General features: G+C 45.8%; 3 protein-coding genes across 5 annotated transcripts; all 3 read right to left on the minus strand.

The window, feature by feature from the left end:
• Positions 1-26,433: 26,433 nt before the first annotated feature.
• Positions 26,434-33,131, minus strand: Bpifa2 (BPI fold containing family A member 2). Of its 2 annotated transcripts, none has more exons than XM_021156690.2 (8): positions 33,100-33,131; positions 32,170-32,298; positions 31,509-31,650; positions 30,868-30,975; positions 29,938-30,090; positions 27,691-27,772; positions 26,954-27,017; positions 26,434-26,509 (listed from the first exon to the last, which is right to left on the minus strand). In XM_021156690.2, exons 2-8 carry the CDS (start codon positions 32,288-32,290, stop codon positions 26,472-26,474), a joined length of 708 nt encoding a protein of 235 aa, XP_021012349.1. In that variant the 5' UTR covers positions 32,291-32,298; positions 33,100-33,131; the 3' UTR covers positions 26,434-26,471. The 2 variants fall into 2 exon arrangements, with proteins under 2 accessions (XP_021012349.1, XP_085685127.1); XM_085829001.1 differs by having other exon boundaries at positions 33,009-33,118.
• A 7,817-nt stretch (positions 33,132-40,948) lies between these two features.
• LOC110290502 (uncharacterized) lies at positions 40,949-66,250 on the minus strand. Its single transcript, XM_021157053.2, has 11 exons — positions 66,216-66,250; positions 58,202-58,301; positions 56,240-56,466; positions 54,696-54,982; positions 54,021-54,125; positions 51,986-52,126; positions 50,868-50,931; positions 50,414-50,474; positions 48,974-49,065; positions 48,044-48,086; positions 40,949-41,362 (listed from the first exon to the last, which is right to left on the minus strand). The coding sequence occupies exons 2-11, from the start codon at positions 58,284-58,286 to the stop codon at positions 41,349-41,351; spliced, it is 1,119 nt and encodes a 372-aa protein (XP_021012712.1). The 5' UTR covers positions 58,287-58,301; positions 66,216-66,250; the 3' UTR covers positions 40,949-41,348.
• Positions 66,251-83,195: 16,945 nt separating this feature from the next.
• LOC110289924 (BPI fold-containing family B member 4) lies at positions 83,196-109,960 on the minus strand. Of its 2 annotated transcripts, XM_021156333.2 has the most exons (17): positions 109,836-109,960; positions 107,591-107,711; positions 106,660-106,722; positions 105,429-105,942; positions 104,401-104,505; positions 103,617-103,760; positions 101,237-101,300; positions 100,823-100,883; positions 99,842-99,933; positions 98,169-98,372; positions 96,455-96,508; positions 94,194-94,364; positions 90,968-91,035; positions 89,203-89,245; positions 87,262-87,325; positions 85,401-85,477; positions 83,196-83,456 (listed from the first exon to the last, which is right to left on the minus strand). In XM_021156333.2, exons 2-17 carry the CDS (start codon positions 107,694-107,696, stop codon positions 83,433-83,435), a joined length of 1,854 nt encoding a protein of 617 aa, XP_021011992.1. In that variant the 5' UTR covers positions 107,697-107,711; positions 109,836-109,960; the 3' UTR covers positions 83,196-83,432. The 2 variants fall into 2 exon arrangements, with proteins under 2 accessions (XP_021011992.1, XP_085685134.1); XM_085829008.1 differs by having other exon boundaries at positions 105,429-106,722.
• Positions 109,961-114,225: the final 4,265 nt, after the last annotated feature.

Here is a 114,225-nt window from a genome sequence, read left to right on the forward strand (position 1 = left end):
CCTGCCAATAATATATCATCCATACAATGAATCATATAAATGTCAGACCAAGAAAGCCTAACTTCTTTTATGGCAGGAACACAAAGGACTGACAAAGGGTAGGGCTATTGGCCATCCCCTGGGTGAGCACCCACCACTGAAAGCACTGCATTGGCTCATGAAAATTAAATGAGGGGAGGCTGAAGGCAAAGCATTTGTGATCATCAGGATTTAAAGGAATGGTAAAGAAACAATCTTCTGAATCTATTACAATCTTATAATATCTTAAAGGTAAGGCTGTAGGTGAGGGCAGCCCAGGCTGTAGGGCCCCCATTATCACCATGGATTTATTAACTGCTCAGAGATCTTGGAGCAGACACCATTTACTAGATTTCTTTTTAATCACAAATATAGGCACATTCCAAGGGGAATTGCTGGGTATTAGATGGCCTGCCTCAAGCTGCTCCTGTACCAGCTGTTGGGCAGCATCAAGTTTTTTTTAAGTAAGGAACCAGTGAGAGACCCAGGTTGGATCATCTGATAACCAAGTAATCTTATCAGCATGGGCCACAGGTGAGTCAAGAGCCCCTAGGAAAAATGTCCATGACCCAGGCGATCATTTCTTGGCCTGACAGAAATAGGTTCAGTGATACCATCTTCATTTTTTCCTAAGCCCTTACCAGGCATGTATCCCTCCTTTATCATCTGTAGAGTAACTATGTCATTAGGGCTACACATTATCATTCCTAATTGAGAAAGAATATCTTGGCCCCAAAGATTTACAGGGAGGCCAGGTATAACATATGGTTGGATATTCCCAGAGTGCCCCTCCTCATTTTTCCAAATGAGTGGGAACTGTGCTTCTCTTGGGAATGGAGCTTTGGCCCAGGCCTTGAAGGTGAGTTAGGGTGGCCTCTACTGGCCATGTTTTTGGCCATTCAGTTGTTCTAATGATCAGCTCTTGTGTTGACGAGGCCAGAGCAAGTTTTTCCATTTAATGTTAAAATTAAAGTGGGCTTATCTTTGGATATGGCCTGAATCCAAAAGGCATCAGAGGAGCCAGGACCATCTTTGGGTTTCATTCTTTTTAGGCAAAAGAAGCAATTGGGCAATTCTTTGACAAGCATCAATAATGCTCAGGGCATCTGGGGAGGAGGCAATAATAAGAATCTCCCCTTGAAAGTCATTATCAATAACTTCTGGAAAACATGTAAGCCTTTCAAAAATGAGCTTCACTGGCCCAAAATAATGCCAAATATACCCGGGGACAGTGGACCATAAATCCCAGTCTTTATGATCTGAACCCTCCATTTCTGGAGTCAAGGTTACACAAGAGGAGCCACAGAGGTCTAATCCTGGGCCGCCAGGTGTGGCTCAGTTGAGTTTTGAAACAAATTTATGGCTTGCTGGGACAAAACTCACTGCCCCAAATGGATTTTTATTTTTCAGAGCCTGGGGCTGGCCCCTCCGCCCATTTCCCAGCACCTTGACTGGCAATAGTGTCTGTCCCTAGTGGTCTGTTTTAGATTGACACTCATTAGCCCAGTGGCGGCCCCACCTGAAATGAGGGCACATGCCGGGAGCCTGAGGGCAAGAAGACCCAACACTATCTTGTTTTTTGGGGGACAATTGCCTTTGAAGTGTCCAGCCTGTCCACAAGAGAAGCACCTGAGCCAATCATGGTGACATTTATCTTGGTTTTTAAGGAATTGCTGTACAGTAGTACCCTGCATAGCCACAGTTACGGCCAGCCTTTGTTGATATGATGTGCCAATATCAGAATATAGGTGAATGTAATCTGAAATATCCCCTTTCTGTTTATGGGGATGGATGGTGGCCTGACAGGCAGTGTTGGCATTTTCAAAGGCAAGTTGTTTGATAAAATCAGAGCAATCTGTCTTCCAAAGATGTGTCCTGTAGTTGTTGTGAGGCTATGACAAAATCTTTAAAAGGCTCATTGGGTCCCTGTTTAATGCCAGTGAGGGACAAGCCCACACTTTCTTTAGAGGGCAGGCGTTCCATGCCTTAAGGGCATCAGACTGGATCTGTGCAAATAAACCTGGTGGGTAATTAAGTTGTTGTATCCCATCTTGAAAATCATTTGCACCAAGAAGCATATTAACTGTCCATGCCACCCTGGCCTGGGCATTTCTAGCTGCCAAATCTTTGCAAGCATCCTTATAATCAGCCTCCCATAGGAGAAAATCTCCTCACCCAAGGGCAGACTTGGCAAGAGTACACCAATCTTGGAGTATAAGCCATCTTTCAGCAACAGCCTCAACAATAGCTAAAATACATGGAACTGTGGCCCCATATTGAGAGACTGCTGTTTTTAATTCCTTAAGCACGGTCATCTCAAAAGCAACATGATGGTGGACAGGACCTAACTCTGCATCTCCAGGGGTCTCAACAACTGGGAACACAGGGAATGACAGAGGTGCCTATGGGAAGTGGTGGCCTGGGGTGGTGATTGGAGCTGATGGAGTTGCTTAAGAAGCTCTTGATGCTCTTGGTTTCAAGAAGAATTTGATCTCTGAGGTTTTGGTTCCTCTTTTGAAGGGAAGCTGAATCTTGTGCCAGCAGTTCGACCGACGAAATAGGGGCATAAGGAAGTGGTAATCTTTTGAAAGAAGGCCAATTAGGATTATGATACTGAGCAGCTGCCTTGTCCAATTCTTTCCAATCACTAACACTGAGGTCATCTGCCTGAGCCACCTTCTTAGATTTTTCTAAAAGTGGATAAATTCTTTTAATTTTAGAACAAGTACCCACAGGGTTTTTTTCTCTTGAGTTTTATGGTCCTTAGATTTTTGTTTTAGGGAAAAAGAGTCAGCTTTTGAAATCTTTACAAAACCAGCTTTTGAATTCTTTGTCGAAGCTTTTGCAACTCTGACTTTTTCCTCAACATCACTGTCAAAGAACATTAGGTCCTCTTCCACCTGTTCCACTGATTGAGAAGTTAGCATAACATCACCTTGATTAGAGGTGATGGTAGCAGAATTCTTTTTAGAAGCAAGACATTTTTCTCCCTCTTTAACAATCTCTGCAGTTCAAAATGTTTAAAAGAAAGAACTTTTAAAATAAGATTCCAAAAGGAAAATGCTGTTATGGGTACCTTTTCAGTCCCAAAGACATCATAATAATCTTTAATAGTGCTGCCCACATGCTCCCATCTTTTAAGATCAATGGTGCCCGCAAGGAAGAAGCCATGAGCAAATCTCTTTAACAAAATCAAAAAATGTAAGCAAATCATATATTTTGACCTTTATTCCTCGCTCCTTCAGAGCCTTTTTTAAAAAACCTTCTACAAATAATTCATGGCTATTCAATGCCTGTCCCATAATCACCGCAAACTTACCAGGATCCTTAGTCAAGATGGCAGGTTCCCAGGTAAGGCGTCTTCTAAAAAAATGTGGCAAGACAAAACACTGCAGTGTTCTTTACTGAATCTCTTGTACTTGAGCCCCAGACATTGGGCACCAGCTGCCCCAACTTGCAGGGCTAAACAATGAGGGTCTCGAGGGAGGGAGTAAGAATGGATGGATTAGGGACTCAAAGGAAGGAGACAAAACAGAGATCTGTTAAGCCTCGTTTATTTTCAAAAAACACTCAACTTATAAAGCTACAAACCACAATTACAAAGTAGAATCAATTGCTCAAGTACATGACAAGGTAGATGGAAAATGCTTAGCAACCAGTTGAGTAAAAGGAAGGTTCTAACCACAATGTCTCAAGGCTGGAAGGTTCCAACTGCAGGATATCTTAACTATGCTCTGGTAACAGAAAAACAAATCTCTTAAAAGCAGAAGTTAGAAATAATAATTTTAAAATAAGTAATGGCCCAGGGACAAGACAAAGATCAGGCCCCAACAAAATGGATGGAACTAGAAAATATCATTCAGAACAAGGTAACCCAGACCCAAAAGGACATGCATGGTATGTACTCACTGATAAGTAGATACTGGCCAAAAAGTACAGATACCCATGATACAACTCACAGACTGTAAGAAGTTTAACAAGAAGGAAGGCCCAAGTGAGAATGCTTCAATACCACTTAAAAGACAAAACAAAATAATCACAGGAGGCAGAGGAAGGAAAGGACCTGAGTGAGAGAGGGGAGAATGGAGGGGGAAAATAAGGACAGGATCAGGTAATGGGGGGTAGACAGGCAGAAGCCCAGAGGGCCAGGAGAATGAATGGAAATATGGAGCTGCAAGGGTGGGAGGCAGGGGAATGTCTAGAAAGTCCCAGAGACCTGGAATGTGAGAGGCTCCCAGGACTCAATGGGGGTGACCTTAGTTGAGAAGCCCAACAGTGGGTAGATGGAACCTGAAGAGACCACCTCCAGTAGATAGACAGGTTCCCCAGTGGAGAGACAGGGCCACCCATTCATTTTCAAAATTTTTGGATATGTAGGGACAAAATGGAGCTGAGAAAAGCCACCCAGTGACCAGCCCAACTTGGGATCCTTCCCATACACAGGCACCAAACTCTGGCACTATTACTGATGCCATGTTATGTTTGCAGACAGGAGCCCAGTATGGCTGTCCTCTGAGAGGCTCTACCAGCAACTGACTGAGACAGAGGCAGATACTTACAGCCAACCATTAGACTGAGGTCAGAGACCCCTATGGAAGAGTTAGGGGAAGAATTGAAGGAGCTGAAGGAGATTGCAACTCCATAGGAAAACCAATAGTATCAACGAACCTGGGAGCTCCTGGAGACTAAGCCACCAAACAAAGAGCATGCACAGTCCATAGCCCACAGCTATGTAGCAGAGAACTGCCTTGTCTGGCCTCAGTGGGAGATGAGCCTAATCCTGTAGACTTGATGTTCCAGGGAAGGAGAATTCTGGGGCGAGGTAAGGTGGGGGTGAGTGGGTGTGTGTTGGGGGGGGCGTTGGGGAGATAGAGGAAGCACCCTCTCAGATGCAAAGGGGAGGAGGATGCTGTGAAGAGCCCTGGGAAACAAATTCCATTAGGTAGACAGGGCCCCCAGCAGAGACCTGAGGACTAAACAAAATAACTTAATAATAATAATAATAATAATAATAATAAAGAATGCATAGTTAATGCATATAACTCTCACCCTTACCTTTCTCCAGTACAGACATACTTCTGTTCACAATAGGTAAGAAGTGGAGCTAGCAGAGAAGCCTACCCTCAGGATTACATAAACCCAATGCTCAGTGCACATAACAAAAAATGAAATCATAATAGTTCAGAAACTAGATGTATGTGGCAGTCGTTGGGCTTAGCAAAATTACTGAGATTCCAAAAGCCAAAATACCCTCATTTCTGACAAGATCAAAGCAGCTTCAAATTGCATATGCATACAGGGAGGGGGGGCTCCTACTATGTGAGTGTGTGGGGGGGGAGTCATAAAATCAGGAGACCATGAGAGGAGAAGAAGAAATCTTAAGGGAAGAGAAGAGGAGGAAAGAGACAGCAAAGAACGCATATGACATGAAAGTAAGAGAAATGAAATGGAGACTAGAAAACAGTTGAAGTGGGGAAGGACAGCAGGGGATGGGGAAGGATAGGAACTAAGTATGTAGGAAAATACCACATCAAACGCCCTAATATTACAGTGAATTTTACATAGTAGCCATAACTACATACAAATGTAACTGAGAAGAAACAGCCAACTTGTTCTAGAGATGAGCAGGCATGGTGGGGCAGGTAGAGAATCTCTAGAGACACAGTGAAGGGGCAGGGACTTGGAAAGACAAGCTGACTCCAGCCTATGCTCTCTATGCTCAGGGCCTTTGTGCTTGCTGCCTTCTCTGCTTGAAACACCTTTGCTCTTTGCTTTGTCACCTAAATCTGTTCTCTTGCTTCAGTGAAACTTCATGCCTTCCATGAAGCCAGCTTCAGACCTCTCCCTAGAAACCAATTCTTTCTCCACCACGCTTGGGGCAACACACTCCTTAGGGAAATAGCTATATCTTGTGTCACTGTTAAGCCCAGACTCCAGTAGGAAGCCTTTCTCTATACACTAAGAGACGTCATTAATGAATAAAATCTGAACCGTAAACAGAACCCACATGCATCTAGGTTGTCATTAGTCTGACTCAGTATCATTGTCTCAGTTAGGGTTTTACTACTGTGAACAGACACCATGGCCAAGACAACTCTTATGAAGAACAACATTTAGTTGGGGCTGGTTTACAGGTTTAGAAGGTTAGTCCATCATCATCATCATCAAGGTGAGAGCAGGGCAGCATCTAGGCAGGCATGATGCAGGCAGAGCTGAGAGTTCTACATCTTCATCTAAAGGCTGCTAGTGGAAGACTGACTTCCAGGCAGATAGGGTAAGTTTCTTAAGCCCATGCCCAAAGTGACACACCTACTCCAACAAGGCAATACATCCTAACAGTGCCATTGCCTGGGCCAAGCATATACAAGCCATCACAAACATCTATGTCTTCAAATTTGTTAACAGTCAAAACTTTCCCAATACAAGCAGTGCCTTCCCTCTGCTTCTTGCCCCAAAGCCTCCTGAAGACTCTCAGATGGGAACTCAGTTTAGTGGAGTCACTACTCACTGCTTTGGAGAAGGATGTACAGGAGATCCTTGTTTCTCTGCACGATCTCCTGGGATTCTGGGGTGACTGTGGCCTTATATTGTGGTCCCAGGATGAGAATCATTTCTGGGATGTTCTAAAGAGACTCCAAAGAAAATATCTAAGATTAGCCAAGATATTCTCCAGCCCAAAGGTCACCCAGAATACTTAAGTTACAGTGGTGGATGGAGAGGAACTTCTGCCAAGACTGATTCCTGAGTTGAGAAACCTGAGGCTGCCAAGATGTGCCAATTCAGTATTGTCTGCAAAGAAGACCCAGAATGGATGAATGGGATAATGTTGTGTTGGGAAGGCTGCTGGTTTGTGCCTATGTGCGTCCATTAGTCATTTGAAAACTCAGAGAGGGGAAGACACTGGATATAGTCATGCAGTGAGAGGGGTAGAATTGTGACTCTCAGGTCACTCTGACCACCATTCCTATGCACCCACCCTGTATCCAAGAGCCCTAATCACCACTCCTGGGCAGAGCCAGCCTCTGTGATGGTCCTGTGAGGGGGCAATCATGACATCCCTCCACATGTTGCCGACTCAAGCACCTGTATTTTAAACAAGCTTCCTAGATGATTTTGCTAATGCTCCACAAAAGCTATTTTCTCCTCAGAGTAGAGAATTCCAGCAACACTAAAAGTAAAAGGAGGAAATAAGAGTGTTGACGGCCACTGTGCTGCCATTGGGGTGTGCTGCTGCTTTATGGAGCCTACAGAGCTGGCTGAATGCCTCACATCCTTCCTCCTGTGAAATCAACCAGGTTTACAGTGTGGCTGTGTGACCCATGTTACCACTGGACAGGGAGCAAGTGATGTGCAAATGAACATGGCAGGATAACTGTGGGCCAAGTCGGAGGAATCCTGTTCAGCTGGAATAGGAGACTAATGCAAAGAGCTAAGGTGAATTGGGATTTGAGTTTATTACTTACAAACTCCATGGGCCTGGGGTATTGGCGGACACAGGACACAGGTCCTGAAATCATACTTTGTTCACCCTCTTAATTTTTAAAGAAAAACTAGTTTTTTTTATTAATTTCATTTTCTGGTGGGTTTTGCCAGACCATTTTCTGGCTGAAAAGTCTACAGATGAAGACAAACAAATGGACTCTGTGGAGAGCCACCTCCCCCAGGGGGAGAGATGTAGTTTACTCCCATCAGCTAGGAGCTAAAGCCATCCTGTCACAGAGAACTCACCTTGCAGCCAGAGAAGCATATGTCCTTCATGCTTGCCCCTGACTCTTCCTGAGTCAGTGAGGTGGGAGAGCACAAGAGGTATTTGGTTCATGAGCCTAATGACCCCAGTTTGCTCTTCAGAGCCCACTGAATGGTGGACGTCATCCACTGACCTCACAGGCACATAGCCACACATGTATTAGTGCCTGCATGATGATGAATGTCACATACATACAAACACAAAATGATAAGCACAAAAGTAAAAGATTCATGTTCTTTAGGTCAAATAGATTGTGACCTCTGAACAAAGTAGATGTGTCATCTCCTCAGGATATTGGGGACAGAAGCAGCAGGACTGTGTGTCTCACGAGTGACCTCCAGCTCATGTTTACTGAGTTCACTCCACTGTGAATTTCAGAGCCCCAACTCGACCTCGAACACTGTGGCTCACACCTACAGCTCTTCACAGTGTGGACTGAAGAAGCATAAACCCCTATGAATAGCCATGACCACTGTTTTTTATTTACCATCAGGAGCTGTCCCACTCCTTCTTGTTCTATTTTCCAGTGACCTGACAGGAGGTTCAGACAGGAAGGGGCTGTGGCAGCAATGAGAAGGCAGGGCCTGTGCACCAGGGGAGCACGAGAGCAGCTGTTTCAGCAAATGGCCTCCTGGGGGCAGCAGTGAGCAGCTTTTGTCCTTCCTAGGAGTAGATATGCCTGTTGTCTGGCCTTCAGGTTAGATACACCTCTTTAATAAGACTGTTGATTGTTAGGACATTAGTTTGAGACCCAGTGGAAGAAACAAGTTCCTGAGAGGCCCACAGCTGTCAAGGTTGCACAAGGGTAAAAACCTAATGCTACATCAGGCGAGGCTAGCTGGCAGGACAGGACTTTCCCTAGGCTTATACATCCTATTTTCCATGGCTCCCATTTTTTTGAATTGGTCACCAATCCCTGGGCCTATATCAGGCTGGAACAGCACTGAAAGAAGCTGGAGCTGGGCCTCAGGCTGGGGCAGCATGAAGATGATCCACTGCAGTTTAGCTAGCTCTCAGGGCCTGTCCTGAACATGAGGTGACCAGAGCAAAGGACATTATGATCTTGTGATTCTGTGAGATCAGGTAGAACAGTGCACCGTGGCCTCGTCATAGATGGCTTCTATATGCAGCCCCTCTTCCTGGCTGCTGCCACCACGTTCCACTATTACTGGGTCCCAGCCAGTGCTGTCTTGGCTGCTAAATAAGTTAACTAACACCTTGTCCCTGTATATGTTTGGCATGATAGACAGGGAAGTGTCTGGGGCATCATGAGGGTGGTATGGGCGTTGGAGGGGTGTGTTCAGAGTTTGGCCCTGGGAATGGGAGGACACTGGATCAAATCCTCACTCTTCCCACTTCTAGCTGCATGGCCTGGGATGGAGCTGTAGCCGTCTGCATGCAGTGGGATTGGGAACTAAAGCTCACCTCCCTGCTTTAGTCATTAAGATAAAACAGGTATGAATGTCCTCACACTTGACAGGCTGTGGACACAGGCGACAGCAGTCACTGCCATTACGTTACATTGCACACATAAAGGGTTCTTGTGGTGGAGTGGTTTGGAGGGCAAAGGCCATCCCAGGTCTGTGCTAACTGCTCTGACATCTTGGAATGAGAATCCCTCTAGTATATAGGAAATCTCCTCTAATGTAAAGTACTTAGCTGTGGGATACAAAGGCTGGGTCATATGAGTTTTAAGAGAAATTTCTCATTGAAAATTTCCATAGACATTAAGGACTAGGAGTCCCAAACTAGGACTTTCTAATCCCAATACGACTGCTAGTCCCAGTCAACAAAGCCAGTGGTCAGCACACTGCTGAAGTCAGCCCACTAGCCTCTCCAGCACCATGTCTTTATGGAGCAGAAGTTGAGTGATGGAGAAACGTTGTTGTAAAGAGGGAAACAGCTAGACAGAAACACAAATACTGTATGATCTTGCTCATAGGTGAGATCTGAAAACAAAAACATTCCAGTACATACAGAATAATATGGTGGTCACCGGGGCAAAGGAAAAAAAAATAGTGGTCACCAGGCAGAGAACTAAAAGGTGATCACAACATTCAAAGACAAAATGATAGATCACTAGGGTTCTGGTAGCGTGTGGTTTCATTTTCATTTGATTTGTTTGCTCTTTAATTTCTTCAATGACTTTACCTCAAAGCTCTTTACTTCATCTTGGTCTCCTTCAGGATCCAAATATTCAAAGCATCACCAGATTCTCCACTGACCATGAAGTATTTCTTATTTTAACACTGGCAACTCACTCACACTGATAAAACTCTTGCTGGGATAAACCAAATTCATCTGTCTGCCATGTGGAGTCAAAGCTCAGATGATGTTGGGGGTGTCCATGGTAGATGCTGGTGTGTATAGAAGAAAATGGGGATAACATGAGATGCCCTGAGCCTCTCAACATCTCCCATCAGGATGAACAGATGGTAGCTCTGCAGATGAATAACTGAGTTGTTTCCCAAGAATTAAATGTATGTGCAAACCTGAGCAGCAAAGTAGAATGTATTATGTTTTCTTAAAATGTTATAAAATTTTGTAAAAACAACTTGTTGAATTGAACATTTTTTTCAATATTATTAAAGGAAAAGTATATTCTGAGACTTAATTGTGTGTGTGTGTGTTTTACTACTTTTAGTTGTGAATGTCATCATAACCACAGGATTTTCCAGCCATGTCCCAGTTCCCAAAATAACGACTCTAAGATTGAATTATTTATGAATAGATGCCTAGGCCATAATCCTGTTCTTGTTCTGCATCTTAATTATCCTGTTTCTCCTAACCTGTGAGTGTCACCTGGCTGGTTAACTCTTCTCAGAGTCATAGTGTATCTGCTCAGAGTTTGGAGAGAATCTGTTCACAATCCTGTCACTATCCAAGGGTTCCTTTTCCCCACCGGAACTCCCACCTATTACTTCCTGCCTTTTGCTAATGGGCCATCAGCTTTTTATTGGCAGGTGATGCTTCCATACAGTACATAAGAGATTCTCTCTACATGTCAGATCTTGGATTCTGGGCTTTAAATCCTTTAGACAATAGTCTCCCACTAAGCTATGTTCCTAGCATGGCTGTTCTACATTCAGTTTCCTATGTCCCTTGTCATGGTGTATGCTTTTGCTTAGTGACACATCTGTCATAATATGTACTCTGTCTTCACAAAACAGGCTCACAGAGGACTACCAACTCAAACCCACTCCCCACAGGAGGCTGTCCCTGTCCACAATGCCTGAGGTCTCACTCAGAGATTCTCTTTCCATACAACAAGGCCCTCTCCTGCTGCTGTGGACTTATGTTCTCCCCTCTGATGGCAATGGAACTTCCCCCAGAGAACTCCTACTATCCTTTTGTAGCCATCAGACCCTACAATCTCAGTAACACTACCTAAATTCCCTGGCATGACTGCTGGGCTCCCTCATCTGCTTCGATAAAACTTGACACTGAACACTAACAGTAACCACATGGCATTGATTGCTTCTCCTTCCAGGCTTAAACTCCAAAAGTAATCCTGGAATTTCAGATAAAGCAGTAAATAACATATATCTTCTGTCTATAGATGTGCACATTCTAGTGTGGGAGAGAAAACAGAGCAAGGGAGAGTGACAGAAGCCACAGGAATGGGGTTGATGAAAGGAAACCATAGAAGACAAAGGATAGATAGATGGATGGATGGACGGGTGGACGGATGGTTCTGGATATGTGTATATATGTGAGTGTATGTGTGAGAGAAAGTGTATTTGGGAAGGTGGGAAGGCAGGAACGTGCACATGAAGATTGGATGTCACCCTTGAGTGTTGGTATTTGTGTCCCATCCACTTAATTTTGAGATAGTGTCTCTCATTTGGCCCAAGACTCACTGACGAGCAAGGCTGACCTGCCAATGAGCCCCAGGGACCCTGTCAACTCCATTCCCCAGAACCGGAATTACAAATATGCATCACCAGGTCTGGCTTTCTGATGAGAGTTCTGGGGAGTACACTCGAGACCTCGTGCTTGCATGGTTAGCACTTTGTAGGCTGTTATGTCCCCAGTTCTGATGTGTCACTGCAGATTTTAAAATGTGACATTTGAGAAGAGTTCAATTGGCACAGCGAAGTCACTAATGAATACATGACACGTTAGTGAAGAGTCTCAGCTCTTCTGGCACAACTTTCCCCAGCATCACTCTTGTAAAGATGCCCTCCCCCATATATGCCAACACTTTGCCATCATTCCTTGGTTATAAAGGAGAGCTAGTTTATGCTTACCTCACACTCATCCCACTTGTTCCTACTGTGCCTGTGTCCTAGCAGGGCTCCTTTTGTGTTGTCCTTCATGGCTCATCAAGAAATTCTCATCCTCAAACAGCCTCTGTTTTCTGTCAACTTAACAATCACCACCTTCCTGCTTTCATAACCCCTTGCTTTGTACTCCTAAAACACCAAGCACTCTGTGTGATGCCATGGGCTCTGAATTTCTCCATTCATTGTTTTTGGCTAGAATATAACAAACTCCCTGGGATCACAGAGAGCCTTGTCTGTGTTCCTCATTGTGGTAACCTTAGGATCAAGAACAGTGGCTGGCATCTTCCAGATGCTTAACTACAGCATTACAGATGAGTGAAGGGAGGAGTGACACACATGGTGATGCCAAAAGTCAGAGTCTACACCACTCTAGATGTCCTTACATCCTGGTTTGTCACCACATTGACACATGCACTGCTCCTTTGCTTTGAGGCTCTTAGTTCAGGGGCTCAGCTGTTGCTTTGTTGCAGGATTGTGTCTAGCAGGTAAGAGACCTTTAATAGTGGTGAAGGAGAGGAATAACGTGAGTGGCTGAAATGGCTTTTCCTACAACAATTAATGGACAGCAGGATTCTTAGAGTTGGAGACCTGATGCAAGAGCTACTGGTTGGCCACTGGCTGTCTGGGACCACTTCACTGACAGCTGTTCTTTATTCTTTCTGCACTTCTGGCAATCCAGAGGAAGCAAATGCTTGACAGTGGAACTACTAATCAAGATCTGATGACATTCAACATTCCAGGTAGTGCATGGATTACAGGGTGCATCTCTGGCAGAGCAATGTGAGCTCTCTCTGACTCTGCCATCTTCTTTCTACACATGGTCAAAATTTTATTTCCTTCCCTCTGTCCTTCATCTTTAGAGTCTAGAGGGTAATGATGCACACTTCAGAGGTCTTTTGAGACTACAACACAATGCCCATTATGCACTTGTTCATAATAAATCCTTTTCTAGGCCCAAACTCTCTTATTTTAGTGTTTCCTACAGAGGAATCATGAGGTGTTTGCATCCCTGGTCTTGGTGATCTTAACCACAGGGTAGGAGCAATGGCTTTCCCCCAAATTACATGGAGGAGTCCATCTCCTAGCAGGTGATCCGTTTGAATGGCACAGTGAAAGTCTTTACTGTTGTAGGTCATCTAAATATGCCTAGCCACCTCTCTAAAATGGTGGCCCACTAGAAAAGAAAGAATGTTGCCCAGGCTTTCCTCTTCTCATTCTATCTTTCTCTGCAACTGGGATAGCCTGGGTCTTCATAGTGTTTATGTCACCCCATCCATATTAGCTTCCTGTAACATAATCTGGAGAGTCTGAGGGAGCGCTAAGCTGACCCAGCCAAGGACTCTCTGCTACTGTGTTCTACTCTTCTTCCTCTTGGTTAATACAGGAGACAGATCACACCAACTTCTTTATCAAGGCATGTAGTGCTATGGCCTTTCCCCCTTAGCACTGCTTTCACTGTGTCCCATAAGCTTGGGTATGTTGTGCCTTCATTTTCATTAAATTCTAGAAAATCTTTAATTTCTTTATTTCTTCCCTGACCAAGTTATCACTGAGTAGAGAGTTGTTCAGTTTCCATGAATATGTGGGTTTTCTGTTGTTTCTGTTGTTGTTGAAGTCCAGCCTTAATCTGTGGTGATCTGATAATATGCAAGGGGTTTTTCAATCTTCTTGTATCTTTTGAGGTTTGCTTCATGCCCAATTATATGGTCATTTTTGGAGAAGGTTCTGTGAGGTGCTGAGAAGGTACATTTTTTTTGTTGTTGTTGTTGTTGGGGGGTGGTGTGAAAGCTTCTGTGGCTATGTCAGATCCATTTGGTTTATAACATCTATCAGTTTCACTGTTTCTCTGTTTACTTTCTGTTTTGATGACCTGTCCATTGGTGAGAATGGTATATTGAGGTCCCCACTATGTGTGGGTTTGATTTGTTGTTTGAGGTTTAGTAATGTTTCTTTTACAAATGTGGGTGCCCTTGCACTTGGGGTATGGTGTTCAGAATTGAGATGTCATCTTGGTGGATTTTTAACTTTGATGAGTATGAAGTGCTCTTCTACGTGTCTTTTGATGACTTTTGGTTGAATGTCTATTTTTAATAGACAGTAGAGTGACTAGTCCAGCTTGTTTCTTGAGTCTGTTTGCTTGAAGAAACCTTTTACAGTTTCGCTAAGGTACTCTCTATACTTGTTGCTGAGGTGTGCTTCTTGTATGTAGCAGAATAACAGAATCTATTTGTGCATCTACTCTGTTAACCTGTGTCTAACTGGTGAATTGTTTCCATTGTATTGAGAGATATTAATTACCAATGATTATTAATTCCTGTTATCTTGATGTTGGTAATGATTCTGTGTGTATGATTTTTTTCTTTTAGTTTTTCTGTGAGACGATTAATTTCTTGTGTTTTCTTGGGTGTAGTTACATATCCTATGTATGGCTGGATTAGTAGAAAGATATTGTTTAATTTGGTTTTGTCATGGAATATCTTGGTTTCCTCATTTATGGGATTGAAAGTTTTGCTGGGTAAGTAGTCTGGACTGACATCTGTAGTCTCTTAGCGTCTGAAAGACATCTGTTGAGGCCCTTTTAGCTTTTAGAGTCTCTGTTGAGAAGTCAGGTGTAATTCCTATAGGTCTGCCTTTATATTCTGATACTATTAATGATACTTTGTTATGCTCATAGACAGGAGCCTAGCACAACTGTCCTCTGGGAGGCTCTACCTAGCAGCTGACAGGAGCAGATTCCAACAACCACACCCTAGCACTGGAGGGAGCTCAGGGACTCTTACAGAAGAATTGGTGGAAGAGTTGAAGGCCCTGAAGGGGATAGCAACCCCTCAGGAAGACAAACAGATTCAACTAACTTGGACTCTTGCTGGATCTCTGATACTAAGCCACATACCATAGAGTATGCATGGGCTGGACTGAAGCCTCCAGCACCTATGTAACAGATATAAAGGTAAGTGTTCATGTGGTTCCCCCAACAACTGCAGTGCAGGCTGTCCCTAAAGCTGTTGCCTGTCAGTGGAATCTGTTCCCCAATAAGGCTGCCTCATCTAGCCTCAGTGGGAGAGGATGCACCTAACTCTACAGAGACTTGATGCACCAGGGTGGAGGCGACACCCAGGGAGCCCCGACCCCCTCAGAGGAGAAAGGGAGGGAGGATTATAGGGAGGGACTCTGTGAGGGGAGACCTGGAGTAGAAGCCGTGATCAGAGATGTAGAATGAATGAATGAATGAATGAATGAATGAATGAATACATGGAGGGGAAAGACAGGACACAGGACAATTGGTTCTCTGCTATAATTTTATTCTCATAAGGTTCGAAGCCACAAATCTGAGTGGCAAATGAAGGGCTGCTGGAACCTCCAGCAAATCTCTACTAATTGAAGTGAGGAGAGGTTCCAAAAGGGCTGAGGGCTGACCTGCTGGGACCTCCAGCAAATCTCTAGTCATTGAAGTGAGGAGAGCTTCAGAAAGGGCTTCCTGAGACTAGGACTGGCCTAGGCATAGAACTCAGAGGGATCTTAAGCCCTTGGCAAGGACACTGCTCTCTGTACTGTAAAGGATAAGGAGATCCTAGCCACAAATTTCTGGCCTGTGACCCTGGAGCCCTCACTGCCAGCCAGATCTGTTCATCCCTTGCTATATGATGCTGAACTGCTCTCAAGATCTTTCCTTGTCTCAGCCTCCCACCTGTCTGCAGTGAGAATTTTGTTTTCTTTAAAAACGCAGTTACCCATCTGTCATCTTCCTCCTGAACCCTCCGAAGGCCACCCAGGGCCCTAGAGTACTCTCCACACCACAGGACCTCAGGATCACCTCGGGATCATGGATGAGTGGAACGCAACATCAGCTCCAAAGAATTTAGGAAGGTCTTATACCAGCAGGAATGGGGACAAAGGAACCCCACCCGGCCAGAGGCTGGGATTCTTTCCTGTTGGGGCCAGCCCCGCCACCTTCCTCGGGAACCTGGCCACGGCCATAAAGGACCCCAGAGGACTCTCCACGCCACAGGACCCCTAGCACACTCAGGACCTCGTGATCACTGTTGAGCACGTGGGCAACAGAAGCGACAGAGCTTCTTGGACAGGGTCCCTTTAGGCCTTCATCCTCAGCCAGGAGGTGGAGCTGAAACCCAGACCCCTGGGCACCTTCCTTGCCAGAGGAGAGTCGGCCTACAGGGAGGGCTCTGACCCCAGGACTCAGGAGGTGGATCAGAGCTCCAGACTTCTGGACACCTGCCCTGCAAGAGGAGAGCTTGCAGAGAGTGCTCTAACCACTGGAACTCAGATGAGAGTTGGACTCCCAGGAGTGCTGACAGAGGCTAAGAGAATCACAGGAGATCAAGTGCCAGCCAGAGACAGCTTGAACATTAACACCAGAGATTACCAGATGGCAAAAGGCAACTGTAAGAATCTTACTAATGGAAACCGAGAACACTGGGCATCATCAGAACCCAGTATGCCCACTACAGCGAGTCCTGGATACTCCAATACACCTGAAAGGCAAGACTCAGATTTAAAATCATATCTCATGATGGTAGTAGAAGATTTTAAGAAGGGCATTAATAACTCACTTAAAGAAATACAGGAGAACACTGCTAAATGGGTAGAAGCCCTTAAAGAGGAAACACAAAAATCCCTCAAGGAATTACAGGAAAATATTGCTAAACAGGTAGATTCCTTAAAGAAGAAACACAAAAATCCCTTAAAGAATTACAGGAAAACATAACCAAACAGGTAATGGAATTGAAAAAAAAAAAATCCAAGATCTAAAAATGGAAGTAGAAACAATGAAGAAAACCCAAAGGGAGACAACTCTGGAGATAGAAACCCTAAGAAAGAAATCAAAAACCATAGATGTGAGCATCAACAACAGAATACAAGAGATGGAAGAGAGAATCTCAGGTGCAGAAGATTCCATAGGGATCATGGACACAACAATCAAAAAAAATGCAAAATGCAAAAAGATCCTAACTCAAAACATCCAGGAAATCCAGGACACAATGAGAAGACCAAACCTTAGGATGATAGGAGTAAATGAGAATGAAATTTTTTAACTTAAAGAGCCAGCAAATATCTTCAATAAAATTATATAAGAAAACTTCCCAGACCTAAAGAAAGACATGCCCATGAACATATAAGAGGCCTACAGAACTCCAAATAGACTGGACCAGAAAAGAAATTCCCCCCAGCACATAATAATCAGAACAACAAATGCACTAAATAAAGACAGAATATTAAAAGCAGTAAGGGAAAAAGGTCAAGTAACATATAAAGACAGGACTATTAGAATTACTCCAGATTTCTTACCAGAGACTATGAAAGCCAGAAGATCCTGGACAGATGTTATACAGACACTAAGAGAACACAAATGCCAGCCCAGGCTACTATACCCAGCAAAACTCTCGATTACCATAGAAGGAAAAACCAAAGTATTCCATGACAAATCAAAATTCACACAATATCTTTCCACGAATCCAGCCCTTAAAGAATAATAAAGGGAAAACACCAACACAAAGATGGAAACTACACCCTAGAAAAAGCAAGAAAGTAATCCTTCAACAAACCTAAAAGAAGACAGCCACACGAACAGAATCCCAACTGTAACAACAAAAATAACAGGAAGCAACAATTACTTTTCTTTTATTTCTCTTAACATCAATGGACTCATTTCCCCAACAAAAAGACATAGACTAATAGACTGGCTACACAGACAGGACCCAACATTTTGCTGCTTGCAGGAAACCCACCTCAGGGACAAAAACAGACAGAGTAAAAGGCTGGAAACCAATTTTTGAAGGAAATGGTCCGAAGAAACAAGCTGAAGTAGCCATTCTTTTTCCTTCTATTTATTATTTTTTATTAGGTATTTTCTTTATTTACATTTCCAATGCTATCCCAAAAGTCCCCCCTACCCTCCCCCCACCTCCCTACCCACCCACTCCCACTTCTTGGCCCTGGCATTCCCCTGTACTGAGGCATATAAAGTTAGGATACTGTCCCTGTGTCCTCTAGTTAGTCTGGCTAAGGGTTTATCTATCTTGCCAATTTTCTCAAAGAACAGCTCCTGGTTTGGTTGATTCTTTGAATAGTTCTTTTTGTTTCTACTGGTTTCGCCCTAAACTTGATTATTTCCCGCTGTCTACTCCTCTTGGGTGAATTAGACCAATGGGCCTAATATCGAATAAAATTGACTTCCAACCCAAAGTTATCGAAAAAGACAAAAGGGGCACTTCATACACATCAAAGGTAAAATCAACCAAGACAAACTCTCAACTCTAAATATCTATGCTCCAAATGCAAGGGCAGCCACATTCATTATAGAAACTTTAGTAAAGCTCAAAGCACACATTGCACCTCACACAATAATAGTAGGAGACTTCAACATCCTACTCTCACCAATGGACAGATCCTGGAAACAGAAACTAAACAGAGACACATGGACACTAACAGAAGTTATGAAACAAATGGATTAAACAAATATCTACAGAACCTTTTATCTTAAAACAAAAGGATATACATTCTCCTCAGCACCCCAAGGTACCTCCTCCAAAATTGAGCATATAATTGGTCACAAAACAGGCTTCAACAGATACAAAAATATTGAAATTATCCCATGCATCCTATTAGATCACCATGGACTAAGACTGATATTCAATAACAGCATAAATAATAGAAAGCCAACATTCACATGGAAACTGAACAACACTCTACTCAATGATACCTTAGTCAAGGAAAAACTAAAGAAAGAAATTAAAGACTTTTTAGAGTTTAATGAAAATGAAGCCACAACATACCCAAACTTATGGGACACAATGAAAGCAGTCCTAAGAGGAAAACTCATAGCCCTGAGTGACTTCTAAAAGAAACTAGAGAGAGCACACACTTGCAGCCCGACAGCATACCTATAAGCTCTAGAACGAAAGGAAGCAAATTCACCCAAGAGGAGTAGACAGTGGGAAATAATCAAGCTTAGGGCGAAACCAGAGGAAACAAAAAGAACTATTCAAAGAATCAACCAAACCAGGAGCTGTTCTTTGAGAACATTGGCAAGATAGATAAACCCTTAGCCAGACTAACTAGAGGACACAGGGACAGTATCCTAATTAACAAAATCAGAAATGGAAAAAGAGACATAACAACAGGACCTGAGGAAATCCAAAACATCATCAGATCCTACTACAAAAGGCTATACTCAACAAAAATGGAAAATCTGGATGAAATGGACAACTTCCTAGACAGATACCAGGTACCAAAGTTAAATCAGGAGCAGATTAATGATCTTAACAGTCTTATTTCCCCTAAAGAAGTAGAAGCAGTCATTAATAGTCTCCCAACCAAAAAAAAAGCCCAGTACAAGATGGGTTTAGTGCAGAATTCCATCAGACCTTCGAAGAAGACCTAATTCCAATTCTCCTCAAACTATTCCACGAAATAGAAACAGAAGATACTCTACCCAATTCATTCTATGAAGCCACGATTACTCTGATACCTAAGCCACACAAAGATCTAACAAAGAAAGAAAACTTCAGACCAATTTCCCTTATGAATACCGATGCAAAAATCCTCAATAAAATCCTCTCAATCAAATCCAAGAACATATCAAAATGATCATCCATCATGAACAAGTAGGCTTCATTCCAGGGATGCAGGGATGGTTTGATATATGGAAATCCATCAACGTAATTCACTACATAAACAAACTCAAAGACAAAAACTACATAATCATCTCGTTAGATGCTGAGAAAGCATTTGACAAAATCCAAAACCCCTTCATGATAAAAGTCATGGAAAGATCAGGAATTCAAGGCCCATATCTAAACATAATAAAAGCAATATACACCAAACCACTAGCCAACATCAAACTAAGTGGAGAAAAACTTGAAGCAATCCCACTAAAATCAGGGACTAGACAATGCTGCCCACTTTCTCCCTACCTATTCAATATAGTACTTGAAGTCCTAGCCAGAGCAATTCAACAACAAAAGGAGATCGGGGGATACAAATTGGAAAGGAAGAAGTCAAAATATCACAATTTGCAGATGATATGATAGTATATATAAGTGACCCTAAAAATTCCACCAGAGAACTCCTAAACCTGATAAACAGCTTCAGTGCAGTAGCTGGATATAAAATTAAGTCAAACAAATCAGTGGCCTTTCTCTACACAAAGGATAAACAGGCTGAGAAAGAAATTAGGGAAACAACACCCTTCATAATATTCACAAAAAATATAAAATACCTTGGTGTGACTCTAACTAAGGAAGTAAAAGATCGGTATGACAAGAGCTTCAAGTCTCTGAAGAAAGAAATTGAAGAAGATCTCAGAAGATGGAAATATCTCCCATGCTCATGGGTTGGCAGAATTAATATAGTAAAAATGGCTATCCTGCCGAAAGCAAACTCCAGATTCAATGCAATCCCCATCAAAATTCCAACTTAATTCTTCACTGAGTTAGAAAAGGCAATTTGCAAATTCATCTGGAATAACAAAAAACCTAGGATAGCAAAAACTATTCTCAACAATAAAAGAACCTCTGGTGGAATCACCATGCCTGACCTTCAGCTGTACTACAGAGCAATTGTGATAAAAACTGCATGGTACTGGTACAGTGACAGACAGGAAGATCAATGGAATAGAACTGAAGACCCAGAAATGAACCCACACACCTATGGTCACTTGATCTTTGACAAGGGAGCTAAAACCATCTAGTGGAAAAAAAGTATTTTCAACAAATGGTGCTGGCACAACTTGTGGTTATCATGTAGAAGAACGCAAATTTATCCATTCTTGTCTCCTTGTACAAAGTTCAAGTCTAAGTGGATTCAAGACATCCACATAAAACCAGATACACTGAAATTAATAGAGGAGAAAGTGGGGAAAAGCCTTGAAGATATGGGCTCAGGGGGAAAATTCCTGAACAGAACAGCAATGGTTTGTGCTGTAAGATCAAGAATCGACAAATGGGACCTCATAAAATTGCAAAGCTTCTATAAGGCAAATGATACTGTCAATAAGACAAAACGGCCACCAACAGATTGGGAAAGAATTTTCACCAATCCTAAATCTGATAGGGGACTAATATCCAATATATACAAAGAGCTCAAGAAGCTTGAATCAGAAATTTAAATAACCCCATTAAAAATGGGGTACAGAGCTAAGCAAAGAATTCTCAGCTGAGGAATAATGGAAGGTTGAGAAGCACCTGAAAAATGTTCAACATCCTTAATCACCAGGGAAATGCAAATCAAAACAACCCTGAGATTCCACCTCACACCAGTCAGAATGGCTAAGATCAAAAATTCAGATGAGAGCATATTCTGGCGAGGATGTGGAGAAAGAGGAAAACTCCTCCATTGCTGGTGGTATTGCAAGCTTATACAACCACTCTGGAAATCATTCTGGCTGTTCTTCAGAAAATTGGACATAGTATTACGGGAAGATCCAGCAATACCTATCCTGGGCATATACCAAGAAGATGTTCCAACTGGTAATAAGGACATATGCCCTGCTATTTTCATAGCAGCCTTATTTATAATAGCCAGAAACTGAAAAGAACCCAGGTGTTCCTCAACAGAGGAATGGATACAGAAATTGTGGTACATTTACACAATGGAGTACTACTCAGCTATTAAAAACAATGAATTTATGAAATTCTTGGGCAAATGGATGTATCTGGAGGATATCATCCTGAGTGAGGTAACCCAATCACAAAAGAAGTCTATTAGATATGCACTCACTGATAAGTGGATATTAGCCCAGAAACTTAGAATACCCAAGATACAATTTGCAAAACACAAGAAAATCAAGAAAAAAAGAAGACCAAGGTGTGGATACTTCATTCCTCCTGAGAATAGGGAACAAAATACCCATGGAAGGAGTTACAGAGACAAAGTTTGGAGCTAAGACAAAAGGATGGACCATCCAGAGACTACTTCACCCAGGGATCCATCCCATAATCAGCCACCAAATGTAGACACTATTGCACATGCCAGCAAGATTTTGCTGAAAGGACCCTGATATAGCTGTCTCGTGTGACGCTAGGCCAGTACCTGGCAAATACAGAAGTGGATGCTCACAGTCATCTATTAGATGGAACACGGAGCCCCCAGTGGAGTATTTAGACAAAGTACCCAGGGAGCTGAAGGGGTCTGCAACCCTATAGGTGGAACAACAATATGAACTAACCAGTACCCCCAGAGCTCGTGTCTCTAGCTGCATATGTAGCAGAAGATGGCTTAGTCGGCCATCACTGAGAAAAGAGGCCCCTTGGTCTTGCAAACTTTATATGCCCCAGTACAGGGGAACGCCAGGGCCAAGAAGTGGGAGTGGGTGTGTAGGGGAGCAGGGAGGTGGGAGTGTATAGGAGACTTTCGGAATAGCATTTGAAATGTAAATAAAGAAAATACCTAATAAAAAATTGAAAAAAAAAACACCAGTTATGTTATGTGAATATGTTTTTGTTTTAATCCCAGGTGTGGGATATTGAGATGCTTCAGATTGCAAATAGCCAGTAACTATGATTTGTCTTGTGCTCTAGGAGAGATGTGATTTTTGCCAGCTGCAGATAGTTTGCATTTAAAATTACAGAATTTCAGGTGGTGGGGAAAAAATTATGGAATTTCTTGAGAGGGTATAAATGCCAAAGCCATGAGAAGACCAGTAGTGACTGCTCCCACGCTACTGACCCCAATGCTGCTGGTTAGTGCTGCCTTGTTGGCTGCTTTTGCTGTTTCTGATTTGCTGGTTTGCTGGTTGCTGATTGGAGGTATCCTTACAATGACGATTGGACTTGCCCCTAATCAGCAGGAAGTAGTCTAAATAGATCTATACCCACTTTCTCTTCTAACCTTCCTTCTCTCCTACCTAGTGTTGCGTGGTGGTGGAAGGGATTAATGTGGAATACGGGTTGGAAAGTTGGGAGATGGGAGAGCCCAATAAAGAAGCACAAAATAGCAGGTCTACAAATGTCAAATTGGTAGCATCCATTTACAGGGAATTCTCACAACTACTTGTTGAGTCTTCATAGGGTCTCTCAGATAGAGGACCCCTTATTAGCCTGAGCATCCCTGACACAGTGGCCACACTTCCTACTGCACACAGGGCTCCTCCTAGGTGCTGCCCTGTTTTAAGTGTGAAATGCCCCACAAAGGCTCATTTGTTTCAACTTTTGTTCCCAGGCTACTGGTACTGGTTTTGAAGACTAAAATCTTTAGAAGGTAAAGCCTTTTAGGAGAAAATGGATTGCTGAGAGTGGACAGTGAGGTTTTATATCCTGTACCCTCTTTCTACTCACACTCTGACTCTCTACTCTTGATGCAATGTGACCAGCTGACCTTTGGCTCCTGACTGCAATGCCTTCCTTGCCATCACTGAATGTTTGCCCTGGAACCGTAACTCAGACTAACCTCTTCAGGAAATGATTTCTAGCTAGCTATTTATTACAGCCATGAGCAAAGTTCTAAAATGTGTGTCTACAGGTCTCCTTGGAAGACATTCCACATTGCTGGTATTTTGGATTATCAAGTGTCACTTGGGCATCGCCTACATAGATTTATGCACCATCCACTTAGGGGCCCACACCCCTTACTTCACTAAACTGTACATATCTTCATGCTCTGATAATTGCTCTGGAATTTCACAATACAGCTGGCTAAGAGTAGCTGGTCGGTCACAAACACGGCATAGCCTGAGTGGTGTTCTGTCTTGATATTTTCTCTGACAATCGAGTTAGTCCACTCCTTTAAAATTTGGCCTCATTCAGTTTGCCAGGGCATGGGCCAAGCACAGCCACACATGTTCCCTAATGTAGCTGAATGTCTTCTAGCTCATTTCCCCATAGGTTCCTTCTTATGCCCTCTCACATGCTCACGTTTTCCTGTCTGCCTTTGTGTGAGCATTCTGATTTTCACAATTCCCATGGTGTATTAAACTATTCTTAAAAAACTGGTGACACTTCTGTAGCCCACAGCTTCAGACTCTTCTACATGTCTCTTATAAATCAGTTCCAAAGCCCTAAAAATTTGATCCAATTTGCTAGAGCAATGAAGCTCAACTCTGGTACTAATTATCTGTATTGAGTGTTTTCTTGTCACTGTGACCAAACACTTAACAGAAAAAAAAAATTAATGCAGGAAAAGTTTGCTTTGGTTCCATTTTTAGGAGATACAAGTCCATCATGGTGGGGAGAACATGAAAGCTGGAGAGGCATAGTCTGTGGTAGCTGGTAGCATGCCTGGGTCATATCTTGACAGATGATGTAGCAAAACATGGGACCAAAGAGCATCCAGTCTCAAAGGCCTCCAATACAGTGTTACCAGGAGGAGGCCCCATGTTCAAACCTTTGAGCACATGGAAGGCTTTGCAGATTCAAACCATAAAACCCTTCTTGGACACCAAGGACTGGGCCTACAGTTACTGTCCCTGAGTTGTAAGCTTCTCCAGATAGAGGCTTCCTGAGAGAGGTGGATTGTCCTCCAATTCTGTCCCCCCAAAATTTCCTCACACCCTTCATAGCCTATATGGAAAGTGAAACAATCACGAATCTGGAAACATAGAGACCACCATGCTAATTAATCAATGCAGAGTGTCAGAGTCCCTTAATTTTGGCTTGTGCCTAAGAGTGCTTGGAAGTCTCCCAGGGCTGAAGCACAGGAATGACAGTGTTAATGGCATAAAGCACATTTACATAAAAGTTAGAATAGAGTCACATAGTCCGGGCCCTGATGCTTGCTCACTGCATGTCCTACATGAATCACTTCACCTCTGTGCACCTCTGTGTCTTCCTTTTGGCATCAGGATGTGAAGTATTAAGAAGACCTCTTTAGTTGCAGCCTCTATGACAAGGATGGAATCAGGAAGCCCGGATATCACCAGGATCACTGATGTACCCAAGGAGACTAATCTGGGGGTGATATCTAGAAGCTAAGTAGCAATGGAAGAGTTAAGAGAAGGTAGAGAGCATAAGGTCTTGAGATGGCCCTTAGGAAGAGGCAGGCAGGAAAGGCCACAGCCACCTAACCCCGTCTATCTGTTTTCCTGGGTCTCATCAGTCAGGGTGGCGCCAATATACACTTGTGCATGTATAGCTGGCTGGATTGTGTTCTGCCACATTCACACAGTGGCTGTGTGCCCACCCTCTCAATGTTTCTGCTACTCTCTACATTTCTTTTTAAGCTGTGAGCTATCCTCTAAGTTCCTTCTGGCTACAGCTTCAGCACTCATTTGAAATCTCCACCTGGTATATACCCCACACTCTGCCAACAACTCTTATTGGAAGGACTGAGGCAAGTCACACGCCAGAGTGCAGTTAGGATTTTAATGCTGGGATGGTGGTAACAGGTGTGGAGACTACTCAGAGAGGAAGAGAATTTGGAAGGGTCCTTTGGGTGGTCTCAGGTAGACTTTGTGTGGATGATAGTAGCACTTTCTAGAGGGAAATGCCACCAGAAGTAAGATGAAACCACTGGAGAGTAGCCTGGAATGTAAACAGAGAGAGCATCAGGACATTGGCTGCCTCACCAGCAGAGAGAGTAGGCTTCCACCGGGCATTAATTAGATCCAATGGTAGCCTATCCTCGAAGTGTCCACTCAGTCCTACGGTGCCCAGCATGGCTGGGGGCATCTAGAGAGGAGATGCAGATTTCTGGTCTTGTTCTTGCCCCTTGTCCTGGCTACTTCTTATCCCTTCCTCTGGCACAAAGCCACATGGGAAAAGATTAAGTAGAGACCATGCCCAAGCCCGGGTAAGGATTCAACCCATGATCAATGGTCTATGCACAAAGTTAGGACTCAGTCAAAAACTCCCAATTCATTTAGAAACACAGATCCTGGCTCACTCTGGGTTCATGTTGCTGGCTCTGCATTCAGGGTGTACTCAAATTCAGAGTTTAGCCTGGAGTCAAGATCCGGTCTCAATTTCTTTAGTCTTGTGACAGAAACAAACTTAGGCTTGCCCTGGCTTCCTGACAGGCTGCTGTACACAGAACCACAGAGCACAAACCCAACTTTTGTTTCACGAGAACCAACCCCATAGACTCATATAATTGAGTTATATTTTGTAATAACAGTTACAAAAACTATTTGGGAAGGATTGGGAGGTGTCAACATATTGGAGGTGTCACTAGGGTTGAGCTTTAAGATTTCAAAAGGCTATGTCATTGCTAGTTAGCTCTATCTGCTTGGTGACTGAGTAGCAGTACATAAGCTCTCAGCTACTATTCCAGTGCCATGCCTGCCTGCCTGATGCCATGCTTCTCACCATGATAGTCATGGGCCCTAACCCTCGGGAGTTGTGAATCTTAAATCTTGGAATTCTTTTACAATTTCCCTTAGTCATGTTGTTTTCTAATAACAATAGAGAAGTAACTAAGACACTGCCCATACCAGCAGGAGTGTTGTGGCATCCTTCTGTCCTTCCTCTTCAGAGAGCAAGTTGTACCTGTCCTCCCAGTAGATTAGCTGAAGGAACCAAGTCAAGATTAGCCTCAGCCTTTGTCATGGCAAATTGAACAGAAGCCCACCAAACTCGTTTCCTCCCTCCAGTCCATCACTCTGTCACCTGTGTGACCTCAATCAAGTACATCACTATTCATTTGTGCCCCACTGTACAAACTCTTATGAGGACCCAATGAGGTTGTGGAAGACACAGAAGGACTGGGTAAAGAGACATAGCCATAGAAGGACCACCTCCAGAGCCTGACACCATTGGTGCCTGTTTCCTGTTGTCCGAGAAACTCTGTCAAGCATGAGAAGATAAGGCTCAAATGAAGCTTCCAATGAGAAGAGGAGGAGCCAAAGGTCCACCTTGGTCAGGATGCAAAATCCCTTTATCCCTGTATGGGGCACTCCTACAGCTCTTGCCTTGGTCCATAGAAAACACTCCATCCCCAGGCTATGACTTACAGAGGAGACTCTGAAGAACACTTGGATTCAGTATGCTGAAGATGTACTGAAGCAATGGACATAGCTGAAAGACAAAAAGAAGGTGGGGGGAGGTAGAAGGAGAAAAAGAAGGGAAACAAATGAGACTTTGCTGGGAACACATTGCCCACCTACCCACAAACAGAGGGACTAATTTCCAGGATCTGAGAACAGTTAACTTTGCAATCTGGATCTATGTAATTGCGGCAGTCTGAATCAGAAGTGTCCCAGGCTACTAAGACCCTGCCATCTCAGGATACCAGAAGTTCAGGATCCGACAATCTAGCATCCAGAACCCCAATACCCCAGACTCCTAAAAACCTTGAACTCTTGAACCCCAGAACTTTAAGATCCTCAGAAGGCTGAAGCCTTTGGGGAGGCCCGAATCCTAGTTTCCTGCAGGTTCTCATTCAGAGGTGCCTAAATATAGATGTCTAAATAAGGGCGTATTGATTGCAAGAAAACCTTAGCTTTTATCGAAAATGTGCTGTGTGTATGTGGTTAAAGCTCAAGGCAGGACCTGTGATTTCTCCCTCGGCAGCTCAGCTACTGAGGAGAAGGAGGAGGAAGAGGAGGAGGAGGAGAAGCCTGTAGACCTCTCAAATAAAAGTCTGCCCCTCCCAGAAAAAAAAAACTGTCCAGAGACCCCAACCACACCTACAGATAATTCTGCTTCCCATACCAGGCCTGGTTCTAGGTGCCAAGAGCTGAGGACTTACGAAGTTTTGCAGGAGGGTTGACAATGTACTTGTAAGGAGGGTAGAGGCATCATCCAGAATCTTGTTGACGATGGGTAATCGTCTGGAAAAGAAGAGATTTCTAAAGCTTGGCCAAGAGTTCAGTATAGATCAGAGAGTCTTCTGGAGTTCAGGTGACCCACAGCCTTGCTCGGTAGTCTCACTTCAGTTTGTCAGGATGGACCATCCCTGAGCAACTGAGCATCTCATGACTAAGTCGCTGCTTCCTCAGTGTCTGAGTGCTCATCAAAGCCCTGACAGGGTACTATTCACTCAGTCTCTATTTACAGAGCACGAGGCTCAACCTTGGGACTTGGGGGGTGGGGGGGGAGGCTTTAAACCTCCTTCATAAACAGGTCTCACTGAAGTTGCTTCTTCCTACTCTCAACTATCCTCCAGTTGTTATTTCCTGGGGCAGCCCATGCTAAGTGTGCACTGAAGGGAGGGGTTTCATACTATGGCCCACAAAGTATGATGGTCTGTGTAGAGCTCTTCATTGTTCTTGAACTCATGAACAGACCAAATACTTTTTTGCATGCCTTTTCCTCATAATATGTTCCATGAAGCAGAGAGCCTATGTTTTCACCAAATTGTTCTCCAGAGCTTAGAACAATGTCTGCCTAGAACAGAGCAAATGTTTTGGTGACAATGAGTGAGGGGGGTAAGTAGATAACTTAGTCCACAAAGTCTTCACCTTGTAAGCACAAGGACCTGAGTTGCCTTTCCAGTGTCCATATTTTTAAATAGAAAGAAATGCCATCTGATAGCAAATACATGTAATCTAGCACCGGAAAGACAGAAATGTTCAGATCCCTGAGATAACTGGGATAGCTGGGATATTCCAGATAACTGGTCAACCACCTTAGCCTACTTGCTGAGCTCTAGGCCACTGACACATGTGTGTGTGTGAGTCCACACACAAACATACTCCACCCACCCAAAATAAGTAAGGAAAGGTCTCATTAAATATACAGTGATACCTTGTATGGTGTCACCCACCTTTGCATCCAGTCCTCAGGAGACAGAGCAGGTAGATCTCTGAGAATGAAGCTAGCCAGTGCTTTACAATGAGACTGTGTCTCAAAATATGTATGTACACAAAAGACATCAGAGACTAGTAGTTGAAGTTTAAGGGTATATTCTTATAAGAAAAAGGAGACATAATCTAGCAAAGACCCTGAAACATGAAAATATGAAAAGAGTTGGAGTACACAGAAACATGTTTTGCATAAGCAGAACATCCATGCAAAGGTACTGTATGTATGTATGTATGTATGTATGTATGTATGTAGCACAAAACAAAAGCCAATGAGTCTAAATGCAAAGGTGCATTATGACAGCCTTCTTGGCCATGTGTGTTCAGAAGCAGTGGAACAGCATGAATTGCCTGGGGCTCCTGGGCAAACTGAGGTCCTGTCATTGATTTGAGATCAAATCTTTTGTAGAGGAGGATGGGTGGTCTAAGGACATGGCTATCAAGGCTGGAAACAGAGCCCATCCTCCATTTCTGACCAAGGATTCCCAACCCCAGCCCTTGAGTCATAGACCATGTTTTCTCTCCCAGACATTGGGTAGTATCACCTCTTCTCACCCCTGCCTTACCCAAAACTGTTTTACTAAGCATACAAATAAAGGCGCAGATTTTGAGGATCAGTGGGGATCTGTGATGGAAAAGGACAGGGATAGGATGTTGAGATCTCATTGCAGAAAATTTTCATAGGGTAAAGATTGCTTCAGGACAATCAGAGCCCATGCTAGCATCTAATTTTCCAACTGTGTTCCACCTCCAGGTAGATGTAATGTTAACATCTTCAGAACCATGAGGCACATTGACCCAGCAGAAAGACACCATAACTAAATACATGATTGTAGCTAGAGAGGTCCATCCTCCTGCTTCAGCCATGGAAAGGAACCATCCCTAGAGACTCGTGTGTTATGGTTCTTGAGCCCTTATGATGTTCCAGTCTCTTTGCTAAACACATGTTTTCTCTTATCTTTATTCCACTAGAGTAAGAATCTCTACTGCTCAAATGCACAGATGGGGAAACTGAGGCCTCAAAAGATGAAGCTTCAGAGAAACAGAGTTGAAAATGTTGACACAGTTGATTCTTGAGGCTATTCTGGTTGTGTGTTCTACAATACTGCTTCCCAGGTGTAAGAATAGGATTAAATCCAGGAGTCCTAAAGTCTCCCTGAGAGCCCAGCTCTGCTGAAATGAATAAGCCTTACCTTCCCAACAAGGAAATGGAGATTTTATCTGTATTACTGGAGCATTTGCCTATGGTCACCTCAGGAAGGCCAGTCTGGGCATTGGTTTTAATAGAGAGTGAATTTATGAGGTCCAAGGAAAAAGAAATGTCGACCGCCTTGCCAATGACAGGCCTGCAGAAAACAAGAGTCACACACAGGTCTAGAAGCCTCCGCAAGTTGCCCTAGTTTTCATCTATCTGTGTGGCCCTAATCCAGTGTGTCTCTGGGGGCAATGTTATAAATGGGTGACATGTGTTCAATGCCAACATTGTAACAGTAGTATTAACATGTTACATATTCTCTACAAAATTTATATATTTATATTAAACTTCCTTGGGCCATGCATGTTTAGTACATGCAAGATTTTTGCTTGGCATGAGACTAACACTTAAAACAATTGCTAACATTTTGTAACATAATTGTAACATAACATAAACTACCTGTGGACATTCACTTATAAACATTGTACACTTATAAACAGTACTAGAAAAGAATCATACTCCTTTTTTTTTTTAAGTGAAAGATCCTGGGCATACAGAGGTTAAGTGACTATCCCTAGGATCTTACAGCTCATGCCTTTATAAGTGCATGAAATACAAACATTCCTGAGCCCCCAGTGGTGACTATTTGAGGCCAGGGTCACACATATACTAGGTAAGTGTTCTCTCTGAAGGATTCCCCCCCCCCCATCTCTAGATATCTCTAAATGAGAGATCTAGAAAAATGTAAATTCTTGGAGATTAACATGGTCAATCTTCATTAAAGGTTGGAATTTTAGGCCTCAGAGGGTCTCCTCTTTTATAGATTAGGAAACTAGAGCCAGAAGTCACATCGTAGCTGGAAATTAAATGCCTACTAAAATTGGCCATATTGCACTGCACCCTCAAAATCCAAGTGACATATACTCACAGAACCAAGGAGGCTTCCCCAGCCACGGGCACCGTCAGCTCAATGCCATTGCCATCGGAAGACAGCCCAGCTTGAAAATCCAGGATTTTGAGGTTATTGAGTTTCAACCTGCCCGAAACACACACATGCCCTCTTGTCCTGCCTCTTTGCAGCATTTGCACCTCTTGTCATCACCCTCCTGTCCCTCCTACATCCTGTGCAGAAGCGTGAGCCTCCATGCTCTCAGGCACAGTGCACTCAGGGAGGGAAACTATAGGCAGCAAAGACAGAACCTGAATCCAGGACTATGTGACTCAGTGCTTGGGACTGGAGGCTATGAATTCTAGCTAGCTGTCCCTTGAAGAAACTTAGATTTTTACTATATTTGAAAAAGAAATGTGTTTTCATGAGAATGCCTTTAGGTACCAAGATTCATGTGGAGATGAGATCAATAGAATGTTCAACTTGAGCCTTAAGTCACTGACTGTGGAAACCTGGAGATGTGAACTGTCCCTGTAGCCCTGCCTCAGACATACTCGACTTCTAATGAACCTTGCCTCAGAACTCCTCAGCTCTGTGGGGGAATAAGAGGCTTATCCATCTCTTGTTGATATTGAGTAGTCAGATAGTCCCTTTCCCAGAAGCAAAGAACATCAACTCACGATAAACCATTCAACCGTGTAAAGTCTTTTAAATTGCCAACGTCCACTGTGTTCAACGCTTCTAGAATGTTGCTCTTGGCTGATGGCCAACTTGTGGCTTGCTGAATCGACCCGGTATCCAGAATCAGGTTCTGAGGGACATCTGTCAAAAACAGTCATCAGTCAGTGTCCTGCACCACTAGGGAGTGGGCTTCCATCCTCCTGGTTTCAGAGAAGTCAGTTTCCCTGTGCTGTATCATCAGTCCCTGCAACAACCCAGTCAGGACAGGATTGCCAGTCTCCTTTGTATAGATGAGGAACCTGAGCCTCCTAAGGTTAGGAAAAGTGTCTACACAGCTGGATCCATGCACTGGGATAGGGGAATTCTTGTCAACAGCTACTATAATTTAAAATGCAAACCTTTTAAATTTTTGGAATCTCACTTTTAAGAATTTATCCTGTGCCAATATATATTGGCAAGTCTCTATTAGGGTAACATCCCAGCACTGTTTTTTTCTAAACAGATAGGGGCAACGCAGGAGTTGAATAGCAGCACATTTCTCAGTGTACCACCCACAAAAGACAACACCACCCTCTCCCAGCAGCCTCTGCAATTGCAGGCATGATACTTATTAGAGTTTCTCCTGGGACCAGATAGCTGAAGGGACCTATATTAACTCACCTTCAGAGGGAAGATTCAGAATATTCAAATTATTCACAGCTTTGCCAAGTTCACCAAGAAGTGACTCTGAGTTCCCAATGAGCAGGCCACACAAGACAACAAGGCTCCCAAGTTGGAACATCTTTGGTTCTGACAAATGGAGAGTCATAGCAGGAAGAAGAAATAAAAACCCACAATTAGTGCCTGCCTCTCTCACGCTTACCTTTCAACAAGACAGTTGCGCTTCTCTTCACAATAGGTAAGAAACGGAGCCAGTGGATATGCCCGCCCTCAGGAGTGGATGAAGTAGAGCCCAATCTGCAATGGAATTTTATTCAGCCACAATGAAAAATGAAATTGTGGCATTTCAGGAAATGGATGGAACTGGAAGTTATTGTGCTTAGCAGTTCAGAGAGGCAAAATAACCTATTTTCTGTCATCTGCAAATGAGGTTCAAATGTGTGTGTATCTATAACATAATATATTCATGTACATATACATATGCAACACATTCCCTGCCTTGCCTGTTCACTTTCCTAAGCTATAATTCTGTTTAGATGTTACAGCAAAACTTCACACCTTCTATGAAGCCAGCTTCAGACCCCTCCCCAGAGAGCACATCTAGGTTCCTCCACTGCCTTTCTCCACCAAACTTGGAGCAGCACAGTCCCTAGGGGAAATAGCTATGTCTTCTGTCATTATTGAGCCTATACTCTAGTAGGAAGCCTTTCTCTATAAACTAAGACAAGTCATTGATGAATAAAATCTGATCCCTAAACAGAACCCACATGAGTCTAGGTTGTTGTTAGTCTGACACAATATCATCTATGTCTTCAAATTTGTTAGAGTCAAAACTTTACCAACACAAACAGTGCCTTCCCTCTGCTTCTTGCCCCAAAGCCTCCTGAAGACTCTCAGATGGGAACTCAGTTTAGTGGAGTCACTACTCACTGCTTTGGAGAAGGATGCACACGAGATCCTTGTTTCTCTGCACGATCTCCTGGGATTCTAGGGTGACCTTATATTGTGGTCCCAGGATGAGAATCAAGCCCTATTTCCTGGATGTTCTAAAGATACTCCAAAGAAAATATCTAAGGTTAGCCAAGATATTCCAACCCAAAGGTCACCCAGGATGCTTGGGTGACAGTGATGGACCTTGTGCCAAGTTCAAAGCCCTATGTTGTCAAACTTGAGACTGCCAACAAGGGGTCAGTTCAGTATTGTCTAGAAAGAAGATCCAGAATGAATCAATGGAAGAATGTTCTGTTGGGATGGCTCGAAGTATTTGCTTAGGCTAGCCCAGTCATCTTTTGAGAACTCAATAAAAAAAAAAAAAAAAGCCAACGCTTCTGTTTGTCCAATTGTGGCTCTCAGGTGTCCCAGACCATGCTTCCTATGCACCTGACCCATGTCCAAGAGCTTCAACCACCTCTGCTGGGGTGAGGCAGCCTCTGTGAGGGGCCAATAATGACATTCCTCACTCTTTCACTGACTCAAGCATCTGTATTTTAAACCAGATTTCTAGATGATTTTGTTTAATGCTGCCAGAAAGCTATTATTTCTCAAAATAGAAAATTCCAACAATCCTAAAAATAAAAGGAGGGGGAAAGTAGGTTCGTGGTCACTGTGCTGAGGAGGGTTAGTCATGGAACCAGCAGGACTGGGGGAATGATTCACATCTGTCCTAGCTTGACATTGGCCATGACTGTAGTGTGTCTCTGTGAGCCACATACTGCCAATGGATTAGAAGTAGATGATATGTGAATTCACCAGCCAGGATGTCTGTGGTCCGAAGGGAGGAATCGAGTTCCCCTGGTTTCAGAATAAACCATAGAAGCTAGGGGGGAATTATAATCTGAGGTGAAAACTCAGCAACTCCATCTAGGGTGGGGTATTGCTGGATCCAGGTTCCCAAATGATTCCATGTTCTTAATACTGGCTTCATTCTCTGATGCACTTTACCAGATAAAGTAACTGAAAATGTTTTGGTGAAGGGGGGGGTGGTGGTGCGTGGAGACCCAACTCCTATGTGGGTAGAGAGGTGGTGCATTGCCATCGGTGAGGAGCTAACGTAATACTCTGATGGAGGCTCCATCGTCCAGGTAAAATGTATGTGAGCAAGATGTGTCAGCCAACAGGCACTTGCTCCCCTGGAGTAAGGACCCATGTTTGTTCTCCAGAGTCCAAGTAAAAGTAGGAGGGGACAACGCCTGATAGTTATCCTCTGACCTCAACGTGTACGCTATCATATGTGCACCTGCACTCACACACGAACAACACACACGCACATACACATAAAAGCAAGAAACTGGTAACTCTCAGGTCAACTAGATTGTGGCCTCTGAACAAAGTAGATGTGTCATCTCCTCAGGATATTGGGTACAGAAGCAGCAGGACTGTGTGTCTCACGAGTGACCTCCAGCTCACGTTTACTGAGCTCACCCCACTGTGAATTTCAGAGCCCCAACTCTACCTCGAACACTGTGGCTCACGCCCACAGCTCTTCACAGTGTGGACTGAAGAAGCATAAACCCCTATGAATAGCCATGACCACTGTTTTTTATTTACCATCAGGAGCTGTCCTGCTCCATCTTGTTCTGTTTCCCAGTGACCTGATAGGAGGTTCAGACAGGAAGGGGCTGTGGCTGCAATGAGAAGGCAGGGCCTGTGCACCAGGGGAGCACGAGTGCAGCTGTTTCAGCAAATGGCCTCCTGGGGGCAGCAGTGAGCAGTTCTTGTCCTTCCTAGAGGTTGATACAGACATCTGCCTGCTGTCTGCTTGCCATTCAGGTTAGATACACCTCTTTAATAAGCCTGATGATTGTCAGGACGTTCATTTGAGTCTCATTTTTCAGTGGAAGAAACAGGTTTCTGAGAGGCCCTCAGCTGTCAAGGTTGCACAAGGGTAGAAATCCAGTGATTGGGTCCTTCCACCTACATCAGGCTGTGGATAGTCAGCAGAACAGGAATGTCCCTAGTCTTGTATATTGTGTCTTCCACAGGCCCCATTGTTTGGACTGGTAACCAAGTCCTAGGCACATGAAAAGCCAGAAAAACACAGAAACAGGTGGGAGCTGAGCCTTGGGCTGAAGAACAGGACAGAGCTGGGCCACTGCTATTTAGCAAGACTTTAGGGCCTGACCTATTTGAGGTTCTTGTTTGTCCTTGTCCCCTCCTCACAGAGTCCGTCCCCCATCCCCATTCCCTTCTCAGAGAGGGTGGGTTCCCCCTGGATAGCTTTCCACTCATCAAGTCTCTTCAGGATTAGGGGCATCCTCCCCAACTGAGGCCAGACTATGCAGCCCTGTTGGGGATTGGATACTGTAGTCAGGCTACCGCTTATTGGAGCACCCACATGGAGACTGAGCTGCACGTCTGTTTCACACGTGCCAGGTGCCTCGGACTGGCCTATGTATGCTCTTTGGTTGGTGGCTCAGTCTCTGAGAGCTCCCACAGGTCTCTTAGTTGACTCTGTTGGTCTTCCTGTGAGGTTCCTATCCCCTTCAGGGTTTTCAATCCTTCCCACAGCTCTCCCACAATAGTCCCTGACCTCCATCCACTGTTTGCCTGTGGATATCTGTTTCTGTTTCAGTCAGTTGCTGGGTGGACCTCTCAGAGGATAGTTATGCTAGGCTTCTGTCTGCAAGCATAACAGAGCATCATTAGTAGTGTCAGGAATTGATGCTTGCCTGTAGGATGGGTCTCAAGTTGGGCCAGTTATTGGTTGACCATTCTTTCAGTCTCTGCCCCATCTTCGTTAGGGCCTGTCCTTAACATGAGGTGACCAAAGCAGAGGACATTATGACCTTGTAATTCTGTAAGCTAAGGTAGTCAGAGTCTGCTGTGGCCTTGCCACAGCTGGCTTCTGTATGGAGACCCTCTTTTTGGCTGGCTGCCACCATGTTCCACAAATCAATGAGAATCCTGTTTCCAGCTATGGGTCACAGGGCCAAGGACCGTTGCACAATCTTGTTAAGTAGGGATTTTCACACTCCAGGAACACAGACTGGGGATGCTGGAGTTAGAGTGGTGACATCAGGCCTGCTGCTGGTGTCTATCCCCAGCTGCCTCAGCTGCTATATGGGTAAACCCCTTGTACCTGCATCTCCTTAGTATAAAGGGCAGGCAAGTGTCTAAGGCATCGTGAGGGTGGCAAGGGACTTGTGAGGAGATGCTATCAATGGGACTTGGAAGATTTGAGTTCAAATCCTCATTCTTTCCACTGCTGGCTACATGACCTGGGATGGGGTTATCTCTTCCTCTGTGAAGTGAGACTGGGAACTTCAGCTTACCTCCTCATTATCCCTGTGTAGATAAGACAGTAGGAAACCTATGTGAGTGCCTTCACACTGGGCAGGCTGTGCTGCGGACACTCCTGACAATGTCTGACATTACATTACATAGCAAAGGGCTCTTGTTGGGGAGAGGTTAGGCTGTCAGAAGTCATCCCAAGTCTGTGCTGACTGCTCCAAGTCACCTTGGAATGAGCATCCATCAAGTGTACAGGAAGTCTCCTCTAATGGAAAATACTTGGCTGTTGGAGACAAAAGACTGGGGCCATATGGGCCGTGGGATAAATTTCTCATTGAAAATCTCCAGTGAAGCATTAAGGATTAGCTGTCCCAGGATAGGACTTCCTACATCCAATACAACTACTAATCCCAGCTATGGCAGCTTCCTGCTCTCCCTAACCCCGGCACTTAAGCAATGAGCTGGTACTTTTTCCCTGTCACCACTCAGGTCCCTGTTTGGAAAAAGCTACTAGGACCAGAGAGGCTGGGGTCACTCAGGAACCAGGCCAGGCTGAAGGCTAGGGGATCTGCTCCCCAGACTTGCCTCACTCATAAAGACAGAGCAGCCAGACCCCAGACCTTCTTGCAGGACAACCCCAAATCAGCTGTTAACACCACCCACCGAGGCAATGTCTTTTTGCACTTCTGTAAGTTCCATATTGCTGAGTTATAACCCAGCTGCAATGTTTCTTTTCTTTAAGAAAGAATGGAAGGAGAGAGACAGACAGAGACAGAGACAGAAAAAGAGAACTCATCCACTTTACCCCAGTTCTCACAGTTGAACCACCAGCAGGGAAGTTTTTGTATATATATATATATATATATATATATATATATATATATATATATATATAAAATGTTGAAGCATCTGCCATTTTATCACAACTGAAAGTAGCAATTAGTGAAACTGTACAACCTTAGTGGCTGAGGGTTTTTTTTTTTATTTCACTTTCATCAATGTTGGCACACACACTCACAATTGTATCCATAAAGCAATGTCTCTTGGGTCTAGAGAGATGGCTGGCTCAGTGGTGAAGAACATTCACTTCTGTTGGGAAAGTCAGAAGACCCACAAAGCAGCTTATAATTTCCTGTAACTTCCTATGCCCAGGGATTCAAAGCCCTCCTCTCCCGTCATCAGGGATCTGCACACACATGATGCACATAAGGTCATGCAAGCAAAGACACTAACACCCAAAATAAATAAACCTTAAAAACAAAACATTGCTCTGAGCCCTGTCAATCCAGATTACACAGAGCCCCTCTGACCATGGCCTGGAAGATGGAACCTAAGAAAGGGCCTTTCCCACTCTCAACTGGGATTTTTGTTCAGTGGCATGTTCCCTGAGCATTTGCTGAAAGCTTTCAAAGGAACCTGAAATTGGACCTGGAGAGAGTTCTTGGTGGGTCTGGCTCCTCTGAGTCATTGGAGATCTGAGAGTCTTGCTATTAACAGCTTTGTCACTAGAGCTGGCCCCTGAAGTATAATGGGTGACAAGTATTTGAGGGAGGAGAGAAGCATGAGAAATAAAGGAAAGTGGAGGGACCACAGAGAGAATAGGGTGATGCAGAGAGGGAAGGGGAGAACTAGAGGGAGGGTGTGAGGGGAAAGGAGAGTCAAGATAGAAACAGAGAAGAGACAATGAAAGGGAGGAAGAGGAAGAAGAGATGGGGCAAGAGACAATGGTGGGGTGTCCTGAGAGCGCAGGTACTGAAGGCTGGACCAGGGTCCCTAGGCTCTCCAAGACACAGTGATGGGGTACCCTGAGAGTGCAGGTACCAAAGGCTGGACCCAGTATCCCTAGGCTCTCCAAGACACAATGGTGGAGTATCCTGAGAGTGCAGGTGTTAAAGGCTTGACCCAGGGTCCCTAGGCTCTCCATGTCATCCACAGGTCCTGCCTGTTTATTACCTTTGGCTGATAGCTTAGCTGCTCCCACAGTGAGGATTGAGTTGGTGGCCCCTATGCAGTGGTCAGTTGGTTGAGCTCCTCTGTGCTCTTCCTGACTCCCTAAGATTTGATTTATAACCTATCCTTTGCTCTGCATCAGCTTCCAGGACCTTCCTGGGGCAGTGGTCCTGCCTTTATGCATCCATCTGTCCTTCCTCCGTTCTTCCATGTCAAAGTGTCTTGCACTGGAACCTCTGATCCTTTTGATAACTATTCATTAGCTTCTGCTTGATAAATGAGTTAGAGTCAATAATGAAGAATCTAAGTTCTTGTCCCAGCACTGGGGGCCTTCCTGGACAGTCAACAAGGCCCAATAGCCAGCTAGCTCCCCACTGAAGGGAAGTTCCTTAGCTTCTCTAGCACCGTGTATGTGTTCATGGAGGAAGATCTGAGTGATGGAGAAGGGTCATTGTGTAGAGATAAGCATGCATCCAGACAGAAAGACAAAGACTGTGATCTTGCATACAGGTAAAATCTGAAAATGGTAACACTCAAATACACAGAGGATAACATGATTGTCACCAAGGCAGTGGAGAAAATGACACTATCAAGGCAAAGGTGGGAGTGGGATCAGAAATGGAGATTAGAAGACAAAGTCCTAGGTCTGTGAGATGAGCGTGTCTAGGTATGTAATATACCATGAAGACAGGATGTCACCCCAGGTGGGAGTTGTATAGGGCTCAAGTCTTCTCGCTAATAGCACTGGAGAAACCAGATATTTTAAACACATGGACTTTTCTCTTCAACAGAAGGGATTTATACCTGTGCCTGATCAGAAAGCTGGAAATGGATGTAGTTTATAACCTGGTGATTTTTGCTGTCTGTAAGACTAGACCTCACTAGAATCTCCATGCTATCATACTTATGCTAGACTCTTTCCCAGCTCCTGAGCAGTGCTTGTCAGTCAATAGAACCCATTGTTATGAAAGAGGGTCTATGCACTTTGCAAAAGAGTTTAGTATTTTACTTATCCCGGATCTTTTCTTCCTGGATCTTTATCCTGAACATTATTTCTCAGTCAATAGAACCATTCTTGTGGAAGAGGGCACATATACTTTGCAAAGGCATTTTAATGTAGTCATGCCTTAAGCTTTATTGTGATAATTTTCATAAGAAAGCTTTTTCTCAAAGTCGTGCTCTGCTTAAATATGTCAAAAATAAACTGCTTGTGGTCAAACTCTCAAAGTTTGAACCAACACCAGGTAGCGAAGCTGTGTTGAGCCAGATTTCCTTCTTGCCTCACATGGGCTGTCCCTCTGCCACTCATGGCACTTGTAGATATCCCCACCGGGAGTCATGCTACCTGAGTACATTTTAGCTGTCTCATAAATACAATATATGTGATATAATATATTTGTTTTTCAAGGCATAGTTGGTTAAAGGAATATGTGCTGGTCTTTCTCTTCTGCCAGTCTGACTGCTTCAGGCTGAGGACCCTCGTGCTGCCCTGTGTATCCACAACTGTCAGCCTGGGGCTGGCTTCTGCTGGGTCCCAACAAATACCATACTGAGTAAACGTGGCAAAAGAAAGCTATGGAATAAGCACATGAGCTGACTGGGTGGTCGGGAGCTGGTGATGAGACCCAGAACCCAGCAAGCATCCATCTCCCACCCTCTCCATCCCAAGCCTCGGTTTCAGCTGCAGTCAGCACATGTCTATCCTCAGGCAGGGCCTGGAGGAGGGAATGCACTGAAAGATCTCCTCTATAGTGACAGCCTCCAGGAAATGACCTCTTACTCTTTTCTGCATCAGTTCCTCCTGGCACCAGAGCAAGGCCTGAGGATGTCACATGTCACAATTGCAAATCCTCTCTGTCCTTTAGAGCATCTCTTATGTAACCACCTCACTCTTTGATACACACACACACACACACACACACACACACACACACACACACATCAAGCAGAAGATACAACCCCAAATGACTTAAGGTACAAAGAGGGCTCTTGAAATGTCATGGATTCCAGGCACTCAAAGGAAATCTTCAGGACCATATTTACTCTGTGACTGGGCTCTGATTTCTTCTGCACTGACTTCAAGGTGACTTTAACAAGGGAAAGGCAGAGACAACCAGCAGGAATTTAGTAACCTCGGTAGTTAGAAGTCGTTTCTTCCCTAGCATCCGTTTGAGCCTTCTAGAACTCATTCCCACCAGCCCTGCTAAGGTCACTCTAAAGTAAACATCATATCCAGGGTGAGGAAAACACCTGTGGGTCAATATGAAGATATGATTCCTGCAGAGAAAGCCGTGGCAGAGGACAGAGGAGGGATGAAGAGCAGAGAGCATGGCCGGGGTAAACTAGCCAGGGTGTGGGTATTCCTATCCATTGCCTCCCTCTGCGTGTTGCCCATGGAAGACCCACTGAGGGCCTGTCTGCAGGGCTGACTGCAGGAACCACACAGGCAGAGGAGTGGGTATACCCCAAAACAAGTATTTTGCTTTTGTACCATCAGTCTCTCCCCACCTTGGAGTCTCTGCCCAAAGCTCTAGCATCCAAGAGGTTTGTATGGGTGTCCAAGGCTCAGCAGGGAAGGAGGAAACTGGAGGGCTTGAATCCAAGGAGACCTTTATTGTTTGTGATTAGAGAGACACTTAAGACAATTTCTGCTACATTCTTAGCAGCAGTGACAAGGGGAAGGGGACTTGTTTTTATATAACTTTCTGTCCGCAGCATAACACCTCATTAATCGCACACAGAACACCATGATAGATACAAATAAGGAAAGGCCTATTAAGTATGACCTGCAGGAAGAATGTGTGTCATGGTAGAGGGGTTCTCTCCTGCCAGATGCTTGGCTGCTGCAGGTCTTGCCCTTCACTTGAGCCTTCATGGCTGGTCTCTGGAGACTTTGAGGGCTACATCCAGGCTAACTCCACTTGCCCCTTCTTCTTCTTCCTTGCACAGTTGTCTGGCTTTAGAAGTCTTCCTCAAGCCAGCATGGTGTCTCAACTTGTTTATGAAGAGGGAGCTGACAAAAGAAGGTTGAGTAAACAAATGCTGTTGTCTGCTTACCAAGCATGGCTCTGTTATCCTCAAAAGAACCTAGACTTTGGCAGCTCTGTGAAGGGGAGAGACTCCAGAGACTTAGGGTGTCCCTTCAGTGCACGATGCTTTTTCCTCAGGACCAAGTCAGAAAACCAGAGAATGATAAAGTATCCCCACTTTTTACACCCAAACCAATGAGGTACAGGTGGAGAAACTGAGCCCCAAGCAGCTTGGGACATTCCACAAAGACACAACCCTCACACCTCCTCCAGCTTCTGTGTGGGACAGTGGACCCTGCCAGGAAACTTGGTAAGGTTGAACGGGTTCAGAGTCCCTGGCACCCAGGCACCCACCTGGGATGGTAGGTGGCTCCATGCTCCCTACCAGATTCCTGGCCTAGAACATGTGCCACACTTCCCACATGTGGCTTGTGGAAATGTGGCCTGTGGTCATGTAGCCCAGAACAGAGTTCTCCATGCTAATGATGTAACTAGAGGCCCTGAGGGTTTAGCCAGTAAGCTTCCCTTCCCAGATATTCCTCCCTGCAAAAGGTATTTGATCTCTGGTCCACCCTGAGAAGGTGGTGTGCACCCATTTTCCACAATGAACAATAAATAAACCAGTTTGGAGCCAAGAACTGTCTCTTTCATCAAGAACCACCATGGGGAACATGGAGAAGACCTTCGCCTACAGAGCAGCACTGCCTGAGCCTCCTACAGAAGACCCCTCTGTGCTCCCAGACAACCACTGCTAAGCTAAGGACTTTTGCAAATTAGTGAAGCCAGAGTTATCCTCCCACTGGCCCTGGCCTTGTCACAGGCCCATGGACCTCCCAACTCTGTTCCCAACGTCCCCCTGACCCAGTGGCATCTGGATATCCAGGTGTTTGGGAGATCCCAGCCCCAGGCTCCTCATCGCTGCCCCATGTACCCTCAACCCTTCCTTTCAGACTCCATGAGGTTTCCAGCGGTGACTGGACACCTGGGAGCTTGGGAACCCCAACTTCAGCCTCCCTAGGCTGAGTTTTTCCACCTCCTGAGTAATATATAGTATAGGTGCTTTGCTGTAGCCCAGCACCCGACAGCTACTGGAGCAGTGCAGGGTAAACACAGTCTAGTGTCTCCACGTTTCACCTCCCCAGAAGCAGTTCAAGATAGTTAATCTCTCTGAGCCCCAGTTTCCTGATTTATCAACTAAGAATAGTAGCAGCTACCTGCTGGGGGAGCTCTAAGAGCACCGAGTAAGATGACTCATGGCCAAAGCAAACCTGAGTCTGAGGGAGCAATACTGGAGGTATCACAATACCTGACCTCAGACTGTATGACAGAGCCATAGCAACAAAACATCATGATACTGACACAAAACAAGACCTGTAGATCAAAGGACAAAGAAACAAATCCACACTGCTACAACCACCTCGTTCTTGATGACACATTATTTAAAAATAAAATAAAACCTCTTCAACCAATGATGCTATGTAAACTAGGATCACATATGGAAGAATGGAACTAGATTCATATCCCTCACCCTGCTCCAAAACTTGTCCAAAGTGGATCAAAGATCTAAATGTAAGAAATGAAACTCTGAAACTGCCAGAGGAGGATAAAGGCATAGACCAGGGCTCTGTAAAAACCAGTGCAATAGCTCAGGCTATAGCATAGGAGGGAAAACTGACAAATGAGATTTCATGAAGTCAAAAGGTTTCTGCAAAACAAGGACAACAATTGCCAGGGTGAGGAGACAGCCTACAGAATGGGAGAGAACCACGGGCAGGGGTTTAACATCTAGAATTCATAAGAACTCAAACACCAAAGAAACAACATCCAATGAATACCTGAGCGGATGTCAGGAACCGACAGTTTTCAAAAGAAGAAATGCAAGGGGCCAAGAAATACTTAGAAAACAAGTTGTACTTCTTCACATTGATATTACATCCCATCCCTGTCAGAAAGAGGGTCATCAAGAAAAATTACAACAAATGATGGTAAGGATAGAGGAACCCTTATTCACTGCTGATAGAAGTGTAAACTGTGGGAACCAGTGTAGTCTCTTCAGAAGACTGAAAATAGAGCTACCCTGTGACTCCTGAATGGACAAAGAAAAATGAATAAACAGAATGTGAGGCTTGTACACAGCAGAGTCCATTTACCTTGAAGGATACCTATCCATTCATTTATCATGGATACCCAGGCTAGTTCCACAGCCTGGCTGTGGTGAACAGTGTAGCAGTGAACATGGCTGTGCAGGTGTCTTGCTCCATTGGGTATATATCTAGGAATGGAATACTGAAGTTCTATCTTCAGTGGTTTGGTTTGGTTTGGTTTGGTTTGGTTTGGTTTGGTTTGGTTTGGTTTGGTTTGGTTTAATCAAGGCAGGGTTTTTCTGTGTAGCCCTGGCTGTCCTAGAACCTGTGCTATAGACCAGGCTGGCCTGGAACTCAGAGATCCACCTGCCTCTGCCTCCCCAGTGCAGGGATTAAAAGTGTGTGCCATTATGCCCTGCTCTATCTTCAGGTTTTTGAGGACCCTTCATACTGATTTCCACAGTGGTTGCTCCAGTGTGTGTGTGTGTGAGTGTGTGTGTGTGTGTGTGTGTGTGTGTGTGGTCGTGTGCATTGCGTGTGTGTGCGTGCGTGCACATGTGCACGCGTGTGTTTCCCTTTAGTACATCTTCACCACCACTCATTGTCATTTATTTCCTTGATCACAGCCATCTGACTGGGGTGTGCTGCAGTCTTGGTATGATTTTGATTTGCATATTTTTCTGACAGCTAATCATCTTTCTCTAAATATATATTGTCCATTCATGCTTCTTTTTCCTCCATATTAAACAAAATAAAAATCATTTAAACAGTAAGAGACTTGAGTTAAAGGAAAAAATATCTAGGACCCATTTTTAAAGAGTACTTTACCCTACTTAAAGACACACTGCCCCACATGTAACAGCAGTGTACAACAAAATCTGTAATACTGTCCTTTTAACATACTGAATGAAACACATTAAAGTTCTCCAATCAGAGTACACATGGCTTATTATGCTGTCGGGTCAAGCCAACTGTCATTTCTAATGGAGAACAAGTCTTTGGTCTTTGGCAGCATTGTCGCGTGAGGTGGTAGGTGTGTGTGTTAGGGCCTTGCGCCTGTCAGGGTCTCTCAATCCCTGCTGGCCATTGTCCTCATCCTTCTCCCTCCCTTCCAACTGAGTAGATGCATCTGTCTCACTGTCTGGCTGCCCATCAAACTCGAAATGGATTGGCCTGACTGACAATCTCTGTCGTTTGGGGTAGCTTCCATCAGTTCGCTAAACGGCACATGCCTCTCGATTTTCTACTGTCCCACAGAACCACCCTATTCCACACCATTCAACTAACACTGGGGCTCTTCTTAGTCAGGTGCAGGTGTCTCCTCAGCAGCCAGGTCCACCCTATACGCACTCATCTGTATCTCTCCTTTGGAGAACTTGTTCACCAATCCCGCTCACTTAGTGACTGAAAGATTTGCGGGTGAGGGATTAATTAATTAGTTTAGATCTTTCTATGTGGGCAACAGTACCCCTGTGTTGCAGGCACAGCTGACAAAGATACTCTCCCGTCCTGTCTGCTGTCACTACACTCTGGAGATTCTTCCCTTTGCTGTGCACACACTTTCAGATGTCCTGTTATCCCATGAAAATTATTCTTAATATTGTGTTTAGCTTAGAAGTGTTTAATCTGTTGTGATCATATGAAATCCATGTATATGTGTAAAAGTAGAAAGGATCTGGGGCTGGGTGAAGGAGAGGATAGTGGGGGACTTGGGGGCAGCATCAGTGTGGTCAAAGTACCTGAATGGGGACACCATTATAAAGCCTCCACTTTTTACAATCAATATACACTATTTCTTTTTCAACGATCTGGTTGATGAGAGCAAAAATGAATGAATTATTCCCGTCATTGTCCTCAGTGGAGAGAGTGAGGCACCGTGGGGGTTAAATATTCTATTCTGCCGAAAGAACTGGGATTGGAAACTAGGAAATTTGACTCCAGCCCATAGGTTTGCTCATATGCCAAAAAACACGCGTTAGCAGTCTCATGGCTTCCCCCTAGTGGCCTATCTGGGAACTGACCAGCCTTGGCCAGTACAGCCCAGGCTGGTGCCTTGCCTTGACCACACTTGCTCTTCCCTATAATTGGGGGGTGGCGGGAGAAGGGCGGAGAGGGGAAGGCAGCACCCTGCTCATTCAAGGCCTGTCTGTGAGGAACAGGAGAGAGGTGCGTGTTTCCACAGCCCCTGGGCTCCCCATCTGAGCCTCTGGGGCCTCCCCTTTCGGCCTCTGTGACTGCCCGTTCTGAGTTTTGCTCCGGACCTTCCCTTACTTGTGAGTTAGACCATCTGGCTGAAGAGGCAGCTTGCTACACTGTCCAAGTTCTGAGCTTAAATTTGCCCTCCATTTTTCTCCTAGCCACCCAGTGAGGTGTTAATTCAATGGGATTTACGACCATCCAGGAAACCAGCCTCTAGTCATACCTATGGGAGGTTGTCTTGATTGCTGGGGTTAGAGGACCCCCTTACTATGGGTGACACCCCACTCTGGGCTGAAATAAGAGACTAGCTGACCACCAGCATGCATTTACCACCCTGCTTCTTGACAGTGGAAGTAATGTGACTGCTGCTGTGACTTCCCATCATGACGGACTCTCATTGGGAAGTTAGAGCCTTGAGTTACATGTATGTATGTATGTATGTATGTATGTATGTATGTATGTATGTATGTATGTGTGTGTGTGTTTCTGAGACAGAGTTTTTCTGTATAACTCTGGCCGTCCTGGATAGACCAGGCTAGCCTTGAACTCAAAAAATCTGCCTGCCTCTGCCTCCCAAGTGCTAGGATTAAAGGCGTGCGCCACCACTACCCAGCTTGAGTTACATTTAGACATGTGCTATATGGGACTTCTACCTACCCCTAGGGAGACCCCACAGAGAAGCTTTAAACAGAGAAAACAGCTTACGAGTGTGCTTCTCACAAAAAGAGAGGAGTGTCAGGTGCTGAGGCACAGCTAATTTTCAGGGTTAAGGGCTTTGTGTAGCATCTCCTCTGGCTCCTGTTTAAAATATGGGGCCTACCTCTTAGATGACACATCTTACTGGACTGCCATTTGTCTTGATGGATCCAGCATCAGCTTCAGATGATCCCAAGGGTTGTCAGGACTGTAAGTCCTGTCTACTGTCTGAAATGGAAGGCCATTCACTGTCCTGTCCCTTCTCGTCTCAAGCACATGCCTTTGGTTGGTTCTTACAGGTGGGCCTACCTGAAGCATGCTAACACACAGATCTGTGTAAGCTTTCTCCTGGTCAGTTTCTGTGAGTGAAAACCCAAGGTCTAGAGAAGGGGCTGGTAGGGGATGGCTATAAGCAATCACTAGAGATAAGGTCAAGGCCAGAGGCAACCAAGGTCAGAGAATTCCAGTGTCACTCAGTGTTGAGCATCTCTACATAGTCCTGCCTGGTCCTATCAATATCCTACAGGAAATGGGGGTGGAGGGGGGTCACTGAGCATCTGCATCTCACAGCAAAGAGATTAGAAGACACTGGCCCCCATGAGGAAGACTTGTCATGGCTTGGGCTTTTCTGGAAAGTCTTCTAGCATCTGATCTTGTTCCCTTCTCCACCCAATACTCTTAGTTAAAATCCTTCTTAACAGATGGGAAAACAGAGACCAGAGAGGGAGAACTGGACTGATAGAAGGGACACAGTAAGTTGGTGGCTGTGATTAACACTAATCATCAACATGACAGTCTAGAGCCACCTCTGGGTCTGTCAAGGAAGTAGTTTCTAAGCTGAATTAATGGAGACCCACCCTGAATGTGTCACACATCATTCCATAGGCTGTGGTGCAGGATTTATTCAGGAGAAAGTAAGAGAAACACTAGCATGTCTATGCTTCCTGATCATAGACAGAACATGCCCCCATGCTCTTGCTGTCATGCCCTCCCTGCCACAATGATTTGTACCCTCAATCCAAAATAAACCCTTCCTTCATTCCATTGCTTATTTCAGGTCATAGCATTAAAAAAAAGTAACTAAGACACTGGCCAAACTGGGATTTAAGCCCATAGCTAATTCCCAGCTCTGGGATGGCTGTTCTGTGGAGTAAGCTGTCCCTCGAACTCCAGCCTAGCACTTCCCACTATGGAAGAAACTTCTTCAGTAATCCCTCTATAACAAGAATCACTCTGGATAGGAAAGTGTCAGAGTGTCCCTGTAATCATAATTGCTATGGAGTGAGCTATCTCAGTAACCTACCTGTAACATTGGTCAATGAGGTAGATCTCCCACAGTCATAGAAACATTAATAACTGAAGTATAAAATAACTCAGGAACCCCTCTAAGGCACCAGCCACCTAGAACTGGACAACTCCAAGAATTTCTCTTTAGCAGCAATCAGTGAATTGTCCTAGAGACCCACTTAGACATAACCCCTCTAGAATGGACTATCTCAGGAACCCCACTGTAATACTGTAGAGTTGGCTTTCCAGGAGCCCAGCATCAAGAAGGCTTACCCAGGCATAGGTCCTGTGGCTCAGGGTTTCATATTTATTTTCAGTGCCCTTCCCAAAGGACATTCAACACCAAAGAGAGAGGTAGGATTGTGGGATTCTGGGATGGATACGAGAAGGAAAACTTACCTTTAAACAGCCAGTTGATAAAAGAAGCCGGGAAGGTTTTGTTCTGGAAAAACAAAACCAGAAAACTCAGTCAGTGTATACCTACTGTGTGCCAGGCTGTGTCTGCTGCAAACCTGACACCAACTTTACAAATGAGAATAACAGACAAGGAAAAGAGACTCGGAGATGGGAATGGCTTTGCCCAGGTCAAACACTGAACTTTCACAACTCTGTTTCAAAACTCTGGACTTGAGACTCTGTCCTTGGACAGCTGAGGACTGAGAGGCAGTGGTCTGCTGACCCCAAGATCCCACTTTGTGGCAGAATCCAGGAACTGCCCCCAAGTTCCTGGCCATACCACAGCCTGGAGAGATTTGGGGTTGGGAGTATATAGTCAAGGCCACCAGGACCACTGTCCCAGCACCCTGAAGGTTCCGTGTATGAACCTGCCAAGCAATAAACTTGACTGGGTGTTTAAATATTTTTTAAATCAAGGGCAAATCAGAAGAAGCCAACAGTTTTTTGAGTTCCTACCCTGACCCATGTATGCCAGGGACTTTCTCACCTAACCGTTAGTTCATATTCATGGTACTAGACACCACCACATCAAGTACAGGGCCAGTGGGACATTGTAAAACTTGCCAGTTAAACCAAGCTATCCTTTTGAACAGAAGGTACCAACTCTAGGTATGCTCTGATACAGGAAAACATGCATGCTGGGAGAGACAAGTGGTGGAAACTGTGTGTGGCTGTGAAAATCACCCCCACTTGACAGACAAGAAAACTGGAGTTCATGAGTGAGGGCGTGGTGCTCAAGGCTGCATGGTCATTCAAAATCAAAGCTCGGGTTGGCTCTCTTGATAGTACAGATTGGGCACATTCCCAGCCAAGGAGTCCTCGTGTGGGGATACCTGGCTTCTCTGAGGAAGAGGAGGAATTGGTTCTTCATACCTTAAAGTCCATGGTATAAGTGCGTTCATACAGCATGGGTTGTTTGGTATCAAGCAAGTCGCTGTCCCCCGGCATTCCAAGTGAGGCAATATCTGATGGAGAGAAGGGGACGTGTGGCAATGGGAAGGTCAGGGAAGACACAAATCATTCAACTCATGGAAACGGGGGCTCATAAAAAAGGTTTCACTCGTCCACTCCTGTCCCAAGCAGGCATGTCTAAAAGAGAGACGATTCCCTATCTGCTGAGTGTGGACTGAGGGCACAGAACCCCACCATCATCCAGGACAGGGTGCTGGGTGCCCGAACCTGCAGTGGCAGTCCACCTCTCCTACAGGCAGACATATCCATTCTCAGGGCCAGCAGCTTCCTTCCCTTCCTGTCCTTGTGCTTCCATCACCCTTCCACTCCTCTTTGCATTCATCTGCCCTTTTTCATTTCTCCTCTCTTCTTTCACTTCATTTAGCCTACTCAGTAGCTTATTTTTTCCATTCACTTGGTCACAGTCCATCTCGCCTCCCTTCATCTTCACACACATCTGCTGACAGGCCCTACTTTCCACTCCTCACATATCCATCGTTGATATATCACACATGCACACTGCAACACCGTTACTCTTTGTCCGTCAATCCTTCCTTGCATCTTTCCTCAAATTCTTTTATTTGTGTGTTTCCTTCCATTTTTATTTGTCTATCTTTTATATCTTTCCATCACTCCTTCTGCCTTCTACCACCCCCTCAACCCCACACTCCCCTCCTCCTAAATGTCTGTCATTCTTCTGCTATCTCCCCCACCATTTTCTCTCATTCCACCTTTCTGCTCTCCCATCCACTCATGCCCACCATATCCCTTCTTTCCCTTTCCACTCCACACACCAGCATATTCTATTTGGGGGGAGGTCTACACTGTACCCAGTCTGGACTGCCAGATAAATTGGAGGTGGGGGAGAAATGCAACCAAGTTCCCTCAAGGAGCTCTGGGCTACTGAGACAGATAATCTGAAAGTAGACATGTCCACACAATACAGTGGATGGTAAATGGGTGTGACCAAGGCTATAGGAGTCCTGAGGAGGGGGCTCTGCTGAGAAAGAGCCCCAAAGGCTTTGAGGTGGACCAACCATGGTGATTACATTGGAAGATGAAGGAGTATTTCAGGCATAGAAAGCTGAAGTGGGAAGTCCTGCAGAACTCAGCCATTGTGTCCCCATGCATTGTAGGGTATATGGAGGTGGTTTAGGTCACTCCACTAGAGGAGAATGAGAACACTGGGAAATTAGCTTCTGGAAAGACCTTGATGGCATGCCCTGAGGTCTCCACTTGATCGCCCAGGAAACTGGAGATCTGAGATGTAACTCAGAAAGCTCTCTCTAGCAGTTGTGTGGTATAGTTACTACTGTAGCAGTAGACACAAGAAAGCAGTGTGCAGGCAACAGCTCTACTTACTTTGGAGAATGGCCAACTGTTGGTTGATGATGTAGAACCAGAATCGGGCCACTGGGCACAACTGCAATACAGAGGATGGGTATTGCTAAGAGGGTACTTACATATACCTCACCAGTATATACATGCTGAATCCATTGTAATCTAAGACACCTTGCCAGATAAGTCTCTGACATAAGATGGAGAAAGTCTATCATAAACGTGTTACAACCTCCCCCTTACACAGGCCTAAGCTGCCTGCTGCACAATTATCCCTCTACCACTGTCTTTTCCTCTGTAACCTTCTTTGGAAGCAGGAGTCTTGACAAAGGACAGGAGAGTGACTGCATAGCTCAGTAGTAAAGCTGTTCCATTTGGCTGCCTTTGCTCCCATGAACTGCTCCCCCATGCCACTGGATACAGCGCTCTCTCCACAGCTCATGTTCAGCATCTTCCAGGGCTACATTGTCGGACTTACTATGTTGGGCAAGGAGATGTTCAAGGACCATTTCAACATTGATTCCATCACTTTGGAGATTGCACTGAGGAAAGGAAAGGGAAATGATTGTTGTCACTAAGGGCTTTGAAATTGTCTGCTATACAGTCTTAGTAGTGGTTAGGTCTCTGTTGTTAAATCAGGGCTTCTCAACCTATAGGCTGTGACTCCTTAGGACGTTGAATGACCATTTCATAGGGTCATATATCCGATATCATGCATGTAATATCTTTACATTATAATTCATAAGTGCAAAATTACAGTTCTGAAGTACCAATGAAAATAATTCTATGTGTGGGGGTCACCTCACTGTATTGGGAGGGTTGAGAACCACTGTGTTAAATTAAGCAAGTATGCATTTTCAGACCTCCCCAGTGAACCTAGCTTAGACCTCTCAAATAGACCACTAATGTCCTTTTAATATGCCTTTTATCTATTCTTTTTTAATCCATTCCTGAATCTATCCATGCCCATTCATCTATTCATCTATCCATGAATGTGTGCACTCACATACATTCCATTCATCCATCATCCATCTATCTATCATCCATCCATCATGAATGTGTGCACTCACATACCTTCCATCCATCCTTTCACTTCTCACCCAATCAGCTTTCCATTCATTCTCCTTCATTTTCACTCATATATCTTGCATGGTCTTGTTTCCAGTGTGTCTCCAGGAACAACAGTGTTTATTGGCTCAATGTGTGCTGGATTAATGATGATAAATATGAGGCAACTTCTGCCCTTAAGAGCTCACACAGACACCTCGGGAGACAGTAGCCCAGCAGGAAAAGTGATGTGGCAGAGTTCCTACACAGCATCTCTCCATGAGAGCTTGGAAACAGGAGCACCAAAAATTCTCCACAGGTGGGTGCTGCCAGGGAGGTCTGTACTTCTGGCCCAAATGTGTCCCCTTCTGCTTGGGATTCCAAACTCCTTGAGACAGGAGCTTGACTGGAAGCAGGGCATTAAAACACTAGTGGCATAGTTTGCTGGCATCTTGGTCAGATTCCATGGAGCCTGATAACTAGTTCATGAATAGCACCATCCCATGCCATGCCCTGTGTGGTGCCCAGCTATCCTGAGTTTATACCTACCCTGAATTCACTTGGATCCCAGTGAATACTGCCCGGCAGCTCTTCACGGAAAAGGACATTGGACCAGGTTCCACCTGTTGCAATTGCAAGGGGATTTCGATGTTCACATCCACTGTGGAGCCACTGAGAAATGAGAGCATCCTAGTTGCATGGGAGAGGGCTGTTAGAAGCTGAATGCATGTCTGGGAATAATACTCTAAAAGGTTTCACTGGAACTTGCAAACAGGTATTTATGGCTAAGAGGTAACTGATACACATACTTTAAAAAAAAAAGGATTCCTGATGGCCTATATTTTAACTATATATATCAAATACATAGATATATTCAATGAAATAATCTATTGAAATAAATGCTTATGCATAGCTCTACTCATTTTAAAAATGAGTCTAGTGAAAGGCTGCTGCTTTCTCTGTCTGCGTAGAGCTCTGCCAAACTCATGCACATCTCTCATATTAGTATCTCCTCCTGGACTTATATGCATACTTATAACCACCCATGTCGAGTGTGTGTGTGTGTTATGCATGTGTAATGGTATGTGTGTATATGTGTTGGCAAATATGTTAATGGTGTGTATGTGGGGGAGAGAAAGAGATGGTATGTATATGGTGGTGTACGCATGTGTTGTGTGTGTGATTGTGTGTAATTGTGAGTATGTGGTGGTGTTTAGATGATGATGATTTAGATGATGATGATGGGTGTGTGTGTGTGTGTGTGTGTGTGTGTGATGGTAATGGTGTATATTTATGTATGATCTATTTGGCTAGGCCGGCCAATGAGCTTCAGGGATGCACCTTTCTGTGTCCTTACTGGGGGTGACAGGTACAGATCATGACCCAGATCTGGGTTCATGTCCTCAAGCTTGTGCCACATACACTTTCCCAACTGAGCTCTCTCCACATCTTCATGTGTAATCTGACTAAACTTCTCTGAGGTTCTAGTAACGGTTTGGTAAGACGGACGTAATAGTGACCCCTCCCTTAGAAGCCTACAGTGTGGATTGAGAGGAACACTCAAAGAAACTGCTGCCCAGAACCTGGAAGTACTCAAGAATGTTAGAAATATTTTATCACCATCACCAGGTCTCTGTAAGATAATTTGGCAATGTTTATCAAAAGCTATAAGTATTAGGGTGGTGATATAATGTGGTAATTGAATGCCTGCCTGGTACAATTGAAGTCCTGGGTTCAACACTCAGCACAGTAAGTAAGTAATACGCTATAAATTGTGCTCGTGAGACTTTCTATAATTAGAGAATTAACAGATTTATTATTTGTACCAATCACAGAGCTATTTAAAAGAGTGACCTGGCAAATAATCCTGGTGTCTGTCCACAAGATAGCTCACAGTACCATGGTGCATATGTGGCAGGGACCACTTATTGCTTTACAGATTGGTTGTAGGGAAAGATCTGCAAGGAAGCCAACCGAGAGCTTAACGGCCAATGTCTCTCAGTTGTAAGAGTGGAGGAGGTGTTCTTTTGTGTTTTAATTTCCTCCCCACATTTGTCTCAACACAGCTTCACACTCTGGCAGAAAAGCAAAAGGGTTGACTTCCATTCCGATCCCGCCATCACTGCTGGCCTAAGAAACTATCAAGAGCTGGAATATTTTAAGATGTCTGTTGAAGGAAAGAAAACCACCCACGACCAATAGAACCACTTGCTTTCTCTAGGAATTCCCTCCACTCCCTTCTCCCACTGCAGTTAGCTACTTTGCATCACTGTGGCCAAATGCCCAACAGAATCAGCGTAAGGCAGAAAGTGGGTGTTTTGGTCTCAGTGTTTCAGAGACACCGCAGTTCATCTGCTGGGGAAGGCAGATCAGTGGGATGTACCTGCTCATGTCATGGCAGAGCAGGAAACTGAGGCAGCTGGAGCTCAAGGACCTTCTAAGACCTGCTTCTAGTAACATATGTCAGCCAGGCAGGCTCTACCACTTAAAGGCCCCACAGCATCCCAAAATAATAGCAGAGCTCAATGCATGAGCCTACAGAGGACAGTTCAGATTCAAACCATAACATGCCCATTTTGCTCACCCTGGGAAATTGATAGTCAACTTGGTCTGAAATTTAATTTCGAAATCAGATGAGGCAAGGACCTTCCATGACAGCTGGACAATGTCAAAGCGGGTAACATTGAGCCTACACAAGAAGAGTGAGGTGAAGTACAAAAGCCAATTTCCAGGTCTCCTCAGCCCCCTACTCAGGCTGCAGTGGCTTCCCTTCCCTCATCCCATGCCTGTCCCTTCTGTCCTTGCTGTTTATTCTGAGTCCCATTTCTATAAATCCCAAATTGGAAAAGCATCAGACAGAAACTGATGTTTGTATTTGATTACAACGGTGAGAGAAAACACAAATGCCATACTGAAAACCTCAGCTGACAACTGTGGGATTAGCTTGGAATGAAGGGTTCTTTTACTCACTGGGGGACGGATACTAACTAAGGGATAAGTGCACAGAGCATCTGTGATATGCTTTCCTGGTGTGACTTACCATATAGCAGGGCTTAGACAAACCTTCATAAACGCAAAGGTTAGACTGTGTTAGAGAAACACTAGGCAGTGACTAGCTTTGGAAGAGGAGGTGGTGACCTCTTTCTAAACTTTCTAAAGAACAAGTCAGACCGATGTCTTTCAGGTATCTAGAACCTTCTCTGATCAATGCTTTAGGGAGTTGTCTTGATGCTTAAAAAAAAAAAAAAGTCAAACTCACCGGCTGTCAAGTTCCCCAGAATTCATGGTCTTCAGAGCATCATTCATGCCAGAGAGACTCCCATGGCCACAAAGGCCACCCAGGGGGCCTTTGCAGACCAGGCCTTCCACCGCATTGGTCCCTGATGCATCCAGGAGATCATTGTTGACACCAAATGATACTCTGCCACCCAGGAGTAGCGTTTGTAGCTTTTCCCTTTCTGTGAGTAGATTCTGGTTGTTGAGAATAACAGCACTCAACAGTCCTTCCTGGGCCAACATGTCTTGGTTGAGGCCAGGTGTTGGCAACTATTGGTTAAGGAGGTGGCTTAGTTCTCTTTAGAGTGCCTTCCTGTTAACTGTGATGAACTAATAGAACTCAGCCCCATCATCCACTGGAGTTCCCGTGTGGTCAGGACATTCAGGTAGTACTTTCTCAGTGAGAGCAGGGTGCTCAGAGAGACACCAAGTCTTGATCCAAGATGATAGGTTACAGCTGTCTCCAGACAAAGCTCATAAGAGAGCACACCGGATCTCACAGCTCCTACACATCCAGTCTCCTCCTCCCACCACTGGGAACTTCTCCATACCCCCTGATATCTAGGCCAAGGACAATCATGAATTATAACTTCATTTTTATCAATGCTTTCCAGACACTGGCACCTAGACAAGCAAGGCCAAGTCATGTGAAGCTTACAAACTCCACCCCTGAAAATCTGTAAGGCAGAAAAAACTTTTGTCTTATGGGTGTGAAGGAATGGCCCATTCTCCCTTCAAGACTCCATTATGGCTGCTTATGGCCAAAATGATCAACTCTCTCCAACGTGTTCTCCCACATCAGGGACTTGTCATGGCTGCCTATAGTGACAAGCCTGTAACTCTTCTTATAAAACTCATTCAAAGGTAGATTCCTGGCAGCGCCTTTTAATGAGCCTGTTTTAATTTCTAACGTAAGAATGGCCTTGCCTCAGACTTGACATAACCATTATGCAACCTACAGTCAGAGGAATCAGAGGTAAAATATACCTTAAACCTAAACTAATCATGACTGTGGAGTGGTCATTAGTCTAAATTGGTCATGGCCATTGGGTGAACTAGAGCTAGATTCCTGTTTCAGACTGACTAAGCCCCCAGATAACTCAGCTTCACACTGACTATCCATTGACTTTCCTTCAAACCCATTACATGACCTAAAGCCACAGTGGACATTTATTGATCCTGATCAAATCTTCAAGAAGTCTGACCCAGTACCACCTTGACCATAGCAACCCGAATGACCTATTATCAGTCCAACCATTTGTTAAAACTGTTCATATTGATCCACATCACCAGATGACCCAGTTCAAGGCTGATTATTGGTTGACCTTGCTTCAGATCGACCTGAGCCACCAGGTGACACAGCCCTATACCGACCAGAACTGCCACCTCAGACCTGGAAGCACGTCCTAAATATAAAGCTCATGACAGCCACCAGCAAGAAGCTAAACTCGCTTGAGCACCTGTGGCAGCCATTGGTGGCTTGTGGTGGCCAGGACTGGTGATACTCTGGACCCAGCTGAAGGATACTTGGCTGGTAATGCCACTTGTGTCCAAGCCTCCTGGGATGTTCATCGCAGGTTGATCAAGCTCACCCACGGGGATCTCAGGGACCTCAACAGGTGAAATAGCAGCCATAGAAGCTAGGACTGTCCCACTTCCATCTCCCAGATTAATGGATTCACCTCCATTAGCATTCACCAATCCTGTATCCAATCCTGTATCCAATCCTGTATCACCACCTTCACTTTGGATACCTGCTAAGACAAAGACATCTGGGTGAGTCCTGGGGCACAAGCTCCCATAGGGGACAGAAAAATAGGTGTTCCATGCAGGGCTAGCAGTGGCCAAACCCTGGGGCCAGGTTCCTTGCAAAAGAAAAAACAAGGTTCACCCTTGCACATGAGCCCAGGAGGCAATGAAAGGTCAGATAAGTGCAAAACCCACTGGGTCATTTATGATGGAACAGAGGTGATATCTAGACCAAAAGAGGTGAACAAATGGGCAGTGGTACTCTGACAAACAGAATGAAGCCTCAAAGAGGGAGCAACTGCTTTGGCTGTCCATAGCTTCCCAGATCTTAATTTACACACACACACATACACACATACACACACATATACACATACACACACATACACACACACACACACACTTTATTTACTCTTTTACTTCAGTGCTGGTGATGAAGCCCAGGGTTCTGTAAAAGCTAGGCAACTACTCTTCTCTAGTACCAAGCTACATCCCCTTCTATTTCTAGACCTTGGATTTCACACCCGAAAGGGGACTTCTCGACTTTGAGACATGGAGGATAAGCTCTTCTTCCCCTTTATCCGTTTTTCCTTTTGACAGATGAAATCTCTGTTCCTGATCTCAAAAGTACACCTAAAGCAAAAATCTGTCCCAGGAATGTGACTTCAAATGAAGACTCTTCAAAGATACGTGTAGGCCAGGCTGTGGACAGGGAGGGTAGGAGTTATCTGCAAAGGGCTGGTCATCACACCAGAAGCTGTACACTCCCCAAGCAGGTGTTTAAGCTCTTACCTGTGTTCTTAGGCACTTTGAGACTGCTTTTACTAAAAAGCACAGATGCCTCACTGAGCCCACAAGATAGAAACCTGGCATCGGGGCTTTGACTTCAGACTCCCGCTTGCTGCCTCCTTGGTATGTCACTCATCCATCCACCTAACTTAGCTCTTTCCACTGCAAGGTTGAAAGCTCGAGGATAGGCCATTGCTCTAAACCTGCAGACATCTTGGATTCCAGGAAGAGCAAGCCTCAGAAGACAGACCCCCTGCAGATGAGGACAGCTGTCTATGAGTGGGGTCACACCCCACAGCAGAAGTGATGTCTTGTGAGACCAGGTGAATCTCCTCAAATGATGACACCAAAACAACTTCAGAGCATCCTTTGGAACCAGGATGGAGAACCAAGTAGACCACACCTTGACTGAGTCCTCATCAAACGGACCTCTTGCCCTTCATCCCAGGTCTTGTTCTATTGAACTGAAAATTCCAGAGTCCTAAAGATGAGCTTGGGGGCACCAGCTTCTCTTTGAAAATTTTTCAGTTAAATCTCCTCTCTCTGTTTTGCTCACCATTGTTCTCTACTTTAATTGGCACATTGTGGCAGGTGGCTGAGCCTGCAATATTAGGTCAGCCAGAGCTCAGGATTTTGCTCTTTAGGGCAAACCTTCATGAGACTGAGACCATTAGAATTGAAGGCTAGAAAGACCTACCTAGGAAGTGGTTGTAAAAATGAAAGTTTATGTTGAGATGATCAATAATGGGAAGAAAGTAGTTTACTAGATCTAGATGCCAAGATGTACCCCAAGAAGGGACAAGGTGTCTCTGGGGGATGGTACAGTGCCTCCAAATGCACCCAGAGATACTGGAAAATCTGCATTATTCTGGTGGTCAGGTACACTAGAGGTGTCAGTTTGTCTCTTTTGTGGTTTCCCTTAGAATTCCCAAGGACGATGGAATAGCTCACCTGACTTTTGAATGGAATCTTCCAACAAAGCATGGCTTCTGCTAAGCAGGCAGCCAACAGCGAGGAAGATCCACAAGAGTCTCATGTTCACTGCAATCGCCTGTGGAGACAACGGTTTATGGATGGAGTAACAGTAACCCGTGACCCCAGAGTCCTAGGATCTTACGCAGAACTCACAATCATTCTCTATGTGATTTATCCAAGCCTCAGTTTCCCCATCTGTAAAAGCAGACACTTCTTACTTTCTTCATTTGGAAGATCCTGGTATTGGATGTGGTAGGGGATCCCTCTAGGCAGTGAGCACCTCTGCTTAAGTAGTTAAACCTGGAAGGTTGTGGAGGGTTTTTTCCTTCAAGTTTGTTGTACAATAGTTAATGTGGTAAATCCTTTTAAAACAGAATTTGGGGACGAAATAAGGTATGGGAAGGTATGGGAATGTAAAATGAGTTGCCCAAGACCACACAGCTAGTGACAGAGAAAAATCCAAAGCCAGGCAATCTGAGCCCCAACCCCAACTGTGTTATAACAGGGGAGCTGGCAGAAGTGATTGGTCACAGAAGTTACCCTATACTGAGGACCTAGCTCATATGCTAAGTGCCTTTTACTCACTTAAATCCTTCTAACAACCCTAAGATGAAATGGAAACAAAACGAGCTGGCAAGGGTCCCTCAGTGGCTAATGGTAGAACTAGAACACAAAGATGTTATTGTGTGAATTCACTCTTAGCTATTTGAGCCAGAGGCTGAGGGATGCTGGGGTAGGTTTTCAGAGCTTTTCAGAGATGGTCACACAGTAGTCTTCTTCTCCTGTGTGTGTGCTTACAGCATCTCTGCTGCTCCTCCAACCAAGAGGTGGGGGCTGTGTTTCCTACCCCTAAATCTAGGTGGGTGAGGGTTGGTGATCACCCCAAAGAATGGAGCACACATAAGTGACTTTGTGACCCAGTGGCTATGCTATCAAAAGGACATGGCCTCTGTTCTATCTTTTCTTTTCCCTCTCCCTCCCTGCTTGCCTTTCAAACTCCACATAGTGAGGAAAGTGCCTTAGCCATGCTAGAATTAAATGTTCCTGTATCTTAAGAGACGTCAAGCAACCCTCATGAAAGAGGAGAGCATTAGGACGTGGCTTACTGCAGTGGTTCTAGGGCATAGCCCTCCTGTTGATGGATGGAGAATGGAGCTGCTCTTAAACTTTCCTTTCAGGAGAACTAGGGGATCACACACTAATGCAAAATGGAGTTGCCTGTCAAAGTGTCATGTCCTTTGGACAAGGTTGGTTTAACCACTCCTATGTCTGTAGCCTCTGAAGTAAGGCCTAGCTTATAGCACTGAGAACAGAGAGGTGGAACCGAGGCTCTTGGATTTAATATGCTGGCAACTTGTTCAAAAATTTTAAAATCAGTTAAATATACTTTGTAATCACATGTGTCTTACATGCATCTCTCCTGGGATTGCCAGCTTGAGAATTAAGCCTAGGCTGTGAGGGACTGAGCCAAATGGAGGAGAAGGTAGCCTCCATGGGTCTGAAGGTGGAAGAAAGGATGAGGGGAGAAGGAGGAGGACGGGCATAGAACAGTGGGGTTAAGCATGCATCTGATACTAGCCTGAAGGTCCTGAAGCTGTAGCCTCAGGCAGGATGATGGCAAAAGGGGGAAGATGGACTGTGGAACTCCTAGGGCCCAAAAGGCCAAGAGGTTTGATGTGTGAGGACACCACAAACAGCCATTACCCTTTCTCACAGACTAGTGTGTGTGGGGGGGGGAGGGGTACATCAGAGCAAGATCACAGCAAGGAGGACATATTTGGTGCCATGATGTCCCCTGTAACTTAGAAACAACTATGGCTAGAAAGCCTTCATCACTCGCTTGGGCCCATGACTTACTTTGAATTTAAGAGGAAAGGCTCAGAGAATTGTCTACCTGCCAACTGAGAGCAATTATCCATAATGATAAGGTTATGCCCTGGAGCAAAATTTATCTTATGAGAGCCAGCCAGATTACTTCAAGTGTTGGCAGGGTTAAAGACTTCTTTGACCAGGTCATCTGTCAGAATCAGAGCTGAGACAATGACCAGCCAGACCACATCTTGACCAGAACTTCCCAATTAATTGCTCATACCTTTTGCCTTATGCCCCATGTCCTACTTAGCATTAATTGTCAACTTGACTCAATCTAAAGTCATCTGGGGGAAATTTTTCAATTGAGTAATTGTCTTTATCAGATTAGCCTGTGGACATATCTATGGGAAAGTTGTGTTGATTATCAACTGATGCAGGAGGCCTGGTCCATTCTGGGTGGCACCATCCCTAGTCATGTGGTCCTAGGCTATACAGAGGTTAATGATTGTGACAGTAAGCAATGTTTCTCCATGGGTTCTGCTTTGAGTTCCTGCTTAAGTTCCTGCCTGGACTTCCATCAATGATGTGGTGTGAGCTGTCAGTGTAAGCCAAATCAATCCTCTTAAATTTTTTATCACAATGTTTTTAGTGCAACAAAAAATGAGAATTAAAAAAAAAAAAACCTAGACTACCTCAGTTCTTCCTCTACTTATACCTAAAGCTGACATCATCACACCAAAGATGACTTGGAAGTCACTACTCCCCTTTATCTGTTCTTCCCAGTGAGCATTCAATGGTTACATCTCTCCTGCTTTTCACCAGTCCTTATGTCTTTACTTGGCGCACACATGACCAAGCCTAGCCCCTATGGCTTCTGTATCCTAAGATTTTTTTTCTTATAACTGTGGTTACAAACTCTGGTGAGCCAAATCAGGAGAAAGGACTTCTTTGGGACTTCTACCAGCCCCAAGTTGACCCCCAGTGGGAAGACTTCTTAGACATTTGCACCCTCACTCCTCTGTTTGAACTGCAACCTCACTTCAGAACCCTAAACTCAAATTGGCTGCCCCAAAGAGTTTCTGAGTCATTATTTGGTGGTGGTGGTGGCGGGGATTTTTTTCAGTATCGTTAGCTGCTTTGTACCATGGTCCAGAAGAACAGAGAAACAGTGTTCATACTCTAAACACCCTTGGTAAATTCTTCTGGATCTGCATACCTCAGCTCTTGCCTTCCCCTTTCCCTTGTCACTTTGAAGGGCTGGGAAATGGCTCTTAGGTTAATAGCACAGCCTTCTCGTAAAGATCCAAGCTCAGTTCCCAGTGTCCACATCAGGCCACTTGCATCTGCCTGTAGCTCCAGCTTCAGAGGATGGGGCGTCTTTCCTTTCCTAGTTTCTGAGGACATTGCGTGCACAAATTCACACAGTGAGATACACCTATACATACAATTGAAAATAAAAATAAAATCCTTATCATTTTTGAGGCTCCTTTGGCTTTTTTAAGAATGAACTTGAATTCTGTCATTTGTCTGACAAGAAGGTGGTTTCCTTGTTTTGGGGGAGCAGAGACTCTTCTAACCCATTAATATTCTTTTGAACTATTTGGGTATCTCCTGGTCTGTAGGGAAAGCTGAACTCTGTAACTTGTGATGGAAACTAGCAGACAAGGGTTTTTAAGTACATAGAGAAACAAGGGTGTTTGGTAGATCTCTATAGTGGTTTGGGTAACTGTAACCATCCAGGCAAAGACATTTTGAAGAGACACTCGTGTCTCAAAAATCTGACTATCAGAGTATTTAAATGATGAACTCCAAAAAAAAAAAAATGGGAATCCCCTACACACAGAGACTTATACCAGGATTAAAAAAAAAAAAAAAAAACAAGTGCCACCAGAGAAGAAATCTGTCTCCTAGAAAAGAGATTCCACAAAAGCCTAACAACTCATCAGACTGCCTTCAGGGTGAGATTGAAGCCAGACAATGATGAGTCAACAGTGAACAGAAAGGATCACATCTTGACCAGGACTGCTTGGATGGGCATATCCTTGACCCTCTATTTAAATTTTTATCTCACTTTAGACCTGAAACATGGGCTAGGGGTGTGGGTGATCACTGGATCCCTTTGTTCCTCTTCCCAATGTGGTTTCATTGAATAAATCTCCTTTTCCTGATTTTCACTATTAATTTAACTCTTTCAACTCCTCTAATAAGAACAGGAGGCCAGACCTGGCTTGGGACACAAGCTGTGAGCCCAAGATTGTTAACATAACCACAGACAATTCTAAATCTGTACCCTCTTGCTGGCCCCAGTGAGAGTTCTACCTGACTAATCTTTATGAATCTATGCCCAATTTATTGAAGGCTGCATGATAAGTTAATACAATGCTTGTGTGCCATCCTGTGTACTAATCTAATAACATCTCTGATGATTGAATTGACTGAGGCAGAAAATCTGATGGCTGCAGCAATAGTCCCTGAAGGGACCAGTGCTTCTTCCAGCCCACTCTGGTGATGATGGATGTTCTGGGTTAATTTCTATTGCTGGAAGCAGCATAGAGGTGGAAGGATTTGTTTGGCTGACTATTCCATCCTAGAGTCTATTGCTCTATGGAAGCCAAGGCAGAAACTTGAGGTACCACATCCATAGCCAAAGGCAGAGAGAGTAAACATGTGGACTGTTACTTGCAGGTTGCTGTTTAGTCCTCAGCTTGTTTTCTCTACTCTTATGTAGTTTAGGGCCAAGCCCATGAAATGGCGGCACCTATATCCAGAATGGGTATTCTCACTGCAATTAACAGTCCCTGTAGACATGCCCATAGGCCAACCTGATCTAGATAATTCCTCAACATATATCATTCTCAGGTGATTCTAAGTTGTGGCAAGTTGACATTGAAACCAAACATCAGAGTAGGTGACTAGGGTCTTAGTGGGTATCAGTGATGTACAGCCCCAGGATATACCTCATGTCTCATAAAAATCACATCAGGAGAACCTATCCCATTGCTGTAGGGGGAGATGCTGATAGTAAGGTCTGGTTCCCTAATTGGTTCTTGATTTGGTCAATAAAGAAGGCCAGGAGCCAATTGCTGGGCAGAAGAGACAGGTGAGACTTTTAGGTCCCAGGGGAGAAAAAGATGCAGGGAAAGAGAAGGACCTTTTGCTGCCATGCATTGGTATGAGAAGAAAGCAGCAGTCACGTAAAGCCTTAGGGCAGCCAGGGCCTGCAGCCTCAACCTTGGGCCAGGACGGAGGAGGTTGACAGAAGCAGCTGATACAGGTTAGCTGATAAGTTTAGGGCAGGAGATTCTGTGCCCAACAATTGTGCTAGTAGGGAAATTCTAAAGTAATAAATCTCTCTGAGTCTTTTTATCTGGGAAGCAAAGGGGAGTAGAAGAGAGAAGTCAGGTTGGGAGATGGTTGATATTGATCCTGATGGAGCAAAGGGAACCGGGAGGGGCCATAGCATGGTCACCAATCCTGGACCCAAGGTGGCAGCCAATCTGGAGCTAAGCCAGGAGGGTCTGGGAGTATGATTGCAGCTCCCAGGAAAGGCAGTAGTTTGTTTTTAAAATTTCACGAAGGAAGTTCAGCAGAGGTCACATAAGGGTTCATCATCCATACTCCACACAATTGGAGTTTCCTGAACTATGTAAGAGGTGCTAGCTGACCCTTTTGTAGCATTCTGGGAAGGACTTTTCATTATGCAACAATGATCCCAAAAATTCCCCTAGCATCCATTCTTGCTAAGCCATCAAGATGAGCATCCAACCCAGAAGAACATGGTGGAAATCTTCACCTCCTTCTAGAATTCTTTAAAGTAACTAAGTAGCAGACACATGGCTGCTTGATTTTTGCACACTTTCAACATATCTATCACATGATAGAATTGCTATTCTTGTCATGCTTTGATTAAACATGATGAATAAAGTAATATATATTTTGGCCATGGTTTTAGGTCTTCTCGTAACAGTATAAAGGGGCTGTTGCCTCTACACTTTGGTTCATTCCTATCCTCCATGCTGACTCTGCCTGTTACTCAAGGTCCTTCCTTATCTTAAACAGGGCTTCACTGCCGTTCAAGAATTTCTCTATTAGCTTGGGGCTAAAGAATAAATAATAAAACTGGTTATTTTAAATCCAAGTTGTTGTTGACTGCTAAGAGGCTTGCAAACAGGCATTGTCAAACTTGCCTGTGCAGACAGGTGGCCTAAATGAGTCCCATTCCTTCATAAATACCTTCTGGATTCAGCTCAACTTTGTAAATATTTGAGACTGGTAACAACTGTGCTTTCATAAATTGCTAATGTGTAGAGAAATGGTTTCAAAGATTGCTTTTCTCTAGGTCTTCCCTAAGACTAAGACTAATGAAGTAAATACTAATTAGCAGAAGTAAAGAGATGCTCCATGATAAAAGCACTGGCTGCTCTCCCAGAGAGCCATGGTTCAGTTCCCAGCCCTAACATGGTGGCTTCCAACCATCTATAACTCCAGTTCCAGAGGATCTAAAGCCTCTAGTTGGCCTCTGTGGGTACTGCACATATGTGGTGCATATAAACACACAGAGTCAAACACCCATACACACAAAATAAAAATAAAAAATTTAACATACTCAGAAAATATGAAGAATTAAGATGTACATTAAATGAGAAAAATAAAATATGTAATAAAATATTTTTCAGAATTCAATTGTTGTAGAAAGTATTTCAAAATAAATTTAAGTTTTCTAAGGTCAAGATTCAGTGCACTGGTGAAAACTGAATGGAGCTGAATTATCTGTGTCTAAAGTAACAAGGCATTCTCAAAAGTTTTGTTTTGCTGTTAGTGGCATTTGAAAACAATCGACTTGAAGGACAAAGGTTTATGCCTTATCAAAATGATTGTTGTTTCTCTGACTTTGTCAACCTTGAACTACTCAGGAAATCAAGTCTTAACAAAGCCAAGGGTCTGTTTATGTTAGTATTTCAAACATCTACCTTATAAGCAATTATTTGGAAATTTTTAATATTACCAATACCATAGGTATACATTGCTAAAAGTGCACACAACTTTATGTCTAAACTTTGTCCTAGTCTTATGCAAAACTTTATGGAATTAAAAGCATGTGAGTTAAGTATACCAAAAGTAACCAGCAAATTATTGTCATATTCAATACTTATGGCATCTGAACTTTCAATACATGAAAAGACAAGAAGGAAAGAAAGAAGGAAAGGAGGGAGCAGGAAAGGGAGGGAGGGAGGAAAAAAGAAAGGAAGGAAGGAGTAGAAGAGGGAGAAAGGAGACAGTCACTCACGGCTCCTTGGCCAACTCTACCACACCATCATGATTTTCAGTACCACATCTCATTAGTTCAAAGACATGGATTTTTCCCCTTATTTTACCCTAAAGTAGATTGCATTTTCACAAATGGATGCATATACAGGAGGATGGCTGCTATGCAATTGATGGCATTGCAGTCCCCTCTGAAGGACCCTGAAGATGAAGTAGATGGAAAGGGTCACTCTTATAATAACGTTGGACAGATAAATGGAGTTAATACAGCTATTGTTGTTGTTAAAGACCCAGCTTAGTAATGGCCCCATCAATAGCTCTTGGCTTGCGAACTCGGCTGTCTCTATCCACTGCTGAAGCCGGAGTTCAGTTCTGCAAATGACTCTGCACATCTGGTACTTGTGTAGAAGTAGCAAGAAATCGTTCTCACCAGCCTCACTGAACAATGAAAGTGAAAAGGATGCTATTTAAGTGCCAGACCCTGAGCTGGCTCTTGGCTCCCATCAGGTTTTGTCCCCTCCTTTCCAGGAGTGCACTATGTTCAGTTCAATAATGCTAGTCTGGCATGGTTTACAGTTACAGAATCATTATATTTGACTATCAGAGAGAGAAACATGACCCCAACAATATTAGGGGACAACAATTTCAGGGCAACATACATATCTGTGACCTGGAAATGTCTGCATAGAGATGAGCTAGATGGCACAAGAGTCCTGAGCTCATCTGGTTTTATCTCCCTCAAGTATGATGTCTGTTGTTTTGACAGGCATAATATTCAAGGATGAGGGTTGCTGTCTTAAGGTCCCAGGGTGGCCTGAAGGGTCAGTGACAAGGCAGGATGGACCCCAGAACTCAAGTCCCTCTTCACCTAGATATTCTCCTTGCTTTGGGAGTGGGGATACAGGAAGCTTACCTGGGTCACAGCTCTAGCCACTTAGGAAATGTGGGTCTCTTGTGCCTCCGAAGTGAAGGCAGAGAGAAGAAGAACACTTAAATAGTAGGTTGCCCAGTCCATGTGGTCAGAAACAGGGGGTGGGTCAATGAACCAGAGACCTGAACGGCTGTTGGAAGATGGGCCACTTCTGATAATACAGAACAGAAGTGAGGCAGGTAGGGTTGTGCCCTGGGGACCTGAAGAGAATGGGACCATAGGTCATGCTTATCAGTGACTTTGGCAGGAATGTGACTTCCTGAAATTGCAGAACTCCTGGCTGGCTTAAATGCATCTGTGTGTTCATAGGTGGGTCAATTCCCGTGTTTCCGCATGTGTGATTGGGGGGGAGAATGGTGGTGTCACTGCTCTGTTTAAACATCTGCAAAGCATCAGAAAGAGTTTAAGCTTGCTTGACTTCTCAGAGTACCCTAGGCAATCAGTTCCAATTATCACATGAGCTCTTGGGAGTCTCTATGCTGGGAGAGAGTTTCTGGCATGGAGGAAACTGTCTCCTCCTGTAAGGATCTAGCTGTTCCTGAGAGACATCCTGAAATTACCTCAGAATTCTGCTCACACGTATCCCTAAGAAGATACACGAATTCTTAAGAATCTTGAGCTGGTTTGTCTTTCTTTTCCTTTTGCGTGTGCTGGGGATAGAACTGACTATCAGAGGGACATGCCATTGCTTCTGGGAGAAAGTGAAAGGCTCCTGCTAGTCTTGTGGGGACTCCAGGGACCTAAGAATGTTCTCATTGTGGGGTATTCACCAGAGAAGACCACTCGGATGTGGGTTTAAGCCAATAGAAAGTCTATATTGTCAGGCCAGTGACTACACTGGGTGCTGGGGATCCCAGAGTAGCCTAAGTCTTTCCCAGAGTGATCACTTCAGTTAACAAGAACAGTTAGCCATAGCAGAACTACAGAAGCCAAAAGGCAAGGTTAGTGCATTTAGAGCCCTTCCCAGAACTATGGACTTTGATGAATTAGGTCTTTGTTTCAGTTGTCAGGTGGTGTTGTCTACATGCTGAGTGTTACAGGCTGAATGACACTTCTATCATGGAGTCAGTTGTGCTAAGGCCTCAGGACCTACTAAGGTCTGGGCCCTGTTACAGTCCTAGGACGTGTGGTCTTCCTGAAGGAATGCTGGATTTGCATCAATTCCAGAACCTCCAAGGGCATGGAGGGACCTCAGTGCATCCAGGCTGAATCTGAAGTTCACCCTGAGTGTTTTAGGGAATATCCTGCTCTATCATGGTCCTGTTGCAGGACCCTGATTGTGTCTTTTCCTGCCAGGAAGCCTCAAATTCCCCTAGGCCCTATCCTTGGCACCCACTTCACTGGACAGGGTGGCGAGGTGAGCACTGTAAGATGGCACTGTATGAGATGGCTTAAAGATGGCCCCTTCTGCCACCCTTCATTTCACCTCAGCTGGGCTCTCTCTGTGCCTGTCCTAGGGGTGAGATAAATGGCAGAGCAGGAGGAGTCAGAAGCCCAGAGAGCTGCAGGTCCGTTGCAGAGTCCTGTGGTGGGAGTCCTCACCACAGATGGACCCTCCCAGTTTGAACTATTAGTCTCTTCCAGACACTCCAGTCCCACAACTTCAGATTGCTGAGGGCACTGGAACTAGTCACAAGGTGTTCCACGGAGTGTATGACCAGGCATAGCTGGTTGGGCATGGCTGGCAGACCTCTGTGTGTCCATGGGCCTATTTCACCACTTATGCAAGAGGAAGAAAAACATCTCCACCAGAGATGGTGGCACCAGGCCTGAGGGCCTGGACATCACGAGTCTTGCTTAGGCGAGGCTGAGGATGGTCAGAGCTGAGGAGGCAGGCCCTGCTGTGTGAGGCCTCGTGAGAAGCACACACTGGAGCACTGCCTAAGCTTTGTGGCTATGGCAGTCTCTACCTGAGTTTCCATCACACCTTCATCAAGCAGAAGACAGACAGAGAGCAGACAGACAGACAGACCACAGACAGACAGATACACACACACACGGTAGGTGGTATTAGGATATACATAGAGGGACAACTCGGGGGAAAGGTGACCATAAGCAATCCAAGGAGAGTAGGTTTGAAATGAGTCAACACAACCACTTCTTGAGCTCAGACTTCTGCTTCCAGAAGAAGAGGAAAATGCACTTCTAGTGTGTAGCCACCAGACCATGACTCTTGCTTATGACAACCCTGGCAGACCAACTCCTCTTGGGACTAAAATCCAAACAAGGACCAGAACATTATCAATCTTCTCTACCCCCAGTTCTGAAGAAGTCTCGCTTGAGCCCCTCCCAGCCTATCACCATCCCTAAGGATGACTCCTGCTCAGACATCTCACACCAAAGGTTCATTTCTCTTGCCCCGTTATGTCCCATGGGTGAAAGGGTACAGCATGTGCCCTTTGGGGTAGTTTCTTTCATTCCACTTTGTGTTTGTAAGATTCATCCATACTATGTATACAGCCATGGTTATTTCATTTTACTTGTCATATAACACTGCTTTATAGTTATCACATCTACTGTGGATGCACCCACTATCTCCCATTGGTACCATGTGTGCACAGTGCACTTGAGTCATGGGTTGTGAGTGACCAATTTAGTAGATTCTGCTAAGGCCGTTTTCCAAAGATATGCCATCTTATACTAAAGTCTTGTTGGCCAGCCCTGAGCAGTTCTGCCTTATTTGTGGCAGCCATTCTGTCTGCAGGGCCTGATGCTTACCTGTTTAAGTTGTTATCTCAAATGTTGCAGCATGAGTAGTGAACTTTAATCATCTTTTGGAGGACTGTAGACAAAGGCATCCCAGGACCACAACTTCTGGGTTTGCTTACATTTACTAATGTGTCCAATGGAGCCTGGACACCCTAACAGCTCCATCATCACCAGCATCCAACTGAAAACAGGTGGGCGCATCCTTTGAAGTCAGCAAGGCAAAGGCGGCAGGTCTCTCGTCTCCCTGGATGTGCTTTGCCTTTCTAGCTCCCTACAGACTTCCAGCCCTAGTAATTTACATTTGTCCACAAATGCTCGTTGCTGGGCAAGCTCATGCCTTGTTCTTCCTTTATTCGGTCTTCAGTCCAGTTCATTACAGCTTGTTGAGTAAGCCGGGCATGGTTCTGGGGACACTGGTGAACTAAACTAAATCAAAAAAACTATTTTCATAAAACTGCCATTCTGACTTAATTATAAACAAAATAAATATATGTCACACGTGTCTGGTGCTAAGTGGGGAAAAGGCAATACAGAGGCTTGAAAGGGTTGGGGGAAGGGAGAGATGTTTGAAATACAGAAGTCAAAGAAGCCATCACTTAGAAAGTGACGACAACTTCAGGAGACGAAAGAACAACTTAAATCTATGTAGAGGAAGGATAGGCAATCCGGGCATGTGCAAAGGTCCTGGGGTGGGAAATGCACTTTCTGTGTTAGAGGAATGAACAGTGAGGAGGATGAGGTCAGACAAGCAGACTTTCCTGCACCAAAAATACAAGTCTTATGGGGTAGGGAATGGGAGAGAGAGACATTATAGATATACATACACATGCACATACATATAAACATACACACAAACATACATGTATGTTTGAATATATGTGTGTATGTATGTATGTATTATATACATGCCTCTTGAGCCAAGCATGGGACACTCCTGAAACCCAGCACGCTGGAGGCAACAGGAGAACTGGGAATTTGAAGCCAGCCTGAACTACAAAGGAAGACCCTAGGAAGGAAAGAATCAAAGAAGGAAAGGGTAAGGAGAAAATGGAGAGACGGGGAATCACATATCTTGATTAAATTTTTCTTAATCTCTTTTTTCCTTAATATATTAAATATCTTTTAAAAAATCTTTGGGCCAGTGAGAGGGCTCAGTGGGTAAGGATGCTTGCCCCCAAGCCTTGCTCTATGAGTTCAATCCCCAGAGCCCACTTAGTAGAAGAAGAGAACCAGCTCTGTATTGTGCCCTGACCCCCACGTGAGTGCCATGACACATGGGCTTCTATACACACATATACACACAAAATAAAATAAATAAATAAAATTAATTAATTAATTAATACACACAAAATAAATAAAATCCAAAAATGTAAAAATACCACAATCTTTCAGATTGCTATCACTATCATTAGAAGCACATATAATTTATTAATACAATTTCAATAGTAATTAATCACAAAGGAATTGGAGGGAGCTCTCTACCCACTCATTTCTTTATCTGTGAAATAACTTACTAACTGGCAGACAGAGTGGGGCCTCAGCAGCCATCAGAGGCCTAACACTGTCATTGTTAGTGATATGTTCTTCTCCAAAAAAAAAAGTCTTTCTGTGCAGAATGTTGCCAAGTGGGAGCCACAAGAGTTTCTCTGAGCAGATTTACTCAACACCCTGCCCATTCCAGGATCTTCACCAAGAAGCACGTGATAGGTTGTTATCGAAACCCGTCTCTCAAACACAGATCAACAGCAGCTGTAGTCACAATGCTCCACTTTGTTTGAAAACACACTGGAAGGCACTTGGCTGACCTTCTTAGCCAGTGAGGCTCACTCCCAGTCCTTTGTTCAGTGTCTGAATGCCAGCGTTCCCAGCTATGTGCTTGCACAGGGATAAGAGACTGTGATAGACCTGCCTTCCATGAAGAGGGAGAAGCGATGTTTGTGAGTGGGAAGGTGGGAATGGAGGAGCCAAACTTGAAAGTGGGGGTCTTGAGAAGGAATGCTGGAGTGTTCAGACTCTGGAAATAGCTTCCCTTAATAATTTCTGTGAGGAACCTACAGAAAGTGTCATGTATCCATCCCTGCCTGCCCTGACTTCTCTTCTGTCCTTTGTGATATGTCATCCTAACCTCAAGCAACCTAGGGAAGAAAAGGGTTTATTTGGCTTACAATTCCAGATTACTATCCATCATTGAGGGGAAGTCAAGGCAGGCGCTTCAGCAGTGAGTCACATCACAACCACAACCAAGAGCAGCGTGAAATAATGCACCCGTATGCCTGCTTGCTTGTGAGCTAGCTAGTTTAATCCTATGTAGGGCAGAACTCTCTGCCTAGGGAATGGTGCCACTCATCATGGGCTATGTCTTCCTACATCAGTTAATGCCATGACAATCCCCCAATGACATGCCCACAGGGCAATCTGATAAAGGCAATTACTCAAGGCAATTAATCACTTATCAGGAGATTATATATTGTGGTAGGCTGATTAAAAACTAACCATCATGCTGCTCCAACCCCTATGAGGTCCATCGCATCACATGGAAGAAGTTTCAGAGGGTACTGACTCCCCTACTTACTATTCAGTGTTGACTGACTTGATTAAGCTTCAGCCCCTCATCTGTAAAATGGAGACAAAAGTAAGGAAATACACCTTTACACACATATCCGCTTGCACATGCATGTGCACACACATTAATATGGAAAGGATAAAAACATAGTCATAAGTGGTAGTACACACCTGTAATCCTAGCTCTGTGGACACTGAGGCAGGATGAGCCAGGTCAGCCTGGGCTGCTAGTGAGATAGTGAGATCCTAGCTAAAAGAAATTTAAGGCAATCTCAGCTTTGTTCCTGGACCTCGGGGGCTGGGGCGGGAGAGGTGAGGTACAAGTTGCCTCTTTGGGCCATGATTTCCTCCCTGTAAAGTGCAGGTGATAGCTACACCTGCTCTAAAGAGCTGTTGAGGCAGCTGAATCATATGCCAGAGATCAACACAAGCAAAACCTCTGGGCTGAACACTCAAGCCTGCCTCTGGGGTCAGGAGGCTTGACTGGCGTCCAGCGCCACCTTTCAGACCACGTAGCCGTGAACAGTTATGGCTTTCTCATAACTCAGTTTCTTCTATGTGACATGGGAGTTCTCATCTCTCACTGGGGGTGGTCAGATGACATCATGCTGGGTAGTGGTTTCCCAAGCAGCAGAGCTTGACTTTCAGGGACAACAGAGACTCACCTATAGCACTCCTCCATAGAAACTTTGGAAATTGATGCTCAGTCAGGACTGATTCTATGGCCCAGGAGGGAAAGAAGCATTCAGGGACACAGACACAAGGCTAAAATCCATGAAAAAGACCCAAAGCAGGATACTACCAACAAAGTGGGTTGAGTGGTTTCCTCAGAAGAAAGAATGATAAGGGACAATGGCAGGTTGGGGAGACCAATAGAGCTGGGGGTGGACAGACTAAATAGCAAGAAGAGAATATGGAATTCCCAGGGCCAGGAGGATGGCAGTGCTGGCATGAACGGCAGCATGCGACAGCAGAATGCAGGTGGGGCAAGAAGAGAAGTGTCAGCTCAAGGCTTAGAACAAGGCTCCTTAGAACTGGCCCTGCCACTCTCTGGGGGCACTGCCAGGATGCTGGCCGACAGGGAGTTGTCACAGTCAGCCCATAGCTGGGGGGCAGGGGAAGTAGGTTCATTGGATTTGAGGCAAGGAGGTTTTTGAAACATCTTCATGAGCCAGCCAGTCACATCCAGCTGGTCACACAGCTAGGCATCAGATACCTAGATTCTGAACCATCTCTGTCACCTGTTTTGATGTGTGCCCCTCACCTACCCCAAGCCTCAGTTTCTCCAACTATACCTAGGGATCGGTGGACAAAGGCAATGTTTATGTTTCCCCTGTCCCTCTGCATCCAAACAACATGAACACTCATGAAGTCAGCTTCCCGGTCCCACCCTGGAGCCAGGAATACTAAAGAGACCCCTGAGAATCTACCTTTACCATCTGCTGCAGCTTCCACATCAAATAAGGAACTCCCGGATCCCACCCCTTGCCTCTGGAGTCTCACGCTCCCACGTCTAAATTTAAAAGGTTAGAAGTAAATATCGGAGAGGGTGTCACATTTCTTAAATTTCCTACCAGGCACCTCACTCTATGTCAACAACTTTCCAAGTGGGCCGTGACTTGCAACCACAGACTGAGACTCCATTCCAGAGTCATGTCAAGGACAGTGGAGTGTCTCACTGTGGTGGGAAAAGGTGGCAGATGGCTGCCTTCACCTTTTTTGAAGTTACATGCTTTCAATATGCAATGGCACAGAATAGACTTCTCTGCACCAAAGGGGAGGAACAGAAAGTTGGTGAGTAAGACTGGACAAAGCAAGACCCAAACACATCAGGACAAACAGCAACTCCTGTAGCTACATGTCCTACGTTTGGGACTCATGATAGAATCTTCTGGGCTCAACAGCCCTGAGAAACCTAGCCTTCCAGTTCTCCATGCCTGCAGCTTTACTTAGTGAGCATCCCACATTTGTGATATCTCCAGTGTCTTAAACGCTCTACAAAAACTTCACCTTCACAGCCTCACGAAATGACCTCTCCCAGTATCTGTAGAGGAGGTCCTTGTGCACACTAGAGAAACCAGAAAGTTAAACATGTAGGCTTACCTCTACAAACAAAGGAGTTATCAACTTTTTTAACACCCAAAATGTTGGGAATAGATATAGTTTACAACCTGATGATCTTTCGCTATCTATAGATCCAGGTTTCACCCATCCCACAAACTACTATGCTTGTTTATCCCAGACTTCCCACACCCACACCCCCAGATCTTGAGCACCAATTCTCAGCCCATAAAGCCCATTCTTATTAGAGATATCACCTGTACCTTACAACAGCCTAAGTAACTTCTATGTTATCTTAGCACGAAGACATTCCTAACTCCCATAGGGTATTACATTTACCTCAGTCATTCTCTCTACCTAGATCCTTATCTTGGGTGTTGTTTCTTAGTCAGCAGAATCCATTTTTATCGAAGAAGTCATATGCACTTTATAAAGAGTTTTGTTGTAAACGTCACTTAAGCTTTGTTATACACAAGAGTTAATTGTCATCGGGAAACTTTTTTTCCAAAACTGTTCAGTGATTAAATATGGCTAAAATAAACTGCCTCATATCAGTCTCAGATATTTGGACCAGGCCAGAGAACTAAGTCTTGCTGAACCAGATCTCCCTCGTGCCTCTTGCAGATTGTTTCTGTCAGCCATAGCGTTTGCAAGGACACCCACATACATGTAGGCAATACAATCTAGCTGTACATTACCTGGCCCCAGTTGCTATCTGGAACCGTGGTGCAAGCCTCTATAACTCCCTCATTCTTGTATCTTTCAGACGCTGACGTCACTGGTAACAATTGACATACCAACTAGAAGAAAAGACACCTTTCAGGTGTGAGGCCTATTGCAGCATACAATGCAGATACAGAGGAAACGTTAATCAGCCTGTGAGGCTGTTGTAATCACTTTATCTCTGGGACCATTTCCTATCTTTCAGCTTCAACTGCCATTAGCTGCCTTCTATCTAATTCAGTCAACCAGAAAACATGAATGTTTGGATTCTCCTGGCCCTGAAGTCTGACCCTTTGTAAGTTCCCCCTGACTGGTACAGCTTCCCCCTTCTTTTTTCTTCTCACTGAGGAGACTCCTTTGAGCGGTTTGTGTCCTTTTCAAACATCATTTTTATGTCAGCTGTCATCTGTGTGACTGGTCTTACTTTTTTGGGCTCTCTTGCTACCTGGGCTTTTTTCAACCATTTGAGTCGCTTTAGCCTTGTCAACAGATCTGGAGTTCTGCTATCGACCTGCTGTGCCATAGGAAATTAGAAAATGGTCGGATGTAAGGAATGTGGAGAAATGAGATTTGGGATTTCTGTTGCAATTTGTGCAACCATGAAAAATATAAAGTCACACAAGCCTCTTCCCGTCAGACCAGCACCAGGGTAGCTAGGGCGCAGGGTCTGTTGACACTCGCCAGCTACCCACAACACCCGCCACAGGATCTTAAGACTTCTGGTGAGTGGAACACAGCTTCTGCTCCAATCCAATTGCGTGCGGGACCTGAGACTGCATTAGTTAGGGAAGCAGAAAACAGGCCTGAGTAGGGCCACAAGCCTCTTCGGGTCTGACCAGCACCTGGGTAGCTAGAGCGCAGGGTCGGCTGACACCCGCCAGCTACCCACGACACCCGCCACAGGATTTTGAGACTTCTGAAACCAAGACCACTCACCATCATCAGAACCCAGCATTCCAACTTCGCCCAGTCCAGGGCACCCCAACACACCGGAAAAGCTAGACCCGGTTCTAAAAGCATATCTCACGATGATGGTAGAGGACATCAAGAAGGACTTTAATAACACACTTAAAGAAATACAAAAGAACACTGGTAAACAGGTAGAGGACATTAAAGAGGAAGCACAAAAATCCCTTAAAGAATTGCAGGAGAACACTGCTAAACAGGTAGAAGACATTAAAGAGGAAGTACAAAAATCCCTTAAAGAATTGCAGGAGAACACTGCTAAACAGGTAGAAGACATTAAAGAGGAAGCACAAAAATCCCTTAAAGAATTGAAGGAGAACACTGCTAAACAGGTAGAAGACATTAAAGAGGAAGCACAAAAATCCATTAAAGAATTGCAGGAAAACCAGAGCAAACAGGTGATGGAATTGAATAAAACCATCCAAGACCTAAAAAGGGAAGTAGAAACAATGAAGAAAACCCCAAGTGAGGCAACGCTGGAGATAGAAACCCTAGGAAAGAAATCTGGAACCATAGATGTGAGCATCAGCAACAGAATACAAGAGATGGAAGAGAGAATCTCAGGTGCAGAAGACTCCATAGAGAACATCGGCACGACAATCAAAGAAAATACAAAATCCAAAAAGATCCTAACTCAAAATATCCAGGAAATCCAGGACAAAATGAGAAGACCAAACCTACGGATAATAGGAGTAGATGAGAATGAAGATTTTCAACTCAAAGGACCAGCAAATATATTCAACAAAATTATAGAAGAAAACTTCCCAAACCTAAAGAAAGAGATGCCCATGAACATACAAGAAGCTTACAGAACTCCAAATAGACTGGACCAGAAAAGAAATTCCTTCCGACACATAATAATCAGAACAACAAATGCACTAAATAAAGATAGAATACTAAAAGCAGTAAGGGAAAAAGGTCAAGTAACATATAAAGGCAAGCCTATCAGAATTACACCGGATTTTTCACCAGAGACTATGAAAGCCAGAAGGGCCTGGACAGATGTTATACAGAAACTAAGAGAACACAATTTCCAGCCCAGGCTACTATACCCAGCCAAACTCTCAATTACCATAGATGGAGAAACCAAAGTATTCCACGATAAAACCAAATTCACACATTATCTTTCCACGAATCCAGCACTTCAAAGGATAATAACAAAAAAAAACCAATACAAGGACGGAAACCACGTCATAGAAAAAGCAAGAAGGTAATCCCTCAACAAACCTAAAAGAAGACAGCCACAAAAACAGAACACCAACTCTAACAACAAAAATAAAAGGAAGCAACAATTACTTCTCCCTAATATCTCTTAATATCAATGGACTCAACTCCCCAATAAAAAGACATAGACTAACAGGCTGGCTACAGAAACAGGACCCAACATTTTGCTGCTTACAGGAAACTCATCTCAGAGAAAAAGATAGACACTACCTCAGAATGAAAGGCTGGAAAACAATTTTCCAAGCAAATGGTAGGAAGAAACAAGCTGGAGTAGCCATTATAATATCTGATAAGATTGACTTCCAACCCAAAGTCATCAAAAAAGACAAGGAAGGGCACTTCATTCTCATCAAAGGTAAAATCCTCCAAGAGGAACTATCAATTCTGAATATCTATGCTCCAAATACAAGGGCAGCCTCATTCATTAAAGATACTTTAGTAAAGCTCAAAGCACACATTGCACCTCACACAATAATAGTGGGAGACTTCAACACACTACTTTCACCAATGGACAGATCATGGAAACAGAAACTAAACAGGGACACAGAGAAACTAACAGAGGTTATGAAACAAATGGATCTGACAGACATCTACAGAACATTTTATCCTAAAACGAAAGGATATACCTTCTTCGCAGCACCTCACGGTACCTTCTCCAAAACTGACCACATAATTGGTCACAAAACAAGCCTCAATATATACAAAAATATTGAAATTGTCTCATGCACCCTATCAGATCACCATGGACTAAGACTGATCTTCAATAACAAAATAAATAATAGAAAGCAAACACACACGTGGAAACTAAACAACACTCTTCTCAATGATACCTTGGTCAAGGAAGGAATAAAGAAAGAAATTAAGGACTTTTTAGAGTTCAATGAAAATGAAGCCACAACATACCCAAACTTATGGGACGCAATGAAAGCATTTCTAAGAGGAAAACTCATAGCTCTGAGTGCCTCCAAAAAGAAACAAGAGAGAGCACACATTAGCAGCTTGACAACACACCTAAAAGCTCTAGAACGAAAGGAAGCAAATTCACCCAAGAGGAGTAGACGGCAAGAAATAATCAAACTCAGGGGTGAAATCAACCAAGTGGAAACAAGAAGAACAATTCAAAGAATCAACCAATAGAGGAGCTGGTTCTTTGAGAAAATCAACAAGATAGATAAACCCTTAGCCAGACTCACTGGAGGGCATAGGGAAAGTACTCTAATTAACAAAATCAGAAATGAAAAGAGAGACATAACAACAGACCCTGAAGAAATCCAAAACACCATCAGATCATTCTACAAAAGGCTATACTCAACAAAACTGGAGATCCTGGATGAAATGGACAAGTTTCTAGACAGATACCAGGTACCAAAGTTAAATCAAGATCAGGTTAATGATCTAAACAGTCCCATATCCACTAAAGAAATAGAAGCAGTCATTAATAGTCTCCCAACCAAGAAAAGCCCAGGACCAGATGGGTTTAGTGCAGAGTTCTATCAAACCTTCAAAGAAGAACTAATCCCAGTTCTTCACAAACTATTCCACAAAATAGAATCAGAAGGTACTCTACCCAACTCATTCTATGAAGCCACAATTACTCTGATACCTAAACCACATAAAGACCCAACAAAAATAGAGAACTTCAGACCAATTTCCCTTATGAATATTGATGCAAAAATCCTCAATAAAGTTCTCGCTAACCGAATTCAAGAACACATCAAAACAATCATCCATCCTGACCAAGTAGGATTCATCCCAGGGATGCAAGGATGGCTTAATATACGAAAATCCATCAATTTAATCCATTATATAAACAAACTCAAAGACAAAAACCACATGATCATCTCCTTAGATGCTGAAAAAGCATTTGACAAAATCCAACACCCATTCATGATAAAAGTCTTGGAAAGATCAGGAATTCAAGGCCCATACCTAACCATGATAAAAGCAATATACAGCAAACCAGTAGCCAACATCAAAGTAAATGGTGAGAAGCTGGAAGTAATCCCACTAAAACCAGGGACTAGACAAGGCTGCCCACTCTCTCCCTACCTATTCAACATTGTACTTGAAGTCCTAGCCAGAGCAATTAGACAACAAACGGAGATCAAGGGGATACGAATCGGAAAAGAAGAAGTCAAAATATCGCTTTTTGCAGATGATATGATAGTATACATAAGTGACCCTAAAAATTCCACCAGAGAACTCCTAAGCCTGATAAATAGATTCGGTGAAGTAGCTGGATATAAAATTAACTCAAGCAAGTCAATGGCCTTTCTGTACACAAAGGATAAACAAGCAGAGAAGGAAATTAGGGAAACAACACCCTTCTCAATAGTCACAAACAATATAAAATACCTTGGTGTGACTCTAACTAAGGAAGTGAAAGATCTGTATGACAAGAACTTCAAGTCCCTGAAGAAAGAAATTAAAGAAGATCTCAGAAGATGGAAAAACCTCCCATGCTCATGGATTGGCAGGATCAACATTGTAAAAATGGCTATCTTTGCCAAAAGCAATCTACAGATTCAATGCAATCCCCATCAAATTTCCAACTCAATTCTTCAACGAATTGGAAAGGGCAATCTGCAAATTCATCTGGAACAACAAAAAACCTAGGATAGCAAAAACTCTTCTCAAGGATAAAAGAACCTCTGGAGGAATCACCATGCCTGACCTAAAGCTCTACTACAGAGCAATTGTGATAAAAACTGCATGGTACTGGTATAACGACAGACAAGTAGACCAATGGAACAGAATTGAAGACCCTGAGATCAACCCACATACCTATGGTCACTTGATCTTTGACAAGGGAGCAAAAACCATCCAGTGGAAAAAAGACAGCATTTTCAACAAATGGTGCTGGCACAACTGGCGGTTATCATGTAGAAGAATGCGAATTGATCCATTCCTATCTCCTTGTACCAAGGTCAAATCTAAGTGGATTAAGGAACTCCACATAAAACCAGAGACACTGAAACTTATAGAGGAGAAAGTAGGGGAAAGTCTCGAAGATATGGGTACAGGGGAAAAATTCCTGAATAGAACAGCAAAGGCTTGCGCTGTAAGATCAAGAATCGATAAATGGGACCTCATAAAGTTGCAAAGCTTCTGCAAGGCAAAAGACACCGTCAATAAGACAAAAAGACCACCAACAGATTGGGAAAGGATCTTTACCTATCGTAAATCAGATAGGGGACTAATATCCAATATATATAAGGAACTCAAGAAGGTGGACTCCAGAAAATCAAATAACCCCGTTAAAAAATGGGGCTCAGAACTGAACAAAGAATTCTCACCTGAGGAATACTGAATGGCAGAGAAGCACCTGAAAAAATGTTCAACATCCTTAATCATCAGGGAAATGCAAATCAAAACAACCCTGAGATTCCACCTCACACCAGTCAGAATGGCTAAGATCAAAAATTCAGGTGACAGCAGATGCTGGCGAGGATGTGGAGAAAGAGGAACACTCCTTCATTGTTGGTGGGATTGCAAGCTGGTACAACCACTCTGGGAATCAGTTTGGTGGTTCCTCAGAAAATTGGACATAATACTACCAGAGGATCCAGCAATACCTCTCCTGGGCATATATCCAGAAGATGTTCCAACCGGTAAGAAGGACACATGATCCACTATGTTCATAGCAGCCTTATTTATAATAGCCAGAAGCTGGAAAGAACCCAGATGCCCCTCAACAGAGGAATGGATACAGAAAATGTGGTACATTTACACAATGGAGTACTACTCAGCTATTAAAAGGAATGAATTTATGAAATTCCTAGGCAAATGGATGGATCTGGAGGGCATCATTCTGAGTGAGGTAACATATTCACAAAGGAACTCACACAATATGTACTCACTGATAAGTGGATATTAGCCCAAAACTTAGGATACCCAAGATATAAGATACAATTTGTTAAACGCATGAAACTCAAGAAGAACGAAGACCAAAGTGTGGACACTGTGCCCCTTCTTGGAATTGGGAACAAAACACCCACGGAAAGAGTTACAGAGATAAAGTTTGGAGCTGTGAAGAAAGGATGGACCACCTAAAGACTGCCATATCCAGGGATCCATCCCATAATCAGCTTCCAAACGCTGACACCATTGCATACACTAGCAAGATTTTGCTGAAAGGACCCAGATATAGCTGTCTCTTGTGAGACAATGCCGGGGCCTAGCAAACACAGAAGTGGATGCTCACAGTCAGCTATTGGATGGATCACAGGGCCCCCAATGGAGGAGCTAGAGAAAGTACCCAAGGAGCTAAAGGGAACTGCAACCCCATAGGTGGATCATTATTAGGAACTAACCAGTACCCCAGAGCTCTTGTCTCTAGCTGCATTTGTATCAAAAGATGGCCTAGTAGGCCATCACTGGAAAGAGAGGCCCATTGGACTTGCCAACTTTATATGCCCCAGTACAGGGGAATGCCAGGGCCAAGGGGTGGGGGTGGGTGGGTGGGGCACTGGGTGGGGAGTGTATTGGGGACTTTTTGGATAGCATTGGAAATGTAATTGAGGAAATTACCTAATTAAAAAAAAAGGAAAAAAAAGAAAAATATAAAGTCTGTACTACTTGGGCACCCCTGGGGGACCACTAGCCGACCAGTCTACTGTAAGTGTGTTATAGCTTATCCAAGGGTGCACACTTGTTTATTATGATTGTTTTCTGTGTCACTTTTGTATGTAAAATAGCACTGAGCAAATACTCTGCCCTGAGAATAAGGTGGTTACAAAACTTTGCAACTCCAGCTTGGTGGGTGTCTTGTTTTGTTTTGGTTGTTTGTTTGTTTGTTTTCTGCAGTGTAAAATTATTATTCTTGTCAGTCCTAATTCAATACCACCAATAAACATGTGTGTTTGGGGGTGTTTTTTGACTGTGTTAATATAGTCACTGTTGCTTCTTGGTGGTTTTTTTTTTCTTGTTTTAGAGAGGCTGCTAGCTGAAATGCAAGCATTTAAAAGTCAACTGTAGAATTGGGTTTGGAAGACAAACATTGGTTATACAAGGTTATACAAAATGTAGGTGTTGAGATGACAACTTGGAATGGCTTGGAAAGTTGTTGCCAGCCCTGGAGGAGCCACTACCCACAGCCTCCACTAAAGCAACATGAAGTCAGAGGTTTGGAGGAAGTGAGAGAGAGCTGTATTCAACATTAGGCTTAGGACACTAGAGAGCAGACCATGTGGCTCACAGAAGTGCACTCTGCCTTTTCCAGAGTTGAAGACCTGTCTCTCGGATTTTGCGGTGAGATGAGTAGAATATTCCCATATGTGGTGAAGTTCCTTTCCTCTAGGATGTTCTTCGAAGGATTTGTAGGGTAGAGGCTAGCTCCATCTTTCTCTCTGAAATTCTTCTTCCAGTCCAGCCTCCTGACCATCTTTGGATCAAGTTGTACAACTTTCAGCTCCTCCAGCACCATATCTGCCTGCGTGCTTCCTGCCATGATGATAATGGATTGAACCTCCGAAGCTGTAAGCCAGCCCCAGTTAAATGTCCTTTAGAAGAGTTGCCTTGGTCATGTGCTCTCTCTCTCTCTCTCTCTCTCTCTCTCTCTCTCTCTCTCTCTGTGTGTGTGTGTGTGTGTGTGTGTGTGTGTGTGTGTGTGTGTGTGTGTGTGTGTGTGTTGGGGTGTGGGCCCATGAGTTTGGGTGCCCACGGAAGCCAGAGGAGGGTGAGAGTGTCAGATCTTCTTGGAGCTGGAGTCCCAGGTGGTTATGAGCTACTCAGCATGAGCACTGAGAGCTGACTTCAGGTCCTCTTTAAAAGCAGGATGTACTCCTAATCCACGAGCCATTCCTCCAGCCCCTTGAGTCTCCTTTTTCTAACTCCAAATTTTTCTTTCTTGATGAGCTCCTGATGTAGTGCATACAATGCTGCCTGTTCACAGGAGAGCTGCTATAGAACACAGTGTGGTCATTTCTAATTATGAAAAGATGATCATTGCACTCTGGTGTCTCTAGAAGTTTGGAGATGTGTCAGCTGTGAGGGAGTGATTCAGTGGCCAGTGCCTAAACTCCCTTGAATGTGCAGCCATTGGCTTTGTGTTTAGAAGCCATAGGTGTGTCCCTGAGAACTGTTTTAGGAACCTGCTTGTTCTCAGAGTGGTCATTCTCTGTCCTGGACCCAGACATGAGCTGCCTGGTACTTTTACAAGGTGGGTAAGGAGGCGGAACAAGCCAGCCCTCCCTCCCCTCCTTCCTCCCCTCCAGCTGCTTCTCTGCCTCCCATTAGACAGGAGAATACAGAAAAATGTGGTCATCAGTGTGTCTGCTTTTCCTCCAGGCCCTGTCTCTAGTGAAATAGAAGCAGACTGGTTGTGTCCAGAAACAGGCTTGGGATAGCATGGCGCTGTCCACACTCCATCCTTCCTCTAGGGATCAGAAAACCTTAAGGCCACATGAAACCTGCAGCTTACAACTATTTGCAGCAGTGCAGTGAACAGCTAGGGTGTAGTTCCCAGAGCACTGAGCAGTGGTGAGGAAACTGAGGCAAGGGGAATGCACCAAAGTGAGTGCAGAAGGAAGGCACCAAAGCTGAATCCAAGTCACCCCCACCCCCACTTCCACCCCCACCTCCCACCCCACCCCTTCTCCCTCCTCCACAAACCCTCAGCATGTCACCCACTTCCTGATTCCAAGGCACAAACAAGGAGAGAAGGAAATGCTAGGCCCTAGGAGGATCCTTCATGGAGACAGCCCAAATGCAGGGAAAGTAAAATGTTTTATTGAAAGCACAAGACCTCCGTCCCCAGGTTGTCCTGAACATGGCATTGTTGGCCAATGGGGAGTGGCTGGATCCTTTCCCAGGTTAAGGGCAGGAAGGGGAAGGGGTGGGAGGGTTGGGCAGGGACCTGTGATAAAGGCTGAAGAGACTTGGGACCAGGGCGGTGTCTAGGACAATCCTCTCTGAAGATGGTTGACTTCTTCTCATGTCATCTACCTCTGTCACTCATGTGCTCAGCACCAGAAGGTCCTGCAGGAAAGATCAGAGAACAGAGTGAGCAAGCAGATGTCACTGGCTGCAGCCCTGGTCACTTGCCTGCCATCTCATGGATGAATGGGGTTATCTGGCTTGTGGACCATTATCTTGCCCTGCAGAGGACTTTGAGCAAGGTGTGTGACAATTTTCTCTGTATCCCCCATCTCCCTTTTCAACCAAATCAGGGAAGTGGGTGTATGCCTCTGTCTACAGCCTTCCCACATCCAGGACACATGACTGAAATAAATAGTACATAGACTGTAACCCAGAATAAAATGCCCTTTGTGAGTCTCTTCTCTAACAGATGGCTCAGTAACATGGAAGTAATGGGAGGTGAGAGACAGCTCTTTCTTACATAACAATTCTGATTAGTAAGCATAAAAGGAATTACATATGCTAAGAGGAGCCAAAATAAGTGAGGGATGAGGCAGGAGGCGGGCCATGGAGGCATCTGTGAGCTTCTGTACAAGGTACGTGTGAGTGTCAGAGGGCTTCACAGTGGACAAGCCTGGCAGGAAGCAGGTAGTGACAACCAGACAGACCAGGAGAAGCCGAGTGGATAAACTGTGTCCTGGAAGGTGACAGTGGCAGAGACAACCCCAGTTCTACCACAAGGCAACATTAACTCCATCTAAGATTAGGCCCTCCCCACAAACAGAAAATGTCACAGTCATGAAGCCAATGAAAAAGTGAGGCTCCATGAGGTGGCAGGACTTGCAGGAGATAGGACAACACAGTGCAATGTGGGACATCCCGGAGCAGACGCTGTGCCAGACAGAGGACACTCAGGGGACCTGATGGAGCCATGGACTGGTGCTCGCTGCTTGGCTTTGGTCAGTAGGCTCCAATTATGTAAGGATGCTAAGATGAAAGGAAGTTGGAAAATGGCATTCTCAAATGATCTGCTCTTACTTTTTTTTTTCAAATCTTCTGTAAATTTAAAATGGTATTAAAAGAAAAAGATAAAATAAATGACTAGATTCAGATTTTTTTTAAATGAGAAAAATCATTACTAGGGGCTGCAAGGCCAGGCCCAGAGCTGACCTTACCTCTAAAGCAGCCACATGTGTTTACACGTGAGTTCAATACTGTGCTGCTTCCTGTGCTCTGGATAAATTCTAATCATATAGCTTAATTTACAGATCAATACAGTTCCCTTCCTGGGATATGAAGGAAAAATAAAGAGACGTCATTTACATAAAGTAGTAAGTGTTTTGACATGAAAATAGTCCTGGGTCATTGTTCTAGAAGGAGAAATCCATTCTCACCTGCTCCCAAAACCCTGAGGTGGGGGTGGGGACAGCCCCACGCAGGAGCAGCTTTTGGGGTCACTGCATATTGTTTCTCTGCACACTCCAGGAGAGTGGCTTTGGGTAAGTGGTCTGCCCCGCTGACACTCAGTCCTTCTCCTAGTGTGTGAACTGTCCACCATTACAGGGCCACTATTATAGAGGGTCCAAATGTCAGCTGGAAGTTGTGCTGGGCCCCAAGCTGGGACTGTGACTGAACTCATGATGGGGCACACGGGGCACGTGCTTAGCAAATGGTGAAATGATGACAAGGACAGTACTCCATGCCAGTCCTGTTCTTGGGTCTCAGCCCTTTGGTGACAATAGCCATACAGCTAATGTTGGCTCAAGAGATTATAGTGTGTGGCACAAAGTAGGTATTCAGTGAACTATGCCATACTTCATTGGCACCCCTGGTACTGCTTAGAGCCTCAGCTCTCCCAGCTGGAAAGTGGGAGCTGCAAGCATAAGAGATTTCAGCTTTGTACCTTGTTTCCTCAGCCCGGGTTCTGTGCTTTGAAACGGAATAACTTAAGTCACTGTCCTCCTACAAACCCCACCCTCCCAACCACCCACCACCACTTCCTCTCACGGTGCACAAGGTTGAGGGTAAGAGCCAAATGGAACACCGGCTTTTATCTCTTCTTACCTCCAACACGTCAATGTCAGCATTGCTGAAGTCAATGTTGAGGATTTTGGGCAGGGGGACTCCAGAACCCAGTATAGCTGTAAAGAGAGTGGGAAGAGTCAGGTCAGTGGTGATCCATGAAGCCAAGAGGTGGCAGCCTGGCCAGAAGCAACCAGCATTTGTAAGACCATAGCTGTCTTTTTGTTCTCTCGCCCTTTGACTTTGGGGTTCCTTTCTAGATGCTCAGGCTGGCCTCAGACTTGCTATGTAGCTGAAGATGACCTTGAACTTCTGGTCTTCCTGCCTCTATCTCTGAACAATTAAACTATAGCATGCAACACCATGGCTAGTTTATGGTACTGGGACTGAACCCAGGTCTTCATGCATACAGGAAGCACTCTACCAAGTGAGCTACATCCCCAGCCCCTCCTGTGGATTCTGAGCCTCCCATGAGGCTATTCCCAAGTCTTGTCATCTACAGTCTTCCTAGACCTTAGCCAATACCTCTGGGCAGCAGCTACTCCTGCCCCACTCCCAACTTCTGTCACCAGAGAAACTAAAACGCATTAATTCTGTTTCTATACTGGTTACAGTTGCCCATGTCAATTCCTTGGAGACTGTGTCCCTAGCACTAGAAACAAGGAGAAATATTTGCTGAGTGAAGAAACAGAATGGTGCACGTGGGCCCCCAATATGTGACTGCTGTGGGTGTTTGTCTGATTTGAGAATGTCAGAGTCAAAAAGAAGGAAGGGTAGGATGGCTCAACAGGTAAAGCGGCTTGCTGCACCAGCCTGGAGATATGAATTGAATCCCCAGAACCCATACAAAGAAAAAGGGAGAGGGCCAACTTCAGACAACTGTCTTCTGATCTCCACACATGCACTGTGGCACATATACCTTCACACATACATTGCACTCACATTATTATTATTATTATTATTAAATTAAACTTTAAAAACAAAGTCAGAGGCTAATAGGTAAGCAGGTCGATGATCTAGAAAGAAGAAAAGAAAAGAGAAAGGTAGAGGGAAGGATAGATAGAGTTTGGGAGTAACTGAAGTTAGCCCTCTGGACCCCAGCAGGACTTACCAGCGGGGATGCTTGGTGCCTGCCTACAGGGATAACTACACTGTTTCCCAGTCTCTCTTGGCCAAGAACCCTTGTCTCAAGGTGCTACTGTTTAGAACCTACTTTGGGAGGCATTTAAATCTCTCACATCTGGGAAAACTAAAAGGACTTGCTTCAAGGGTACCAAGCCAGATCAAGAGTCTCCAGCTCTGCTCTGTCCAGCCCTGGAACTTTCCTCTCTCCCTACTAGACTGCTGTGACCCTTAAGGAGTCAGGGGTGATCTTGAGGGGCCAGACATGGAGAGAAAGTTTAGAAGGAAATGTTAAATGTTCGGATGTTCAGATGGCCCATCCCTGGGTGGCATCTTCTAATACTGGTTCTGTGTTTTGAAATTTTACACATATACAATCCTGACAGGAATCAGAAAAATACAACCATCAGCCAAACAGAAGGCATGTGTGGGAGCTGAGGAGCAACGTGACAGCAGAAATGTGGGCATTTGTTACCTGCTAAGTAAAGGTAAAGATATTAAACTGGGCACAGAGGTGTGACACCTATACTCCCAGTGTGTAGGCAGACAAAGCACAAAGGATTGCAAACTTGGACTATACAGTGAAACAATCTAAAATTAGTTCTTAGTCATTTTTAAGCTTGTAGAGCATTTGCCTTTACAGACTTAAACCAATCTGCTTTAAATGAAGTCCTTGGAAATGCTAACTTGTTGGATACACACCTTCAATATACCCAATAAGCCAGTAGTCACTAGGTCCCCAAGCCACATGCCCCAGAGAAGCATGGGCACCCACTCTTACCATTCATTGCAGGCATAAACGCTAGGTCAAAGATCTTCTCCACCAACATTTCCAAGATGAACACCTGAGGAAAAAGAACAAAGTTCAGGCAGGGCTGCAGCCAGCTCTGACTGACCCTGAGGGACCTGGAGTCCAAGGCCTAGTGCTGCCTTGAATGAACCTCAAAGGCTCCATGTCACAGCCCCTCAGTGCGCTTGATTCACTTGCTTAGGTACAGAGAAGAAAAGGACCATATCGAGGTTGCTAGGAGGCAAGTGGCAAAGAAGGCTTAGCCCCTCCCCAGGAGGCTGAGGAGCACCTCAACTCAGCCTCCAGGGACCTGTGGGAAAGCTCTAAACCTTTCTGACCTTGGACTTCCTCAACTGTGCAGTGGATGCACTTGCAAAGACTTTGGGGATGAGGAGGGGATCCTGTAGCCTGCCTGTCCTTCAGTTATGAGTCACAACAGTCAGGCCTCTGGGCCCATGAATCCTGCTGCTAGGGATTCAACCCATGTGCTTCACAAATATGGAAAACAGAATTATAGGTAGGCTGAGGCAGGAAGATTGCCATGAGCTCAAGGCCAGCCTGGGCTAACAATATTGGGCTCTGTAACAACAACAGAAACAGCAAAAGTGAATCTTCATTAACTGAGTTTTACATCTTTCTTCTCTTCATGATTCTCTAAGCTATGCAAGTAATAACCACAGTCACATGTCACATGATCTAGATCAGAAAGAAAGGCCGCTTGCAAACACTACACCGTTTACACAGAGACCATGAGCATCCACAGATTTGGGTCATCTTGGGGGTCCTGGAGCTGATGCCACACTTGATGCTGAGGCAGCTGCACAGCTGCCCTCAACTCTCTAGGCTATGGGTTCTCCATCTCCAAAGAGGAGTAGACAATCCCTACTACATGGGGTGGAACTGAAAATCAGAACAAACAGTGTGCGCAAATACCTACCATGGGGTTCTACACAGGCCGAGTGTGGGCTCCCAGTTCCCGGTGCCCTCCCTCCATGGCTCTGATAAATGATAAATCATCTATAGTAAGTCAGCAAAGTCCCTGAGTTTACTGTTATTTGAAAATGGGGGAATATTTACTAACTGTCTAAGTCACAAGAAGTTTGGGAGGACTACGTGAGAGAAGCTATTCATGGAGGCAAAGGCTAGCCTTCAGCTAATGTCGTGCCTGGGAACTCCATGCAAGTCCAATTTGATCATAGGATGTGGTACACTTCCCCATCTGGAGCCTCTCCATCTGTTCTAGTTGGAGTTCTACCCAGGATGCTGCGAAGCTGGGGACAGGTTCTCTGCCTAAAATTCAGCTGGGGACATCAATTTCACTGCTGCAAGGCTTGGGGGTGGCAAAGCTCAAAGATAAGTGACAAGATTAATGGACCTGCCTTTCTTGGCAGGTGCCCAAATAGCACCTGAGTCTGCCCCAAACCAGTAATTATTGAGGAGTGGAGGACCCAAGAGTAAACAAAAGAAACGGGGCTGAATATCAGTCTTTGACTCTAAGCATCTCAGGTTTGTGAACTCTTAAAAGGCAGCACACTAGGGTCAGCTAGTTAGAAAAGAAATGAGTCCATATCTCTAGTTCCTTTTTGTAGGAGAAAGTGGAGACTCAGCACGAGTGGGCCCTGGCCCCCCAACTTAAATATGAGAGACGGGCCTCTGGCACCCGGTTGCCCTTGTGCCTCCTCGAGGACTTGGATGAGGTCCCAAGGCATCTGCTAAGGCGAGCGGTGCCATTGCCTCTGAGCAGGTGCTGTGCGTTTGCGTCCTACCCCTTTTTTGCGCATGCTCTGCAGCCTCATTCTCCTCCGTCCATGAGAAAGGGCAACACCAGCATCAACAAGGCCCTGCAAATCCCAACCTTGCCAAGCCCGACTGGGCCCAGAGGGCACGGACCTCTCAAAAGGTCTTTTCTGATGTTTATATCCTAATACTTACATCAAAGTTGCCCACATTTGAGGTTCTGAGGTTGAGGCTGGTCCTGCAGAGGAAGAATGTGTCCCATTAGAATCAATACTGTCCCAGAACTCAACTGTCAGAAGCCCCTCCTCCAGCATCCCTGGGAAGACTCTCCTGGCAGAACGGATTATAGCAGTTCATGTTCCTGTACTGAGCACTAAGAACGTTTCAGACACAATGTTGATAGATATAAGTCTGAAATTCCAGCTCTACCACACACTGGTTGTGAGATCTTAGGAACTTCGCCCCTCTGTGCTTCAGTTTCCCCTCCTGCAGAGGGGATATCTGCCAGAACTAAATGAAGGATCCCTATGCCACAGTCGGAACTTCTGGGTGTGATCCGTAGCTGGCGCTCTGTGTGGACACTGACTACCTATATCTCCCTTAATCCTCATAGCATCCCCTGACCCCAGGCTGAGGCTGCAGGTTCTTTCAGCTCAGCCACAGAGGTAGAGATAGGTAACAGGATTCACCCTGAACCTGTGCACTCTGCTCCTGTCCTACTCTGAGAAGAGTGGCCCGGGTGTGAGTTCACACTCTGGACCAATAGGGTCTCAGTGAACTCCCACAGTCATGCCTTGACAGACTCACAGACTTTCCCTGGAGGCAGGGAGCATTTATGGCTGTTCAAAAGGAAGGTTCAGCTTCCACCTGGAGTAACAGCAGCCTCCCAAGATATTCCATGCTGAACATCCAGAGGTCCAAGGTGACCCAGCTTTCTCCTCCCAACTCACCATCCAAATGCCTTGACACTGCAAACTGTTGATGTCACTCTCCCCAGTGGAAAGCCACGCTCTCCTCTCCAGAAGCCCCTGCTCTTCCCATGGCAGTTCCTCTCACCATCCATGGCTGGCCACCCCTTCCCCCACCTGCTGGACCATCCTGGGTGGCCAAGTAGCATCATACATGAATGTCTTCTATTGCTGGGCGTCATAAACACTGACCGTCCAAAAAGGAAACTTATCCTGAACTAAACGTGAACTGACAGTTCAAAGTAGGGTCTCATTAATATTGAAATGGGGGTGATAGTAACACTTATTTCTACAGTATTGGATGAAGATTAAACAGAGACATTTCCAGAACCTTCAGTGTCTGAAGCATTCAGAGGCACCCAGTGAATGACAGTCTTTCTCATGGACCTTGTGAAATAAAGGCTGTTGTCGCCAGATGAGAAGACTGAAGCTCAGGGAAGTCAGCTTCTGGGTGTGATACATAGCTGGCGCTCTGTGTGGACATTACACAGCCAATCACTGATCACATCTGGATCAAAATTGTATTGCTGGAATCTAGATTCAGGGCTGCCCATTCAGAGTGGCAGATGCCTGGACCTGCACTGGCTCCTAGCTTCACTCTGATGGCTTTGAGTTAGCACATCCACCTCTCTGACCCCTAGTTTCTCATCTCTCAAACAGGAGAGTGAAGCCCTTTAGGGAGGCTACAACATGTGGATAAAGGACTAAGAGTAGTCTAGCAACTCATTGTCACCAACACCATGGTGACCCTTGATGCATTTCCTGACACAACAGGTTTCCTTGGGCTTTGGTCCATGGTGGTCTCAGCAGACAGGACCATAGTCAGTCACCTCTGCAGCTTCTTGGATTTAGCCTCTTGAATTTTCCCAGCTCTAACAGCCACATAGCCAACCTCAACCCCTGCCTGGTGGTCCTGCATGAACCAACACCGGCTGTCTCGGTACAGAAAACATCTCTGAGGAGCAGAAACCCACCACCACAGAGCCTCTTACTTGTCCAGCTTGGTGTCGATCATGAGCTTATCTCCTTCCACAGAAAATGAAGCCAAGAGGTCTGTGTCCTGGAGGTGGGGGGTGGGGGAGAATAGGTGCCATTAATGTCATAAGCATTACATTACTGCTGTGTCCTCACAGCGCCTGCATATCCAGGACCAGTGAGCTACTCCTAGGCTGGAAGGTGGTGTTCCCAGCTGAAGCATGGTCAGGGTGAGGGTGGAGGTAGGGATGTCATTCTTGCTTGGCATCATCAGATGTGAATTGGGAATGGGAGTGTATGCCATGCCTACCATAGTAAGTTTCCAACAACACTTAAGGTATGTGATATGAGCCAGCTAAGTACCGTGACATAGTGACCCACCACTGAGACTGTAGTCCTGGCTTCCTGAGCCTACAGCCCTGTCTGGTCTGGCCCAGATCATTCCACCTCAGAGTTCTCTCACCTCCTGCTGCCAACTGAGTGCTCACAGTGTACAGTGGCCACTAGTGCCCTATTCGCCCAAATGGTAAGTCACTCACTCTGTCAAGAGGCCTGGCCCCTTGAAAGCATGAGACTGCAAAGAGCACCCCAAACCTATGGCATGCACACAGGAGTCAGCTGACACCCTCTGCTTTTTTCACACAAGTCTCTGTAGGGGCTGAGTGAACATTTCTCAGAGACATGCCCAAGACCAGCACTGTGGGTATCCCTTGGAGATGAGACTTGCAGACTTGAAACTTGCCAAAAATGAGCCATTAATGATGCTATTGGACATCACCCCTGCCAATCATAATTGCCCTGCCCTTAAGAGAGGCAAAAATGTATCTATATTTCTCTGCCTCTTCAAACAGAAGCTTCTTAGAGGGAAAATGTCTCACTGACAAGAGGTTGACTGCTTTCCCCTAATAAATAAAATAAAATGAAACAGTCTTATGAAAATTAATGCCTGCTTCCAACAAAGGGGACAGTAGTGGTAGACAGTGGTAGAGAAGAGTTGGGGACCCTTGCCTGTGGCAGGGATCCAAGCTGGCATAGGAAGCTGTCCTGTGCTTTGTGTTTGTGCTGAGGACTGAAGGGTGCAGGGTTTGAGCAGATAACAAAGGGTGGGAGAGTCATCCAGGCTCTAGGGGAGGAATGTGCAATGGCCCTGGGGCAAGGAAGAGGGAAGTATTATACAACAGAAGCCTGGACAAGGGGAAGATGAGAGAACTGAGGCTGAGGTGGAATGATCTGGGCCAGACCAGGCAGGGCTGTAGGCTCAGGAAGCCAGGGCTACAGTCTCCGTGGTGGGTCACTATGTCAGGGCCCTTAGCTGGCTCACATACCTGAACTGTGATGGAAACCCGCATGGTAGGCATGGCATACACTCCTATCCCCAACTCACATCTGATGATGCCCAGAAAGATGACACCCCTACCCTCCATCTCCACCCTCACCCTGACCACAGTGGCTTGTCCTGCTTCAGCCAAGAGCACCCCTCCTGCCTAGAAGTAGCTCACTGGTCCTGGAGCTGCAGGCAATGTGAAGATATAGCAGGTGAGATCAGACCCCTGACTGTCTGCCAAAAGCCTTGCTCAGAGGAGGGAGTGGCCCTTAGCATATATTCCTTTGAAAAATGCTTATTTGCTGCCTACTATGTGCTGGGCCTGTGCTGGACTCTGGGGATCTGACAATAAATAGGATCAATCTCTACCCAGCAACAAGCCCACAAATGTATTTTGTAATTTCAGATAAGGCTACAAGCCTGGAAGATGCAGAATGGGAGGGCTGCATTTTAGATGAGTGATCAAAGAAGATAGGAGCTGTGTTTCAGATGTGGGGGAGTCGTTGAGAAGGTGGTATTTGAACAGAAACCTACAGTAAGCAAGTGAGTGAGCCATGCAGACATCAAGGAACAGCCTGAGCAAAGGCCCTGTGGCCAGACCACACCTGACTTTTCTGAAGAACATCGGGAGCTGAAACGTGACCAAGGGGAGACATTGCAGAACTTGGGGGGGGGGGCATTTTTAGAAGGTTGCCTTCCTTCTGAGGGTTTCGGGAAGCAGGGAAGAAGGTTTGTTTTCATTTTAAAAGACTCCTTGGGAAGTCATCTATAGTACGGCAAAGTGATGGGGCTCACAAGAATTTATCAGACCTCAGGAGAGCTGGGAGGGAGAACTTTTATTGTTTCCAGTGCAGTGTGTGAGCTGATGGATGTATGAGGTAGGTGATGGGTGTGCAAGTGTATGAGATTGTGAACTGATGGCTATGTGAGCTGATAGGTGTGAGTGTGTGAGTGTGAGTGTGTGAGTGTATGAGTGTGTGAGTGTGTGAGTGTATGAGTGTGTGAGTATATGAGTGTGTGAGTGTGTGAGTGTATGAGTGTATGAATGTATGAGTGTGAGTGTATGAGTGTATGGGTGTGTGAGTGTGTATATGAGTGTGTGAGTGTATGAGTGTGTGAGTATATGAGTGTGTAAGTGTATGGATGTGTGAGTGTATGAGTGTATGGGTGTGTGAGTGTGTATATGAGTGTGTGAGTGTGTGAGTATATGAGTGTGTAAGTGTATGAGTGTATGAATGTGTGAGTGTGAGTGTATGGGTGTGTGAGTGTGTGTATGAGTGTGTGAGTGTGAGTGTATGAGTGTGTGATTTTTTGAGTATATGAGTGTGAGTGTATGGGTGTGTGAGTGTATGAGTGTGTGATTTTGTGAGTATATGAGTGTGAGTATATGGGTGTGTGAGTGTATGAGTGTGTGAATGTATGAGTGTGAGTGTATGAATGTGTGAGTGTATGAGTGGGTGAGTGTGTGAGCTCATGGTGAATGAGGTGATGGGTCTGTGAGCTGGTTCTTGCGTGATTGGGTAGGCGTGCTGATGACCCTGGTTTTGTTACTGCAGGAAGGTATAACACATAGCAGCATTCAGTGAATATTGCCTATGTGGTCTGTTTGAACACTGACAGGTACACTCAAGACTTTTGTGATATCCCCAAAGCTGCTCCAAGAAGCTTACTAATGCCCAGCTGACACTCCTCAAGGAGAGAAAATAAACAGACCCAGAGACAGGGAACCACCAACTCAAAGTCACACAGCCAAAGTGATAAAGGCTGGATATAAGCCAGCTTCCCTGTCGCCTAAGCTGGATGGCTCAACCGCTGATGGGGTTGTGGGGATGCAAAGAAGGCAGGGAGCCTGGGAGACCTTATGGCTCTGTCTTTAGACATAGCTCAGGAGCGAGGGGGCTTCTCCATCAGACACATACCACATCGATGAGGCAGATAGTGGTCTCTACATCGTTGGGCTGGGAGACCACAACTTCAGAGGTGGCGAACACCTTCACCAGCGCCTTGTCTTTCTGCAGTGTCACAGTTGGGGGGTTGGGCACCTGGATCCTGATGGTGAGTGGGCGGGATTCCGGGTATTGCTGGAACACCTGTAGGCGGAACCAGACTGGGTGGGCAGAGTTATCAAGAGTAGACTTTTGTCAGCCAACCTCCAAACAGAGTGGGCAGAGGGTGGGAAGATTCCTCAACATGGGGTTTCCAGGCAAAGGAATGGATCCGCTGATGAGTAGGGCAAGAGGCTGCTCTCTCTGATCTCCTCACATGAGACTGCCACACAAACTACACGTGACAAGATGGGTGGAGCCTCAGGGACAACTGTTTTTACAGCTTACTGTCCACGACCAGCAGAGGGCGCAGGTCCCTTTACACTCTTCCTGGGATGTGAAGGGAGCCCCCAAATCATCTTAAAGTACAGAGTTCACCAACAGGGACTGGCTGGGTTCCCTTGGGGACCCCAGTACAGGAACCTGGGAGGGCAGAGCATCTCCTCAAAGCTAACGTGCTGAAGGGACAGCTCTTTAAAAGACAGTTTTTTCACCGTTACTAAATACCCAGTCAATTCCATGTAAAACTCTAAATATGGAAAGCAGGCCCTGGACACTGCACGAACCCTTGGACACGTTCAGAGGGCACAGGAAGCAACTGCTACTCAAGCAGATTTTGCTCATGGCTGAGATGAGGGCGATTATGCCTAAGACGACACAAGAGGGCTGATCGTCTTCTGTACGAACTCTTGGTCCATAAACAAATAGGGCATGGACACCAACTAAGCAGACATTTGGCCAACTGGTTATTCATAGAGATTTTCAGGATGTTTTCCCAGAGAAACTTGGGGTCCAAAAACCCAACCAAAAGAGGCAATGTCTCTGAGACTTAGTAATGCCTCCTTCAGAGGCCCCAAGGCAGCTGGAACTGTGTCCCCAGAACAGCAGCGCCCCAGGAGGCCACCTGAGCTTTGGTCAAGCTGTTCTCTCTGGCTCATGTCACTTGCCACCTTGTCTAGCTTTAACTCCTGAGACCATTTTGAGCCGTTTAAAGCCCTGTGTTCTTGTAAACGGGCTCTGAGTTCTGTGTGATCTCTCTGTGCCTGTTGCCCAGCTGAGAACGGGATCTGTCTCCCAATGAAAGAGGGGATTCTGGGGCAGTCTCATGAGATATCAGGGGCAGGGTGCACAGGAAGTGGTCCTGTATCAGAGGTCCATGATGGAACTGCAGAGGCTTAGAACTCAGAATGCTGCTTCTGCTATTCAAACGCCAACCACACGAGGGCAGTAATGATCACTTGCTGAGTTTTGTTTCCATTCTCTATCTCCTGAACTAATGTGACAGATGGAAAGAGATGGGTAATGATACAGAGGGCTTTAAAGGAGTATCCTCCACTCCATGTGGCCTCTCCTACCCATGGAGTTCTTTGATGCCCACAACTAGAGTTGGGAATAGAGAGGCCTTCGTTCTGCCTTTACAGGGCCACTTGAAAGGACATTTATAGATATCAGCAAGAATAGCTGTTAACATCTGCAAACGCCCACTCTGGGCCTTCATTTCCAGATGAGATAAACAAAGACTTAGAAAGATGAGGTCATTGGCAGCTGTAATATGCTGAGTCATGCCTTTCTCTAAATACCTGACAACTCCTCCAGAACTGCCCTGTGTTTATGTGTGCCCAGCCCTGGCTGGCCCTCTGGACAACCTGGACAAGCCTTTTTCTACAACTGAGAAAAATAAACTCAGAAATGCTAAGACTATGTCCAAAGTCACACAGAGGGGAGAGCATTTGTCTGACATATGCAAGAACCTGAGCTGAAACTCCATCACTGCATGGTCACCCAGCCCAGGAGTAGCCAGGCCAAGGCAAGACTGTGCAGGCAGACCCATTACACCAGGGTTCAGGGTATGTCATCCTTGACCCTCTTTTGTCCCCTCACCAGAATTTGGTATCCACATCTATCCTGAGCCCCAAGGAGCCAGGTGAGAGCCTGCCCAAATGAAGAGGCAAAGTCATTTCCAGTGTCATTATTGTCTGCAAAGGCCTTCAGCCATGACTCTTGTTTTCACTTAACCAAAGCAGCACCACTTAAAACTGCAGAGCACCAACTATATATTCCAGTGACACGGAAACATTCCCCTCAGGACAGAAAAGAAGCTAGAGACAGGGACACCATTGGGATTGCTTACATACCTTGGGAATCAAGGCCCCCAGTGTGGAAGTGGTAAGTGGAGGGAGATCTTCAAACTGTGGGGCAAAGACAAGGTCATGTGAGTCCTGAGATGATGGGGACAGATGGGTGCTGAGACACCACACTTAGATTCCAGTGCACACTAAAACAGACACATCCCTTGGGAAGTCCAACAATCCAAGAATACACTCCAGAGTGGACATTGTGTAGACCACATTGCAGTTGTATGGCTAAGTGGATGGGGCCAACCACTTAGGCTGTCTATCTACACATATGGTCTAATGTAGTCAAGGCAAGCCCAAATCTTTCCTCTCTGGTAATTCTTTATAAAATTCAGGAAATCCCGGGCAAGTTCATGTGCACAGCCTAGCATCTGCTTGGTCTCTGCTGTAAGTTCCTTCATTTCTCCTTCATGTCTACCCACTTCCTAAAACCTCAAGAATGAAAGGCAGTACCACTTGTCAGAAATAGAGGAGTGTGGAGGAGAAGAAGAGGAAGGGAAGGAAGGAGGGAGTGCAGGAGGAGAGAGAAAAGAGAGAGAGAGAGATGGTGACCATGGAACCAATGCAGCAGATAAAGCAAAGTCATTGCCTCCTGCATGGGTGCACTATCATGGCAGGGCCCTGGTCACATGTTCAATAGGGACACTTATAACTCTGCAAGAATGCTAGCTGCCCTGGACCTAAGTGGACACTTTCTTCTTGGGAGAATTACAGATTCCCATGTTTTGGGAAGTGATTTTGTTGTTGTTGTTGTTGTTGTTGTTGTTGTTGTTGTGTTGTCATTTGTTTTGTTTTGTTTTAAATAGCTCATGCTTATGAGAAGCTGTGAAATGTATGGTTCATACTGCCACATCTCAAATCCTCAAACTGCCCCAGAGTATTGGAGGATGATTGGTAGATTGATAGATGGATAATGGATAAGTGTATAGGTAGATAGACAGAGATAATGGATGGGTGCCTGGGTAATAGATGGATGGATGGGTGGGTGGGTGGGTGGGCGGGTGGATGGATGAAGAGATGGAGGGATGGAGGGATGGATGGAAAGTACATAGATAAACAGTGAATGGATGAACAGTGGGTGGGTGAGTGGTTGGGTAAGTCAGAAGGAAGGTATCTGAATAGATAGATATGATTTGCATGTGGCAAAATAGGATTTGGTAAACTGGGTGAAGCGTGTATAAGCATGACTGCACTGCACTGCAGCTGTTTTGAAGATCGAAAATCTGTTAAAGGACGGAAGGAGTGGCTCCTGCGTGCTTCTTCGGGAAGCTGGTGTTTTGTTTTTATGCCTCTTTTGATTATTTGTGTATACATGTTGACCAACTTAAAGAGTTCTAAATGTTCATATTAAGATGCTCACATGTGAATATGCTATTCCTTTAATAAAGGACTGAAATAAACCACATCAAACAGAGGGCAACTGCCTCCTCCTGGGACCAGAAGCAGCTTACTGTCATGCCTATGAGGCACGTTAGAGGCTCTGATAGCCAGATGATGGATGGATGGATGGATGGATGGATGGATGGATGGATGGATGGATGGATGGATGGGTGGATGGGTGGAAGGGTAGATGAGTGAATGTGTGAGTAGATCACCATTAAAACAGTTAACTGGAGTACAGAATAAAAGGCAGGACCATCCTCAGTCCTTCCTCTAAAGCATAGGCTAGGAAAGAGCCAGGCCAGCCCCTCAGTGGCCTGCTAGGCTGACTCACCATGCCATCAGTGATGTCAATGTCCATTGCTCCTTGCTTCTGCAGCATGGTCAGCACCGAGCTCAGGAAATTGGCCGAGATGGCCAGCTGGGAGTTGGTGTTGTCGCCCATGGGGGGTAGTTCTGGCATCTGTGGCCTGGGCAATATAGCTGGCCGCCCCAGGGGGTAGTCAATGAGGTCACCTCCTGCCTCCCCAACTAGAGTCTGAGGAGAATAAGAAAGGGGAGGGAAGAAAGTGAGTCTGGAGGTTGGAAGGAGGTGTCTGGACAGTGCTTCCTGGCAGCACACATGATTTTGAGCTCCTCTTATGGACAGATCTTCTTCTGCTTGAAAGGGAAGGGGGTCATGGCAGCTCCTGCTTTATGATCAGTTACAACTACAACTACACACAGGCAGGCACACACCCACATGCATGCATACCTGCACTGTGGCACAGATCCAATGTCTCAGCCCATCACAGTGAGTTGATGTGTCCACAGCCCTGAACCTCCACCGTCCACATTGGTACACCCATCTCCCGAGATGATGGCCTGTGCGATGCTCCACTTCTCTGGACCCAGAGGTTAGCTACTCTACCCTCACCTTCTTTCTGCACCTCAGCCACCAGGGCCAGCACCTGGCCAGGCCCCCTCTCACCTCCTTACTACCCCTACCATCCCCACTCAGTCGTTGCATTCTTCTAATCAGAAAGGCCGTGGATGGTGCTGGTACCCGTGCATGCACACATTGACAGTTCAGGGGTTGCCTCCTCTTAGAAGCCCTCATTGGCTTTGCAAGTGCATCCCAGTCCCTGCTTTAGGTTCTGTCATGGCACTGGGTCTGTAACTGCCCGCTGGCTTAAAGACTTCTCATGGCTTCTCCTGCAATAGATCAGAAATTCCCTCAAAGCAGAGGCTTTGTTCTATTCCCTGCCTCTCATTCAGGAGTGGGCACCAGCCAGGAAGCATGTCTCTGTACAGCCCTGTGACACGGGCATGGACCTACATCTCTGTGATAAAGGCTCAGGGGAGCATCATGCCCACATGACCCCGGGATGGCCTACTGGCACAAGTACCCACGCACAGTGGGTGTCAGATCCAGGGGGTGCTGGAGGACCTGCTCACCCCAGTTCACAAGACCCAATCTCCCAACTTCTCAGTGAAATCCTATTTCCCAGGTTGACACTGGCCACTGTGGGAGTGTTCCTACTATGGAAAGCAGCAAACATTGCCAACCAGACTTTTGAAAACCATTAAGAGCCGGTTGTTAACTTTGGACTAGCATGCTAAGGGCCAGTGCTTCTCCAGCAGACCCAAGACCCAGCAGCAGCTGCAGACACTAGCAGGATGTCTGGGTTCAGAGCCCAAGCATACAATCACTAGCTGTGTGATCTTAAAAATGGAGCCACCTCTCTGTGCCAGAAAAGCAAGTCTTGCAGTTCTGAGAGCACACTGCGCTCATCAGTAAGAAGCCCTCGCTTGGGACATGCTTGGCTCACAGTAAGCACTGAATGCTGTGCAAGCATGCTTCCCAGCTCTGTCCTAGAAGGTCTCTAATCCATGAAGGGTCTTGATCAGATGTTGCTTCCAGTATGTGTAAATACCTGGTGTGCGTGCGTGTGTGTGTGTGTGTGTGTGTGTGTGTATGCACGAGCATGCACTCAACTTTAGAGAGGTTTCCGGTCAATCACTTACATTAAGGTCCAACTCAAGGAATTCCCCAGTCACCAGTGGAAGGCTGGAGAAAGTGTACTGCACACTCCCAAGTATTCCCAGAGGCACCAAAGCTGTGGGCAAAGAAGAGGGTCACGTTACGGCCCATTACCTAAAAAAACATACCTATGTGCCCCATACCTATGGATGTGGCTGGGGATGGTGCGTGGACCAAGGTGCCACCCAGCTTATGCTTCAAGGAGGAGCCAGTTTTGTTCTAACCCCATCTCTGACTCTTCCTTGCTGTGTGGCCACAGACAAGTCTCTGCACCTCTCTGGAGCTCACTTCCACCTTTGGAAAGTGTATTTAATATCGCCTTTTAGATTCTGTGGCAGAGTCGGGAGAGAAGTCCCAATGGAGATGAACTTTGTAAGCTGTGAAGCACAGTGTACGAGGGGACATTTAAGGCTGTACAGTGTGCCCTCAGTTGGACCTACACTTCCATGACTGCTTGTAATAAACACATTATCTTCTTCACTTTTCTTTCCTCGTCTTAATAAGTCATCCTCAAGGTGTCCCATGAGACATGGGCTCCCTAGCAGTTAAAGGCTGAAGCATTGTGGGTGCTGTCATGCAGGAGAAGATGCTACGGGGCTGCCTTGCTTTCAGGAACCATCTCAGAAATCCAGGACTGGTGGTTGCACTGCAGCCTGGTCCTGGGGGTCTAGTAAGGGTCTGCACCATCTTCTTTTAAAGAATGAGGACACTTTCTGCTTCCATAGCTGCCAGGGCAGAGCCAGGCTTCCACCCAGAATTCTGACTGTTGTCTAGGCCACGCCTCCCAGGCCCTAAGGGAGTGTGGCAACAGCCAATGTGGGAGGCCTGACTATTCTTGTAGAATTTCTGGGGTGTACAAGATCTGCCCACTACTCTGGACCCTCCTCTCAGCTGCTGCAGTGTCTCTGGGGCTAGGTCAAGCAGTCATCGGTAAACATTGGCAACCACAGCAAAGGAACACTTACAGTCCACGAGACCCAGCTGGTCATTGACAAGACCCAACACCACATCCACAATGGGGCAGAGCTGTGAAAAGAGACACCAGAGAGCTCAGGAGGTGTGGATACTGGGGAGCAACATGGCAGAAACAGCAAGAGGGATGGCTGGCTTGACTGTTCCCTGTGGGCCGTGTCCTCACCACAGCCCCAGAGAACGGATCTCTCCTGATTCCCATTTAAGATGGGAAACAAATTTAGAACTGTCACTCAAAAGGAAAAGCACCCCAGCTTGGGGTCCAGAGCTGTGGGTGCTCAGGTTGGGTCTCCCGTCTTGCCACTCTATGGTCCCAGCCAGCATGAGCATGGCAGCCCTGGCCCTTTCCAGCCCACTGGGTCCCCTGTGTGGCCCTGGAGACACAAACCCCTCTCGGGTATCCTTACCAGGTCAGGGAGTACGTTGGCCAGCACTCTGTTCACTAAGTTGTCCACTAGGTTGGGGAGAAGCCTACAGAGGGAGGGGCAAGGTGAGGAGACTTACAGGCATGGAGGGCTCTGGGCTGTCCAGCCACACCAGTGCCTGGTTCCAGCTCTGAATATTGAGAGCCCCTGAGCCTTGGACAGTGGCACCAGACAGAGGGCTCTCCCTCAGGCCTGTCTACATAGGCCAACAGCAAACTTCTTTCCCTCCCTCCCTCCCTCCCTCCCTCCCTCCCTCCCTCCCTCCCTTCCTCCCTCCCTCCCTTCCTCCTTCCCTTTCCCTTTCCTTTCTCTCTTCCACTGTCTCTTCTATTCTCTCTTTAAATTCTCTTCCCCTTTATTCCTTTCTCTTCCTTCCTTCCTTCCTTCCTTCCTTCCTTCCTTCCTTCCTTCCTTCCTTTTTTCCACAAACCACAGATATCAAGCCTCTGTCATACTAGAAAGGCTGGGACATCCCGGATTCCTAGCTACCCAGACCTTCCCTCTAATTCCTTCCATCTTCTGCAGGGCTATTGGCTTGTCATTTTCCCTGGGTACAAATGAATATACGACTTTATCTAAGCTCACAGTATGGCATCTAGAACATTCCATAGGTTCAAAAAACATGTATGGATGCAATAGGATAAATCTAGCTAAGAAAATGTGCCCACTGGGCTCACACTCAAGGTCAGGTAAGTAGGGCTGAAAATTTGGGTGTTGGGAGCTATTTGATAGAGCAGGAAGGAGGCCAGAAACCTGACCACAGTGGGTCACCAGTGCTCACCTGGACCCCAGCTAACAAAAGCCAACGACAGGTCATGCACACAGATGATGCACAAGTAGACAGACAGACAGACACAAAGTCTCCCTGGTGGGTTCAGTCCTTAACACCACTCCTGTTCACCCCTTACATTGTACCTGGACCCCTCCCCCACGAAGAACCAACTCCCACTTCTCTTCCAAGCCGAGGAGCAACATCCCGGAAAAAACAGAAGCTTGGACACCTCCCCCAAGGCTTGCTGTGCACCTTGGTCCCCTTTGTAAGTGGCTCCATCTTAAGGGGGCTGCTCCTGTCCTGGTTCTCCTGAGGTCCCTGGGGATGTGCCTGAGGGTGCCACACACAGCTGCACATGTACTGTTTGTTGTGTTAGAGATGGTGTGCCACTGATCTATGTATATGTCCTTACGGGAAGTGGGGAGATCCATCCGGCCTCCTGTAAAATGGCATCTATAGACAGCTATATATTATCACCAAAACAGATGGGTAAAACAGCGTGGGCAAATGAATGACCGCACATCCGGGAATAACTCGCAGCTCTAAGGAGTTAGACAAGCGCACTGAGCGTTTGGGTACAGAAACATCTCCCAGCTGAATGAAGGGAAAGAGCCAAGTGCTTCAGGCTCTAGGACAGGTGTCTGTGTGCATGAGTGGGTGGGGCTGTGGAGCCACACTGGAGTCTGCATATCCTAACTGGAGGAAGCAGAAGGAGAGCCACAGTGAGCAGCCATGGCCAGCTCCAGCTGCACCTTCATCGTTCGACACTCTGAACAAAGTGAATGCAAAAATCTGGGAGGATCTGTGTTTGACCTTGGAACCTTGTTTTCTCTATCCCTATCTATCCTGAAGCACACAGACAGAAGCTATAAGAAGCGGGGGGTGGGGGATGGGGAGGTGGAATTCTGGTTGCACAGATGCGGGCTGATGTGGTGGGACAAAAGGATTAGTAAGACAGGAGAGAAAACAGGGACTAGAGACCCCAAAGACTGAGGGAGTGAACAGATGGGCACTGTGCTCTGAGCTGCCATTTATGTGCCCTCATCCAAGATTTCCATGACCTGGGGACAACATGCTGGCCAATACATGGGTGTATGGCAACTCTCTGGACAAAGGTAGGGACTTAGTCACTTTGTAGAGAAGACAGAAAAATCACACACACACACACACACATCAGGGGTATAATGACTATATAAGCAGACAAGAAACTGATGGGTTGGGACACTCATGGTCACATAAACCCTCTGGGATATATTTTCATAAACTCTGACAACATGTCAGATTCTATACCAACTGCCTTATGCTCATTATCTTGGTTCCTAAAAACGGAAGTTAGCCCATTTCCCAGATGCAGAATCTGGGGCTCAGAGTTGCTCAGGGTCACACAACAAGGAACATTGGAACTGAGATTTGAATCTGGACAGGTCTCTGCAAGGTATGGATGGATGCCCACATCCTGGGTTCAGAGGCTCAGCCCTTGAATTATCCAGTAGGTGACAGTCTCTCTGTATGTGAGGTCTCTGTGTGGGCCCATGTTGTTTCCCAGGAGGGGTGACTACAGGGCCCTGTCCCTCTCCACCTTGCACTCACCCCCGAAGCAGCTTGACCTTGATACCTCCCAGGAGGGTGTCACAGCGCTCAATGACCAACCGTGGGTAGCCTGTGCGGTCCATGGTCAGCCGAACTTTGGCCGTGATGTTTACCTCCACCGCAATATCCAGGAAGCCGATGAGGCTGGAGGAGACCAGGTGACCCATGAGACCATCAGCCACTCTCACCACGTCTGTCTTACACAGGTCTGTCAGGCATTTGTCACCTCAGGTCTTAGCACTGATTCTTCCTGACATCAAGTCTCAGAGCCCCAAACCAAGTACCATCCCACTGCCTCAAGACATCGGGACAAATCTCCCTCATCCTCAGCCAGTGGGAATTTTAAAGGTTGGGAACAGGGCTTGCTACAAACTCTTGTTTGTAAGGTAACCATCCTGATTTTGTAGATGTGACTCCACCCCACCCCGAAGAAATGAGTCCCACTTTCTAAGGTCCCCACACTGGGTTACTAGGAAGGCACTCTCCCCATGGCCACAGCCAACCAGGAGGAAAGTGGCCTTGCTAGTGAGCTCAAAAAGACTTGGTGGCATTAGGAGACTTGTCTAAGTAGACTTAGATACTCTCTACCTCCAGACTCCCAGATCCTGAATACCACCCCGGGCTGCCTTTCCTGCTGAAGGGACCATCACAGGCTGACTTGGAGTTCAGACACTTGGTCTCCCTCTCCTCCCACCATGATGGATGCAGCAACCACACGTGATGAGACAAGGTAGCTTGCCCAAGCTCTTCTGTCAGGGACCTCTCCTGGACCTAGGGCATGTACCTCCTTCCGTTGATGGCCACACGGGTGTACAAGCTCAGGTAGACACCCACACCGGGCAGGAGTCTCACAGACACCCGGGGAAGGGTAAGTTCCACGATGCGCAACCTGCATTCAGTCAAGAGAGATGAGCTGGAGACTGCTGCCATCCACTGCCACAGAACACCCTCCCTCACTCCGCCTCCTCAGCTCCCCATACTCTGTCCTCCTATCACAGAGATACTTGAGGTTCATGGGCAAAATATAGAAAGGTTCAAGGCAGAAAACACATGGCCAAACCTCCCACCCGCAGGGGCATCTGTTTGCAATTCTATACCCTTCATTTCCTCTGAATCTTTTGTGAAGACACTGCCCCCTGCTGGATCCTTCCGGCACAATCCTCAAACTTCAGCCAGGGTGCTTTTGTGTGAAGCCACCTACCTGCCCTGAACCCCATTCTGTGCATTCTTAGTCACTAGAAGCTTCTGCCAGTCCTTATGAACCCTTTGACTAGGTCCAGCTTCTTTTGCCAATCCCACACACCCCACCAACCAGCAAGTTCCCTGGGAGCTGAGGTGTGTGTCTCCAGACTAAGTGTCCCTCACATCATAAGAGCACAATATATTTGTCGAGTTAAATGACAATGGCAGGGAACCTGGGCATGGCTGGAATTATAAAACATAATTATAATTAATAATTCTAATGCATCTCATTATGAGACAATAGCATATGCTATAGCGTATAGTATAGTATAGTATAGTATATGGCATATGCTGTATATGTCACATAGTTTTAAATCCTTGACTCTTTTTTCTTCACATGCTGAGTTACGCTGATCATCCTACATTCCTGTAAACTGAAAGACAGAGAGATGAAAAGAATGTCCTAGTGTCATACAAGAGGCAGTGCTGGGTCTAGGCTTCTGGCATCGTTCATGTGAACACTACAAACTGTATAATGTCAGCCTGTCAAGATGTCCAGTCCTAACCTCTCCTCAGCCTCAGGGCATGGTTGCCTGTTTGTGGCTCAGTAAGTGGAGCTCAGGTCCTTACCCAGTGATGCCTTGTACGGTGCTTAGGATGCCTCCTTCACCCAGCACACCGAGCACACCTCCTCCTCCGAGAAGTCCTCCATCTCCAAGAAGACCACCTCCTCCAAGCAAGCCCCCTTGGCCTGCCAGAATGCCTTCACTTGCCAGCATGCCCCCTGTGCCCAGCAGGCCTCCGGGGCCCAGGGCCCCAGTGGCCACACCAGCTGGGATCTCTCCAGGCCTCAGTTCGCGCCGGTAGAGCCTGCCCACCGAGGATGAGTCTGCGGCGGATCTGTACCGCCCAGAGCCGCGGTGGTAGGCACTGTCTTGAGGACGGTAGTCTTCATGCCGTAGGTCCCTGAGGCTCCCATCGGAGTCCAGGATCTCCCCATAGCGGTACTTGCCCCCCAGCTGAGCTCTGTTGTCGTTCGCCTCAATGTGACCATATTTGTAATTGCCACCAAGCTGTCTGCCATTGGTGTATTTGGGGGGAGGCTCTCGGACATGGAAGTCGTTGTACGGGACACCACCGACACCTCGGGGGAATTCAGCTCGTCTGTAGTCATCATAGCGGTGCCTGCCACCACCCAAAAGGCCACCACTGCCGCCCAGCAGTCCCCCACCATGGCTACCACCACCCAGCAGTCCACCACTGCCACCCAACAGACCACCACCATGGCTGCCACCACCCAACAGTCCACCACTGCCACCCAACAGACCCCCACCATGGCTACCACCACCCAGCAGTCCACCACTGCCACCCAACAGACCACCACCATGGCTGCCACCACCACCCAACAACCCTCCACTATGGCTATCATCATCATCCAACAGACCCCCACCATGGCTACCACCACCCAACAGTCCTCCACCATGGCTTCCACCACCCAGAAGCCCCCCACTGCCACCCAACAGACCCCCACCATGGCTACCACCACCCAGCAGTCCCCCACTGCCACCCAATAGACCCCCACCATGGCTACCACCACCCAGCAGTCCCCCACTGCCACCTAACAGACCTCCACCATGGCTACCACCACCCAGCAGCCCCCCACCACTGCTACCACCACCTAGTAGCCCCCCACCGCCGCTGCTACTGCCACCCAATAGGCCTCCACCCAACAGGTCACCACCACCTCCTCCACTCCCACCAAGCAGGCCCCCCAAGAGACCTCCTCCCCCACCACTGCTCCCTTCACTTCCACCAAGCAGTCCACCCAAGAAGGGCCCTCCACCATCACCACGGGCTTTACCCACGGGCACCTCCCTCAGGGCGGAGCGGAAGGCGTCACTCTTCTGAATTGTGCCTGAGATGGCTGTGGAGAGGCACAGGCGTCAGCCAGGAGACTCCCCTTCCCAGTCCCCAGGTACCACATGAGAGTGTCACCCCACCTGTGGGGTCTCATCCTGCTACCCCATTCCCCTGGGGAAAAGCAGCAATAGATCAAGAAGACAGAGCAACACCCAGGGAGCTCACGTCCTGGGTGCTACTCCCATCCCTGAAGCTGGATTCCAGCCCTTTGTGGGCTTCCTTTCTCTCTCTCTCTCCCTTTTAAGTAGCCCTCACTTCATGGCTTGATAAAGTCTACTTTCTCGTAAATTATAAATTCCTGGGGAACAGCCGGGGCAGGAGCAACAGCCTCCATTTGATGAAATGAAGGCACATGAGGCTCTCAGATCAGTAGATAGGAAGTCATCTTGCAGCATCCTCACAGGAGCCCTGGGCAGAAATGGGGGCCAAGGCAGGTCCTCATTTCTCAGGGTACAGAGTAAAGACTTATGGTCCAAAGGCACCTGTACCTGAACTTCTGCACCTCAGGAACCATGTGGGTCTCCACAAGTCATCCCACTCAGCTTTCCTGACACCAGTCCTTTCCAGATGGCTCAGCCCACTTTTCAGATGAGGAAACTAAGACTTGGGTTGAATAAGTAGGGTTTGAATCTCAGAAATCCTGTCCTGGGGCCCAAGTTCTTAATCTCTGCTGTCTACTGTCTTGAGAGAATGAGCTAGTGCCTAGGAGGTGATATCTGAGAGAAAAGAGAAGCTACAGCACAAGGGGAGAGGTCCCCCAGCCACTAACCATGGGGTCTCCTAGCATGGGGAGGGTTCTCAGGCACTGGGGAGTTGGCTCACCTCCCATCCCTTCCCATGCCACCCATGACCCTCACTGGGGCTGGACTCACCGTTGCCCAGCACATCTTTTGTAACTCTGAGGACTGTGGTTGTGTCTTGGCGGATGCCACACACAGCTGCCACAGACAGAGCAGCCACAAACCATGCAGTCCACATACTGATGCTGCTTTCCTGCTGAGACAGTATGTGTCATCACTCTGACTATTCTCCCATCCATCCATCTTTTTATTCACTCGCAGGTTCATATATCTGCCCTGATATCTGTCCTTCCACCTACCCACTTATGCACCTGTCCACCCACTCACCAATCCACCTATCTACCCAACCATCTGTCTATCCTATCCACTCATACATCCATTGGTTCTCCTATCCATCCTCCTACCCATCCATTCACACATCCATCTGTCCACCCATCCATCCACTCACACATCCATCCATCCACCCATCCACCCATCCACCCATCCACTCACACATCCATCTGTCCATCCATCCACCCATCAATCCTTCCTTCCTTCCTTCATCCACCTGTCCTCCTTTTCCTTCATCCATCCAGCTCTGGCCAGCGAGCAGAGATAAGCACCCTCAGCCTAGAAGCAATATTAGAATTCCAAGATCCAGAGACAGGAAACTGACAAGAGTCACACGGTAGAGCATAGGCCAGAATTACTGCTACTACTTTAAAATTTTTCAAACCAAAAAAAAAAAAAAAAAAAAAAAAAATCTAGTGACAGAAATACTCATTGAGCAAATTATTCCAGAGTATAGAAATCTATTAGCCAAGATGGAATTTACTGATTGAGCTGTGGAGGGAGAGATGGGAATTCCAACACAAGAAGCACACTGGCAGCTAGCAGCTCTTTGTAGCTCTCCCTCCAATGCCTGTCCACCTACTCATCCCCCCACCTCTCATTCACTCATTCTTCTCCTACCCAACCAGCCACACATCAATCCATACACCAACCCACTCTCTCCCATCTATTTGCCCATACATCCATCTATACATCTACCTTCCCATCCACCCATGCATTTTTCTATCTGTTATGCAAGCATCTAGACTATCCAATCATATATCTACCCATTCATTTAGCCTAGTGGTTCTCAACCTTCCTACTGCTGTGACCCTTTAATACTATTCCTCACATTGTGGTGACTCCCAACCATAAAATAATTTGTATTGCTACACCATAGCTGTAATAATGTAAATATTATTGGAAATAGAGGTTTGCCAAAGGGGTTGTAACTCACAGACTGAGAACCACTACAATCCATTTGTCCACTAATTTATCCATCCATCAATCCATTAATCCACCCACCCATTCATTAATCCCTCCACCATGCATTAATCCATCCATCCATCTATCCATCCATCCATCCATCCATCCATCCATCCATCCATCCATTCTTCCACTCACCAACACAGCCATCAAGGTACTCTTCTATACTTCCAGTCATCCAACAAATACTCTTCCTTCCCTTAGAGCAGTGGGATCCACACCGTATGCTTAAGAACATGGCTCTGGATCCCAGTTTATCAAGTTTCTGGTCCTTAGACAAAAGACCTTTAACTCATAACCACAAAAGTGAGATATCTAAGCCATGCAAGTTGTTCTTGTTTTAGGACAGTGGCCTCAGAACCTCAGGAAGTGAGGGAGGGCATGCAGAAATGCGGTGACACCTGATTTGGGCTCAGCTGGTTGGCTTGCCGGAAACACTGGCAGCCTCCCTGCCTGTCATCCTTCACCCACTCCATCTTCCCAGGCTCCTCGTTCATCTGCCTCAGAGCATCAGCACACCACAGCCTTCCATGGCTAACATTGACTTCTGACACTTAGACATTCTCTTTAGCTTGCCCCTGCCACTCTTCAAGTTTCACAACACTTCTGAGCTACATCTGCACATCTCATCCCAGGAGACTGGAAAATACTCATTTATACTAGACTATTAAAAATAATATGCCCATGTTGTTCTGTCTTCTTCATCTCATCCTGATCTCATGCCTAAAGAACTCTGTGTTGTTTTGTTTTGTTTTGTTTTAAATGGGGATCGTCGGAGGTGTTTCTAGTACTAGCAAGTAACTGAAAAGCATCGCGGAGATAATAAAATCCCCAGAAGGCCCACACCCTGGGAAAGCTGGGCACAGCTTTTTCATACATATGTGTGTCCTGATTTGGGCCTATTGCTATCTGAGGTCCTGACTCCTGGCAGAGCTCCCCTACAGCCTGCAGGGTGGGGTTTCTCATCCCTCAGCCTCCACTACCAGCCTGGACCTGTGACAGGGACGGAACTCCTCCTTACCCTTGAGGGGGTGTGCAAGTGAATCCTCAGAGGTCTGTTGCCCAGGCCTCTGCTGTGGGCTGAGTCTGGTCACAGATCAGCTTTATAAAGTGGCCACAGTCTGAGTGGGGACCCGGACAGAGAAGGGCCATGTAATTATGACTGACTAGAATTATAAGACCGGAATTCAGATTTTCTCTACAACTTGACCGTTGAGCCCCAAAACCACAAGAGTTTGTGGTTTGTGGCTAATTCCAAGAAGTGTGTTCAGCTCCGGATAGTGTCACATGAGCTGGGCTTTATCGCCCTGATCTGGCTATGTTCCTGGAGATTTCAGGCCTTCGGGTGAGCACATCTGGTTTCTAATCCCCCCTCAAGGCAGATATTTCCCATTCTAGGTGCCCGGTGGGTAGATTGGACCTGCTCCACCTCACAGGTCTCAGTTTCGCTCTGTGACCCTGTTCTCTCCAAGTCTATTCTGTCTCTATAGGACGAATGGAGGTAATACTGACTTCACAGTTTAGAGACCCTGGGAGATAGCTATGGTTCTAACTGCTCTCGTTGGGTCGGCTCACAGGTAAAATGTTTTAGAGCTACAGAAGATCCCTCCACTCAAGGGTTTCATCATGAGGGGAAAGAATTCACATGTACAGCAAAGCTGAGAGAACCATCCAGTGAGTGCCACACACCAGCCAGCTCTCATCAGCCTCACCAACACATGCATTCCATGTGTGTGGTACCTGCTTTGTCACATTTTTTATCCAACCATGGAGCCACTTTTTCTTTTCATGATTACTTTAATGTATGTACTGAGACATCACCTCTCGTATCCCAGGCTGACCTCAAGTTCACCATGTAGCAGAGGATAACCTGAGCACCCTGCCTTCACCTCACTGGGATTGCAGCCAGTCACACCATACTTGGTCTGTGTGATGCTGTGGATTGAATCCAAGACTTTCTACACGACACTAGTGAGCCCTTGACCTCTGATTTTGTGCTAACAGCCGACTGTGACACTATCCACCTCCACACACAGGCTACTATTTTGTATATAAATTTCCACAGTGAAAACCCGAGCCTATGATGATTTTATGTATTTGTGTAGCTTGCATCTCACCACACTATAGAACATTCCCTCACTCAAAGTTCCCTCCTTCCTTGCCCCCATCACTCCCTATTCCCATAGAGGCACCAGTTACCCAGTCTTCTGCCCAGGCTTCCCTTGACACCCAAAACTCCACCCCCACCCCGTCTTCTCCTTATGCTCTCGCCTGCTCCTTGTCACGCCCCCTGCCTCTGGGCCTTTGCACATGCCAGTCCTGCCATCTACCTGCCTTTTACCCCCCCTCTGGACCACTCAGACATCCCTGGACACATCTGAGATGTGAATTCTCCAGGAAAATCAGGAGGGTGACCAGCTCAGAGCCCAGCATAAGTGCAGTTGCCAGTGTAACCACAAATGACGACCGAGTCCCCACTGACCTGAGCACTCACTGAGGTCTTCTGCTGCCCGCACCCAGCCCAGCCCAGGCCCAGTTTTCACACCTATATTTTACCACCTTCTCCAGGCCCCAGCCTTCCCACTCACTACTACAAAGGGCCAGGGTGTTCTCTTTCCTACCCCGGCAAGCCTCAGTCCTTCATTGCTAGCCCTACCTCCCCACACCAACAGATGCTTTCTGCACTTTCCTACCAGCAAAGGGGCTTTGAAGGCAGGTGGCATATATTTGAATCCTGACAAGCTTGGCTTGTGTCAGCACAGCATCATCTGTTTTCCTGGTCGGGCTCCTCTTTGGGACTTGGTTTCCCCATCTACAGCAAGTACATTAACGGAGTTATGAAGGGCACCATGTGGGTGCAGTCCTGCTGCCAGCTTTTTGCCTGCTTAAAGTGAATTGGTGACCAAATCCATCCTGGTTCACGAAGCTGAGTATGGGACCTAGCACACAACACACTTCTAGGGATAGGGCTTTCTCAGCATCAGAATCATCTAGGGTCCTTGTGGGCTCCACAAAGCCACCCAAGGCATGAAGAAGAAATCCCAGATGAGCTGTCTAAGCCCCATGAGGGCCAGAGGGCTCAGAGGCTGGGTTTACCCTTGAGACCAGGGTGACTTCCTCCTCCCTGGCCTCAGTCTGGCTCTGTACAGTGAAGAACGTAAAGGGTTAGGTAGGAAATGTCTGGATCATGCCTGAATCCCCAGAAGACCACAGCCCTTCGTGACTCCCCCAGTGAGAGCCCCGAGTACAGTGGTTTCTACCCCACTTTCTCTGAGCACCACATTGGACCACACCTGCCCTTCCCTGTGTTTCTTCTGCACCTCTGTGTCATGGAGAGATTGGGGGTGACATTTGCAGATGGTGTCCATGGGCCTCCATTCTGTAAAATCTGGCTTTCTACTCCCTGGCACCCATGACTTGTGACCCAGAGGCTGCTAAGCAAACGTCCCTATTACCATTTAATCTTAGGTAAAAATCCAAGAGTCCAAATATGCTTTTCCTCACTTGAGGAAGCAGGAGCCCATGTGACCTCCTGAGGGCCAAGCATGGTGGAGGCCTAGGGGTGGCTGTTGTCCATCCTCCAGGTTCTCTTACTGCCTTAATTTTGAGGTCAGCCCGGCCCCAGTGGCTCTAAGGCTGGCCTGCCTCCTGAGGCCACCTTGGCCAATCCTGGAAGGATTAGTGCAGAGGCGCCAGGGAGATCACCTGGGCTTAATGTCCAAAAGGCCCTTTGTCTAGAGCCAGGCCGTGAGGAATCCATGGCGGAAGAACATCTAGATCTCCCAGGAGGTGACTCACCCTGAAGGTGACCCAGCCATCCAGGGAGCCAAGGGTGTGCCTGTGTGCTGAGTCACACTGTTGAGACAGAAAACAGCCCCAACTCCACCGTGAACTCTTCCCTGCAGCACTGTCCCCTGTATGAATGGTCAGTTCACCGGGAGTGCCAATAGGGGGCACTCTTCACACCGTATCCTATTCCCTATCCTGAGAGTGGAAGTTCAGACACTGGGCATTGTGTCTGGAGGAGAGACACTGAGCTCAAATCCTGGCCTGTTGTAGCTTTGGCTTGTCATTAAGTCCCCTATGCCTCCGTTTCCTGTACAATTCCTAGAAATCAGGGCGAATTCAGGACGTTGATACTGTAAGAATGCAAAACTGTATGAGACTGAGCCTAGCCCTTAGTAAGTGTGTGGCAACACCATCATGGTGACACATGGCACGGTGGCATGGTGGACAGGCCGGCTTTGGGATTAGTGGCAACAGGATCTTGTTTGAGTCACAAACTGCCTGCTTCTGCCACTTAGGGGCTGTCTGACACTTCTTGGAGCCTCCATTTCTGAGTTGTAAGAACAGGATGTGTAGCACCTGTTTTCTATTACTCTGGCAAAACACCTGATGAAAACCATAAAAGAAGCAGCAGTTCTTTAAGATCAGAGTTCTCAATCTGTAGAGTCAATTAGCGCCTTATCTTTCAGGCCTGTGGAATGATGGAATGTCAGAGCGGAAGAACATGGAGAAGGAACGTGGCTTGCCCCGTGGAGGCTAGAAGGCAGAAAGGGCGATGGAAGGGATCAGGGATAAGATATACTCTTCAGAACTTGGCCTCCAACTAGGCCCAGTTGCTAAGTCCTTTTAAGCTATGAGCCCGTCTATGGACAAACAACTGAAGACAGTGCCTTCATGACCCAATCCCTCCGCATACATGCTGCAGTATGTGCTGCAAGCTTTAACACACGAATCCTGTGGGGACTTTTCACACTTAAATCACAGCAGCATGGGAACCCCCAGCCAGTCTGGGCACTGTGGATTCAGTGCGTGATAGGGTGGTAAGCAGATTCTGTCCCTGACTTTGGGAAACCCTCAGTGAAGTATGAGAATTAGGCCAGGTGTCTTGATGGGGACACTAAGAGCCCAAGGATTGGGATCAGGGGTTCCAGCCTAATTCAGAAAGAAGTTCCAGGTGAAGGCCTGGCCAGGCTGCTACTCACTCACACGTGCCAGGCCCCTTCCCAGCACCTGACACAGACTGGATGTTAGTCCTCTGGTGACCTGGGTGAGAACCACGACCTCCCTGTATCACAGATAAGCAACTGCTGTGGTCTGGATGTGTTCCCTGGGTGATGGGGTCAGGAGGTGGGGCTCAGTGGGAGTGTTAGGCTTTTGGGGGCTCCAGCTTTGCGGATGGATGAATTCCACTTCAGCAGGCAAGAAGTGGATTCCAGTGTGGGAGTGATTCCTATCTTCTCTCTCTCTCTCTCTCTCTCTCTCTCTCTCTCTCTCTCTCTCTCTCTCTCTCTCTCTCTCTCTCTCTCTCTCTCTCTCTCCCTCTCTCTCTCTCTCTCTCTCCCTTCCCCTCCACCTCCTCCCCTCTCTCACACACACACAGACACACTCACTCTCTCTCTGTGTCA

Source organism: Mus caroli, unplaced genomic scaffold, assembly GCF_978045245.1.
Source record: "Mus caroli unplaced genomic scaffold, Mus_caroli_1 scaffold_2, whole genome shotgun sequence".
Classification (NCBI taxonomy): domain Eukaryota; kingdom Metazoa; phylum Chordata; class Mammalia; order Rodentia; family Muridae; genus Mus; species Mus caroli.

Bases quoted from the DNA above. Each gene is read 5' to 3' on its own strand.
- LOC110289924 (XM_085829008.1), bottom strand. From the start codon at position 107,696: ATGTGGACTGCATGGTTTGTGGCTGCTCTGTCTGTGGCAGCTGTGTGT. The intron at 104,506-105,428 runs GTAAGGACCTGA...GACTGAATGCAG, and splicing joins ACCGTACAAGGCATCACTGG to GTTGCGCATCGTGGAACTTA. The intron at 99,934-100,822 runs GTAAGTGTTCCT...CTTTGCCCACAG, and splicing joins CCAGCTGGGTCTCGTGGACT to CTTTGGTGCCTCTGGGAATA.
- Bpifa2 (XM_021156690.2), bottom strand. From the start codon at position 32,290: ATGTTCCAACTTGGGAGCCTTGTTGTCTTGTGTGGCCTGCTCATTGGG. The intron at 30,976-31,508 runs GTGAGTTGATGT...TGTTTCGGGCAG, and splicing joins ACACGGTTGAATGGTTTATC to GTTGAAACTCAATAACCTCA. The intron at 30,091-30,867 runs GTGAGTATATGT...TGTTTTCTGCAG, and splicing joins GGGGAAGCCTCCTTGGTTCT to GCCTGTCATTGGCAAGGCGG.
- LOC110290502 (XM_021157053.2), bottom strand. From the start codon at position 58,286: ATGAGACTCTTGTGGATCTTCCTCGCTGTTGGCTGCCTGCTTAGCAGA. The intron at 50,932-51,985 runs GTAGGTATAAAC...TCCTTTCCTCAG, and splicing joins GGGATCCAAGTGAATTCAGG to TGCAATCTCCAAAGTGATGG. The intron at 49,066-50,413 runs GTAAGTAGAGCT...TCTCTCCATCAG, and splicing joins ACAGTTGGCCATTCTCCAAA to ATATTGCCTCACTTGGAATG.